Consider the following 144179-nt stretch of genomic DNA (forward strand, 5'->3'; position numbering starts at 1 on the left):
TGTCCTCAACACAAAGAAATGATAATGTTTGAGGTGATGGATATCCCAAATACTCTGATTTGATCATTACATATTGTATGCATGTATCAAAATAAGCACAACTATTATGTATCAATTCTAAAAAGTAAAGAAACACACACTCAAACAACCCAAAAATTGTGTCTCTTAGACAAGTTGAGAGATCATTTATTTGCTAAATTGAGGACTGAAAAGGGAAAGGTATAAAAGATACAATTAGGTATGTAGCATTACATGTAAAATATATTTTTTATTTGAACCAAAGTACAAGAAAATGACTACCCTGAGCAATGAGAAAAGTAGAATAAAGTCACAAATTGTCAGAGTATATCCTGAGGCACAAGTGCTCAGAGGCCATAAACAGTTTTCCTAAAATTGTCATAATCATCAATTATCGAATGAATGAATGGGCTTATCAAAAGCTCAGGGAAATACTGGAATAGTTGTTTGAACAAATTTTGGATTTACTTCATCACAGATACTTTATGTTCCCACTCCCTATTATCATCAAACAAGTTATTATCTTATTAAACACATACAGAGAAATATTGTCCCAAACATACAAGCCCTGGGATAGTTAATGGGTGACTATAAAATTATTATAAATTAAGTTATTTTACAAACTTTTATTATATTTTCGATTAAATGATGGTTTCAGATGGCTGCTAATAAAGTTTATACCGTTTTGGAGATATCTTAATTGATAGAAATTTGAATTAATGTTGAAATAATATAAATTTTATACAAGATGCAATATATCTGTTCATTGTATCTTATTTTTACCTTGATATCCCTGAAATTGTCCACAAACTTATGAGACTTTTACTACAGTTTCTATTTCCATGGCCACAGTTACCCTCTCATTCTTGGAATAATTGAAAATCTCTTTGATCCTTGAAAGCTTTTTGTAGGTAATTTTCCCTCAAATTTCTAAATGAGCTCAGTAGGGTGAATGATACCAAGAGCTAATCAGGAGCTTTGACACCAGATGGATTAGTCTTGTAAGAAAAAACTCAAGCAAACCCTTTTTCGTTTTCAGCAGGAGTATAATTTTCTCCCAACTATAACTAGTTTGTGTTGTTGTTACCTCTTCAACCTGGGTAGAATTAATAGTATCAGCTGTGTGAAATCCTCTCCTCTCCATCAGTCATTTTCACCATTCAGTAAAAATGAGCCAAATCAGTTTCTCTTACTTGTTTTAGAATTGACATGACTAAAAAAAGAGATGGGGGTGGAAATTATGAGAAACCACCATCATTGACTGAATACTTAGGATTTCAGCAGAAATAAAGTCGTCTCGGACAAATATTTGAAAACAGAAAAACATTATCAAAAAGTATCTAACACAAATATACATCTTCAAACAAGATAGAAAAAGCTTATGAAATATAAATAAGACATAAGAGAGCCTTATATCCTCAATTTTTTATTTTATATCCATTAGCTCTTCTGTAAGTAGAAAAGATTGTTTCTTAGTTCTTGTTGCTCTTATGAAGCACCCCATGGAGTCAATTGGTAGGAAGTTCTTATTTTTCAGAAAATAATTTTTAGGGGTGTGAAAACTGGAGAGCATAAAAAGAAACAAGGTTGAAAGAACAACTATGTAGAAACGTGTTTAATTGAAAGAGCAAGTCCCATAATTTCTCAAAATTCTGTAAATACCTGAAAAATTTGATAACATGCAATATAATTATTTCAAAAATGACCAAAACCCAAAATTAAGTTAAATATGAAAATTAGTAAATTTACTTAACATGACTTATTCAGATAAAAATGTTTACTGTACTGAACTTTTTAATATATCTGTGATAGGGATTGTATTGGATCTACAGATTGTTTTGTGCAATATGGTCATTTTTAATGACATAAATTTTTCTGGTCCATAAGCAGGGATACTCTTCTATTTGTTACATTTGTTTGTGTCATCTACAATTTTTTTCATCAATGTTTTGCAGTGTTTTCTTGAAGAGACTTTTACCACTTTAGCTAAGCATATTCCCAAGTATTTTATTTTACTTTTTTTTGTAATTACTATAAATGAGATTGCCTTCTTTATTTGATTCTCAACTTTATTGTTGTTGATGTATAAAAATGTTACTGATTTTTGTACATTAGTTTTGTATTCTGAAACTTTGCTGAATTCATTTATTAAAGTTAAGGAATTTTTGGAGAAGTCTTTAGGGTTTTCTAGATATAAGATCGTATCATCAGTGAACAGAAATAATTTGACTTCCTCTTTTCTGATTTGGATTTTTTATTTCTTTTTATTGCCTGAATGCTATTGTTAGGATTTCCAGTACTATGTTGAATAGGAGTGGTGAAAGGGGGCATCCTTGTCTTGTTCCATTTTTTAGGGAGATTTTCTTCAAATTTTTCTCGTTAAGTATGACATTTGCTGTGGGTTTGTCATATGGCCTTTATGACTTTGAGGTATGTTTCTTATACGTTTAGTTTTTTAAGGTTTTTATTACAGAGGGATGGTGATATCATTTTTCAAAGAATTATAAAAAATCTTAAAATTCATACAGAACCCTAAAAAGGCTCAAATAGCCAAGCTATCATAAGCAAAAAGAAAAAAACAAAAGACATCACATTATCCAAATTCAAAAAATACTACAAGTCTTTGGTAACTAAAATGGCATGGTACTCATAAAAATAAACACAGAGATAAACAGAATAGAGAACCTCAACATAAAGCCACATACCTATAGCCAACTTATCTTTGACAAAGCAGACAAGAAACTTACACTGGGGAAAGGACATCCTTTTCAATAAATGGTGCTGGGAAAATCAGATTGTCATAAGCAGAAAAATAAAACTGGACCCCTATTTTTCACCATATTAAAATCCAGTCAAGATCGATTAAAGACTTAAATGTAAAGCCTGATATTATTACAATATTAGATGAAAACCTAGGCAGTATTCTTCAGGATATTGGATTAGGCAAAAAAAAAAAAAAAAAAAAAAAAAATTGTGACTAAGACCTCAAGAGTACAAGCAACAACAACAACAACATAGACAAATGGGACTTGATAAAACTAAAACTCTGCACAGCAAAAGAAATAATCAATAGAGTTAACCAACAACCTGCACAATTGAAGAAACTATTTGCAAACTACGAATCTGACAGGGGGCTCATATCCAGAATTTACAAGGAAGTCAAACACAACAACAACAACAAGCAAATATTCTCATTAAAAAGTGCACATAGGTTATCAACAGACATTTTTTCAAAAAAGATATACAAGTGACCAACAAGCACATAAAAAAATGCTCAACATCATTAATCGTCAGAGAAATGCAAATTAAACCACAATGAAATATCATCTTACACCGGTCAGAAAGGCTGTTATTAAAAGGTCAAAAAATAACTAACACTGGTGAAGGTGCAGAGAAAAGGGAATGCTTATACACTGTTGGTGGAAATGTAAATTACTAGAACTTCTATCAAAAATAGTATGGAGATTTCTCAAAGAACTAAAAGTAGAACTATTATTCCATTCAGCAGTCTCACTGCTTGGCATCTACTCAAAAGAAAAAGAATAATTATAACAAAAAGATACCTGAACTTGTATGCTTATCACAGCACTATTCACAATAACCAAGATAAGTAATAAACCTAAGTCTTCATCAACAGATGAATGGATAAAGCAAATGTGGTGTATATACACCATGGAATAATTTTTTAGTCCTGCAAGGGAATGAAATCATGTCTTTTGCAGCAACACGTATGGAGTTGGAGGCTATTACCTTAAGTGAAACAATTCTGAAACAATGTTAAATATCAAACTCTCACTTATAAGTGGGAGCTAAGTAACATATACACACGGACTTTGAGTGTGGAATAATAAACGTTGATGACTAAAAGGTGGGAGAATGTGAAGTGGGTGAGGGATGAGAAAATACTTCCTGGATACAATGTGATAATTCTACACAAAGCCCAGACTTCACCACCACACAGTGTATCCATGAAGCAAAACTGTATTTGTACCCTTTAAATTTATACAAACTTGGGGAAAAAAAAATCTAAAAGCATAAATAAGTATTTATGAAATCATTCAATATTTATACATTTGTGGTTTGTTACTGAAATTTAAATATACAGGTAATTTATATTATAGATAAAATTAAAAATTTTGATTATATTAAATTTTATTTTAAAATATGAAAGGACAATAAAGTTTCACAAGCTATTGGTAAAAAATCTACAAATTTTTATATAATTTTTCTCACTTGGCATGTTTAAGGTATTTTTATATAAAAGGTGTTTTTTATATAAAACTATGTTGAATAATTTTATAGCCTAATCCTTTGCAACTTCTATATAAGTAATCCCTTATGTGTATTTTGCTTTATAATTTTAACAGTTCTGAACTTTTTAAATGTTTCACTTTATATTTGCTTGAGATTCTTTTGTTATTTGGGAGCCTAAAAATTATTTGGCAATATGTTATATTACAATCACATTAAATCTATCCATTTTAGGTTAAGTTTTATTTTCTCACTTTTTTCTTAGAGAATGTAGACTCAATGCTATTTATGTTTTTTAACTACTTTTAATTTACCATGTTATTTATTTAATTATATTATTGCCCAATGATATATTTATGTTTTATGTGAGCATGCACATGCACAAACTGTTATTTAAATATTTTATGCATCTAATTTTTAAGTACATTTTTCATAATTTCTGTTAAAATTCTAACATATCCTAAATTCTGCAACTATTGATTTATTTCACTCTTCAGTTTGTCCACTGAATTTATTTTATGAGTCTGTTCACAAATGCTTATAATATATATACATTGATGTTCCATTGTTAATTTACCAGTAAACAACGCATAATGCCATGGCTTGGCCACTAAAATCTTACGTCTTTTCTTGAATATCCTTCCCATTTCCCAATCTTTCTGTGTGTGTGTGTGTGTGTGTGTGTGTGTGTGTGTGTATGTGTGCAAGAGGGGTATTGGAATGTGTGTTTGTCAACTTGGATAGTATATTGGTGACTGTTGTTGCTTTATATAATCTGCAAAAAAGATCTTTGGATTTTACTTTTGTTATTTTAACTCATTTACACTACATTTAGCATATCATTGCATAGGTTTTTCCTACCATGTTTTTTCACACTTTTTATTTACAGAATTTGTTCATCTTCCTGGCCCACTTTTGTGTTTTGCAATACATAGGCCAAATTTTCTGTTGTATGAATAGTCATGCATGTGCATTCTATTTTTATGTCCATGATGTTCCACTACCAGACAATAACGTATGTTAATTTCTTATGTAGGAAAATATATATGTATATATTTATATAATTTCACAAGAGTATTTCAGAATGCTCTTATTTTCTCATTTAGCATATAAATGAGACACAGTCTGTAATAACATTAGGTATTCTTTAGTTCTCAAAAATAATAAACTGGTGTAAGAAACTATTAAATGGCAAGCTATTTGAACATTTTCATTTTCTATGTCTTAGAGCATTTTCTTAATTTACTTCTATAAATATTAATACATCACCTTCAAAATATTTCAACCTGGAATTTGTATGGTAAAACAGAAATAACTTGTATATTTTAATGCTGTCCTTATTGATTCCCCAAATTTAAAAAAAAGTTTGAGTAAATGTGAAATTTAGATGCTAATGTATTTAATAGTTCCCTGCAAAAAACCTAAATACTCTATTTGTTTTCTAGCATACAATATTGTAGTTGAAAAATCTAATTGTGAGTGTGATTCTTAGAGTGAGTTTCTATTCCTCCACAAAATTTTAGAATTTTCACTTAGGCCTTCTATATTCCTAAACTTTATATAGGAGTGCCATTTCTTTTTCTCTCCTGTTTGTGATTTTATGTAATCTTTCAATGTGGAGCCTAGGAGCCAGAGAGAAAAGAGGTTAAGCACATTACTCTGGAATCAGATCCCTTAAATTCAAAGTACACTGCTGGTAAGATTTACAACTTACTAGTAAAAGGATTTGTGGCATGTGGAAAATGTACTTTTATGCCTCAGTTTACCCATATGTAAAAAAGGAAAAATGTTAGTATGAATTTCACTGGGTAACTCATCGAGAATTAAATGCTAGTCATAAATTATTCATAGGTTTTATCAATGTTCCTATACTAACAAAAAATTATAAGATACACTTGCGCAAATTACAATTTTTGTTGGAATATACATCTCCAGTATTTCTCCAAATTTCTAAGTTGTAAGTTGAGAATAGCAGTAAAAGCAACAGTTGCTATAAGGTTAAAGTAATTTACATAGGTGTTTATAATAAACACATATATTAAATACATATGGATATATTAAATATATGTCCATATTATACTTCTATAAATATATATTAATATTTATAGAAGTAAATATTAATATATATTTATAGAAGTAAATTAAGAAAATGCTCTAAGACATAGAAGATAAAATGTGTGTGTATGCACGTATATATACACACACAGACATGCTGCATGCACATACACTCCACAGATATGCACATATACATATGTATTTGGGTCTGTATGTATGTGTTTATATGTAAATCTTAGATTAATGACCAATACATACAATGACTATACAAATTTTACATATTTCTATTATTAATGTGCCTTGAGTAATGGCCAAATGCCTAGATACCAGTTATAGCTATCCTGATGAGTTTATGAATCTAGGAAAAGATGAAAAGTAATCATCTGCATGCATCACAAAGACTTTTTTTGGTTATTGCTTATTATTTTAAATCTATGTTTTTATTTTAGAATAGTTTCAAGTTTATTAAAAGTTGTGAATATAGTACTAAGTTCTCATATACTCAGCACCCATTTTTTCTATTATTAATATCTTACATTTAGGATAATGTACTTGTTAAAATTTATAAACCCATATTGATACACGTTCTTTTTTTCTTTCAAGTTCTGATCCAGGATACCAAATGACATTTGGTATTAATGTCTCCTAAGCTTCTTTTGGATGTCACAGTTCTCAATACACTCCTTGATTTTGATGATTTTGACAGTGTTTTGTACAGGTTAGATATTTTGTAGAATCTCAATTGGGATAAGTTTGCAATTTTTTTCATGGTTAGATCAGAGTTACATTTTTTGGAGCAGAAGGCTACATAAATAAAGCTTTGGCAATTTTTTTTTTTTTTTTTTTTGAGATGGAGTCTTACTCTGTGGCCAGGCTGGAGGGCAGTGGCAAAATCTTGGCTCACTGCAACCTCCACATCCCGGGTTCAAGCAATTCCCCTGCCTCAGCCTGCCGAGTAGCTGAGACTACAGGCATGCACCACCATGCCTGGCTAATTTTTTTTTTGTGTATTTTAGTAGAGAAGGAGTTTCACCATGTTGGCCAGGATGGTCTCGATCTCCTGACCTCGTGATCCTCCCACCTCGACCCCTAAAGTGCTGGGATTACAGGCATGAGCCACCACACCCGGCAATAAAGTGCAATTCTTAATATGTCATATCAAGGGTAGACCCTATGCACATGAGTTGTCGCTATTGATGCTAACCTTCATCATCTGGTTGAGATAGTTTTTATCAGGTTTCTTCACTGTAAATGTACTCTTTTTCCCCTTTCCATATTGCATGCATTGGAAGAAAATCACTACGTACAGACCACAGTTAAGAGGCAAGGAGCTATGTTTAACCTCCTTGATAACAGAGTAGCTAGCTATCTAAACTATTTCAAATTTTTCTGCAGAGGACATTTGTATCTTCTTTGCAATTGATGGACTTAAATTACATATATATATATATATATATATATATGTCAATATAGGCACATGAATATTTATTTTATATCTTGAGTTAAAATCTAACACTACTTTATGTGTATCCTTGTGCAAATACTTTGAGCCTTGACTATTGGTAGCTCTTTTAGTTGGCTTTGTGTCCTTTTGACATATTATCGCTGTTGGGTTTTGTTTCTTCATTTTATTTTCTTTTTTGAGTATGTTATTACATTTTGCACTACAAAATACCCCAGGTTCATTTTATATATATTTTCCCCAGCCCAACAACCATCCCTTTTCCCACAGAGCCCAAGTTTCTTTTACTAGAGATTGCGATTAGAAACAATGATCAGCCTGCTTGGTTTTCTTGTTGCTAATGAACTGCCATTGCTACTAGACCCTCTCATGTGACAGAATAAAGAAACATGTATGCGTACTAACCAAAGTATGTATATATATATATATATATACATATATATATATATTCCTATATGTAAGCAAGTCTATTCATATTAAGCAAAACATGAGTTTATACTTATGTTTCCAAATATAGTCTACTACCATATAATCTAACTTTAACCCTTTGCTTATCTGTAACATTCTATTTTAATAGTAAGAAGGCCTGGCTTCTACCATTTGCCATTATTTGTTTAATTAATCAATCTTAGGATGCAGTTATAAAGATTTTAGAGTTGTTAATCTATATCCTGGTGGAAAACGCCTTATGAACTAGGATATAATGCTTAAGAACAATTCTTTTTGCCAGTCTTACAGATTCCACTCATTTCTGAAGTTTCCTGGTCAGTGTCTTTTTCCTCCCTTTTTTTAGTGGGGGTATATCATGTATTTGTAATACAATTAGATTATGTTGTCAAAATCTGCATCACATCCTGGGATTCCTTGATGTCCTAAATAACTAAATTTGCCTAAAAGGTTTACACTTTATGCTGTGAGTTCTGATAAATGCATAGAATAATGGATCCTTCACTGTATTGGAGAATATCATATAGGATAGTATTACTGTTCCAAGAAAATCCTTTGTTTAATCTACTGAAGCCTCTACCCACACTAAACTCCTGGTAACTAATCATTTGTTTAGCATCTTTATAGTTTTGGTTTTTTTCTAGAAGATGATACATTCTAAATTCATGAATGGGATTATACAGTATATATCTTTTTGAGACTGGCATATTTAACTTAGCAATATGTATTTAAGATTTTAGCATGGCTTGATAATTTCTATTGTTTCTTATCTCTGAATAGTGTTCCAATGTATCATAAAATATTAGCATTTGTTAAATACAATATAATCAAATACAAATGATCAAGCCATGGTAAATTCTTAAATACATATTGCTAAGCTAAATAAGCCAGTCTCTGAAGGATATATATGGTATAATTCATCTATTGAAGGGCATCCTTTTTTTCCTTCCAGTTTTCGGTGGTTATAAATAAAGCTGTGATGAACATTTAAATGAAAGTTTTGGTGTGGACATAAGTTTTCAAATAAGTAGGGTAAAAACCAGGACAGCTCTTTCTTTATTATATGGTAAGATAATGTTTAACTCTGTAAAAAAAAGTACCAAACATTTTACAAATTGTTTGCACCATTTTCATTCCTGTCAACCATGATTGAGAGTTTCTGTTGTTTTGCATCTTCACCAGCAATGGATGCTGTCAGGTTTATAGATTGTAACCATTGTAATAATTCTACAGTGGAAGCTTATTATTGATGGATCCAAGGAAAGTCATTTATTTTCCATTTTCTTAACATGTTCTCATTTTAAGAATGGGAGTACAACTTCCACGTGCTTTACATGCAAGAGCTAAAACCAGAAGTCCACACAGAGGCACTTTTGGTAACTCTTGCCCGAGACCACTTGGCCAGGTATTTACTGTAGTTGGAATTTTACAGGTTATCCTCTTACAGGGAAGTACAGAGAGCAACTCAAACATTTCAATCCAGTAAGTCTTCAACAAAAAGATGTGCTTGACACCAAACTGGTGACGCTGAATGAGTTGTTGCTGATTTAACCAATAAGTGACTTGGCTCTTATTATTTTAAAGCTATGGAAATGTGTTCCAGCATTATCAAAACATAAAAATATTTTGTCTGCTATTCCCTTAGAACTGCCTCTGACTTCTCTCTTTAGCAGGTTTTAACCCACCATTTCCTCTTTAGCCCTACCTACCTTCAACAAATGTGCAGCAGTTCAACATTGTTTATAGCTTCTCCAGAGTTTCTCATATTTTTATGGTTAATACTTTAAATAAAGTACTCTAGAATTCTTCCCAAAGACAGTATAGTATGATATATGCCAATGTATGTGTGCATGTCTGTGTGCTCTTCAAATTCAATTATAACTCAGATTGGTTAGTCTTTACTAGCCAATACAATACACATTCAATACAATACAATACATATACAATACAATAAAATACGGTATACATTTCAGGGATGGTCAACTATCATTTTATCTGAAAGTCTAAACTCCAGAAGTGGCTCCTACAAATATTTCAGCTACCTTAATCTCTGATCTAGACCAGAAATATTGCAATTTATTAAAGTGAAGGTCATAGTTTTTTTAATTGGTAAAGTGAATATTTTAATTAGCATTATAAACACTAGATGTAAATTCTTATTAGTAAAATTTAAAGTATTCAAGTTTTTAGGATTGATTAAAATACTGTCAACACCCTACATATCTAACAATGCCTGTAACCTATATCTTTAATGAAGTCATCTGAGGCTTAAATTCTGAATGATCTCAAGTCGAACTATTGGTATGGCTAAGTTTTTATTGCCTCAAGTTGACCATAACAGTAAATAAAACCTGCCTTAAAAAATAAGCCTCAGTGAGCTTTTCTTGCAAATAAGTGTTAGAAATTTTTTAAGGCATGGCAAACTAGAAGCTTATTAGACTTTGTAAATAAGTCCATCTATTTCAAATTTCACCAATGGCTAAAATTATTTATCAAAAGGAACTAAGAACTCTGCACAAAGTAGCTAAGCTTAATGTGCAAAAGTTAGTTCCTGTAATTTACATTCACCTTTACGTCTTTGATTCCACAAGACTGATTTTAAAGAAAGGAGCCCAGAGGTCAGTGATAATTTTTTCATATTTTCAGGAGATGAAAGTGTTGCTATTTCTCTGTAATATAAAATTATACATTTTTAGTTCAATATAGTGTTAAATGTTTTTTGTCAGACTAAATGACATATTTAAATGACTTTGATTTTATGTTCTGCTAAATAAAGTATTTGATTTTAGATTATTACTTAGTGAACACTAGAATATGTAAACAGTAGTATTCACTGTTAAATTCATGCTAACCAGTCTCACTGGAATTTTTCTTGGCTACACTCAAAATTTTTATTTTATATAATTTCTCTCCTAAAATACTCCTTATTAAAATTGCATGTACCATATGCTACAAAGAAATACTTTCTTTTATTTCCAAATATGAATATTGTAAATACTATATATTTTCCATACTTAAGAATACACAAATCGTTATACAACCTCTCAACAATATTTTTCAGTTCATGTGTATATTGCACAGGCTTTATACTAAAAACAATAGCTTTTCTACCCACTATATCCAAGCTGATTGAGGAGAAACAGGAAAGTGAGAATAATTACTTTAATGATGAATTTTAGCATCATATAACATACTACTGGAATAAAAAGTAAGTAGTGGAATAAATTTGAAATCTAATCAGGAAATATAAATACTGTATTGTCTATTTAATAATATAGTGGATCTCAATGCTTTTATGCCAAGATTATTTTGGGGTGATAATAGAAGTTTCATCTTTGCTTTCACAAACTATGTACAAAGAAATTCTTCCTGAAAATACTACTATTTCTATAATTGCATTAATATTCCTATGTCTAGTAGTTTAGAAATTCTCCAGAAATTTTTCCAAACTTACCGTGATTTATTTAAAATTTTACTGTTGAAATTTATGTCACTTAACATTGATTCCATGGAAAATCAAGAGTAAATCAGTGAATTTCAATATCTGATTTTTAAAAATATTTTTAAGTAAACTTAGGTCTGCATAAACTGGGCCTGAAAATGTTAAAGTGCAATAAATAGAACATTATCGACACACCAGAGACTCCCTTGTGGTTCCTCTCAATCACCATTTCCTGCAACAGCATCACGATCTAACTTCTAAAACACAAACATGTTTTACCTGTGTCTTACATTTATATTAATGGAAACATGTGGCCTATATTTTTCGTATACAGCTTACACAAAAAATCATACAATTATATTTGTGAGTCTCATCAATATTATACTTCATTCTCAGTGATGTATAATCTATGAATATACTAGAATTTATTTATACAGTTAATGTATAGTGAACTCGAACCTTATTAGACTTTGTAAATAAGTCCATCTATTTCAAATTTCACCAATGGCTAAAATTATCTACCAAAAGGAACTAAAAACTCTGCATATAAATAAGTGGTTAATGATTAAATGGTTAATTTACACTGACTATATAAATAAAACATATTGACCATATAAATGGTTAATGAAGATTTCAACTATTTCAAGGTTTTGGCTCTACAGGTTATGATGCAATGACATTTTTGGTTGTAACTTTCTATTCATAAGGGCATATGTTTTGAGGATGTGAGTAGAAAAACAGTTTTTCTCTGTTCTCACAGCACAACAATCAACATGGAAGACTGTGACTACCATATGCGGGAGTTTCTTCCCACCAGCAAGCAAGCAATCAGTTATTCAGTGGATAAAAGATAAGTGTCCTCCAATGAAATTCCTACACTGTCTTCTATGGAAATAGCATCAAACTCTATAGGTTGGGGGCTCAGTCCCAAAAGACTGCTGGTCCTCACCAGAACCCAGCTGTGCTAGCACCCTGAACTCAGGCTTTCAGTCTCCAGAACTGTGACAAATAAATGTTTTTTTCCATAAGCAAGCCAGTCTATGTTGTGTTATACAGCAGTCCAAACAGACTAAGACAATATATTATTGAGAAAGATGTTTCCCTTCTAGAAATTAATCACCTGTATTCAGAAAAGTATGTTTTCTAAATCAAAACAACTTACTCAAAAGTTTTAGAATTGTGAACCTCTATATGTTTTCTTTACTTTAATATATTATGTTTTATATACAAGTAAAAATATATGTACTGTATTCATTTTCAGAATCTTTTATCTTTTTGTTTTTTGAACTTTATAGCTCCATGTCTGAACTCATTTCTCTTTTGAAATGAGGAAAAATATATTTTTTTCTAAAGGTCAATTCTGCCATTGTCATTTTGTTGCCTAAGGTATGAAAACTATATAAATGCTCATAAATTCAGTAAAGAAATAAAAGCCATCCTGTAAATCAGTACTGAGGTTAGCTCTTTTATCCTTGATGATAGAAAAGGCACTTGGCCTTGAGATCTTTGCAAGCTGAGGAACTAGTAATTTTTTTAGTTGTTGCCTGATAATGCATTTTCACTTAAAAATGTGTTTCTCTCATTCTGAAAAGTATAAAAAAATTTTAATTTTTTGAAGATTATTTCTCTTTTGTATATCTTTAATTATATATTGTTATGACTGTATTTTTTGAGAAAAATCTTTAAAAACTGATTCATGTAGAATGTAATATTAAAAGTTTTCCAATATTTTAACGGATTTCATAATGAAATTATAGCACAGTACATTAAAGAAATATAAGACAAATTTAGTATTATCTTTACCCATTATGGAATCCATAGCATGCAAGGAGATTTTATTACAGTTTTAAGGTAATACTTTTTAAAAAATATATAGCCAAAAAAAATTAAGTATTAATATTGGGAGATATCCCATTAGCCACAACATTATGTCTATAGAAAGTGTTACTTCATTAACAAAACGCTCTACAAAAAGTCAGTGATATGGTTAAAAGCCCCCGAGATTGTAAAATCTTACACTGATTTTTGCCCTGCTACTTACTGGTTGTTGATCTTTACAAAAGCTTTTTAACCTTTCTGCTTCTATTATTATTTCATTACCTAAAGCAGAATCTTCACTCATGAACTCTTATTTTCCAAAGTGGTTCATAACTTTTTTCATCATAGAAGTCACCTTAGGGTTCTAAGTAGCAGCCATCAAGATGGTCTTTCAGCTCAAATGGGCTAACAAACATTTCCTAAGTTATCAGATTTTGATAAAGAATTACCTCTAAATTAAATTATTAATTTCTTAAATTCAAAGTATAGTTTGATTCTAATAAAATATTAGCTTATTTGCTTAAAAAATAAAAATAGTAAAAGTTGGAGAATATAGTGTTTCCTTCCACAACTGTATATCAAATTATGTTTGATATTCTTTTACCTACACTTTTTTCTTACAAATAAGGCTTATATGTATACAGTCTACTTTTCTTGTGGTTCTTCCAATCATTTTCCTCTCTGGATTTGCCAGATACTTGGAAACTTATTGATTTTTCAAACACTAAACTAGATTCTTCTAGTCTCTTCCCCATACTTCATTATATTAGTGAATATAATTTAATCTCATCTCCCAACACTAGCACTAATATCTGTACCATGAATAAAAAATGCTGTAGCTTATAAGAGAATCATATGTGAACAACAAGAACAAAAAACTCATTCTTTCAGATGGATGGCAGAATTCCCAGGCCTAGCCCCCAGGAAAAAAATCTTTAATAAAAAAATTTTCTTGACACTATAATTTATCCTATTTATTAATAAAATTTTCATTACTGGATCAAAGAAGAACCAAATCTTGTTTTCTGCTATTGTCCTATTAAAAGTTAATAATGCCAATGCTTGTCTGGGAGGTTAGAATCTAATATTTTGAAGATGTATTTATCTTTTAGATCCTCAGAGCTTTATAGTCTTTCAGTTGGGAAATATGAAACACTGAAAATAGAAAACAAAATCTGGAAATCTTCTGTAAGTCAAATGTATTTGCTTCATCTTTTTCATTCATTATTATTGTTGTGATATATTTGGTAAAATGATGCAGTGTAAAATATTTATTCTAAGATTGTTTCTTAACCAACAGTAAGAAGTTAGTATGACCTGTTCTTACTATAGGGGAAAAAAATCTTTATGTGGTGTCAGATAATCTAAATGTCTTTGGAGACCAATATCACAGTTGTAGCTAGCACCCAAAGAGAAAGGACTGAAACACAGATAAGCAGGAAAAACTTAACAGTGAACTTAAGGAATAAAAAAGACTGGGGTCTTGAAAAAAAAAATGAATAGCTTGTTAAAGCTTCTAAGCTATATTAATATAAGAGCAGAAATGTGCACAGGAAAAGGGCTCTGACCCAAACCATCTGACTGTAGATAACCAACTCTGCCAAGTTCATTCACTCAGTCAACAAATGCTGAGATGACAGTTTCCTCATCTGTAAAATAAAGAGCATTCAAGTACCCTTATAGCTTGACAGATTTCTTCTTGCCCAGAAAAGCCAATATGCTGAGAACAGCAGGAGGGTTACAGCAGAGATTTTAATTATTGCAAGGCAGCCAAACAGGAATATGGAAGATATGACACAGGTATCATGGATGTATCATAGATGTTGAGAATCCCCAGAATAAGCCATCTACAAACTGAAGAACTGGGGAAGCTCGTGGCATCAGTTAGTCCAAGTTCAAAGACCCCAGAACCAGGGAAGCCAAAGGTGCAACTCTAAGTCCAAGATTAAAGTCCTGAGAAACTGGGGGAATACTTGTACAAGTCCTAGACTCTGAAAGCCAGAGACCCTGGAGTTTTGATATCAAGGGCTGGAGAAAAAACATGCCACAACTTCAAAAGAGAAAGAGAATCCACCTTTCCTCTTCCTTTTGTTTTATCTAGGCCCTCAGCCAATTAGCTGGTACCCATCCACATTAGTTCAGGGAAGATCCTCCTTACTCAGTCCACTGAGACAAATGCCAATCTCTTCTGGAAACACTCACAGTCATACCAGAAATAATGCTTTACCAGCTACCTAGGTATGCCTTCATCCAAGTAAGCAGACACCTAAAAGTAACCATCGTAATCCTGCTCATATACTTACTTATAATATACATTTACTGTTTTGATTTTTCTAAGAACATATGCTATAATATAATCTTTTGAGCAGCGAAAAACTGGGTAAACATGATCATACAGCTTAATTGAACCATACTACTTATTTATAAAATAACATAATACTTAAACTATTAATTAGTTATAAACTTAAACTATAAATTATATACCCTTAAACTCTTACAACTAGAGTACATTAGTACTTATTAGTACTTAGTATATTAATCATATATAAATTGGTATGTTTCTTATTTTGTTTATCTTACATGAACATAACTTTCTCATATTTTGATTTAACAAAGTTGCATTAAAATATATTTGGAATGCTTGATGTGTTCTTACCTTATTACAATAACTGGCATTAATAACAACTGAGAAAACATTTTTATAGTAGAATTTCATTAATGGGTAAAATTAGATGAATTATACACAATTTTAGGTAAATAAAAAATCACATTGAAATAACGTCTAATTACTCTCTTAAGTCATACTTCTCCTAGTATTAATTTCTGAATCAGATGTTAAATGTAAATAATAAACAAAAATACCTAATTCTATGTGATTTTAAAAGTTTTAATTTTCTAATTCAGTCAAATGTAAATGTTATTTCTAAAACATTGGTTGAAAAATAGAAAATAAATTTAATTTACAACAATATATAAAAATCTATTTTATAATATCAATAAAATAAATAAAAATACAAATTAGTTTCATCCAGCCACTTGGAATCACTTCTATTTAATGTAGCTTTCTGCAGTGCCACAAACTGGTGACTCACAAACCAAGCCACAGTACATGTGACTTTTTTAAAAGGTATTCCTATGTTTTCAACATGTCTGACACCAGACTAATTATTAAAGTAAATCATTTTCTAAACAAAGTGTTAAACTTGTTCCTGCATTTCATTAGGTAACTAAAGTCCATAAATACACACTTGTTCTCATACAAAGATCATCAACATTTTAATGTTGAAAGTCATTATTTAAGGATTATTATAGTCTGAGAAATGACTGGGAAGACATTAATATCAAAATTGATGAAAGTACTAAAAGTCTTGCTACATTTTAAATATAGGTTATTAAACTTTTCAAACCTTTTCCTCTGCAAATCATTTTTATTTTTGTATTCTGCCAGGAGGACAGATCATTCATCTAAAATATTTAAGATATCTTAATTTTAGACAACTCTGATTTAAAAGGAAGCTGAAATGACAGAAGATATAGTTGATAAAATACTGTATTTCTAATTAGTTTCTGATTAGATATTATATCTTACTGCTTGCAAAATGATATTACACCATATTTTATAATGTTAAGTGTGAATGGCTAAAATTATGCTCCTTCTATAAAAGCTTAAGTTTGTCTTAATTTTATAAAGCCTTGCATGGGAATTTAACACAGATTAATGCCTGATAAACACTGTCAACGGAAATAAAATGTTGATTTTTTTGTAGTTCTGTCCTGTATCTAAGCTATCTTCCATTAATATCCTAAAACAATAAATAAGAGATATCTAAAAAATAAATTATAGTCTCACTAAAGTTCTAAACGTAAGAGTATGACGTTTCACACCTGGTATAGTCAAATCAAATAATTTCTCTCGGGCAGGCCCAATAAATTTCAGTAATACCAAGACAATGTGAAGAACTTAGAGAACTCAGATACCTAAGATTTATTTATTTATTTTTAGTAAATTAATATCATTACACAACCTAAGAAATAAGATCTGGGCTTTAATATTGGGCCTTTGCCCACAGGCTTAAAAATATTTTCGGTTCTTACTATTAAACCTCATATAATGCTATGGATTCAAAGAGTACCAATTCCTGCAAAAGTCACTTGCTCAATTAAATGAAAAATTTTTAATATTGCTATATTCACATTTCTTAACTACAAGGTCATAATCGGGTTATAATGTGTGCTGTCAGTTTACAGAGAGTTATGATGAGGATAGATGTTCTGCTGCAGGAGTGCCGCTACTGCACATTAGACACAGACATTCAGAAACTTTGCAAGCTATACTTTCTGAGTGCAATCAATGATTTTTGATTTGGTCTCCAGTAATTCCCCTACTCATAAAACCAATGACCAACTTTCAGTTTTCACGTCACTTGATCTATCACTATCATGTGACATACTCATTTCTTTAAATAGTTCTTTGTTGACTATTAGGACAATACTTTCTTATTGGTTCCTCATCTGTTTCTCATATCAGTTGTTTTCCTTCTTGCTCCTGACCTCTTTTACTGTTAACCTTAAAGCATGTTAAATAAAAATAGCCAATTAGCACATATTCTCTATTTTAGATTTCTGTGCTTAACTTGCAGACTGGATGTTAAATAGACTTTTTCAACTCAACATATCCAACATTCAATTTGATTTCTCCCATAAACTATGTTTCTGCTGGTAGCTGACCACAATTGGTAGGTATCTTTGTACTACTAATTACTTAGGTCAATACTTCAGAATCATCCTTGATTTCTCTCAAGCTCCACATTCAGTCAATCAGAAATTATCATTAGTGCTATCATAAAATGATAATTAAACCTAAGCAGTTTCTGTCACCTTTAATGCCACCACCCTGGCCAAGCTAACAACATCCCTTTTACGGTACTAGCCTTTTCACAGGTCCCACTCTTTTATCCCAACCAATCTTTTCCCTTTCAGCCAGAAAGATCATTTCAAGATGTAAATTAGATAATGTCATCACTCTGCTCAAAACACTTTAATGTAATTCCAATGACTTACAAGTAAATCCATTGTTCTTTTAATGACTTAATTGTGTGTATGAACAGGCCCCATTTCTTCTCTGACTTTATTTCCTACTATTTCTCAGGGTTCACTCTGATGCAGGCACACTAATGAAGTGGCCTCCTTGTCTATGGTGACACCCAAGGTTCATGTCTTATGGCCATGGAGATTAAGTACAAGGACACACACAGAGTGAGGTTATGAGAAAAAACTTAAGAGGAGAAAGAAAGAGACTAGCTCTGTGCTATAGAGAGAGGTCCTAGAAAAATGGGTTGTCGATCCGTAGTGAAATGCAGTGGGTTTTATAGATGAGCTAGTGAGAAGGTGGTGTCTGATCTACATAGGGCTTTAAAACCTGTTAGGACCAGGTATGCCATCTGCATAGGGTATGAATTTCTGGCAGTCCCCATACCAATTTTTTGTTATGCAGGTGGATTCTCTACCTGAGCTGCTCCATGTTGCCAATTTCTTTGTGTACACATGCTAACAAAAAGAGAAGATGGAGTTCCCATGTTGGACATGCCTGACCCCCGGGAACCCTTTTCTATTGGTGCAGCTGCCAGCATTATCCGTGTGCAAGCTTCCAACTTCCTTATGTATATTTGCAGCTCAATCTCTAACACTGCTCTTTGTTAGAAAAGAAGCGATTTCTTGGGCTACTGCTTATTAGAATGGAAGGTCTGCTGAGGACTCTTTGCTCTCATTATCTGAGTAAATAATTTCATTCTATCTCCTGTATCACTAGTCTACCTGAATTCCTATATTATGCCAAAAATTTTCCTCTCGTGGGGATCTGTATGGGCTATTTTCCCATGTCAAAAACTCTTCTCCCACACCTTGACACATAAATGATTGATCTTTTCCCTGAAAACATTGTACAAAGTAGGCACATATGCCTCCGTGACAGCTTTTCCACTTAGCCATCTTTATTCTCCATAACTATCTGACATTAAACACTGTCATAATACATGTAGGTATGAACTTATCGTCTACTACGTACTCATGTCTTAAACAAGTAAATATTCAAGCTATCATAAAAATCTTATTAGGAGGGCATAGGTAAGAAGCCAGTAAAAATTAATAAGTTTTATATTTGAAACATTCAATTAAGTTTAATAAAATAAGAAAGAGGATACCAAGTGTAAAAAGGAGGGAGCAACCTCATATGGGAACATCAGGAAACAATTTACTAAGAAATGGCATTTGAAGAAAGACCCAAGCAAAGAGAGTAAGAAGGCCAAGTATATGTCTATGAGAAAAACATTCTCAGCATAAGGAATATTAAGTGAATAGCTGCTGGAGTAGAATTGTAATTGGTGTGTTTGGAAACAGTTTGAATACTGGCATGACTAGATTAGAATGAGAATGAGGAAGAATTGAAGTTACTGTGCAATTTTAAGTAGGCATGTTAGGGCAGGTCTTCCTGCAAAGATACATTTAAGAGGATCCCTGAAAGACATCAGAAATCGTATGCACGGAAGGGCATTTCAGAAAGAAAAGAGAGAAAATACGAAGTCTCTGAGAAGGGTGCATGCCTGGCATTCTTGAAATGGAAGCATAAAGCTGAAATAAAAGAAAATGAGAGTGTTACAATATGAAGTAATAGGTATTTGAGGCAAGGTTACTTAGAACCTCACAGGACATTGCAAAGATGCAGCATTTGCTCTGAGAGAAATTGGAAGCTATTAGATGATTTTAAGCAGAGGAGTGACATATAAAGTCATGGGCATTTTAATAGTAACTTTCAGGCTACTATGTACTATGTATAAATACACATAGATGACTTGCATACAAATTGGAAGAATAATTTGAAGGCTACTACAATAATCCAAACAAGATATAATAATGGCTCAAACCAATGTTAAGATTTGAGAGAATAGGAGGAAAAGAAGTAAAGACAACTCTCAACTCTTTTAAGAATATTTTCCTCCAATTTGCTGAACAAAAGTGGTGTGGTACGTGAAGACAGAAAATGCAGTGTAGCTGGAAAACGGAAACTCCAAATGGGAAAAGGAACAGCATGTTTGTATAATGATGGGAAGTCTTCTGTGACTGGACATAATCTGAGACTAAGGCAACATTTGTCTATTTATTTATCTCTTCCATACTTGAATAAATACCATAAAGAAAGACATGTTATGTATCTCTTCCACACTTGAATAAATACCATAAAGAAAGACATGTTGTCTGTTTTGTTCAATTCCATATATAAAAGGCCTAAAAAGGCCTAGCACCTGAAATGTATTTCATAAATATTTATTAAGCAAATGCATGAATTATGGAATTGCTGCTTAACTTAATGTAGAAAAAAAAGATGAAGAGTGCTAGTTTTTGTTTGTCAATGACAGAGTACTGAATTATGAAGCAGGATAACCAAGACAATCACACTGTGTATAGGAAACAAACCTTACTTCGTCTAGCAATATCTGCCATATACAGGGGCATCTAGCCACTGGGAAATGGTTGTAAAATTTAATGGTTATATGTTATCTCTCATACTCTGAACAAATTTAGTCAAGTCCAATACTATTTTCTTCATGTTCATTCTATACCACATAGAAGCAATTTTGGTAATTTTCCAAAAACATTATAGATAATGTTTATTATCTATAGATATTATAGATAATGTTTATTAGAATAAATATAATAAAGCACTAAAGCACCAGGTATTTGATTTTTCTTGTCTAAATTACCAAATTCATGAATACAAAGGTGTCTGGGTTCTGAAGGGCAATCCAAAGTTGCATACATTGTATCTGGGTTCTGAATATAATGAGAATACTCAAGTGCATTCTCATCATTCTGATCAGTAACTAGATCTTTATTAAGCAAGAAATTTTCCAAGCTGGAAATTACTCTTCAGGATATAATCCAGGAAAACTTCCCCAACCTAGCAAGGCAGACCAATATTCAAATACAGGGAATACAGAGAACACCACAAAGATATTCCTCAAGAAGAGCAGCCCCAAGGCACATAATTGTCAGATTCACCAGGGTTGAAATGAAAGAGAAAATGCTAAGGGCAGCCAGAGAGAAAGGTCGGGTTACCCACAAAGGGAAGCCCATTAGACTCACAGCAGATCTCTCAGCAGAAACCCTACAAGCCAGAAGAGATTGGGGGCCAATATTCAACATCCTTAAAGAAAAGAACTTTCAACCCAGAATCTCCTATCCAGCCAAACTAAGCTTCATAAGTGAAAGAAAAATAAAATCCTTTGTAAACAAGCAAGCACTCAGAGATTTCATCACCACCAAACCTGCTCTACAAGAACTCCTGAAAGAGGCTCTACACATATAAAGGAACAACCAGTACCAGCCACTCCAAAAACACACCAAATGGTAAAAGAGCATCAACACAATCAAGAAGCTGCATCAACTAACCAACAAAACAGCCAGGTAGCATCAAAATGACAGTATCAAATTCACACATAATACTATCCCTAAATGTCAATGGACTAAATGCCCAAATCAAAAGGCACAGACTGGCAAATTGGATAAAAAGCCAAAACCCATCAGTGTGCTGTATCCAGGAAACCCACCTTACATGCAAGGATACACAAAGGCTCAAAATAAAGGGATGGAAGAAGATCTACCAAGCAAATGGAGAGCAAAAAAAAAAAGCAGGAGTTGCAATTCTCATCTCTGATAAAATAGACTTTAAAGCAACAAAGATCAAAAGAAACAAAGAAGGACATTACATAATGGTAAAAGAATCACTGCAACAAGAAGAGCTAACGATCCTAAATATATATGCACCCAATACAGGAGCACCCAGATACATAAGGCAAGTTCTTAATGACTTACAAAGTTAGACTCAGACTCCCACACAATAATAGTGGGAGACTTTAACACCCCATTGTCAATATTAGACAGATCAACCAGACAGAAAATCAAAAAGGATATCTAGGACCTGAACTCAGACCTGGAGCAAGCAAACCTAATAGACATTTACAGAACTCTCAACCCCAAATCCACAGAATATACATTCTTCTCAGCACCACATCACACCTACTCTAAAATTGACCACATAATTGGCAATAAATCACTCCTCAGCAAATGCAAAAGAACAGAAATCATAACAAACAGCCTCTCAGACCACAGTGCAATCGAGTTAGAACTCAGAATGCAGAAACTAACTCAGGACCGCACAGCTTCATGGAAACTGAACAACTTGCTCTTGAATATTGACTGGATAAACAATGAAATGAAGGCAGAAATAAAGATGTTCTTCGAAACCAATGAGAACGAAGACACAACATACCAGAATCTCTGGGACACATTTAAAGCAGTCTCTAGAGGAAAATATATAGCAATGAGTGCCCACATGAGAAGAAAGGAGAGATCTAAAATTGACACCCTATCATCAAAATTGAAAGAGCTAGAGGAGCAAGATCAAAAAAACTCAAAACCTAGCAGAAGACAGGAAATAACTAAGATCAGAGCAGAACTGAAGGAAATAGAGACACAAAAAACTCTTCAAAAAATCAATAAATCCAGGAGCTGGTTTTTTGAAAAGATCAACAAAATAGACCACTAGCCAGATTAATAAAAAAAAAAAAAGAGAATAACCAAATTGATGCAATAAAAAACGATAAAGGGGATATCACCACAGATTCCACAGAAATCCAAACCATCATCAGAGATTATTACAAACAACTCTATGCACATAAACTAGTAAACTTGGAAGAAATGGATAAATTCCTAGACACGTGCATCCTCCCAAGCCTAAACCTGGAAGAAGCCGAAACCCTGAATAGACCAACAACATGGTCTGAAGTCGAGGCAGCAATAAAGAGCCTAGCACCCAAAAAAAGCCCAGGTCCAGATGGGTTCACAGCTGAATTCTACCAGACCTACAAAGAGGAGCTGATACCATTCCTTCTGAAACTATTCCAGACAATCCAAAAAGAGGGAATCCTTCCCAAATCATTTTACGAGACAAACATCATCCTGATACCAAAACCCGGCAGAGACTCAACAAGAAAAGAAAATTTCAGGCCAATATCTATGATGAACATAGATGCAAAAATCTTCAATAAAATACAGGCAAACCGATTGCAACAGCATATCAAAAAGCTCATCCACCATGATCAAGTAGGATTCATCCCGGGGATGCAAGGCTGGTTCAACATACGCAAGTCCATAAACGTAATTCACCACATAAACAGAACCAAAGACAAAAAACACACGATTATCTCAATTGATGCAGAGAAGGCTTTTGACAAAATTCAACAACACTTTATGCTAAAAACCCTCAATAAACTAGGTATTGACGGAACGTATCTCAAAACAATAAAAGCTATTTACGACAAACCAACAGCCAATATCATACTGAATGGGCAAAAACTGGAAGCATTCCCTCTGAAATCTGGCACTAGACAAGGATGCCCTCTCTCACCACTCCTATTCAATATAGTACTGGAAGTTCTAGCCAGAGCAATCAGGCAAGAAAAAGAAATAAAGGGTATCCAAACTGGAAAGGAGGAAATCAAATTGTCTCTATTTGCAGATGACATGATTGTATATCTGGAAGACCCCATCATCTCAGCCCAAAATCTTCTGAAACTGATAAACAACTTCAGCAAAGTCTCAGGATACAAAATCAACGTGCAAAAATCACGAACATTCCTATACACCAGTAATAGACTTCAAGAGAGCCAAATCAAGAACGAACTGCCATTCACAATTGCTACAAAGAGAATAAAATACCTAGGAATACAACTAACAAGGAACGTAAAGGACCTCTTCAAGGAGAACTACAAGCCGTTACTCAACGAAATAAAAGAGGATACAAACAGATGGAGAAACATTCCATGTTCATGGTAAGGAAGAATCATCATCGTGAAAATGGCCATACTGCCGAAAGTAACTTACAGATTCAACGCTATTCCCATCAAGCTACCAATGATCTTCTTTACAGAACTGGAAAAAAACACCTTAAACTTCATATGGAACCAAAAGAGAGCCCGCATAGCCAAGTCAATTCTAAGCAAAAAGAACAAAGCAGGAGGCATCACACTACCGGACTTCAAACTATACTACAAGGCTACAGTAATCAAAACAGCATGGTACTGGTACCAAAACAGAGATATAGACCAATGGAACAGAACAGAGGCCTCAGAGGAAATACAACATACCCACAACCATCTGATCTTTGACAAACCTGACAAAAACAAGCAATAGGGAAAGGACTCCCTGTTTAACAAATGGTGTTGGGAAAACTGGCTAGCCATGTGCAGAAAGCAGAAACAGGACCCCTTCCTGACACCTTACACCAAAATAAACTCCAGATGGATTAAAGACTTAAACATCAGACCTAATACCATAAAAACCCTAGAAGAAAATCTAGGCAAAACCATTCAGGACATAGGTGTAGGCAAGGACTTCATGACCAAAACACCAAAAGCAAGGGCAACAAAAGCCAAAATAGACAAATGGGACTTAATCAAACTCCACAGCTTCTGCACGGCAAAAGAAACAGTCAGTAGAGTGAATCGGCAACCAACAGAATGGGAAAAAATTTTTGCAGTCTACCCATCTGACAAGGGGCTGATATCCAGAATTTACAAAGAACTAAAGCAGATCTACAAGAAAAAAACAAACAAGCCCATTCAAAAATGGGCAAAGGATATGAACAGATACTTTACAAAAGAAGACATACAGTAGGCCAACAAACATATGAAAAAATGCTCATCATCACTGGTCATCAGAGAAATGCAAATCAAAACCACATTGAGATACCATCTCACACCAGTTAGAATGGCAATCATTAAAAAATCTGGAAACAACAGATGCTGGAGAGGATGTGGAGAAATAGGAACACTTTTACACTGTTGGTGGGAATGTAAATTAATTCAACCATTGTGGAAGACAGTGTGGCGATTCCTCAAGGACCTAAAAATAGAAATCCCATTTGATCCAGCAATCCCATTACTGGGTATATATCCAAAGGATTATAAATCATTCTACTATAAGGACACGTGCACACGAATGTTCATTGCAGCACTGTTTCCAATAGCAAAGACCTGGAACCAACCCAAATGCCCAACGATGATAGACTGGATAGGGAAAATGTGGTACATATACACCATGGAATATTACGCAGCCATCAAAAACGATGAGTTCACGTCCTTTGTAGGGACATGGATGAACCTGGAAACCCTCATTCTCAGCAAACTGACACAAGAGCAGAAAATCAAACACCATATATTCTCACTCATAGGCGGGTGTTGAACAATGAGAACACATGGACACAGGGAGGGGAGCACTACACACTGGGGTCTGTTGGGGGGAAATCGGGGAGGGACGGGGGGTGGGGAGGTGGAAAGAGATAGCATGGGGAGAAATGACAGATACAGGTGAGGGGACGGAAGACAGCAAACCACACTGCCATGTGTGTACCTATACAACAATCTTGCATGTTCTTCACATGTACCCCAAAACCTAAAATGCAATTAAAAAAAGCAAGAAATTTGAAGTTGCAAAGCTTTCATCTAACTTGTCAAGTGGTATATTTGATGAGAAGTTTGTTGCAAAATATTCATTATTGTAATTGGTAAATAAGAATTCATTCATTAAATAATGTATACTGTTCTTGGTTAATATATTGTGTAGGTAATACTATGCAAAATTCTACCACTCTCTGTATTTCCAGTTCTTATAGAAAAAAAGTACTATTTCAAGGATTTTTCTGATTTGTACTCAGCTATTTTTCATATCACATTTATTTTTATATTTATTCTTATCTATTATATTATTATTCATAATCCCACAGATTATACAATAAAATTAGTGTACTAACTAAAAGTACACTTTACTGTATTTCTGGAAATTCTACTTCTAACTATGCATTCAATTAAATGCAAAATAATACATATTAAAAGTATTTTACCAGAATGTTTGTAGGAGCATTGTTCATAATAGCTCAAATCTGGAAACAAATTACTGCTACATATACAGGATGAATACATTTTCCAAACATAACATTGACCAATAGATGCCAAGCACAAAGATAACTTACATTGTGTTATTTATATTGAAATCAAATACAGTAAATTAAAATTGATCATGATCAAAGTCACTATAAACTTCTTACAAAAAGTAGACAGTCTGTCAGATTATCTAGTAGTTTGTTGTCTGTGAAATTTATTAAACTGTAATCTTATTATTTCCTTATAATCATGTCCACCTGAATATTTACTTAAATATAATAATTTCTGTCAAAAATTTCATAAAATATTTTCAAATATGTTGTTTAAAATAGAGGGGGGAAGACAGAATAATGACTACAACCTCCCCATCTTTCCATCCCACCAAAAATACATACCTCCTAATCTTACAACCTATGAATATTTTACCTAGTGTGGAAAAAGGCATTTCACATATGCGATCAACGTTTAGGATCTCGAGATCAAAATATTATCTGGAATTATTCACTTGGGCTCAATAGAATCATATGAATTTCTAAAAATAGAGAACTTAGTCTACTTGTCAGAGAGAGAGAAATAGAGAGAGACCTTTCTAAGTAATTGGAAAGGGCAAGAAAATGGATTTTCCCCTTGAACACCTAGAAAAGAATGCAGCCTTATACTGAATTAATTTTAGTTCAGTTAGACTTATGTTGTACTTCTACATACATCACTGAAAGATAGTAAGTTTGTGTAATTACAGGTAGTTAAGTTTATTGTAATTTGTTACTTCAATGATACAAAATTAATTCATAGACTAAACTATATTTTCTAATATTTTGATTTCAGAAGGCCAAAACAACAATTCTTAATATTTTGGGGGTAGCTTTATAGATGTCTAAAGAACAAATGAATTTTAAGAATTATGTATTTCTGTGTATTGGGAAATATTATGTAAATTTTTAATCAACATAGTTTTACTGATAATGGGAAAAATCAAGCAGCCCAAAATAACTGAAGGTCTTGTGAATAGAAATAAAAAATTTGAACAAAATGAAACGCACATTAAATACATGAAGAAGAGATGGGTACAGTGGAACATGCCTGTAATCCCAGCTACTCAGGTGGGTGAAGGGGCAGGACTGCATGAGCACAGGAGTTCAAGGTGGCAGAGAGCTATGATCATGCCACTGCACTGCAGCCTGCGTGACAGAGTAATACCCTGTTTCTAAATAAGTAGATAAATAAAGTAATAAACATATTAAGAGGGATGAGAAACAAAAAGATAAATATGGGAAACATCAGAAAATGTATATGTAACTATAAATTTTTTTAAAAGAAAGTACAGTTAATGTATGATATAATTTTATTCCTGAAAAACAGCAAAACATCATGAACTTCAGTAAGATGGCAAGATATTCAATTAACATGCAGAAATTTAATTCATATATTTAAATAAATGTTAGGAGATGCTGAAGTATTTTATAATATGAATAAAAATATTTCTTGGGGAAACAGTTGTAGGGTATAAAATAATCTACATTAAGAAAATCATAAAATAGTCTTAGAAAGTTTTAAGGTAAACTTGCGCAAATGGGAAAGCATAATAAGTGCCTTGATACTACTTTACACGGATGTCTGTTTCCCTAAGCTAAACTATAATTTTTATGGGATCTAAATAAATACACAAGTATAATATTTTGAAACAAAACACTATATAGTTCACATAGAAATATAAAACTGTTAAAAGAGAAGTTATTTTTTAAAAATCTAATATTCAGCCTAATTTATAGAAAATATATTGAAATATACTGCAAAGCATCACTGTATAAACAGTATGTACTGGCACATGAATAGAGGTAAAGATAATGTACAATACTTCAAAGCCTAAAAGAAAATAAACATATTAGTATATAAAAATCTTAGTATTTCAGATATTTGGAAAATTTAAAAATTTTTAAAGAAACAGACATCTAGAAGCTCAAAAAAAAAAAACTTTTAACACATAAAAATATAAATGCCAATTAATCCACCTTTTTTTTTTTTTTTTTTTTTGAGACGCAGTCTTGCTCTGTTGCCAGGCTGGAGTTCTGGGGCACAATCTCGGCTCACTGCAACTTCCACCTCCTGGGTTCAAGTGATTCTTGCACCTCAGCCTCCCGAGTAGCTGGGACCACAGGCGTGTGCCACCATGCCTGGCTAATTTTTGTATATTTTTAGTAAAGACGAGGTTTCACCATGTTGGCCAGGATGGTCTCAATCTGTTGACCTCATGATCCACCCATCTCAGCCTCCAAAAGTGCTGAGATCACAGGCATGAGCCACTGCGCCTAGCCTAAACCACATATTTAATTAAAGAATTCTACACCATAACCCTGCTAAAAGTAACCATGGGCTAATTATTTTACAACTCAGTATGGAAAACACCTTCCCAAATAAAATGCAAAACTTCTAAAAGCATAAAATTAATTATTGATAAATAAAATGTTTATTAAAAGTTTTATACATAGAAAAAAATGGTCATAAGCAAAGTCAAAAGAATAGTAATATGTTAAATAAATATCTACAAAAAACTGCTAATTCTTAAGATAATTCCTACAGGCCACTGAGAAAAAAAATCAATGCTAAACAGAAAATATAAATAATCCATTTCAGAAAATGAAATGCTAATGATCCTTAATTATGGGAAATAATAATTTCTGAGAAGGGATAAAAATTTAAAATATACACACAATTTTTTCTTATACTAGCAAAGATCTAGAGGTTGCATAAAATAATTGAGTGAAAAGGGTATCAAGAACTACAAAGCTCACTCGCCTCTCTCATCTGAGAACTGATGGGCTTAGCTTCCAAAATCAGACAAGATCAAGAATGTTCAGCATGGTATGGTTGTAGATGAAATTTAGTTATTTCTAATTGGAATATAAATTTCTGTAACATCTATAATGGGCAATTTTGTAGTGTTTGTCAAAATAAAAATGAGCATTCTACAAATATGGCTTTAAAATATTTTTCTACTCATTTATTCTAGTAAGTATGAAACGATATAAGCGCAAGATTGTTGCAGTCTTGCAACATTATTTTTAATAGTAAAATATTAGAAATAACGTAAGTATTCAATATAGAAGACCGGTTAAATAATTGTGGGTATATTCCCTAATGGAATAATTTGGCTCCTTATAAAATAAACAACTATTTAGTTTACTTTTGAAAAAAATATTTCCAAAATATAAAAGCACACCTGAAATCCCAGAACTTTGGGAGGCCGAGGCAGGTGGATCACTTGAGCCCATGAGTCGAGACCAGCCTGGGCAACATAGCAAAACCAGTCTCTAGTAAAAATACAGTTAGCTGGGTGGTGGCACACATTCCCAGCTACTCAGGAGGCTAAGGCAGTTGAATCGCTTGAGCCCAGGAGGCAGAGGTTGCAGTGAGCCGAGACTGCACCACCACACTCCAGTCTTGGTGACAGTGAGAAGACTTGGTCTCAGGAAAAAAAAAAAAAAAAAAAAAAAAAAAAAAGCACATGGGGATTATAGGGTAGAGTGCATTTGTGTAAAAACATAAATAAATAAAATATAAATATGCATTTATACACATATAATATATCTAGGATGCCTGATAAAATAATATTTGCATTTACTCTTGGGAAATTAAACTGTAATAATAAAACTGGTAAAAAATGCAAAATTAAAAATAATTGAAGGAAGATTTTATGAAGTAAAAATGACCAGAAAATGAAATTTAATTAAGCTATCATTAAGAAAAGGAAAGAGAACTTATACAAGGCAATAATAAAAGCAGAGATGGTAGAATACTAAAATCTTTCGATGTTGTACTCCACTGAAATGAGACTGATCAATAAAACCATTCTAAAGGTTTTTAAGGTGAAGAGTAATGATCCTTTCTGGGAATAGGTTTGCTCTACTTTTCTGTCATTTTTGATATACGATGCAGGAAACCTCTGTCACCAACAGGAATGATGTGGAAAGACTGACTGCCTTCTTTCTGTCCTTCTCCCTCTCTATCAAAAGATGTATGGGAGGTCTGATATTTTTAGGTGGACTTTGCCAATTGCCGATTTTCAGGTTACATAGTCAAATTGGCATGTTTAAAGTCATATTTACTATTTTTTGTTCTTTCACAGTTTTTCTCATAAAATTCTAAAACAAGTTATTTATGACATTGAAATGTTGATTATACACATTAAATTTAGAGAATACAAAATTTTAACATAGTGTATATTTTAGCATTTACAAAACCTCCATTTTATGCATCTAGTTTCTTCATTCTTCCATTACACAGTCCTCTGCATACTAGGACAACTACATATTGATAGCTCCTACTTTTTATATTTTATATGTTCTAACACAATTCTGTGTTTAACTCTTCTAAATTCCTTCTGAGAACATTCTTGGAAAGCATTACAAGAAATCTGTTGCCTAACCCTGAACCAATCAACCATTATTAGATTAGTAGTCAGGTAAGAACTTGATACTGATGGCAGCAGCGGCCTATCTGAAGCAGGCACTGCTATCACACCAGCTGCAGTAGAAAGGTGTGGCTAAGGCTGCACCCTCCGTGGAGGCAGCAGGAGTAGGGGACTAGTAGGAGCCTCACCCCTTCCAAGTTGGTGGAGCGGGAGCTCCCCAGGTGCACCTGCAGCTGCCCAAACCACAGTTGACACTTGGGCCTCCCCCAACTCTATGAAGAAGGCAGGCACCCCACACTCCAAGGCGCAACTTCAGCAGCCCAAATTGTTGGCTGCAGACCTAGGCCTACTGCTCCACAGAGCAGGCAGGAGCCCCACCCCCACCCAGGTGCAGCTGTACTCTTGGGGGCCCGGGAAGCCCCAACTCTGCTTCCCTGGCTGGAAAATTCCTGCTCCCACTGCTTGGATTTTCCCTGCTGTCAGTGACCACTCCAATCTTGGAGCAAAGGCAGGGCTGAGCACAGGCACTGTCACAGCCAAGTTGGTGTAGGCACACTTGGAGCAGTGCTGCCACACCAGCCCACTGCCACCTTGGCCCCCTCCAGACTTTGGGTGCAGATGAGCATAGGAGGGAAGCTGATGAGGGCATGAGGGCAATTCAGCACTAGCCAGCAGGTACCCCTTGGCATCTACAGCCTGGGCACTATGAATGGCAGCAGGCGGCAGACCAGTTCCTGGATGGAAGGGGGTGAGTCCTCAGTGAGGCCTCACCTTCAGCCCAGGGAGAACCTGAAGTCTGGGGCTCAGGCAGTCAGTCCCACCAACCAGAGTGGGAACTTGTGCCTTTTCCGGGCTTACCCAGGGCCACGTGTGACCCAGTCGGCATGCACTTTCTCCTTTCTGAGGCCCATAAAAGCCGGGCTCAGCCCAGAGCTGAGCAGATGTCAGGACAACAGGCGGTAGAGAGCAGCTACTCACTCTAGGGCACCCTCTCTGCTGAGATGTGAACACTGGTGGTGACATTCAGTTGCACAGAGGAGCTATCCACTCCAAGGCCTCTTCTCAGCTATTCTGTTACTCAGTAAAGCCCCTCTTCATCTTAATCGCCCTACGTTTGTCTGCATACCTCATTCTTCCTGAACACAGGACAAGAACCTGGACCTGAAGAATGGCTGAAAGAGCTGTAACACAAACAGGGCTGAAACACTCCTCTTGCTCACCCCATTGTGGGTGAAAAAGAGAGAACTGCAGCCCGTCAGGGAACCCAGACCTGGGAACTCCCCAAGCAGGGCTATGATTCATTCTTTGGCTCTCTGCAGTTCCTTTAATCTCCAAGTTTCCAGGTGCCATTGTGCTCCCCACTGGCAGTCATGAAAGCTGTTTGTGTTTTACCTGGTCCAGCCACAGCCTCACAGAGAGCTAGCACCAGTGCCAGCACCTGGAGCTGCCTGCCCTGCTACAGCAGCTGGCGTGCCTGACTGTGCACAGTGGCCAGACCCCACACTAGTTTGCTCACATACCCCTTGCTACTCCATGCCTGGCTTGTCCTTGGCTGACATGAGATTCGGGCTGGTAGCATAAGCAGAGCACAGCCTGACAGGCCGAGTGGGCGGAACACACCCAGTGGGCCCAAGCCAAACTCAGGCAAAGGTACCACCAGCCACAGAGGCTTTTGACCAGAAAAGCAACACCCCAAGGATCCCACAACAACACTTTCTTTGAAATCCACTCTCTAGATAAAAGAATATGCAGTTCTTCAAAGAACTAGGGTTGTTTCCCCCCAAAAAGACAAATGCTTAATAACACCACCAAAAAACAAACAAACAAACAAACAAAAAACAGAACAAACAACTATAGCTAAGCAGAAAGACATATGATAGATACATACATGCATGTAGATAGGTACATAGATACATACTAGATTCTTCAAAAAATATAATATTTTCTATACAATACACATACACACAAATTTATAATTGATCATCTCTGGATAGTAGCTTGTGGGTGGTTTTTTATCCATCAGATTTCTACCAAAAAATTGTTTAAAATCAGAAGAGTAAATATTATTTAAATTAAATACAAAGAAATACAAAACAATTTTGATCAGCAATATATTCTGACATTTTAGTATAAAAGAGAAGTTTTTGGTTTGGAATCACTTAGACAAACTCGCGTTTTAATTATTTGAACTTTTTCAACCTCAGTTTTTAATAGGCTTACTTGAAGAATAAATTCTAAATAGGTTCAAAGTGTAAATGAGAAAATCTATATTAAGTGTCTAGGACAATATCATTTCCTGTCTAATATCACATTTTACTGGTATGGTTACTACATATCTTTAAAAAATGCATTATGACAATTTTGAACTAATCTTTTAAAAAGCCATGTACAATCACCATTTAAAATTAAAATAATGAAAATGGGTGCCTGAGCCACAATGCATCTTCTAAATTATATTATTGCAATGCTATATCTAAAGGTACAAGGAGTTTAGAACACATAAACTTTCCTCACTCTAGTCATGTGTAATAACTAAAAAAGTAATATATATATATATATATGTAAAACTCATAATCCAAAATGTAAGTTTAAAAACTTAATTTATAGTAACATAAATAAAGTCACCACAGTTTTTATTTTGTCTCTCTGATACAGAATATTTGTTAGAGAACTTTCTTTAATCAACTAAAAGCTCTCTGGTCCATAGTGCCACATGTCCAAGTTGCTCGGTTTAAATCCAATCATTTTCATGAACACTGAGACAATTTATCAACATGTTTGTTGCCTTGAGTGACACAAATTATTTTCCAGGGATCTCTGCTTGGGGATCAGTCAATTCCCCAAGTTTTGTAAGTAGGGCATTTACCATCTGGCATATTTGTTTCACGTTAATGGAGAGTTACTAACATATCATATATATGTGCTTTACTGATAGTTTTATTTTTAACTTTCCCTTTGAATAAATAACAGTGCTCCTGTAGAGACAGCATTTCTCAGATATAAAAGATTGTTTGTCATATTCTCAAAATTTCTAACATAATTAAGTTTGCAAACATGTCAGAGAATGTTGTTATCAGTAATACTCAAACTTTTTGTGAATAGAAGTATTACCTGGGGAGTTTGTAAAAATGCAGATTACATGGAACTACCAAGAAGTCTTGGGAAGTTTCAGGATCTGCGTTTTTATAAATCATCCTGTATGATGCTGACAAAGTTTATTCATGTATAATTAAGCCACTCAAATATGATGTCTATGTAATAATCATAATTTCTAAATTTAAAGCCTTATTTTAAAATTCCATAAGATTGAAAGCACAACAAAATGAAATTTTGATCCAAATTATCCTTACCCTTGATAGTGGATAATTTGTCATGTCTTTGTAACCATAAACTTACATAAACTTAAGGAAGTTTGCATCTCATTTCTTTTTTTAACTTTCACCCTTATTCTATGATATTTATTATTATTACTCTGCTTTTATTATAAATCTCACTCTGAGGGAAAATAACCCATTTATTGTAAAATGAAGAATTTATTTTTTTCTGGGAAAGTAGGATCCAAAATGACATGATAGTGAATAAAATATTTTTGGTACAGCGAACTTTTATTATAGATCATTACTTCATAAAGGTTTCAAATGTTTAAGAATATGTGTCATAAAATCCTTGTACTTCATTAGAAATTAGCAAATGAAATATATAAACAACATACAATAAAATTTTACTCATCACTAAATAAAAGTGTCTATTGTTATAGTTTTCTTTGTGTATGTTTTGTTACTTTAAATTTTGTTTTGTATATATAGGGGATACAAAAACATTTTGTTATATAGATATATTGCATAGTTATGTAGTCTCAACTTTTAGCATAATCATTACCAAATAGTGAACGTTGTACCCCAGAGGTAGTTTCTTATCCAACACCCCTTCCATCTGCCCACCTTTCCAAGTCTCCAGTGTTTATTATTCCATTCTGGATGTCCATGTGTACACAGAAATGTTTATTAAAATATTGAGGTATTATAATCTCTTAAATAGAAAATAATTAAAATAATACCTAAAGTCAACTATATAATATATGAATAATTATATTCATAGCTGCATAGAGAATGTAAATTTTCACAACATTTAAAAGCAGGTATCAAGAGTTTTAAAAATGTACATACCATCTGGGTTGATAAATCACTACTAAAAATTGTCAAGAAAAACTGACAAAATAATATAAACATATATTCCTAAGGAATTTTTATCTTCTAATAATATTATTATTATTCTGCTTTGGTCACACATCCCAAAGATCATTCCCTAGGTCTTACTGGCTTTATCTAATGAATAATTTGCCTTCCACAATTCATATTTCAGACCATCCCCATTATCCTTTCCACATCTTTACCTTTCCCACTCACTCCTAATAATCTCATTCCAGTAATTCTTCAAACTTGCCAAATTGCATACTGCATTGATCTACTGCCTTTTTTATTTGTTTGGTTTTCAACGTTTAAGTTCAGGGGTAAATGTGCAGGTTTCTTACATAGATAAACCTGTATCATGGGGGACTGTTGTATAGATTATTTTGTTGTCCAAGCATTAATCCTAAAACCCATTAGTTATTTTTTCTGAGCCTCTCCTCCCTCACACTCATCATCCTTTGGTAAGTTCCAGTGTGTGTTGTTCCTTTCTATGTGTCCATGTGTTCTCATAATTTAGCTTCCACTTATAAGTAAGAAAATGGGGTATTTGGTTTTCTGTTCCTGCATTAGTATAGTAAGGATAATTGCCTCCAGCTACATCCGTGTTCCCACAAAAGACATAAACTTGTTATTTATTTTATGTCTACAGAGCATTGATTGGATGGTGTATCTGTACCACATTTTCTTTATCCAATTTACCCTTGAGGGGCATTTAGATTGATCCTGTGTGTTTGCTATTGTGAATAGTGCTGCAATAAACATATATGAGCATGTGTCTTTATAATAGAGTGATTTATATTCTTTTGGGTACATACCCACTAATACCATTCCTAGGTTGAATAGTATTTCTGGTTTTGGCTCTTTAAGGAATTGCCACACTGTCTTCCACAATGGTTGAACTAATTTACACTCCCACCAACAGTGTGTAAACATTCCTTTTTCTCCAAAACCTTGTCAGCATGTTTTTTTTTTTTTTTTCACTTTTTAATAATTGCCATTCTGACTGGTGGGAGATGGTAACTCATTTTGGTTTTCATTTGCATTTCTCTAAAAATTAGTGATGCTAAAATTTTTTACATATTCTTATTGGCCACATGTCTTCTTTTGAATAAGGTCTGTTCATGTCCTTTACCCACTTTTTAATAGGGTTCTTTTTTCATGTAAATTTGTTTGTTTCTTATAGATGCCGGATATTAGACCTCTGTTGGATATACAGTTTACAAAAGTGTTCTCCCATTATGTAGGTTGTTTGTTCACTCTGTTGATAGTTTATTTTGCTGTGCAGAAGCTCTTTACTTGAATTAGGTCCCATTTGTCAAGTTTGACTTTTGTTGCAATTGCTTTTGGTGTCTTCATCATGAAATCTTTGCCTGTTACTATGTCCAGAATGGTATTGCCTAGGTTGTCTTTCAGGGTTTTTATAGTTTTGGGCTTTACATCTTTAATGATTTAAAGACAATTTGGGGTTTTAATGTCTTTAATGATTAAAGACAATTTTGTATATAGTTTAAGAAAGAAGTCCAGTTTCAATCTTCTGCATAAATACTAGTCAGTTATCCCAGCACCATTTATTGAATTGGGAATCTTTTACCCATTACTTGTTTTTGTCAGGGTTGTCAATGATCAGATAGTTGTACATATGTCACCTTATTTCTGGTCTCCCTTTGCTGTTCCATTCATTGGTCTATATGTCTGTTTTAGTACTAATACCATGCTGTTTTGGTTACTGTATCCCTGTAGTATAGTTTGAAGTTGGGTAGCAAGGTACTTCCAGTTTTGTTCAACTAATGGACTAGCATACCATAACAAAAAAAAGCTAGGAAATAAACACTGAGTAGATACCGTCTATTATGGGCTGAATTGTGTTCCACTAAAATTTGATTCCTAACTCTTCAAATTATGACTGTATGTGAAGATATGGTCTTTAAAGAAGTAACCAGATTAAAATGCAGTTATTAGGTAGGACCCTAATCCAATATAAATTGTGTTCTTTTATGAAGAGGAAATTAAGATATAGACATGAATAGCACAAAGATCATGGGATGGAAACACAGGATAAAAAAGATAGCCACCTACAAGCCAAAGAGGGAGAGGCCACAAAAGAAATGAACTTTTTGAGACCTTTCTTTTTACTTCTAGCCTCCAAAACTGTGAGAAAAAGTATCGTTGTTACTGAAGCCACCCAGTCTTAGGTACTTTATTACAGCAGTCCTAGCAAACTAGTACACTTCATACTTTACAGATAACATAATTATCTCCATTTACAAGAGAAGAGACCTTACATGCTATATGAACTAAAGAGGTGCAAGAAAATAGCACAAGCAACAAATTTAAAAATCCCTCTATATGAATAAAAATAATTAGAAAATGAATTGGAATTTTAAAAACTCCATTTTGAAGGGTTAATAAATGTGTTATCTATGAATAGATCTAAGAGTACTTCGAAGTTATTAATGTGTGGGGGTTGGGAGGGTGGGGAGGGATAATGAGGGGAGAAATACCAGATATAGGTGGTGATGGGGGGATGGAGGCAGCAAACAACCTTGCCATGTACGTACCTATGCAACAATCCTGCATGATCTGCACATGTACCCCAGAAACTAAAGCACAATTGAAAAAAAAAAAAAAAAGAAAGAAAATATACACACTTTATTAAAGATGTAAAAAGGACCTATTTAATGGCTAAATATGGCATGTTCACAGATTAGCATACTTATTTCATAACACTACACAATTTTCAAAAGAAGTAAAAAAATTTACACAATTCCAATAAAACTTCTTAGCATATTTATTCGAGAAGGGCTAAGCAATTTTGAAAGGTGAACAAGATGTGCATGTATCAAAACTACATTTAAATTGTGGTAATTAACCCCCTGTGGTCTTGCAACAGAATAGATAAGAGACCACATTTACTGAATATATAAGGTATAAACCTGATATGGGACAGTAGCTGTTTCATAAACATAAAATAAATGAATTATTTAAAAACTGGTAATGGGGAAATTAGTTAACAAAGTTATAAATTATAACCCTTCTTACATCATATTTAGAAGTAAAACCTTTATCTGAGTTGTTTACCCTTACCTGGTTATTTTATCTAATAAAAAACTTAAATCTGAAAATCAAAACTTTTAAACACAAAAATAAGAAAGGATTTATTAAGCAAAATTCCTACATAACAATAAAAAATAAAAGGTAAAGTTAAAAGTCAATGATGCAAAACCTAAGATGACTCAGAGACTGAAACTTGCAAACAAGAATGTTAAAGCAGATTTATGAAAGGATGATTCAATATACAAAAATCAATAAATGTGGCTAACCACATCAACAAAATTTTAAACAAAAGCCGTATCATAATCTCAATAGACACAGAATGGCATTTCATAAAATCCAAGATTCATTTATGATAAATAATGCTCAAAAAATCTAGTCATTGAAGGAACATACCTCAAAATAATAAAAACCATGCATGACAAACCCCTAGCCAACATCATACTGAATTGGAAAAAGTTGAAAACATTCCTCTTAAGAACTGGAACAAGACAAGAACGCCCACTTTCACCACTCCTATTCAACATAGTACTAGAAGTCCCAGCCAAAGCACTCAAGCAAGATCAAGAAATAAAAGGCATTCAATTTGGAAAAGAGAAAGTAAAATTATTTCTGTTCACTGACAATGCGACCTTGTTACTAGAAAACCGTAAAGAGTCCTCCAAAATACTGATATATGACTTTAGGAAACTTTCAGGATACCAAATCAACATACAAAAATCAATAGCATTTCTATACACCAATAACAAGCTGATAATCAAGTCAAGAACTCAATCCCATTTACAACAGCCAACAGACACACGTATTATCTAGGAATACATTTAGCCAAGAAAGTAAAAGATCTCTAAAAGAAGAACTACAAAACACTGATGGAAGAAATCACAGAAGACACAAACAAACAAAAAAACATTTCATGCTCATGGACTGGAAGAATTAGTATCATTTAAATGACCATATTGCCAAAATCAATCTACATATTCAGTGCAATTCCTATCAATTACCAACATCATTTTTCACAGAATTAGTAAAAGCAATCTTAAAATTTATATGGAACCAACAAAGAGCCTGGGTAACCAAAGAAATTCCAAGAAAAAGTGAATCTAAGATGAACTATAGATGACAAATTATGCTGTCAAGTCTTCTTTCTTGAGGGCTAATTATTATTTATCTTGAGAACATCTAATGGGTTGTGTCTAATTGGCTATATAAAAGGGTAGATTTCTTTCTGTCTTTGCAGTTTCCTAGAAGATTGTCTGTGGTGTTCATCACATCCTGGTTGAATTATTCACTGGTGAAACTGTTTCCTTTCTTTTCTAACTTTGTAGGGAGATTTTCTGAGTTCACAGGATATTTTGTTTTCAGTTATATTTCTACATGCCAGTTGACAAGGACAGGAGGTCTAGCAGTTCCCAAATTAAATGGAGCAGCTGAAAATTTATGTTTATACAATAATTAAGTAAAAGACCCTCCAAGTGCTCTGCTCTTTGGGAATATGGATCTGAAAAACTTCTCTAAATCCAAGTATTACTACTGAATAAGCATGGAACATGTGGGCTCTAAAATCCCACAGGGATCACTACGTGGTTGGAAAATATGGTATGCCATGAATGCTGCCTTGAAGTCTTTCTCTTAAAGAGCTCATATTTTATGTCATATCTGAAATGTGTATATGAGAATCCACTCTTGTAGTGGTTAAGAATACTTCTTTTGATTTGGATGAATGAATGTGTTTGCAGAAGCTTTTCCCAAGCCAATGAAATACTGACACTTATGAGATGAATATCATTATAAAAAATAATTTGAATAACCAGAAAAAAAAACTGAGATAACTGAAAAAGACAATGCCAGCATTAAAGACACTTTCCCTTTCACAGAATTCTTATCTTCCTTTCTCATCTGTCTTCAATAGATTCCTCTGCTTCCATTATCAGTTTCCTTCTCTCTCTCAGACTGAGTCCTGAAAAGAGGGAGGTGACGATGTTTGTATAGGTTGTTGCCTTTGTTTGTGAACTTCCCTGAAAAAAATCGATGAGAAGTCACAACTTCTTTAGTGATTAACAAATTAGGTACTCTGAGAACATAATGTTATGTGCCTTTAGAGCTATCCCAGATTCCACTTCCAAGAGTTCCCTAACACCTGCACAAGCTATAGCTCGGTGATATGGTTTGGCTGTGTCCCCACAGGAAGCTCATCTTGAATTGTAGCTCCCATAATTCCCACTTGTTCTGGGAAGGACCTGGGCGATATAATTGAATCATGGCGGCAGTTTCCCCTATATTGTTCTCATCCTAGTGAGTAAGTCTCACAAGATCTGATGGTTTTATAACAGAAAACCCCTTTCACTTGGTTCTCATTCTCTCTAGCCTGCAGCCATGAAAAACATGCCTTTCACCTTCAGCCATGATTGCAAGGCTTCCCCAGCCACGTGGAACTGTGAGTCCATTAATCTTCTTTTTCTTTATAAATTAACCAGTCTTGTGTATGTCTTTATCAGCAGTGTGAAAACAAACTAATACACTTTAAATGCAGATTTGTTAAAGAGAATTAATCCGGAAATAATTGAGAACTAGGATAAAATATTCTACCTCCATATGAAGACAGCAGTATGGAGAGTAGATATTCTAATGTTTAGAAAATGTCAAACCAACAAGGCTTTAAGCTGAGGAATGTCAACAAAGGAAAGCAAGCACAAGTGCCATGTAATTTACAATTTGCTTGTCTCATTGCCAGAAAAACTACCTCTTCCTATGTGGATAATTAACAAAGCTGATGACATTGGGAAGCAACCCAAGATTGCAAGGTAATTCATATTCCTTTCTCACCAGCTGATACTGCATATTTAACGACTTTTTCCCTGTGTCGATGCACATCTATATCACAGAATGTTTTCAGTTTACAACTCTTCTGGATGTGCACTGGTTAATGCATGAAATTCAGCAATAGCAGACTTTGTTCTTTTGATAGGTCCAGAAGATCACCACGTCAAGGAATATTGTGGCAAGATGGCAAGATAATCTGCCACCCCCAACAACTTTGGAAGTTCTAAGGATGTCAGAGACCCATGGAGAGGAATTCTAATGGCCATACTTGAAGCTTAGTGAGCTAAGAGAAGTAGCAGCAATACACAAAGAAGACTGGTGAGCCCTCCATTAAATGACATTTTTAAAGTGATTTTCAAAAAAAAGTTAACCCAGAATTACATATTTAGCAAAATTATACTTCAAGAATGAAGGTGACACAATAACGTCAATGAAAAGAAAATCAAAATAATTTGTCAGCTCCCCCTCAAATTATTGAACAAGAATGATAAAGTTCTTTAGGCTAAAGGAAAATGATAACAAAAAGAAACTCTGATCTCCAGGCAAGAAGAATTGGGGTGTAAGTGTAAATACTGAGGTAATCTGGGGGTAAATATAAATAAATATTGTGCTGAGTAAAATTATTTTGTAATTAATTTTTGAAATTTAGTTTGTATTTTACCCTTATAACAAACAAGTTTAATACATATAAATGTTTAAAATTAAAATTAAATAAAGCTAAAAATTCAATACCTCAGTCACAATAGCCACATTTTAAGTTCTCAGTGACCACATATGATTAGTGGCTCCTACAGAACTATTTGCCTAGCTAAGAAGCCAATAAATGCCTTAAACATTTATTCTAAGCAATATTCACACAATCAAAGAAATAAGAACAAGAAAAACAGTAAGGAATAATCATAAAAATCAGGCAGAATACAAATAACGGTCAACTCTAACTTGTCCTTCTTAATAATTATAGCATATGTTCAAAACATATATTGTTTGTGTATGTTTAAAAACTTCCAATATGAGATACAATTTAAAGACAAAGATTACATATAAAAACAAAACAAATTAATTTTAAAAATCATTCAAATAGCAAGCAATAAGAAGGCTAGGGTGGTTAAATTGATATCAGATAAAATATACATCCGGGCAGACTATGACAAAAACAAAGAGAACCATTTCACAACTTAACAGTCAATTCATCAGAAAATCATAATAGTCATAAATATGTATATGCCTATCAAAGTCACTGTAGGACAATTTAACATTCTTCTCATAAATTGCTAGAAAAATTTGACCATTTATCTTCACAGATTTTGGTCTCAGAAACCATTTACATACTTAAATCTTTTCTTCATTAGGTTATATGTACTAATGTTAACATTTTATGAAATAAGAGTAAAAGTTTAATATTAATTAATTAATATATCATTTAATTAAAACACAAATTCTTGCATGCTAAATAAATACCATATTATTACAAAAACATAACTATTTGTTCAGAAAAGAAAATCAGATATTTGGTATTGTTTTGTGTTTTTTTCAAATATATTATATAATTTAATAAAGGATGAATGAATTCTCATATCAGCTTCTGCATTCAGTCTGTTACAATATGTTGTTTTGTTCTTTGTATATAAAGAAAAACTTGGCTTAGATACATATGATGCTTATAAATGGAGTAGTATTATAGTAACTATTTCAGGGTAGTAACTTGATTAAGTTTGATAAATTAAAGCTTAATTTTAACCATGAAAAATGAATCCTTATTAGTACACTTTCATACGCTTCTATATTAAAACTCACTGTTCTATCTTGCAAGCTTAGTGAATGGATCTTTGGAGGGTTTTTGGTGACCCCAAGACTACCTGAATTATTATCAAAATCAACAAACTACACACAAAAAAGAGCAAATATGTATATTGCCTGAGCAACATTATAACAATAATTATATTACTAATATTTATGGAGTACCACACCCAACAACTGTAGAATTCACGCTTTTAAATATATCTGTCATATTTATTATGGATTAAGCATGTTACCTTCTAAATAGTAATTAAAATGACTGGAATCAAACATACATTCTAACCACTATAGAATTAAACAATACTGAGATGAGAGCTAGTAAATATGAAACACTTGAGAATTTAAATAATAAATCTCTAAACAATCCCTGGATCTAAGGAGAAAGTAGAAGGGAAATTAGGAATAGCTTGACCTGAATGATAATGAAAATAAATATCAAAGTTTATGATACGCAGCTAATTTAGTGCTTCAAAGGACATTTTTGGTTTTATTTTTATAATTACCTTTAAAAAGATAAATTCACTAATCTTTTGTTTATCTTATAAAAGATAAGTTTGTCTTTATAATTAAAAAGATAAATTCACTAATCTGCATTTAAAGGTTAAAGGAGAACAAAGTAAATCTAAAATAAGTACAGAAAAGGAGAAAATAAAATAAGATCTTTAACATGTCAAAAATTTAGATAATGAAACAAAATTAAAGTCAAAACCTGGTTTTATGCAAAAAGACCAACAAAACTGATGACCTGGCCGGGCGCGGTGGCTCAAGCCTGTAATCCCAGCACTTTGGGAGGCCGAGGCGGGTGGATCACGAGGTCGAAAGATCGAGACCATCCTGGTCAACATGGTGAAACCCCATCTCTACTAAAAATACAAAAAAACTAGCTGGGCGTGGTGGTGCATGCCTGTAATCCCAGCTGCTTAGGAGGTTGAGGCAGGAGAATTGCCTGAGCCCAGGAGGCGGAGGTTGCGGTGAGCCGAGATGGCACCATTGCACTCCAGCCTGGGTAACAAGAGCGAAACTCCGTCTCAAAAAAAAAAAAACAAAAAACTGATGACCTTAAAACAGGATAGATGAAGAAAATAAGAGAGACAACAGAAGCCACCAATATGAAGAACAAAAGAGGTGTTATCAGACAGATACTGCAGACATTAAAAAAGGCGTTCCCAAACTTTTCACACAGGGGGCCAGTTCACTGTCCCTCAGACCCTTGGAGGGCTGCCACATACTGTGCTCCTCTCACTGACCACCAATGAAAGAGATGCCCCTTCCTGAAGTGCAGCAGCGGGGCGGAGTGGGGGTGAGCGCCTTGGGCGGGTGGGCTAAATGGCCTCAGGGGGCCGTAGTTTGGGGACGCCTGCATTAAAAAGATACTGAAACAATATTATGAACACCTTTGTGCCAATAGCACTTAGCCACAATGGACAAATTTCTGGCAAAATACAACCTATTAAAACTGATACAAGCATATTCTTAGATTTATATAAGATTTAAAGCATCATAGAATATCCTCTGCAACCTTAAAAATCACTAAAAAGCTAGAAGGCTATCTAACATCAGACCAACTATAAATTACAATAGCTACTGCAATGTGGACTTAGCTTTAAAAATGACAGAAATAAAAATGAACAGAAGAGAACCCAGAAATTATATACCAATTGTCGCATACAAAATTTTTTTCTAAGAAGTTGCCAAAATAGTCCAGTGGGAGAGGAAAGCTTTTTTTTTTTTTAAACAAATGCTTCTATAGTCACTGGATATCTATGTGGGCAAAAATGGGAATTTTAACCCCCTGTTTTGTATTATACAAAAAATATAATTTGGTATTGATCATTGATCTAATTACAATAGCTAAAACCAAACAACTTTTTAAAAAAGAAACATGAGAATGCTGGGAAGATGGCCGCCTAAGAACAGCTCAGGACTTCAGCTCCCACTGAAAGTGCAGAGGGTGAGTGGACACCGCATTTCCAGATGAACTCTTATTGCCCACAGACCAGGAGATACCCAGGCAGAGGGGTCGCCAGCGTCCGCAGTCCCAGCCGGTGCGGCTGTTTTGGCCCCCGTGGGGCTGATTCCGCCTGCCCGGCTGCTGTGACCACGCCCTGTTGCTGCGGTTCTCCCTACAAAAGCCACTGGTCTGGGAGCCCTCTTAGCTGGCGATCAGAGCCCTGAGACGGCAGAGTTGCCCATTCATCTGAAATAGCGAGCCAGGCCAGGAGATTCCTAGGCAAAAAATCCGCCAGGAGCCGGCGCCGCAGTTCGAGCCGACTCCGTGAGTCGCAGCACGGGAGATCCCGGAGCCTTTTCAACAAGCGACTGGAACGCGCGGTCATTCAACTTAAAAGAAAAGACTCTGAGTCAGGGAGCCAGGTGATCAGGCTCGGCTGGTCCCACCCCTCCACTCCCAACAACAATGAAAACAAAAACAGTAATTGGAAACCCTCTGGGTTGAGCCCTACAAACCAAGCACAGCTGAATGGGGATGGTCGGGCTCCACGGGGGAGGGGCTTCCGCCATTACTGAGACTCTCCACAGCTACGGAGGCAGGCCCCTGTTGCCCAGGCAACCCACCATTGCTGAGGCAACCTGCCACAACAGAGAGAGTCAGCCTTAACAGAGGTGGGGCCACCATTGCTGAGACAGTTCTAACTAACCAATGAGAACGAAGACACAACATACCAGAATCTTGGGGACACATTTAAAGCAGTCTCTAGAGGAAAATATATAGCAATGAGTGCCCACATGAGAAGAAAGGAGAGATCTAAAATTGACACCCTATCATCAAAATTGAAAGAGCTAGAGGAGGAAGATAAAAAAAAAAAACTCAAAACCTAGCAGAAGACAGGAAATAACTAAGATCAGAGCAGAACTGAAGGAAATAGAGACACAAAAAACTCTTCAAAAAATCAATAAATCCAGGAGCTGTTTTTTTGAAAAGATCAACAAAATAGACAGACCACTAGCCAGATTAATAAAAAAGAAAAGAGAGAATAACCAAATTGATGCAATAAAAAATGATAAAGGGGATATCACCACAGATTCCACAGAAATCCAAACCATCATCAGAGATTATTACAAACAACTCTATGCACATAAACTAGTAAACTTGGAAGAAATGGATAAATTCCTGGACACCTGCAACCTCCCAAGCCTAAACCTGGAAGAAGCCAAAACCCTGAATAGACCAATAACATGGTCTGAAGTCGAGGCAGCAATAAAGAGCCTAGCACCCAAAAAAAGCCCAGGTCCAGATGGGTTCACAGCCGAATTCTACCAGACATACAAAGAGGAGCTGATACCATTCCTTCTGAAACTATTCCAGACAATCCAAAAAGAGGGAATCCTTCCCAAATCATTTTACGAGACAAACATCATCCTGATAACAAAACCCGGCAGAGACTCAACAAGAAAAGAAAATTTCAGGCCAATATCCATGATGAACATAGATGCAAAAATCTTCAATAAAATACTGGCAAACCGATTGCAACAGCGTATCAAAAAGCTCATCCACCATGATCAAGTAGGATTCATCCCGGGGATGCATGGCTGGTTCAACATACGCAAGTCCATAAACGTAATTCACCACATAAACAGAACCAAAGACAAAAAACACACGATTATCTCAATTGATGCAGAGAAGGCTTTTGACAAAATTCAACAACACTTTATGCTAAAAACCCTCAATAAACTAGGTATTGACGGAACGTATCTCAAAACAATAAAAGCTATTTACGACAAACCAACAGCCAATATCATACTGAATGGGCAAAAACTGGAAGCATTCCCTCTGAAATCTGGCACTAGACAAGGATGCCCTCTCTCACCACTCCTATTCAATATAGTACTGGAAGTTCTAGCCAGAGCAATCAGGCAAGAAAAAGAAATAAAGGGTATCCAAATTGGAAAGGAGGAAATCAAATTGTCTCTATTTGCAGATGACATGATTGTATATCTGGAAGACCCCATCATCTCAGCCCAAAGTCTCCTGAAACTGATAAACAACTTCAGCAAAGTCTCAGGATACAAAATCAACGTGCAAAAATCACAAACATTCCTATACACCAGTAATAGACTTCAAGAGAGCCAAATCAAGAACGAACTGCCATTCACAATTGCTACAAAGAGAATAAAATACCTAGGAATACAACTAACAAGGAACGTAAAGGACCTCTTCAAGGAGAACTACAAGCCGTTACTCAACGAAATAAAAGAGGATACAAACAGATGGAGAAACATTCCACGTTCATGGTTAGGAAGAATCAACATCGTGAAAATGGCCATACTGCCGAAAGTAATTTACAGATTCAACGCTATTCCCATCAAGTTACCAATGATCTTCTTTACAGAACTGGAAAAAAACACCTTAAACTTCATATGGAACCAAAAGAGAGCCCGCATAGCCAAGTCAATTCTAAGCAAAAAGAACAAAGCAGGAGGCATCACACTACCGGACTTCAAACTATACTACAAGGCTACAGTAATCAAAACAGCATGGTACTGGTACCAAAACAGAGATATAGACCAATGGAACAGAACAGAGGCCTCAGAGGAAATACAACATACCCACCACTATCTGATCTTCAACAAACCTGACAAAAACAAGCAATGGGGAAAGGACTCCCTGTTTAACAAATGGTGTTGGGAAAACTGGCTAGCCATGTGCAGAAAGCAGAAACAGGACCCCTTCCTGACACCTTACACCAAAATTAACTCCAGATGGATTAAAGACTTAAACATCAGACCTAACACCATAAAAACCCTAGAAGAAAATCTAGGCAAAACCATTCAGGACATAGGTGTAGGCAAGGACTTCATGACCAAAACACCAAAAGCAAGGGCAACAAAAGCCAAAATAGACAAATGGGACCTAATCAAACTCCACAGCTTCTGCACGGCAAAAGAAACAGTCAGTAGAGTGAATCGGCAACCAACAGAATGGGAAAAAAATTTTGCAGTCTACCCATCTGACAAGGGGCTGATATCCAGAATTTACAAAGAACTAAAGCAGATCTACAAGAAAAAAAACAAACAAGCCCATTCAAAAATGGGCGAAGGATATGAACAGATACTTTACAAAAGAAGACATACAGGAGGCCAACAAACATATGAAAAAATGCTCATCATCACTGGTCATCAGAGAAATGCAAATCAAAACCACATTGAGATACCATCTCACACCAGTTAGAATGGCGATCATTAAAAAATCTGGAAACAACAGATGCTGGAGAGGATGTGGAGAAATAGGAACACTTTTACACTGTTGGTGGGAATGTAAATTAATTCAACCATTGTGGAAGACAATGTGGCGATTCCTCAAGGACCTAAAAATAGAAATCCCATTTGACCCAGCAATCCCATTACTGGGTATATATCGAAAGGATTATAAATCATTCTACTACAAGGACACGTGCACACGAATGTTCATTGCAGCACTGTTTCCAATAGCAAAGACCTGGAACCAACCCAAATGCCCAACGATGATAGACTGGATAGGGAAAATGTGGTACATATACACCATGGAATATTACGCAGCCATCAAAAACGATGAGTTCACGTCCTTTGTAGGGACATGGATGAACCTGGAAACCATCATTCTCAGCAAACTGACACAAGAGCAGAAAATCAAACACCGTATATTCTCACTCATTGGCGGGTGTTGAACAATGAGAACACATGGACACAGGGAGGGGAACACTACACACTGGGGTCTGTTGAGGGGAAATGGGGGAGGGACTGGGGGGTGGGGAGGTGGGAAGAGATAGCATGGGGAGAAATGACAGATATAGGTGAGGGGACGGAAGGCAGCAAACCACACTGCCATGTGTGTACCTATACAACAATCTTGCATGTTCTTCACATGTACCCCAAAACCTAAAATGCAATTAAAAAAAAAAAAAAAGAAAACTAATAAAATTCTACACTTTGTCTTCCTGCTTAAAAAAAAACAAAAACAAAAACAAAAAACAAAACAAAACAAAAAAGAAACATGAAAGGATACTATTGTAGCCTGGGGCTAGGGAAAAGATTCCGGTGATAATGGAATAGATAATGGAAGAAAACCATTACGAAAAGATAATGGAAGAAAACAATGATTAAAATTACTCCAAAGAACTTCTCCTCATCACACATCACAACAAAAATAATAAATAAGCCATAGAATGGAAGAATTTATTTCAAAACAATTATCTCACAAATAACTGGTATCTGATAAATACAAAGTACTCCTACAATGCAATAAAAAGTGGGGGAAAACGAAACAAAGTAGTCATAGATTTTAATAGGCATGATAAGGAAAAATAAATGAGCAATAAGTGCATGAAAAGATCTTCAACACCACTGGTTGTGAAAGGAATGTATACTTAGGATTTGTGCATAGATTAGTAAAGATTCACCAGAGAAACAGAACCAATTTCTCTCCATAATATTGGTTCTATTTCTCTGGAGAACCCTAAATAATATATTCATAAATACATTGGAGAGAGAAACAGAAATTTTAAGAAATACTCTCAAATAGTTGTAGGGTAGGCTGGTAGGTGGGAGACCCAGGGAAGAGTCGATACTGTAGCTACATAAAAGAAGACAGTTTACTGTCAAAATGTCCTCTTCTTCAGGTGATGTTAGTCTTTTTTCTCTTAAGGCCTCCAACTGATTGGATTAGGCCAAACCACAGTAAGGAGATTAACCTGCTTTACAGAAAGTCTACTGGTTTACATGTCAATCTCATAAAAAATATACCTTTCTTGAATCATTCAGTGTTGTATTTGACCAAATATCTGGGCAATGAGGCCTAGGCAGGTCAACACATAAAACTGATTAAATCCACTAAAAAGCATTTTTGGTTTTACATTTTATATCAAAAGAAAAAGCAAAGAATTTTTAAACCCTAGCTAAAGACATGCAGGCTAAAATATTGGTTGTGGTAGGATAGTCATAATGGCTACAATTTACATTAAAGTGTACCAAAGAACTCCGATGGATTGGTGAAGAAACATTGGAATAGACAGCTGCATAATAAAACAAGTATCATGGAATGCTAGATTTTAGATTGCGGGTGTCCACCTATTCACTGTAATGCTGTTTCATGTTGAAATACAAGAAATTATGTGCCAATCAAATATTTAAGGGTCGAATTAATGGAAAAGGGAATTGAGAAGAGGAAGACTCACCACAGAGTTGCTTGATCATTATATATTTGCAGCATGACTTTGATAAATAAGGAGAATATCATAACCAGAAGGAAAGGATGGTGAATGAAGTCTTAAGTACAACTGAGGCTTCAGAAAAAAGACTGGAACACTCTACTATACAATTTATGTTGGAGAGTGCTAACTCTAATATTCTCCATTACCTATGTAATAAAAACCATCCCTGTTAGGTTTCCACTTAGGAACATAAGGGATCTGGGGCCCTTCTCTGTTCTAACATTATCTTTTCTTATTTACATACGTGGGTCACCTAGTCTAATTCAATGCAGCTTCAACTGAACTTGCGAAAAGGTTTCTCATTTTTAAGATTGTCCTCAACTGACTGTGACCTCCTGGAATGCTTTCTTCTCCCCAGCACAGACTTTGCATGTACAACCTGTCAGTGCTTGGTTAAAATGGTATCTCACTTGATTTCCCATAGTATCAAAGTTCTCTCTTTTACCAGTGCTTTATCAAACTACTTTATTTGTATGGCTTTTAAAGCATTCATCACATTGTTTAAATTAATCCATTTAATTTTTTTTAACCCATGTATTCAATCCCAGTATATATAAATATTGCCTTATTTGCCCAACTAGAATATAATATCATCCTGGTCAGAAACTGTGCCTTATTTACCTTTCTTCCTTCGTAATTCTTAGTGTACAACTTCTCTACAACATGGATTAAAAAAACAGTTGGTAAACATGTTAGATTTACTACTGATAAATTAGCACAAATTTGGCAGATTAAAATAACACACATTTATTATTTCATAGTTAGGGGTCTAGAAACTGCTTACGTGCTCCTATGCTCAGGGTCTAAATATGTTGCAAACAAGGAGTTGTAACTGGATTAGATGCAACTGGATTTTCTGGAACTTAGGTTCATGGCCTCTCCCATATGACGAATGGGGAAAGGGGCCTCGGTGCTATGGTGACAGTTACAGCTCACATAGAACTCATGGACCTAAAGAGTGTGCAGTAGTGCGGTTTACTAGGCAGAACAAAAAGACCGCTTCCACACTGTGGCAGGGGACCTGGAGGGACTGCGCTGTAGGCTTGGGTGGCTAGAGCTTATACCCCTGAGTTATTCCCTTCCCCTTCTTTTTCTCATCCAATGAGAGGTGTGTTTTCAAACTTTCTCTGGATCAGTTGATCTTTGAATCCTTTACCAGATTTGTTATGACGGTATGGCAATTCCTCAAGGACCTAGGAACAGAAATTCCATTTGACCCAGCAATCCCATTACTAGGTATATATACAAAAGATTATAAATTGTTCTATTATAAGGACGCATGCACACAAATGTTCATTGCTGCACTGTTCACATTAGCAAAGACTTGGAACCAACCCAAATGCCCATTGATGATAGACTGGACAGGAAAATGCGGGACATATACACCATGGAATACTATGCAGCCATCAAAAACAATGAGTTCGTGTCCTTTGTAGGGATATGGATGAACCTGGAAACCATCATTCTAAGCAAACTGACAAAAGAACAGAAAATCAAACACCACATGTTATCACTCATAGGTGGGTGTTGAACAATGAGTACACATGGACACAGGGAGGGGAGCATCATACACTGAGGTCTGTATCGGGGAGACTAGGAGAGGGCCAGCAGGGGCTAGGGAGTTGGGGAGGGATAACATGGGGAGAAATGCCAGATATAGGTGGTGGAGATGAAGGTAGCAAACCACATTGCCATGTATGTACCTATGCAACAATCCTGCATGTTCTTCACATGTACCCCAGAAACCTAAAATGCAATAATATATATATATATATATATATATATATATATATATATATATATATATATATTTAAAAAAAAAAACCTGAGTCACTGAGCCTCCACCTTTTGGAACCAGAGGCGAGAAAATCCCTGCCCTGGGAACAAAGCCTCTAATGGGTCAGAGGCGGGAAAATCCCCACACTGGGAGCAAAACCCCTAGCTATTCTAGAAGTTCCTCTAACACAGTCCCTCGGTGTCTGTTAAAACTGTGATCCTAAATAAAGTGCTATTCCACATTTATATGGATGTGGGCAAAATTCATTTTCTTACAGCTTTAAAACATGCGGCTTGGCTCTTTAAGAACAGCAGGAAAGAAGAAACCTCTAATTTCTTCCATCTCTCTGGTATGTAGACCCTGTTACCTACTGCTGACTTAATTAGATAAGATTTAGCCAGGAAACTTGCCTTTTTAAATAACTTCAAGGCAACTGATTAGAGGTCCTAACTGAATCAGTTAAATCTTTTCACTTTGCCAGGTAATGGAACTTTATTACAGGAATGATAGTCCATCAGCTTTGCTATGTCCTATTGCTTAGGAAAACTTTACAAGTCCTTGCCACACTAAAGGGAAGTGAGTTGCACAAAGATATGGGTCAGTAGGGCTCATCTTAGAATTCTGTTTACCATAGGGAATAATAAATAATAATGATATATGTTTGCATAATTCATTAAAAATGCCAAAAAATAATTGATGCAGTTGCACACATTATATCACTGAACAAGATGGCAGGGAGTAGTCAACATATATAATCCCCAAGCACTCAGTACACGTCTGTGTCATAACACTGAAAATTGGATAATCATGGTTGTTTTCCAATTTTTCTTAGTTTCTTAGGTTCTTGACATTTGTCTTTAATGAATTGCTATCTTGCCACTGCCTAACAATATGTTTGGTTCATAATAAAATTTCAGTTGTGGATTAATAGATATACCAATACTCAAAGGAAATATAAAATGTTAAAAATGGTAATTGAAGGGAAAACACCAGCATATTCAGAATGGATGATAAATGTATTGAAACTGAAAGATATGGAGTTCTAAATTTATGCATAGGAGCATAAAATGTTAGTTGACATGTTAGGAACATTTCTGCACTCAGATTTATTTGCTATTTCTTAACATCTTTTGATCAAACCTTTCTAAGGTGTTGAAATTACCGTAGCTCCATTTTATATTTTCACTGAAAACAGAATGTATATATAGTACAAATCAAATTTCCTAAGGGCATAATGTATTTGTGGCTCAAATAATTTTATATTTAAGGAATTTTTTACTCTGATTTACAAGAATAGTCAATGCTTAATGAGCTAATAAATTCCTTAAAAGCTTTTTTTCTCAACTCCAGCATACAATGAGACAATAAAAATGAAACTCAAAGGGGAAAAACAGTATTGGCCTTTCTTCTTTGTTGTGCCTGGCAGACAGTAATTGTCTTAGTCCCAATTCATAGAATGTTAATGCAGCATTTAAATGGCACATTAGTGCATCCCTTCTATGGATGAGAATTTATTGCCAGTTCTCTCCTCTTATGAATCTCTTCTCTTTATAAAATAAAATACTTGTAAATGTAAGCATGGCAGAGAAATGAAGTACATTTGTTTTATAATGTATTATATTTTCTCACAAATTTGTTGTTTTACTAAAAGCAGAATAATTTTGCAGAATAGGCTAAAGATCCTTTCTGTAAGCAGATTTTATTATATGATTTGTTTTAAAATTTAGAATTAATTTTTAATTATTCTAGCAAGTTCTATTTCAAATAGCATATCTATTTCTTGAAAGGATAATATGATGTACAGTTAAAATATGTCTGCTGTTGCTACAGCAAGTAAATCAAAATTTAGAGCATTTTATTTTTTAACACATATTTTATGAAACTATTAAAAATAAAGCTAGTTGTGTGAAATAAAATATTCATTCAGGCAGACAAATTGCTCTGAAAACAAGCTTGTTTCATTTTGTTTTTTCCTCTCAATTGTGCAGCAAAAAGTTTTTAAAAATCTGTACTTTAATTTTTCTGAAATGAACTATAGAAATACAAAAATAATTATAATAAATTAAGATAATGGAATGTTGTCATTTAAAGCTGAGAATTTTATTTCAGCCTACATACACCAAACTTGTGTATAATAATTAGTAATCTTAAGCACATTACTTAAACATTCTTTGCATTGGTTTCTTCACATAAAGACGACAAAACATATACCTCATTTATTCGTGGTGAGGTCACTATGTTGTACAACAAATCTCTCAATCTTATCCCTCTTGTCTAACTCAAATTTTGTACCCCTTACCCATCATTTCCCCAGTCCTGCCAGCCCACAACCCCAGGGAACCATTATTGTTCTGTTTCTATGAGTCAGTGGTTTTTAGATTACAAAAGTAACATCATTGGTATTACTTTTTCCTGTGCCTGGCTTATTTCACTTAGCATGTGCTCTCCAAATTAATCCATGATGTCTCAAATGACAAAATTTTCTTCTTATTTAAAGGCTGACTTATATTCCATTGTATACATGAGACACATTTTCTTTATAGATTCCTCCGTTGATGAACACTTAGGTTGATTCCACATTTTGGCATTGTAAATAATGCAGTGAACATGGGAATGCAGCTATTTCTTCAACTTACTGATTTCACATCCTTTGCATATATACCCAGTAGGAATTGTTGAGTCTTATGATAGTTATAATTTTTGAGAAATAGCCATATTATTTTCCATAATGGCTCTATTAATTTACACTCTCACATCAACAATATGCTGAGGTTTCCTTTTATCCACATCCTGTTCAACACTTTTTAATTTTGTTCATTTAATAAAAGCCATTCTAATAGATGTAAGGTGACCATCTCCTTGTGGTTTAATCTGTAATTTCTTGATCATTAGGGATGTTGGACATTTTCATATACCTGTTGGCCAAGTGTGTATGTCTTTTTTTTAATTTTGACACATGTCTATTCAGGTTCTTGGCCCATTTTTAAACCAAGCTGTGTTCATTAGTTTGATTTAGCCATTCCACAATGTATACATATGTCAAAACATCATGTACACCATATATGTATAATTTTTATTTGCCAATTAAAACAAAAATACATACCTTAGAAAACTGTTGAGAATTTTAGGTGGAAAATTATATATAAGGCATATAGAATGACGTATTTCATGGTGTAAACTGTTTAAGTATTGCAAGTATTACTATTATTGTCTCTTGTTTAGATTGTTCATAAGTATAGACATTTTGGTTGTAATTTTAAAAACAAGAGCAAAATTCCATCTCAAAAAAAGCTTGCTTCCAAATTACAAAATAATTTGCAAAAGTTAGATTAATTGTGATTTTCAAATCCAAATTCCCTAGTTTTCATTTTAATTGCAATATTAAAATAGTAACTACCATTTAAAAATTATTTTTATTATTTCTCTCCTGCTTAAATTATTTCCTTATTTGAAATCTGGACTTTTGAATATTTTAAATCAAATGTATAAAAAAGGGTAATTTATCAGTTAAGCAGAAATAAGAAATGAGGGAAGAGGTTACATTTTAAACTCAGACTTTTGAAATAAACCTATTGAATTCTCCTACACATGTAGCAGAATAGAAGAGACCTGAAAATAAATGTCAATCAAAAATTGTTTGACTTTAAATTTTTACAGTTTATAAGCTCTGCATTGGGAGTAAGGAGTAAATAGAAAGAAAAGGACTTTCAGAAGAAGGTAGGGCTTAAAGTTGATAAAATCTGGTGTATATTGCTAAAGATAAAAAAATTATTATATGAGCAGCAGGAACACACTTTTGATATATCTGTAACTTCTCTCTCACAATGACTAGTGAAAGTTTCTTTTCTATTTCTAGAGCATTATTATAGGCTTTTCATTATGAAAATACAAAAGAACACACACACGCATACACACACACATATGTGTGTGTGTGTGTATATATATGTATTTATTTATTTGAGACTGAGTTTTGCTCTTGTTACCCAGGCTGGAATGCAATGGCACAATCTCGGCTCACTGCAACCTCCGCCTCCTGGGTTCAGGCAGAATCCTGCCTCAGCCTCCTGAGTAGCTGCGATTGCAGGCACGTGCCACCATGCACAGCTAATTTTTTGTATTTTTAGTAGAGACGGGGTTTCACCATGTTGACCAGGATGGTCTTGATCTCTTGACCTTGTGATCCACCTGCCTCAGGCTCCCAAAGTGCTGGGATTAAGGCATGAGCAGAACACATTTCTATTTATGATATGAGAGCACCTAGTAGTCATTCTTACGGTCTTCTCGAAGGAATCAGATCTAAATATGTTCTGCTAATATTACTGCTTTACAAACAATCATATTGAATTAATTTCTGTCTTGAAATATTATGACATTTACTTTAGTCACTATGGAGCTAGACTTTCCAAATGCATTTTGAAATGGAATGGGGACTAGATCGAGGGGAGCTTGGGTGTGAGTCGGTTCTTTCGACATTTACATGAAAAGAATAGTTTCCACTGGTTCCACTACTTTCTGATACCTGAAAATTTTGACTCTGTTCAAGAAGAACTAACAAATTTAGGAAGAACATAGTTAAAAATGCATTGTTGATTTGTTATAACTGCATTTCTACGTATGTAGGAAAAATTGCTGTGCCTTTTTAGCTCAAATTTTTTATTGAGTATGGTAGATACAATTGTAGGTGAAAAAATTGTATCATTTAACAGCTGAAGATATTAACTTTGTCTTTAAAAGCATCTTAATATAATTTGAAACAAAAATTAAAAATCGAATCATGTAGGATATCAAATGTTACAAGATAGGGCAAAGGAAAAATATGGCTTCCCTTAATGAGAGTAAAGTGTTTCTACACCTGAGAAATGAAAAGAACACAAGATAAAGAGCCAAAGTACAGAGGAAATAAAGATTTGCAACATGGTAGAATCCTAGAAACCTACCAGTTCCTATCCGAGCGACTCCTTGATCATTCTTAATGGGAGTTTTTTTAGACTTCATTTTATTTGATTTCTAAGCACTATAATTGACCCTTGGAAAACAAGGGGGTGAGGGGTATGGATGTCCTGTAGGGTCAATGACTTGTATATAACTTTTGATTCCCTCAAAAATGCACTACTAATAGCCAACTGTTAACCAGAAGCCTTATCAATAGCATGAGGAGTCAATTTAAATATATTTTGTATGTTATATATATTCATACTGTATAAAATAATGTAAGCCAGAGAAAAGGAAATGTCACTAAGAAAATCACAAACCATAGAAAATATGTTTTCTATGAAATGGAAGTGGATCATTTTGAAAGTCTGTCTTCACTGTCTTCACATTGAGTAGGATGAGAAAAGAAAGGAAAATGGGGACCTAGTCTTGCTATGTCTGGAGTGGTAGGAGTGAAGAGGTGGAGGAGGTGATAGGAGAAATAGGAGGGTACACTTGGAGAAACTTTACGGAAATACATGATGATTTGTTTCTGACTCTTCTGCTTTTTTTAAATTTTTCGAAAAATGTTTATATATGGCACAAATCCTTCTTCCCCTGTTTGTTTTAGTTTTAGTGTCCATATTATAGAACAGTCCATGTTACAAAATAGGTCAAAAGGAATCTTAAATAATCTTAACTCTTCTGCCAGATTGTCCAACATTCATTTGTTTTCTGATACTGCTTCTTCTGCTTCTTCTACAACCTTCTTTTTCATTGTCTGGTACTGGTTTGAAAGCACTCATCTCCATCAAGTCATTTTCTGTTAATTCCTCTGTTGTGGCCTCTAACAGCATTCTTAAAACCCTTCACTCCCCACCTGTTTTTTTTGTTAGTTGTTTTTTTGTTTGTTTTTTGGTTTTTGTCATAGCCATAATCTCTTTCATGATTTCCTCAATTATCTCACTTGTAAATCCTGAGAAGTCATGCACAACATCTGGACATAGCTTTTTCCAGCAGGAAGTTATTGTTTCAGGCTTGATGGCTTTTTCTACAACTAGGATGGCATCTTCAATGGGGTAATCCTAACAGGCTCTTATGCTGTTCTCTCTATCAGGGTTCTTCTTTTTGGTATTGATTATTATTTTCATGAGTACCATGTGTAATAAACCTTAAAGGTCCTTATGAGCCCTTGATCTAGAGGCTGAATTTGAGATACTATATTTTGGGGCAAGTAGACTACTTCAGTACCTTCAGTGTTAAACTTATGGTGTTCTGAGTGTCCAGGAGCATTATCCAATATCAGAAAACATTAAACGGCAGTCCCTAACTGGCAAGGCACTTCCTGACTTCAGGGATAAAGTGTTGATGAAACTAATCAAATAAAAAGATTCTCATTGTCCAGGCCTTTTTGTTGTACAACCAACAGACTTGCTGCTGATGTTTATCTTTTTCCTTCAAGGCTCAGAGGTCAGCAGCTATAAAGTGAGGTCAATCCTGATCATAAAGCCTATTGTATTTGCACTGAACAGTAGAGTTAGCCTATCCTTTTCTGTCTTAAATCCTGCCTTGCTTCTCTTCTTTATTAATAAATGTCCTTTGTGCCATTTTATTCCTGAATAGGGTACATTCATCTGCACTAAAGATCTGTTCAGGCAGATATCCTTTCTTCTCAGTAATTTTCTTAATGGTGTCTGGGTGCTTTGCTGATTCCTGGTCAACAAAAGTTTCTTCTCTTGTTATCTGACATTTTTTAAACTAAAGGTCTTTCTACAATTATCAAACAATTCTTTGTTGGCATTAAATTCTCCAACTTTAGATCCTTCACCTTCCTTTTACATTAAGTTGTCACAAAATGACTTCACTTTCTTTCAAATTGTATTAGAGTCTATAGGAATGCCTTTCTTATAGCAATGCTGTACCCACATAAAAGCTGCATTTTCAACATGAAATGAAAAGATATTTTCAAAAAGTGCAAGGTTTTCATGTTTTGGGATGTTGCTTCAGTGACAGCTTCACAAATTTTCTTTTCTTTTTATACAATTGTCCCTATGCTGGTTTATTTATCTTAAAATGGCTGGCCACCACAGCTGCAGACCTCAATGTATGATATCAAGCAATTCAAGTTATTTTCTTGCAATGTCATGACTTGTCTGCTCCTTGGGAGCACTTCCAGTATCACTAGTAGCTTTTCATATGATTCCCATGGTGTTATTCAAAGTTTATGGCATTGCACTATAACACAATGAAAAATATATGAGAGCTGTGAGAGATCCCTTTTTTACCGCAATATATGATTACTGGAAAGACGAACTTCTCACAGGAAGACAACTAGCATGTTGTGACGGAATTTCAGTAGATACTAGCAACACATGAGCACACTACAATAGCAACAGGAGGTGGCTATGAAATTATCACAGTAGTACATTATGTAATACCATATGTGGTATGCAATGTACCACAGTAGTATATTATGTAATACCAAACTGCTCACATGTAGACAACTAGCATCGCATGGCATTTTCAGTAAATACTAGGAACACATGAGCACCCTGCAGTAGCAACAGGAGGTATCTATGAAATTGTCACAGTGGTACATTATGTAATACCATTAATTTTATGCCATTACAATTTCATACTTCTATTATGTTTCTTTACATTTTTCTCAACTACAAATGGAGCCACAAATGCTGTGTATGTGAGTGGGTAAGTTTTGATAAATTTTAACATTTTACAATAGATTTCTGTATATTTTATGCCAGTAAGTTACAAAATAAACTAGTATCTACATGTATTTTATGCATTTATAACATGCCTCATTCTATTTTTTTTTAATTATACTTTAGGTTCTGGGGTACATGTGTAGATCATGCAGGATTGTTGCATAAGTACATATATGGCAATATGGTTTGCTGCCTCCATCCCCCCGTCACCGATATCTGGCATTTTTCCTCATGTTATTCCTCCTCCCCAACCTCCCCACCCTCTACTGTCCCTCCCTTAGCCCCCACAACAGACTCCAGTGTGTGATGTTCCCCTCCCTGTGTCCATGTGTTCTCATTGATCAATACTTGCCTATGAGTGAGAACATGCAATGTTTGATTTTCTGTTCTGTGTCAGTTTGCATAGAATGATGGTTTTTAGATTCATCCATGACCCTACAAAGGATGCGAACTCATTGCTTTTTATGACTGCATAATATGTCACGGTGTATGTGTACCACAATTTTCCTTGTCCAGTCTATCATTGATAAGCATTTGGGTTGATTCGAGGTCTTTGCTATTGTAAACAGTGCCACAATGAACATATGTATGCATGTGTCTTTATAACAGAATGATTTATAATTCTTTGGGTATACAAGTAATGGGATTGCTGAGTCAAATGGAATTTCTATTTCTAGGTCCTTGAGGAATTGCTGCACTGTCTTCCACAATGGTTGAACTAATTTCCACTCCCACTAACAGTGTAAAAGTGTTCCTATTTCTCCACATCCTCTCCAGCATCTGTTGTCTACAGATTTTTGAATGATCACCATTCTAACTGGCATAGATGATATCTCGATGTGGTTTTGATTTGCATATCTCTTAACGATCAGTGATGATGAGCATTTTTCATGTTTGTTGGCCTCATGTATGTCTCTTTTGAAACATGCCTTATTCTTATTTTGAAAATATTTTTAAGCAAACTCTCATCTGTGAGGTTTTCAAAATGTCAAAAATCTCCAAAAATTTTTCCCATATATTTATTGAAAAACTTCACGTATAAGTGGACCTGCACAATTTGAAGCCATGTTTCTCAAGGTTCAATTGTATTTAGTGCTGTTGACAACTTTCTTGTTTAAACACACCTTTCTAGGAGTTGTGATGTATTTCTAACTTGGATTATCTCCCAACTGGCCACTAAATTTTAGTAATCTTTTGTAGGATTAGCCATTCCTTATTCAGAGTTCCACATGGTTTAGTTTTAGGTCTTTACCTCTTCGTATTCCATGCACTGAATGAAACAACCCGATTAATTTAGTTACTGAGAAAGAGTCATGTGGGCTCCAATTAAATGCAAAGTGTTGTGATTATAGTCTTGCAAGGTGTTAAATAAAAATAAAATATGGATGTATTTATTAATTGGCCACAATAAATTATATATAGCAAACATATAAATTATGTTAATAGGATGTTTAGAGTATAGCTCCAAGAATTACAATTGGCTCAAATATGTCCAAAGTTTCTGGAGTCAATAATCTAACAGAAAATGAAATGATTTTAGCAGACTGGAAATTAACTAGGAACCAGTTCTCAGGATTTTGTTGTTGTTATTTACTATATGCTAACAAGAAGAACTTTCTCTTTACATGATAAGATATATAGAAAACTGCAGGAAGCAATTAAGTGGATTTCTACTGACTAGATAAAAAGGAAAACCTAAGTTTGATTTAGTAATTGAACAAGTTTGAACAAGTAATTGTGATCTTTATAGAAAATTTTTACTGCAAGCTACTGGCCCTGGATTCTTTCAATGTGTGAGATTGATTAGAATACAGTCATCAGCAAACAGTGAAAAACAGAAGAGAATCTATGTGAAATCACTTTCAGCTACAGCATTATCATGTTTTAGGTAGTGGAAGATAAATTGGAAATTAGAGAAACAAGCAACTTTTGGGATGTGTCTGGTTTCATGATGAGGGGTTGAATACAAAAAATAAACTGCAGGCACTAAAAAGAAAAGATTGCAGTTAAAGTTATTGAAGAAAATAAAATTATTTGAGCCTTAGACTCCATCTTTGGTCTTGTGACTCTTGTGAATTTTCATTTTATAAGGAGGTTCATGAGGAACAAGGAATATACATCTACAAAGTATACATTTTAATGATATAAATAATGTGTATGTAAAACATTTTTGTGAATTCCACATATCTATTTAATTTTCCTGGAAAATGTGAGTTGATTTTTGTAAACTTTTATATCTGCAGCAACTATGTTGTTGCAAGTAATAAGCAGATATAGTTCTGACATTAATGCTTCTGGTATTTTTATTTACATCCATGAATAAGGTAAAAATAAAACAGCAAAGACATTTGTCAAAACTTAGCTTTTTCTTCAGTTATATGTTTGTATGTTCAACGATCTAGCATAAACCTTCACAAGCCTAAATATGTACTTTTTGTTTCATTTTGTTTACAAAGTATTATCATACTTGTTTTAAATTTTCTTTTAATATTTTAATTCTACATTAGTAAATAACCCCATTATGTTTCATTTTTTACTAATATGCATATTCATTATCATCTTGTTATTCCACTATTTATGGATATTGGGTTATTTCTGACCTTATCTCTATTTTTAATCAGAATATTTCTATCACTATAAAACTTATACATTAAAAATGAAATATAGAGACAAATGAAATAAACAAGTTTATTCATTATTAAATATTAATAAGTTGTCTCACTCCTATGTAATAATATTAATTTTTCACACACTAGATAAGTTTTGAAATGAAGTTTTACTGCTTCTACATACAATTTGGCCAATATATATATTCTTTTGTCTCAGATAAATAAACCTTGACTTGGTTCACAGAGAGTAGAAGACACAGGAAGACAGAAAAGGTAAAAGAGAGACAGACAGAAAGAGAGAGAGAGAGAGAGAGAGAGAGAGAGAGAGAAACTGTACCCTATATTTTTATAAGCTGATCAGAATAGATAGTTTTTTAAAAAATCACAGCTTTCATTTTCTTTTTTAAAAATTATTGTGTACTGGGGCTAACATTTAGAAGACCAAGTTTTACCTGGTATGGTTATTATTACCTTAATATAATAAAGAAATTATTTCACATATTTTACATTGTAAGTTTTTTTATAACTATGCTTTATGCATCATTTGAAGTTAAATGATGCATTCTAGAAATTCTAACACAGGAAACTCTCTCTTCTGTTAAAATATGGCTTGACTGATGTCACCCTGCCTCAAGTGTATTACATAAAAAGCAGAGTGCAAAGAGAACAGCTGTCAGGGTGAGAAGTCTGAACACATTTTTGAAAGTAGCCTGGTGCTGACAAAATGCATTTAGTCATGCTCAATCTTCATGAAATTGAGTTTATTAGATTAGAATTTTAAATCATTTTGGCAAAGAAAAAATTAATTGTATTTAAACCATTAAATAAAACAAAGATATAAATGTATAAGATGGTGTTAAGATTTTAATAAATTATTTTTTTCTTTCAAACTTTTGTGTTTTTTTCCCTAAGAAGCTGAAAATAGGGGAACTCTGATAACTCATTTATTGTACTGCAGTCTGCAATAGTGAGAAAGAACAGAGATTAGTGCTTGAGCATTGACTTGTTTATTCTTCTTTCCTACTAAACTTAAAAACCTCATTTGTTTTTGTAGGAATTCTGTGTGACACCATAGAGATAATTGTACCATAGTCTGATATAGGACACTGCAATCTATAACCTTGAGAAACAACTAGAATGCAACTGGGGGAACAAAAATGATTTTTTTTCTGTATTAGCATTTGATTGTTTCCTCAGTATTATCCAAGAAATTTCTATCTTTTTACAAAATAATCAACTCCTAGAAAATACCTGGAAACCAATAATCAAATATGTCAGCAGGAAATATAATTAACAATCACATACTTTAATACCAAGCCCAGAAAAAGATGCTACAAGAAAAATGGCAGCAACAAAAGAATCTTATGGGCCAATACCCCTGGTGAACATAAGCACAAAAGTCCTCAACAAAATACTAGCAAACCAAATTCAATGGTACAGTAAAAGGATCATGACTCAATGGAATTTATCCTTAAGATTCAGTGATGGTTCAAATTAGGTGAATCAATTATTGTGATAACACCAAATTAACAGAATGGAAGATAGAATCACTTTATCATCTCAGTAAATGCAGAAAATGTTTTTAACAAAACTCAATGTCCTTTCATAATAAAATCACTCAACAAACTAGGTGTAGAAGGAATTTACCACAACACAATAAAATCCATTTAAGAAAAGCCCACAGCTAACATTATACTTAAGGATGAAAATCTGAAAGCTTTTCCTCTAACATCGAGAACTCTTACGATTTCTATTCAACATAGTACTGGAGGTCCTAACCAGGGCATTTAGGCAAGAAAAAAATAAAATACATCAAAATAGTCAAGGAAAAGTAAAATTACCTCTGTGAACAAATGATACGATCTTCCACAGATAAAATTCTAAAAACTTCACCAAAAAACTGTTCAAAATAATAAATACATTAAGATAGCAGAATACACATACACAAAAATCAGTTATATTTCTAAACACTAACAACAAACTATCCAAAAGGAAATTAAGAAAAATCCCCTTTATTGTAGCCTCAAGGAGAATGAAATACTTAATGATAAACTTAACCAAAGAGGTGAAAGAATTGTACCCTAAAAAACTACAAAGCATATATATATATATATATATATATATATTTTTTTTTTTTATTATTTTATTTTATTTTTTTTTTTTAGAGGGAGTTTCGCTCTTGTTACCCAGGCTGGAGTGTAATGGCGCAATCTCGGCTCACCGCAACCTCCGCCTCCTGGGTTCAGGCAATTCTCCTGCCTCAGCCTCCTGAGTAGCTGGGATTACAGGCATGTGCCACCATGCCCAGCTACTTTTTTGTATTTTTTTAGTAGAGACGGGGTTTCACCATGTTGACCAGGATGGTCTCGATCTCTTGACCTCGTGATCCACCTGCCTCGGCCTCCCAAAGTGCTGGGATTACAGGCATGAGCCACCGCGCCCGGCCTCAAAGCATATATTAAAGAAATTAAAGAAGATACAAATAAATGGAAAGACATCTGTATTTATGGATTGTAAGACTTACAAATTTTGATAGATCCATACTACCCCAAAGTGATCCACAGATTGAGGCAATCCATGTCAAAATCTCAATGCCAATTTTTACAGAAAAGAAAAAAAAAAACTTTTAACATTTACCTAAAACCATAAAAGACCCTAAAGAACCAAAACAATCTTAAGAAATAAGAACAAAGCTGGAGGCATCATACTTCCTGATTTAGAAATGTATTACAAGCTACAGTAATTAAAACAGTGTTGTACTGGCAAAAGAATACAGACATATAGAGCCCAGAAATAAATCCACATATATACGGTAAACTGAGTTTTGACAAAGATGCCAAGGATACACAATGAGGAAACTAGTCTCTTCAATAAATAGAGCTGGATATACACATGTAAAAGAAGGAAATTGAATTCACAACTTTTACCATACACAAATTCAACTCAAAATTGATTAAATATTTAAATGGTGGACCTGAATATATAAAGCTCCTAGAAAAAAAAGTGGGGGAAATTATGACCAGTTTTGCTAATTATTTACTGGATATTACACCAAAAGCACAAGCAACCTAATCAAAAATAGACAGGTAGGTCTACAGCACACTAAACAGCTTCAGCATGTATATACATACACACACACAGAATCGATAGTGAAAAGGTAACCTTAGGAATGGGAGAAAATATTTTCAAATTATGTATTTGATAAGTGGTTAATATCTACACTCTATAAGGAACTTCTAATACACAAAAGTAAAACAAAAAACAAAAATTATTTGAAAATAGCTAAAAGACTTAAATAGATACTTCTCCAAAGAATAAATATGAATGGTCAACAGATATAAGGAGAGACGTTCAGCAAAGCATCTCTAATCATACGGGAAATACAAATCAAAACCATCATGTCACCTATCATAGGTTAAAATGACTATTACAAAACCCACAACAACAACAAAGCAAAATATAACAAATGTTAGTAAGGATGTAGAGAAATGAGAACTTTTGTATACTGTGAGGAGGAAAGTGAATATGGTATAGCCACTGAAAAAATTAAAAACTACTTAAAAAGTAACTGTTAGTAGTCATCAGACTATCATATGATTCAGCAGGCCTATAACTGGGTATATATTCAAAAGAATTGAAATCAGAATCTCTAATGCTAATTGTACCATTACTCACAATAGCCAAGATATGGAAACATCTGCCTATAGACAGATGAATGGCTAAAGAAACTGTGATATTTACTTATATTGAAATACTGTTCAGCCTTAATAAAGAAGAAAATCCTGCCATATGCAACAAAGTTGATTAACCTGGAGAAAATTATGCTAAGAAAAATGTTCCAGTCACAGAAGGGTAAATACAGTATAATTCCACTTATTTAAGGCATCTAAAATAGTAAGACTCATAAAAACAGAAAGCAGAATGGTGGTTACTAGGAATTGGAGAGGAGAATGGGAAGTTACTGTTCAATGGGTATGAAAGTTTCAGTTATGTGAGATAAATATGTTCTAGAGATCTGCTGTACAACATTGTGCCCATAGTTAGCAATATTGTATTGTGCATTTAAAATTTTGTTAAGCGAGTCAACCCATGTTAAATTGTCCTTACCATAATTTTAAAATCACAACACATACTTACTATGCATTAATACATAGCTACTAAGCATATAGAATCTATAACATAAATCTTAAGATAAATATATTCTACCAGGTAGACACAGAGATTTATTTGGTAACTATATTTAAACTGTGGGGAATCAAGTTGATTGTATTTTTGCAAATTATGAATTTGACATTACCAGATGGTATTTTATGCATTTTGATTTCTTTAGAGATTAAAGTTTATCAAATACGGAATGCTGTATTTTGAATTTTTCTGAAATATATATTCATTCCATGTGTCCTATTAGAAGAGTTGTTTATTCATTATAAGTCTTGCTTCCCATTACACATTTTTCTTGTTGAAGGCATTCAAATAATGTTCTTAAAACACCTTTAAGGAAAAGATCCTCATTAATTAAAATTAATGATCCAAGTCATAAAAGGCATTTCCCTTTCCCCATCAGGTCCCTGAGGTCTCACTAAGTGTTATTAGGAAACATTTCATTTTAGTAGATGTAACTTCCAACTGGGTTACTTCCCACCTAGCAATTTTGTGGCTGACATATTTTGTGACATAGTTTGACATGTCACTGAGAATAATTCCCCCATTAGTGTTTATATATTCTTAAGCAAACAAAAATAAAATGAACAAAAAGCTAGCTTCCCACTTCTAACTACTTTACATTCCTTCCACTTTCATACACAATGATCAGTGCAATATTATCAGGAGACCACTAAATTCTCCTTATTGTCTCCTTCACATCTGTGAGGTATTTTGCCATCTTACTTAGGGTAGTACTCTTGTAGGGCTTGGCAGCTTTCTTCTTTCCTGGGTTGAGTCTTTATTCCTGTGCCCTGAAGCATATGTAGAGCTCTCTTTTTTGTTTTCCCCAAGAACTGCAAGGAACTTGTATATTAAAAAGTTTCCTCTCTTACATTTTGGAGTTTCTGAGGTACGTATGCTACTTTGTAACTTTTTCTAACACTCTACAAATTTAAAGTAACTTCTTAGGAATTTATAATACAAAAATGAAAAAGAAGTATTAATAGAAGAGGGAAGAAGGGGAAAGAAAAAAAAGAAACATAGAGGAGAAAAAGAAGGTAGAGGTGGAAGGGGAAAGTGTGGGATAAGCAGAGATGAAAAGAGACAGGAACCAGATGAATGAAAGGTGAGAGAAGAGTTAGGGAAGAAAGGACACCTACTCACACTATACAGTGTAATACTGTTTATAGATTTTAAAACCAGATTAGCTGTTAGTATCCAATTTTCACCGTTTCATGACTAAAAGACAGTGAGATATTTATTTAACTTTCTCTTGCTTCATTACTCATTTAAAAAATGAAGAACACTATTATTTTATGATGAACATGATTAAATATAGACACACAAATGTGCATAGTCCATGGGCTCCTGAGGAAGAAAGTGCTTCAACCAGCTTTGAGCCACACATACATAAGAAGGTTTTTGTTGATTGATTGTTGATAATTTGCAGACACTGATTCACTTCAATTTACTCTGTTTCAGACAACTGAATGAATATTCTAGGCACCTGCACAACACAGGATTACAGGCGAAGTAGAAAAGATGAATCATTTGTCAGGGCTTATTCAAAGCTTCTAATGCAATCTTCTTTCATTCTACAACAGCCTACCTTAACTTATCTGATACTTCTTCATCTAAGAGTCATTGATTAGATCGGGGTAGATGTTCCATGATCATGTTATGGTTGTGTTTTGTTTCTTTGTTATACAGTATCTTTTTACAGAATGTTATTTAATGTGGTTGCCCATATGTCTGACTATCTTGTCTTAACATTTAATATATTGAGAGCACATCTTAAACAGTGGGACAGACTAAATTTCCGTTTCAGAAATGTTCAATTTTAGAAGTCATAGTACATTCCCCCAACACACACACACACACACACATCACATCACATCACATATATTTATAGATAGTCTGTATGTTAGCCAGTAGCTTCTGTCATCCTAGAGACTTGGATTATGGTGCCCTGAATCTCTTCCTCGGCAACGCAAATTAGCTTCTAATGCCCTCTTACAGATATTAAGAGGGATATATCCAAGATCATATATCCCTACATTTTCTCATCATTTGTAGACTATGCTTCATCTTTCAGTGTCCTTGTCCTTTAACTTAACAGCTCTGTCATGATACTCAGAGAAAGACAAAGACGATAATTTCGATGTGTGTGTATTCAAAAATTTAAAAGTTTTACCCAAGGAATTTTAATTATTCATACTTTTATCAGGTTATTTCTGTTCTGTCATGGAAAGATCAATTAAATTAGAAAATATGTGTCTTGAATCAGTTGGCAGTGTTTTTAGTTCATTATTTCACACTTTTAAAACCCAAACAAAATAGCTTCTTAGGCAAATAAATCCAAATATTTTCAATGACTGGACTTTAATATTCTATGAATTTATCTCACAGAAAAATTATACATGCACACATACACACACACACACACAGTCTTTCTCATTCTCATTAAAACTCTTAATGTTTACCTTCAAGCATTAAGTAGGCATTATCATATGTTCCACAGCTGAAATTCTTTAAAACTTGCATAATAGCTTCACAGTCAAAGCAATTATCTCTATCACTGCCTAACTGGGCAACTTGTTCTCCAGAGCTAAATTAATAGATATCATTTAATGGTCAGAGCTATTTCTAACCTTTCCATGACTCTAGGGCACTGAAACTGTTTGTTCAATCTACTGCACTTACATAAAAAGCTGCTGCTAACAGCTTGGATTTAGCATCAATTTTTGATAACAGAAGGTCTTTCACAGCAGGGTCAGCACACTCGGTGTGGTGCAGTACAATGACAACAAGATCTGTCAATATTATGAAAATGCAACTCAGCACACTGATGTTAAAAAATGAGCAGCTAAGCTTTCTTATGGATTTATACACTGTACCTTCATTCATGCTATCACATATTTTTGAGCAGAAAAGAATGTATTATAAAATAAATAGAAAAAAAATGAATCATGAAAACTGATTCAAATACCTGAAGAGGCAATCCAAGTCAAACAAACTAGAACACATAAAACAAAATAATTTAAAATTTAAGTTTTATGTATGTAAAAACTTGAGTGTATTTATTCCTGAAAGTAAACATTTCCATAAATAAAAATAATTCATGGTACATATACCTTCTTGAAATTTTTTACTTTATGGTGAATGTATATACTAAAATATTTTAACTCAAAAAAGTAATAAGGATATTTCAACTCAGAACACAGTATGATAAACTAGATACAGTATTGGTGAAAAGCCTAGCTGTACATTTTATTAGTGTTGTGAGAGGATTTCGATAATATTGGCAGTCATTTTTGCTACTGTTCTGCATATGAAGGAAGCTGACTCCTCTGAGAAAGATGATTATAGTGAGTATTGTAGTAAATCATTTTTATATTGTGATTTGTTCTAAAATGTTATCTTACTTGGAACAGGTTCTGTATTGCAGCAATATGTGTTGATCTCACATCTACTAGTAATAAACAGGTTTTTAAAATATTTAAAAATGTCCTCTGGTCTGTATTCTGGTATTGAAGAAATTATAATTATTAGTGTTACCAGCTGTATAAAAATTGTAAAAATAACAGGCAATGTGTCATCTATAAAAGTATATTTAAATTTACTTTGGAAACAAAATCTTGGGATACAAATTTATTTTCTAAGTTCTTAATTTCTCAAAAAAAGTGCTCTAAAAAAACATGAATTAAAATATACCACTGCATATCACAACATAACTAGCTACTTCCAATACTATCTGAATTCTAACAGAAGGCAGAAGTTCAACAGAAGCTTTTTAAAAAAGTTATTTAAAAGATATTTAGGTCTAGAAGGAACTTGGTGAACCATAAACAAAAATGTGGCTTTTCTTGGTCTTTATAAATTGAATCCCGGTGTTGAACTCTATTTTCTCATATCTCTCTCTCCTTATTTTATTCAGCTTCCCCAGACTCTTCTGTTTGGTGACAACTAAGGCTTTAATATTGCTGATCTGCAGATGAAACTGCCAGAAGCAATTCTGTTAATGGATCTTCTAAAAGTGGTTTAGTAAAAAAACAATGTTTGTAAACGTTCTTTTTGGTTAACTAAATAATCAACTAAATAATAACTAAATATTAGAACAGAAATTTTAAAGCAAATGACAAAATATAACTCTCTTTTACAGAGTCACTGCATTAACATGTGTATTTCTTTCCATTAAAAAAGTTAAAAAAAAAAAAAAAGGTATATCCAGTAACTACAAGAAGTATACACTGAACTTTTCCTTGATTCTTCTTGGTGTGAACTTCAAATGTCCTTTCCATTATCTGAACAGTGTACTGTCAGTAATATTAGTTCTGAGAAGACTTTTAAAATCTTCAAAGACAACATCTTCTTATTTTCATGACAATCAAACAAGCTTATAAATTTTTCAACACATAATAGAGTGTCAGGTAGCTTAATTGATTTAGTGGTTTCTTAAAATAAATAATTGCTCAGAAATTGTCATATTTGCATCTTCATCATAGCCTTATAAATGTCATTAGACAATGGAAACAGAAAATCCATTAGTATATATTTAGCTAGCAGTTCTGAATGCTGTGCAATATATTTTAAAATATCTATTTGATTGAATTAGGATTGTTTTGTCCCAGTATGTTGGAATTACATTTAAAGCTATGATGGATGGTGAGCTCTCACATAAAGTCACTTTTCATTGTAAAACCATAATGATTATAATCAAAATCAATTTCAAGGGTTCCAAGCCCTTCAGGATGACCACACTGGCCAAAATAATAGAAAATTAAAATGATTTAAAATCCATTTTAGCCCTGTGTATCTTAAATATTATACTTTATCACATTATGTAAATTACATATATTTGCAGCAGAGTCTAGTTTAACAGCCTCTTATGTCCTCATGCAAGTGATGAGTGACATACTATCCACTTTGTAATGAGTGCATAAAATGATGATTTTGTAGGCAAACATTCCCATCCTGCTGGCAGATGGTATAAAGGCTGTTGAAGAACCTTTTCAAAGCAAGTTGAAATAGTCTGATAATGAATAAATAGCAGATGCTGTCATTATGGTTTTTAGAATACACACAAAATACATTCTAAGATAGATTCTATTGAAAGCAAACTTTAGCCAAATTTGTACTAGCATATTTATTTTTAATTTAATCTTCTCACTACTTCAGATGGATCAGAACTATCAAATACTGCTATAATTATCTCAGATGGTATCCTCAAATGACTTCCTACCTACATTTATCTATTTTGATTATGATCATACAAAAGCATATAGTATTTTTCAATACATATCTTTAATAAAAATATGTTGTACACTAAAATATAGCTGCAATTCTGACTTTCAATTTAATTCCCCCTTTTTCTCTGAAAATAAAAATTTAAAGCCTTAAGGGTTTATTAGTTTATTCTCAATTTTTAAATTATTAGATAGAGAACATTCTTGCAAGAATCCTAGAAAGAATTTATCTTTATACTTTTATTCAGATATGGACTAATTATTCCCATTGTGATAATGTGAATTTTGTCCTTTGGTTCAGTTTTGTTGTTGTCATTTTTTGACCACTTGCTCTATGACTTTCTATTTTATTTTATTTTATTTATTTATTTTGAGACAGGGTCTGAGTCTGTCACCCAGGCTGGGGTGAAGTGGTGAAATCTCAGCTCACTACAACCTCTTCCTCCTGGGCTCAAGTGATCCTCCCACCTCAGTCCCCCAAGTAGCTAGTGCCACATGTGCATGCCACCATGCCAGGCTAATTATTTGTATTCTTTGCAGAGACATGGTTTTACCATGTTACAGCCCAGGCTGGTCTTGAACTTCAGAGTTCAAGCAATCCACCCACCTTGGCCTCCCAAAGTGCTTGGATTACAGGTGTGAGTCATCAAACCTGTCCTTTGACTTTCATTTATTTTAATTCTGTAAAATAAAATTTATCCTTTGGCTTTCTTCATTTTTAATTTACCTTGAACCTCTAAAGTTGTTAACACAGTTCAAAATTTGGTGATAAATATTGAGAACCCCTGGGTAGGGAAAATAATGTTCAGTTTATAACATGCCAGTGAAGAAACATTATAAATACTTTGCCATGAGTGTGGCTGAAATGATTTTAGGAGAGTTTTATAATCATATACTATCTGTTGAACAAGCAAAGAAATAATGTGTTTTTTTAAAACATTTGAAAGGCAGTTTTTCTCAGCTAGTGTATAATTTCGATCAAGCTGTAATGATATACTTGGAGGAATTCACTGTTTTAGTTGAGACTTGTATGCTGTATTTAAAACTATATTCCAAGCATTGCCATAAGTTTCAAATTTCAGTTCACTGTGTCTGGAGTGGGAATATGGTAGAAATTTTAAAAGTCTCATGAGTTTTTGTCAGTTACGTTATAAAGAAGGCTCTACCTAAGAGAATCTTTTCTTTTGTATTATCCCTGAAAATAAGAAGCTACTTTGTAGTATTTACTATCCAAAGCTTCCTTTTTCTACAAGAAAACTTTCCTTCTTTTCTTTCATGCTAATAGTTGTCTTCCTCACTTTCATTATGATGTTTAAAAAAAGAGAAGTGAATAGTATTTATTTGTTTACTATCTCTAGCATATTTTAAACGGTTTAGATGAAAAGCACATTGTATGTAAATATTCTATTTGTCACTGTGTCTGATGTAATTTACATTAAAAGTACTGCAGTATACATAGTGGGAAATATGTATAAGTAAATTATTTTAATCCATATTCCAGGCTCAGTTATTTCATGTTAATTATTTTGAGCATAAATATATGGTCCACTTGTTGTTAGCTTTTGAAACAAATCACGGTAATCAGACCAAAGGTGATTATTTAAGCATTGTAAAAATAATTATCCAAAACTTTCCTGTAGCATTACATAACATTGTTGAGCCTAGAAATAATTATTCTTTAACAAATGGGTTTGGTCTAGTGGAGATGTTCCAATTTCTACCAAAGCAATGCTGTTATGTCTGCAGTAGACAGTTTGTGTGGAGGTCCAGGGGCCCAGCCAGGTACTCTATTTCTAAATTCCTTTTCTCTTTGCTGTGGTCTTCTGACTTATTTTTAGTAGGGGAAGGTTAAAAGAACAAACATGTATTTTTTTGTCTGTGTGTACCAGAGGTACATTTTAAGAAGTGCTTTCACATTCTACAACTTTTCTTTTTCCTCTTCTAATTGATGGGTTTACAAAGTAGGTCTATATTCTTCTTTCTCTTTTCTCTTCTGATGTGCAGGAGTAGATGATAAGATGATCTGTACAGCTTAAAAAAGCCACAGATTTAACAAGCATGGAGGCACTTCCTAACTCTCTTGTGTAGGCCCATCATCCTTTCTTGAATGAGTTATATTAATTAAGTAAATCCAGCTGCCAAATACTTTCAGGATATCATGTGAGCATGAATATTCCATGACATCTCTGTTTTCCACCATCACAAATGCCTTCTGAATAACTCTGTCCATAAACATCTATAATCAGAATCAAGACATCAGACTTGTTTCTGTTGTGGAGGAATGTGACTTTCCAGGGACTTCTAGTCCTAATTGCAGAGAAAGTGATTTCATCAAGAGAAGTTTATTGCTGTTGTTTTTTATTGCATACTCATAAGTGTTTAAACATACAAAACATAGTCCAAAGACTGGATTTTATTTAAATATTTTTCCTGGTGAAAAATTACTAGAAAAAAATTGGTGTATAGCTTTTGTGTACATGTTAATAGAATAGGTTAATTATAGATATCAAAATAATAAAACAATTGAAGAATTAATTTAGGTAAATTCAAAGTAAAATTTTATAAATGTGGGCATGAACAAAAATACTAACTCAGTATAACTTGAGGCTGAGAAAGAAGCAGCCATGCTAGAGCACTGCGTAGTTTTTAGTTTTTTATTTCCATTAAAAGTATATTAATAATTTCCCAATTTTTAAATAAGTTGCTTAGATTGCAGTTTCTACAATTGCAGAAATGCATTTGGAAGTGCTATAAATAAAAGTTTGGCTTTTATTTATAAAAAAAATGTAAAGGTTTTTACATTCCTTTTGAAAATGTTTAATTTTGACCGTTAATTTTATTTATTTATTTGTTTATTTATTTATTTTTTGCTTCCTGTTCTGGCAGGTTTGCCCTTTTAAGTGATAGTTTTTAAACTCCTTTTAGTAAATTTTGTTTGGTAAATTGCCTTGAAAAACATACAAACAGAAAAAGATATGGAAAAGTTTTAATAATACAGTGACATTCTATTTTCATTATGATATTTTTATTCTGAGACAAAAAGGGAGGACAAATTAGAATGGTTTAATGATCTCAACTCCAATTCTCAAAATACCCTTCATTAATCTTTGATACATTTATCCCAATAGGCTTACAAACAATTATTCACTCTGAATTACAGAGCAATCAGTTACTTATTCTTTAGATCTCTTTATATTCCTGCCTTCCTTCAAAAATTCCCTGGTTGCAAAAAAACAAACAAACAAACAAACAAAAAAAAACTATATACATTTTAGATTAATAAAAGATACAAAGCAGAAGTAGCTTATTTGCAAGTAATCCATGTGTGCTGTTTACATTTAGATTGCTTTTTAACTTTTCTCATTAGATAACTCTACAGCTTTAATCCATGGAGTAAGATTAAGTTAAAATAGTTCAGAGTTTGCTCCAGCCTAGTATTAGAGCTTTAATGTTTTTATGTCTTTTAGAAAGGGTTAAATGTAAACATTAGGAATGTATTTTGGCTCAATAATCCCGAGATGATAAAAGAGAGAGATAAGGGGAAAGAGAAAATAAAGGTGAACAGGATAAATGACTTTCTCCTAAATTTAATAGTTGTTTGCTTTTTTTTCTTAAAATTATTCTTTGAAAGTGAATGTCAATTAAACAGTGGGAAGTTTTCTGCTCAATAATCTTTATTTTAAAGAGTGAAGAGAGCTGATAGTTGTAAATGGTAAATTGTAATATAAAAAGTAGAAAATAATATAATTTTTTAAAAAATATATATATTTGAGGTAAGTAAGGAAGATGATTGCTCCAAGTGCAGACAAAACCAGATAAATGATAACCTTTAATCACTAGATATTACCAACCAGGAGAGAAAAGAAATGAGCAATTTATTTTAGCCTTTGGTTTATCCTCATTTACCATTATCTCATTGAGGGGGAAAAATAAATCTATAAAACTTTTTTTTCCAGTTCTTTTCTGAGTTAAAATCCTCTAATGCCATGTCTATTTTAAAACTTTAATCTACATGGTAAAAGGTATAAACTATATCTTCAGAAAATTGTATTATCTTATCATGATCGTAAGTGTTCTTCTTTCTCCATTCCATATAGTTTAAAATTATTTTGTTGGTTTGTGTGAAATAATGGCATCAAATATATAACATGGCAGGATGCCATTGTATTACTTTCTTTTTTGAAAATCATAATTAAAAATCATAATTTCTTAAATGCAACAAAACATGTACATTATCAGCGACAACCAATATTGCACATTTTCTATAAAGAATCATATGGATCAAATCTACAGAAACAATGTTATCATGACCTTGAAGTGCAATGCAGGCCTATCATCTTCTAAGATACTGTCTGATGTTCCAGTCCATATCTCTGAGTTAGCTAAATATGTTCCGATGCAGTTCAGAATTCATTGTTTCATAGATAGGGTGAATACTGTACCTTTCACTCCATTAGCAACTGCCAGATTCATTTTGGATTTGACATTCCCTATCTAATTTGACACCAAATAGCTAATCTCTTTACCCTTTAAATTTCTGATGTGTCATATTGCATTACATTTCTTCTGTCACCTTCCATCACTGTATATTTTGTCGCATAGAAAAGCCAATGTGATATGACATAACACAAGATGATGGAATCCAAGAGACGTAAAGCAATGCTAGTCAGTGGAGCAGAAATGTGACACATTGCTTCAAATGTGCAAATACTCACTTTCTGAAAAGTAGATATCTGCTAAAAGCAGGTATGTAGGGTGATCCATAATAGTTACGGAAAAGATATGAATTTTACCTTTTAGTGACAAATTTAAACATTGTGCTGCCTTATATAAATAACAGAAAAATTGATTCAAAGTGACAATGGCCAGAGAAAAATTAGTTTGGTTTTCTTCTATTCTGTGTGGTAAGTAAGCATTCTCCTAAACTTACTAAATAATCCACCAAAATGTCTCTCACAGTTTTCTCACTTTATTTTGGATGAAATCGTAAATAACTTGCATAAATTTATTTATGACCAAACAAAAATTGTCTTTTACATTGTAATATCTAGAATAATAATAATAGTAATAAAATACACTGAAAAGAAATAAATTTTCACAGTGCTCAAGTACCTTTTTTTTTCTCATTGTGAATTTATGTGTTTTTATAATACCAGGTTATAAATTGGTGCAAGGTCAGTAATATCCATGAGATACATATAATCTAGCAGCTCATATACAACCCAGAAGCACCTTGGAGGCCATGATTCTACCTCTTTGCACACAGATTATTTGCACTGATTATTTTTCAGTTTTTTGAATTGGGCTTTCACAGTGAATCTATGGATACATGCCATGAACAAAGGCTAGCATAGAATAGAGAGAAATACTTTACAATTCAGAAGCAAGGGTAAGGTTAATATCTATGGTTAACATACATTTTTAATATCAAATGCACTGTATCTGAGTGCACGTTCTATAACTGAAGAATCCCATATACAATTAGTTTGGTGGGTCATAAAGCCACTATTTCACTAAAGTGAGTATTACATTTAAAAACGTATTCACTATTTACTTGGAAGCTCAAATACTACCAGTAAGTGTGAATACAAGAGTATGAATTAGAGTAGATCAATCTGATTACTCAATCAAAATTGAGCCAAACAAGAAGCTAACAAAAGAATGAATACATGGATTATCTTGGAGGATAGTGATGACATCAAAATCTAATTTTTATTAGTAGCTATGGCAGAAGCATTGGAAATTGTGCTGGCAGCCTGACCAGTTTCACATATGGCACAGTTTCACATATGGCTCTAGAGCAAATTCTGAGCACATTGTTCAAAGGCTGTGGCAGTGTGGTCTTTGCCTGACAGATCATGGTAAAATAGCTACTGAGAGGTCTAGCTCCCCATGTCTTTCCCTTCTTTCTTATCCTGTTTCTTCAGACTTGTGTTAAATATTCTGAGCTACTCAATATACTTTCTATGTATTTCCTTTCAGTTTAATTTCAGCAATTTTTTTTCATTGTTTAATTCTAACAATCCTGACAAATACAAAGCTGTAATATATTTTTAAAATTTGCAACTTGGAATCAAAAATGGACAAAAAAATTAAATAGCTACTTCTAAAGAGTACAAATTCTAATGGATATAAACAAATAAAACCAACTTTCCTATTGTTTTGCAAAGTGTGAATTACATTAATGTAGAGATATCGTTTCACTTGGACTTTTGACTTTTTTGATAATATTGAACATATGTATTTCTTAAAAAGACAACACACTTTTAACTTGCCAGTTTTCTTAGGATTCTCACTCATAGAAATAAATGCATCACCATATAAAGGTAAATACATGAGAAAGGATGTTTGGTGAAATGCTATTTGTATTATGAAAAATCTTAAAGAGTAAGCACCAATCAAGGGGAAATTCTGAACAAATTGTTTACATCAATTATGTGAAATAATCTGTAAACTCTAAATGAATGTGTTAAATTCATTCCAGGTAAATGGATACATTTAATTTTGAGATTTTCAAAAGAAGCAAAATGACTAACAGTATGGCAACGTGGTCTAAATATAAAAAATATATATATTTATGTTTAATTGTAAATATGTACATCTATATTTATACTTACATTTGATTAGTTTGTATTTTTTATACATGTACAACTAGATTAATATAAAAACACATTATTATATAAATATTATTATTCAAAATCAAAAGGAAATATCACAACATTTACATGGAATGCTATGCAGCCATAAAAGAGAACAAAATATGTCCTTTGTAGTGTCACGGATGGAGCTAGAAGCCATTATCCTCAGCACACTAATGCAGGAACAGAGAACCAACATCACGTTCTCATTTATAAGCGGGAGCTTATCAATGATGAGAACACATGGACACAGGGAGGGGAACAACACAAACTGGGGCCTGTGGGGGTGTCCGGCGTGAGGAGAGGGAACATCAGGAAAAATAGCTAATGCATGTGTGGCTGAATACCTAGGCAATGGGTTGATAGGCGCAGCAAACCACCATGGCACACCTTTACCTATGTAACAAACTTGCACATCCTACATATGTACCCTGAAACTTAAAATAAAACATTAAAAAAAAAAGGTTTACTGAGAAAGTGAGTAACTAAATAGTATTTAGGAAAAAAACATATGGCCAGTGAGAATGAAAAATCCCAATAAAAATTGGATGTAAAGGTTCAGTATTACATTTAGAAAACAGCATGCAGAATTGTATCAGAATCCACCCGAACCTCACAGCTGAATAGTTCTCACTACTGCCTTTGGGAAAGAACTACAACTGAATGAGGATCCACTATCTGTATGTAAATACATAGAGTAAGGTATCACCACGATGGAGCTTATCTTAATACCAGAAGTGTTACTTGCTTACTATGACTGTGTCCTTTTCTCTGTTTTTAATACTTGAAAACTTGCTTCAAAGGTATGCTCAATCCCCTTCTCACTTGAAGGACATTGGGTTTTGTTGTGCAGCCAGTTTCAGGTTTAGACTGTTTATGTGTGCTACTAATCACTAATGAATTCATGGTAGAAAAGCCTGCCTGTCTGATTAAATCTAATATCATCAATTCCCAGCTCACTGTTACAGGTGTCCTTTTTACTTCAGTTTGGATCTTGCATATTCTTACTTCTCATCAACACTAGCAGTTATCTGTTTTTACATCATAAATACAATGTGAAATAGCTGGATTTAAACGCTTCCCCATTATCTATACTCCAGTTCTATTTCTCATAAAGGAAATACTTCACACAATTTGATCAGTCTCAGTCCTTTATTCTGATCATTTGGTCTGCCCCAATGCATTTAATAATCAGGGTCATAATTGACTATGATTGCCATGTGAAATGGAAAAATCATTTCTATATATAATTAAATATAGTTTAATGGCTAATTATGAGAGTACACTTAATAAAGGGCAATGCTAAAGGTATTCTTATTGAAAGTACCAAATATGCTATTAGTTTGGGATCTCAAATGCAAAGATATATTTTAGGAAGTAGGAGGCTTGTGTATTATTAGTCCAGATAGATGTTATTTTTTGTCATTGTACGTATGATAGATAGTATTTGATTAGTAGGGCTAAATGTTATCCCTCCAGAAGAGCCAGTTTTCTACTAGAAATTTATTGAACTCCATCAATAACACAACTTCAAGAAAAGTTTCAAAAATATTGAAAAGTGTTCTGGAAAAACAGCTCATGTTATCACCAAAAGAATTTGAATGAACATGTATCAATCCTCAAGCTCTTTTATTTTGTAAAATAATGTAAAATTTCAAGAATAATATGCTTTAAGCATATAAAAAAAAGAATTTTTACTCCATAAAGAAATAAATCTACATGTATATCCTTGGAATTATTTTAATCAAAGTTTTTTCTGAAAATGAGAATTTAACAAACAGTGGATATATGGGGAACAACTAAGAATTTTTTGAACCACTCACAGAATGTAATTATTTTTTATTATAGTTAAAAAGAAATTAAACTTTTTAATTAGAAAGTCACATTGTCATTTGAATCTAAGCAACTGTTCATAAAATAGCCACCAGCACTGTCATTAAAGTAAAAATAGATTGAATTTAAATTATAAATGTCTTTTTAAAAAACACAGCTGGGTTCCTAACACCATTTTCTCTATAAAGTTCTCCTAAAATGAAAGCTCTAAATTCTTGGGATCATATTTTCCATTTTGAGTTAACAAATTTTGTTCAAAAAATATATACTTATTTCTATTTCATAGCTTTAGTACTGCATTCACTGTTTTTAGTTGTAAGATTCATTACATGAAAGAGTGATTTCAACATCAAGTGCATGAGAATGCCTAATCTTTCCATTACATAAAAAAAAAAAGTTGAGTAAATGGAAGAGTCTGTGATGCATTGATGCATATTTTAATTCAATTATAGTATCAGTGATGGAATGACTATTACAGGTTAATAGTTCTAATTTTTTCATTAATGCTTTATCTTTTTTATTGAGCATTGTAAAAAAAAAGTACAAATAAATGTTTCACAATGAGTATTTTTTAAAGGCATATAAAATGGTACTATAGAGTTTAAGCCTTGAAATGCTACACCACTGATGATGAAAAAAAAAAAGCATATAAATATTCCATGAAGAAAATAGTGAGCTGCTGGCTAAATTTGAAACCTTAAAAAAATTATGATTCAATTAAAGCATCTTGTTAGTTTCTGTGTACCTTAATAGAAAAGGCAGTGCTTCTGTCTTCAAAATCTGAAAACAAGAGTCAACTAGTGAGCAATCAAGCATTTATATTTTAGCACAAATTGTGTGCTACCACGATTTATCTTGCAGTAATTTGTACGTAATTTCAACTATTTATTTATTTATTTTTTCCTAGACAGAGTCTCACCCTGTCGCCCAGGCTGGAGTGCAGTGGCCAATATGTTCTCATCATTGATCTGCTCCCACCTACAAATGAGAAAATGTGATGTTGGTTCTCTGTTCCTGCATTAGTGTGCTGAGGATAATGGCTTCTAGCTCCATCTATCTCACTGCAAAGGACATAATCTTCTGTTTTGTTTTGTTTTGTTTTGTTTTGTGTGTGTGTGTGTGTGTGTGTGTGTGTGTGTGTGTGTATGTGTGTGTTTGTGGCTGTGTAGTATCCCATGTAAATGTTGTTATTATTGGTGCACTGCAACTTCTGCCTACTGGATTCAAGTGATTCTCCTGCCTCAGCCTCCTGAATAGCTGGGATTACAGGTGCCCGCCAACACACCCAGCTAATTTTTATATTTTTAGAAGATCCAGGGTTTTGCCATATTGGCCAAGCTGGTCTCAAACTATTGATCTCAGGTGATGTGCCTTCCCCAGCCTCCCAGAGAGTCAGGATTACAGGTGTGAGCCACCATGCTCAGCCTCAACTACATTTTTAAAAAAAGAATTTAAAATAAAAGTACAGAGAGGAATGTGGTTTAGACCTTCCAAAAGTAAAGGAGAGGTCTTGTGGCTGCTTCATTTCATTCAATTTCTAGTTCTTCTGGACTATCCCATAACAAGGTGAGATCTGAAGGCCAAAAGGTACTATAAATAATCTCACTTCCAAAATAGACCAAATGTTGTCAATTCAGAGGTGAGTAGACAGGAGACTAGAATCCACTCTTAAGAATTTCTCACAAAGAAAGGAAAGGGGCATGGAGTAATAAAAAATGTTGAACAGAAGAGAAAGAATTAAATTTATTGAAAAACAAGAAGAGGTTAGAAGAGACAGCATATAGGAGAGAGTGAGAAGATATCCTGATATTATAGTTTCACAAGATATCTCCATTCTAAGTGTTAAAAACAAAAAAGAGTGAATGTATTTGTAAAACCATCAACAGAGAGATGGACTTTTTTTTTTTTTTTTTTTTTTTTTTGAGACGGAGTTTCGCTCTTGTTACCCAGGCTGGAGTGCAATGGCGGGATCTCAGCTCACCGCAACCTCCGCCTCCTGGGTTCAGGCAATTCTCCTGCCTCAGCCTCCTGAGTAGCTGGGATTATAGGCACAGCTAATTTTTTGTATTTTTAGTAGAGACGGGGTTTCACCATGTTGACCAGGATGGTCTCGATCTCTTGACCTCGTGATCCACCCGCCTCAGCCTCCCAAAGTGCTGGGATTATATTTTTTAAATCATTTTAAATAGGAAGCCCCACCCTCACTTCTCAAGTCATCTGCTTTCCCCCCACTGCCCCCTCCCCACCACATCCACCTGTCCCTTTCCTCTCACCAAGTAGAATTGTGTGATTACCTTTTTCAGCAAGATTAGTGGTTGGTGGAATGCATATCAAATTTAAGAGTTGAGATAGGCCAGGTGACATGGCTCACGCCTGTAATCCCAACACTTTGAGAAGCCAAGGCAGGCAGATCACTTGAGTTCAAGAGTTCAAGACCAGCCTGGCCAACATGGTGAAACCCTGTCTCTACTAACAATACAAAAATTAGCCAGGCATGGTGGCACATGCCTGTAATCCAAGCTACTTGGAAGGCTGAGGTGGGAAAATTGCTTGAACCCAGGGGGCAGAGCTAGCAGTGAGCCAAGATCATATGACTGCACTCCAGCCTGAGCAATAGAGTGAGGCTCCACCTCAAAAAATAAATAAATAAATAAAAAGAGCTGACATGGAGACAATTTTAAAAATATTTTATTGTAAGAAAGAAATATTGTTGACTCTTGAACAACATGGGTTTGAACTGCCTGAGTCTACATGTATGTTGATTTTTTTCAACCAAATGTAGAGAGAAAATTCAGTATTCAAAGAATACAAAACCAATGTATATAGAGGACCAGTTTTTCACATTAGTGGGTTCCACAGGCTGGCTGCAGGAGTTGAGTATGCTGATTTGGGTATATGCAGCGGTTCCTGGAACAAATCCCCCACCTATACTGAGAAACAACTGTGTGTGTGTGTGTGTGTGTGTGTGTGTGTGTGTGTGTGTGTGGTTAAAAAAAATATAAAATTTGAAATTATTCTGAAAAGTATAAAAAATCTTATATTAACAATATATAAGATAATGAAAATAAAGGGGAGTGAAGTAGAAATTTCCATTTAAATTTAAGATTTTTGTTTGTGAAGCTATGCATGGGTTCTAGATGTTCAATATTTGCATGCAAGAGAAAGTCAGATTACTCTTTTGTAAAGGAGGCAATTATACCCTTTGTTGAAATATAAATTTCTAACAGATGTGGAGTTTCTACTGAAGTAGACAGAAAGCAGTAGAAGGGAGATCAACAAGACCTTTGTAATATTTCTTTCAAGGAATTATAAGGCCCCAAATAAGAGCAGATGAAATAGACCAGACTTAAGAAAATTCCTGAGATATAATAAGCACAATTTATAAATCAATTTGATGTGCTGATGAAACAAAGGGAAGATGTAGGAAGTAGTGAAAATCACTACAGATCAAAGGACTTTCTGTAAATGATAAAAATTTAGTGGAATATTTCACTAAAATTGAGAGAAAATGTGGGGACCAGAACTATATTTTTTCCATTTCACAAAGACAAAGCCTTTAATATTGTCTTGTGTACCACACATTTGGGAGTTAAGAAATACTTACTGAACAATTCTATAATAAATAGAGAGGAAACAATTGATGAAACTGATAATTTCATCTTCTTTTAGTTAAGTGATAGCAATATAATTCTTAAAGAAAATTCTTACTTTTTTTTTTTACTGGCAATAAATTTACATTTATTGAGTCACAAATGAAGCATGCTAAATTTTGAAGAGGCTTTCTAGAAACAAATTTCTCTTTCACAGAATAAAGTTTAAGCATTCATAGGCAAAACTAATTTCCTAAACAGTATGAAATATCAAATGTATGTGTCATGCTCCTCTTGAGAGCCTTTAAAGTCACTGGAGTAACATATTGAAGGATGTTATGTGAATCAGGAAAAGTAGCTTCTACAGTCAGAAGTATCATAAAAGATAGCCTGAGCATTACAATGCTGAGAGAATTTAGACAATTGAGCTCACTTTTGCTTAAGAAATTTCAGGTGATTGAAACAAAAACACATGTAAATTTTCACTTGAAACATAAATTTACTCTTTTTTTTTCTTTCTAATTTGCCTTGCTGGTATTGAATAGTAGTTTAGATGTGAAGTCAAAGAATTTCTTTGATTAGGTAAGAGTGGTAAGGAAAATGAACAATCAGGCAGTTTACAGTCAGATTTCTATTTTACTGACAGGTGCCTGTAAGGGCTGCTAAAGTCCAAGTGTAGCTTTCTATTTAGCAGATGAGAACCTATGTATGCATTGGGGAGAGGAAGGTTTGGGTATAGAAGTGTTGATGTGGCCCTTCATCGATATATGTGGTACTTCATTTCTATTAAACACTTAAGCCAGAATGTGAAACCTTTTCTTTTCAGAAAAAACTGCCAAAGATCCTTGGGCAGTGATTTATTGGAGCAGTAAGATGAGAGGAGAACAACCATGCTTGTAGTACACTAGATAAATGAGGGTTCCCTGTGTGCTAAAATTGCTTGGCATGTCTGCACAGACCAAGTTATGTTTGGTAAATTATAAAGAAAAGCCTGTGTTGCAAAGCCCTTAAAAGGCAGTTATCAAGTGGTGAAAAAGAATCAACTATGTAACTCTGAACAAGTTATTTAATCACTCTGAGTCGTATTTTTTCATGTTTATAATAAGTATGAAAACACAAAACACACATAATCTAACAGATAGTTGTCAGGGTCAGAAGACATAATGCAAGTAGAGCATTTAGCAAAGTACAAGCCAGTACAAAGTATAACACATTTAGATTGTTTTCCTTTTTTTTAAATTAAACATAGCTTTTTTACCTTAATTTTAGAAAATAATATCCTAATCATCACCTGCCAATGTGATAACCTACTTTTATTTAGAATCAGGAAACAGCAAAACAAAACTGTAAGAAAAGATAATAGGAAACGGAACCGGCTTATTCATTTTCTAATTTTAAGTATCAGCAGGACTATGTTGTTTATGAGCTTTTTAGTTGTAAATTTGGCAAAATAAGATAAAATTATTACTTAAAATAAAGGAAGGCACTTACCATATTTAAGACATTCTCTCTTTTTCGGTACCTGAATAAAGTCTGGGAGTCCCAGCAGAGCAGCCATATTTTCTTCATCACACACAATACTACAAATGAAAATACATAAGGCAAGATAAAACAATAAAATTCCAAGAATTTCAAATTATAATGCAGTGAACAAAAAGTTGAATGTGGTTAGAGCTCTTAGTTGCTTAACTAGCTTTTTGAACAAACTGGATCTGACTGCAGACAGACTCTCAAACTTCTCACCTTCTCACCTGATACTGTTACACAGTCATTCCTCTGTTTCCATTGAGAACTGGTATCAATCTTTGTGGATGCCAAAGTCACTGATATAAAATAATGTAGCATTTGCAAATTACATATGAAAATCTACCTGTATACTTTAAGTCACCTCTAGATGATTTATGATATCAAGTACAATGCCTATACACTTCACCTGTACATTTTATTTCATTGATGCAAAGTGATACTCGGTGCACAGAAAACTCAAGTTTTATTTTTTGGAACTTTGTAAGTTTTTTTCTGAATACTTTTGATCTGTACTTGGTTGTCCACCCATCCAGAGTTCATTGATACAGAGGGCTGACTGCGCTTAAATTTGCCCTGGGATATAATTCTGTGAAAATTTATAGCTTTTCTAATCACTCTCAATTAGATTAGAAAAGAAGTGAGTGACTTTTAAGTGCAAGTGTTTTTCAATCTAACATAATGTCAAAGTCTAAATAGTATCTAACTTAAACATCTTTCCCTCATCCGGATTGATTCCACCATAGGCCAAAAACCAGCAGTGAGTTTCTTCGAATTCTTTCTCCACCTCCACCTTCTCCAACTGACAGATTTTAGATATATGTAGTATATAATTATATCTTATTTATAACATTTATTATAGGGATAATTATATATTAAATTATATAGATATATGTGTGTGTGTGTATATATATATATATATATATATATATATATATATATGATTATATAAAATACATTTATATAATTGAGATAGCCAGGTGAGAGGGGGGTCCCTGGAGAGACTCCAGCCAGCCTGCCCATTGAGATGGAGCGCCTTGGGATGTTTGTTCCCTTTACAGTCAGAAGGAGCCTGGCACCTCTTCCTGTGTGGAACCTGAGATTCAAAGGGCAGGTGGGAAGCACTCTAGCAGGGACTCTGACTTTATGAAGGATCTATATTTCCTTTTTTTACCCTTTTCACCCACTAAAACTCTGCCTTACTCATTCTTTAAACTGTCTGTGAGCCTAAATTTTCATGGTGTGTGATTCACAAGAACCTTGTCTTTAGTTGAACTAGAAAAAGTCCTGCAACATTTTTGGCTTGCAACATGGGGGATCGGGAAGCAGTGAGTGAAATGGGGACTCAAAACCTCTGACTCTGGTTTCTAAGCCTTTTCATCCTCAGACTTCTGAGCTTGAGAAACTGCAACCCAACCCCCTGTCACTCGGAGGGATTGGGGGCCTTTTCATGCCCTTTTCCTTCCTTTTTTGAGACTGGACCAGCAAGCAGCAGCTCCCAGCAGTCTTCCACTTTGTGCTGGGGCTGGGACGTATGACCCAAGGCTCCCACAAAGCCAGTTGGCTTGTTCCCACGAGGCACAGTAGCTTTTCCCTTCCCCAGCTAAGGGTTTCAGCTCTATCAGACAGGCATTTTTAACAGTTTGTTTTTTAATTCCCCTTCTCTATCCGTCAGCAGTTAATCTTTATTTTTTTTTTTCCTTTTACAAGACATGTTTACTGGGCCAGGCTCCCCAACTATCACTGTTTTTACTGTCTATAAAGTTACGATTGTGAAAAAGGATTTCTGGGGCTAGTCTTGGGCTGTGGCCAGTCTGGTGTATTTTGCATGTCCCTTTGTTCTGAGTAAACTTCTAAGCCTCCATATTGTTTTACATCCTGGAGGCATGACAAAAAAACACTTGGCTATGCTTTGTTTAACAATCCTGCCTTAGAGGATGAGCCCCCTCTGCTTGGATATATGCATGTTTTCCTAGATCTGTCTCTCAAAGGACCCCACCCAGCAACTAGGTTTCTTCTGCTTGTCTGTGTATGTGCTATGTGGGGTATCTGTAAAAAGAGCTCTAAAATTTGGCCTAAAGAAAGACAAGTGCCTGGATCGAGTATTTTTTAAGGGAAATTAAAACCTGTAGAATCTTTCAGTGCATATGACTTTAATCTTTGAGAAATAAAAACAGCTCTAAAGGCTATTGGTAAAATGCAGGTCAGATGCAAATTTTGCTAAGTATTTTCAGGTTATAAGAGCTTTTGGGTTTTGAGAACTATTTGACTTGCTGGCTTCACAATTGGTAAGGCCTGGGGACATACAGAACTAACCACACCCTAACTAAGAAGACAAAGCTTGGCTACACTTAGCACACATTTAAAGCAATTTACTAAGTTTCACCTTAAAGTAAAAATTGTTAGGAGTAAACCATTATAACATGTAATTGAAAGTACTGAAAAGAGATTTACTTGCAAGGGGAGTAAGAACATTAAAATGTGTGTTTTAGTAAAGGGTTATGAGAAGGCATGGAAAAATAAACTTTGGCCTAGGGTAAAATGATTGTTTTGAGTTAAATTAGGAAAAAGCTGAAGGTTCAAAGAAGTGATGGAAGAATTACAAAAATTAATCTTGCAAAAGAGGTTCTCTGTGTGAACATAAATTCAAAAAAGCTATTATATGGCTTTTCTGTAAATCGAGCATTGAAATAAAAGCATAACAAGGTCTTCCTTAAGGCGTTAATTTGCTCTTTGGCAAAATTTGTAAGAAGTTGTAAAACGTTTTTGTGTCCTTAAAATTTCTGAGTAATCATTCTGGCAAAATGCATAACTTATAGTAATCTGAAATTCTATTTCCTAATGTAAGCGGAGTTATCTGCAGCAGGATTCCCTGGTTCCCACACTGGGAGTGGAACCCAGGCTGTCTGGATAAAACTCAAGAGTCCTAACTGCTAGGCCACCACAGAAGCAGAGTAGCTACAGCCAGAACTTAGGCACTTGGCCTTCCTAACCCGGAACAATGAGAAAAGGGGCCTTAGTGTCGTGGTGAGTGTTACAGCTCAGATAAAGCTCATGGACCCAAACAGTATGCGACAGTGCAGTTTATTAGGCAGAGTGAAAAGACAGCTTCCACACTTTGGAAGGGGACCCGGAGAGGGTGCCATCCCAGGCGGGGGTGGTGAGAGCTTTTATCCCTGAGTTATTCCCTCCCCATTCCTGTTCCCATCCAGTGAGAGGGGTTCTTTCAAAGTTCCTCTGGATTAATTGATCTTTGAATCCTTTACCGGATTGGCCACTGTTTTTCAACCCTGAGTCATAGAACCCCCACCTCCAAAAGCTAGTGTTGGGAAAATCAGAGACAAAGCCCCTACCTAGCCTGCTGGGGGTGGGAAAGAGGAAACAAAGGCACCTAGCTGGCCAGAGACAGGAAAGCTAGATGAGTCCTGTGCTGGAGAAAAAGCCCCAGGAAGTCCCTCTAACACAGTCAGTCCCTCAATAATATCAAGTGTTTTGAACTTCAAACACTTAACAGCCTTCCCAAAATCAAACTTCAGTTTCAAAATTGTCTTTCCTGACACCCAGCTTTTCAGATAGTTGAGAGGACCACTGAATTGTCCAGAAAAGAGAGGTAAACAGAATTATCTGACATGTTTAAAAGTACATGAGATTGCCAAAATGATGTTCAATCTTCAGGTAATATTTTTATGAATAATGCTAACATATGTTCCAAAATTGTACGGAATTTCTAAAATTCTAATGTCTGAGTATATGCTTTTAATCATAATTAAGGTTACGTTATTATAAACCACAGAGGTAACCAAAGTTTTTGGTCAATTGTGTTTCTAACTGTAATAACCCTGGACATTTTGCTATTCACGGACAATTATTGTCCTGTTTTAGTCCTTTTCAAAGATGATTTATAATGAGCTATAGGACTTCAACAGGTGCTCTCAAATACAGCCTTCTGATAACTTCCGAGACTGTAATATTGAAATAAAGGAAAATGTACAGGACTCAAGAAGAGCTGAAATGCTCATGAATATCAAAAACTAGAGTTAATTAAATGGACTGAACTCAGAAAGCTGAAGCAACATTTTGACTTTTGCTTAGAATATTGCTGATCCTTGTTTAGTTTTTTAGATTCAGAGAAATTTATTTTGAACTATTTATGGCCTTTAATAATTTATTAAGTTATACCTTTATGATCAAAATTTGAAGAATGTTTGTTTCTCCCTGCCTGTTCTTCTAGAATTTGTAAACTATCTGTGACTATTCTTAACTTATAACAATATAGTTGCTTGCATCAGTGCAAAAAGAGTCCATTTTTCTTTTGCAACAGAACACAGTTTGAGGAAATGGTTATTTTTCAAGTCAAGGCTTTGACTGGAAGGGTATGGTTCCCTTTAAGGAGTCAATCTCAATTTGCAGAGCCAATAAAAGCCCAATGGGGAAACTGACCTCATACTTTTGTCTATGCAGTCTTTGTACAGGGTTCCTGACCTGTGGTCAGTAAATGATGTTACTTTCTAATAGGTCAAGGGGCTCAAAGTTCATCTTGGAACCTAAAGAAGAGAGGTATTTGAAGATATATAATCACGGTTGGGTTCAGCTTTAAAGGTGTTATCTGAGATTCTTTCTGGAACAAAATCTAGCAAAGCCAATCCAAAAGGCTTTTGTAGAAATAATTATTCTTGCTGCACTTTATGCATATAACCAAGCCAAGTATAAAACTAAAGTCTGTTTTGCAAACCATGATGTAAAATAGACTTGGTTTTATAGTCCTAGGATGATTTTGAGGGACAGTTATGGAAGCTTTTCTTCCTGGGTCCATGAGGGGTGTGGTTTCAAAGACAAGAGTTTCCTGGCTCCATGCCTCCATCGGGGAACCAGAGGGGTTTCAAATGTAAAGTTCTTTGTCTGGATTCCTGTGCACGGGCTAGGAAGGGAAAACCAAGTGAGGCTCCTCTGTCCTAAAAAACCTGCCACAAGCTCTGGAGGAGGGGGCGCTGTAACTCAAGAGTTGTGGACCAAGTAGTCAATCCAGTATCAGAGTCAAAGATCAATCACTCCAGGGGAAGTTTAAAAAAACTCCTCTCATTGAATGAGAACATGAATGGGGACGGAATAACTCAAGGGTTAAAACTCCAGCTGCTCCTTACCTATGTGGATTCCTTCTCTGGGTCCCCTCCCATGGCAGCATGGCAGCTGTCTTTCTTTCTCTCTGTCTAATAAATTGCTTTTCCACAAAACTCTTTGGGACCATGATATTTATCCAAATGGTAAACTCACTGTGGCTCCGGGGCCCCTTTTCCCATTCTTCAGGGTTAGCAAGGCCAAGAACCTCTTTGGAAGTGAGAGCTGAATACCCTCCCCTGGTTACAATTTGTTTTTTAACAAACATGAGGACTGAAGAGAAATAAATCATGCTTCAAATTTTATCATATATTTGTCATTAAATTCTAAACTCACTAGTTTTCACCTACATTTTAGACTAACCCTGCTTGTTCCTGTGAACCAAAAGCAACCTCTGGCTGCAGCTCAGAAAAGAACACAAGAGAAGGGTAATGTAGAAATTCCAATCAACATTCTAGTTCTGAGCAATTATCCTGCAAATCCTCCCAGGTGATGTGAATGAATAGGATGTCCATCACTCAGAGGTTTCCTTTTAGGAAAGTAAGACCAAGAGAGTGAACCAAAGCCAAGTATCATGCACCCAAATGTTAGCAAGTATAACTATAGCTACTAGTTATCTGGGTGTGCCACAAGACATCTTTTCCTCACCCTTGTTGGAGTAGGACTCAGTTCCACAGTTTCACCTAATCATTCAGCTTATGATAAGGAGTCCATGCAACCCCCTGAGACACATTTTTGGCCCAAACTCAATTTCAAGCTTCAGATCAAAGACCTAGGAAAGAAAGCTGGATGAGGGATCCAGAGGTAAATGACAACAGAGGTTAAAAGGCACAGCACAGGTGAGCGTGACTGATTTCTGCTATTTAAGTCAACCCCAAGCTTCCTGTTTAACAGATAAAGGCCACGATAATATCCATGGCATAAATGAGGTCTCGGGAACTCCATGGCTACTGACAGTAGGTGGAAAGAGATATAGGTGAAAGCAGATGATTCCTATTCTCTAGGCCTCCCTGCTTCTTGGGTGCAAGCTGCTTTTGCACTCATGGAGGTGCCTGCCAAAGTTACCAGACTTGGGGATGCAAGGACAGAAGAGGGAAAGAGGATGCTCTTCCCTCTCTCCTTCACATAGTCTGGATATCTGCTAGGAAGACAAAGTAACCAGGAACACCTGCTTCCCTCTTTCTAGATGGACAGCCATTCATTTTAAGTCTGTAACCTCTTTTGAATGCATCCTGAACCCTTGGGACTCCTTTGAAAAAATGCATTCTTTTTGTTTTTTTCTTTTCTTCTCCCTAGTTCCCTCTTTACTGATAGGTAATTGTGTCTCTGTACTATGAGGCATTCCCCTCAGATGCATCCTGCAAACTGGAAATAGTTAATTTCCCAAACCTAAAATGGTATGCTCCGGATTGGGCTTAGAGGAAGGGAACCTATGGGCCCAATGTGCTGGCAAAAAAGGTTTGTTTGCTTGTTTGTTTTAACGAGTCGGGCTTTTGGCCTCTCTCTCCCTGTGCAAACTGGTAAAAAGCTTCAGAATTTTTGAGCTGTCTTTATCCCTCCCCTGGCTTCATTTTAATATATGGTTTCTAATAACCAGCTTTGTCCAATGGTAATGCAACTGGAGCTTCTGATGATGGCCCCTTCTGCTGGGAACTCTTAGATAGGCCTCTGAGGGAGCTCTGACTACCGTTTCCCCAAAACAGCACCCCAAGTCAGCAGGAAGCAGTTAAGATCGGTCTTTATCCTTATCTTTAATCAACAGCAGTTAGATGTACTTCTTTAGAGGGGGGAATGAGACAGCCAGGTGGGACGGGCTCCCTGGAGAAGCCTGCCCACTGAGGTGGAGCCTTGGGATGTTTGTGACCTTTGCAGCAGGGAGGAAACCTGAGATTCAAACGGCAGGCAGAAAGCACTCTAGCAGGAACTCTAGCCTTACTGAGTATCCCCTTTTTCCTTTTTTTCCCTTTTCACCCAGTAAAACTCTGCTTTAGTCCACCTTTAAACCATTTGCAAGCCTAAATTTTTGAGGCTGGGGGACAGCCAAGAACCCTGTCGTAAGCCGAAATAGGAAAAGCCCTGCAACATAATTACATAATATTTATATATAATATATAATTTACATATTATATATTATGTAATCTCATTTTTATATATACATAAGATATATAATTATATACGATATATGTAATATGCAATTTTATAAGATATTGCATCTATATCACTATATCCCTAATAAGATTATATGTACACAAGGAAATAAGGAGGTCTTTTCAGCTAGAAAAGGGGGAAGGAGATGAGGATCAGGAAAGGTCGGAATGACTAATGTGGTGGTTACCTAGAATCCATATCCCCTAACTGTCTCTCTCTTGTGGGACACTTATGGGATTTAGATGATCCTCATTATTTGGCGAGTATATTAGTCAGGGTTCTCCAAAGGAATAGAACTAATAGGATAAATGTATATGAACAGGAGTTTATTAGCAGAATTGACTCACATGATCACAAGGTGAAGTTCCACAATAGGCCATAGGCAATCTAAGGAGCAAGGAAGCCAGTCCAAGTCCCAAAAGCTCAAAAGTAGGGAGGCCGACAGGGCAGTCTTCAGTCTGTGGCTGAAGGCCCTAGAGCCCCTGGCAAATGACTGGTATAAATCCAAGAGTCCAAAATCTGAAGAACTTGGAGTCTAATGTTCAAGGGTGGGAAGCATCCAGCATGGGAGAAAGACGAAGTACTTAAGACTCAGCAAGTCTCCTCATTCCAGGAACACTGTCACAGATAAACCCTGGAAGAATACTTTGCATCCTTCTAATATGCAAGTTGACGGCATTAACCATCACAGTGCGCCTTCACTATTAGGCTCTTTTACAGAGAGTTTCCCAAAATCTTTAATTCAAAAGTTTTTCTTCTCCCATCTCTTCTACCCTAATGAATCCTCTTTCCTAGTGAATAGTTTCTACTGATGAATTCTAAATAGCCTAGAGGCAGGTGACGGATCATGTAGGCAAAAAGGGTTCCTAATTTTAACACATTTGCAATGAAGAATTTCTTTCTGCCATTTAAATGTTCAGATGAATGGAATCTACTTTACTGTTCTCAGCCTTTGGGCCTTGGACAAGATACAATTATAGAAAAGTCAAAGGTTATCATCTTATACTGTCACCTATATAACTTTAGGAGTTGTGTAGTGGTCTACTTTGGAGAAAGAGTAAAAGATAAATGACTAATGGGAGAACTCAGAGAAAGACAAAGAGAAAAATCAGAACAAGAAAAGTAAAAAAAAAAGGATTACTGGTAGTCTCCATTTCTTGAAGCCTAAGTATATTCTTGTTCTTGGAATCTAAGAAACATCCTTTTAAGTCATGTTTGTTTTGTTTTTTATTTATTACTTGAGTTATTAAATTAGGTCATTGTTTTAATCTTGATTATTTTAATTGCTATTGCTTTGTTTTTCTTTTTGTATAACTAATAAGATTATAGAAACAGCAAGGTTATCTGTGAAAAAGAACTTATATATTCTCTTTCTACCTTTCAGGATGGAGCTGATGATTGCATAGACTGGCCTAAAATTAATTTTAAGAAAGCATACTCAAGAAAATAGACTATTATTACATGGATAAAAAAGTATTTAAAATAATTTTGATAAATATTTTTAAAATAATTATTTCATAAACAATTGCCAGGTTTATAAACTGTGTCTGTGTTTGACTCTTTGAAACAAATTTAACATTGATCTGCATTTAGTCTTCATATAATCTTCAAAATCAACCATTTGTGCCTAAGTATCCATATTTATTTCCAAATTTTCACAGAAGTCCTAATTATTTAGGACTTGTAAGTTGTTTTACAGGGTCCATTGAAGTAATTAGAATAAAATTTAGGATAAAGGATCTTTTCAGCCCCAACACTAAGGTCAATATTAATGATGAAATACATTGGCAACATCATTACAATTTTGTAATTTAGAATGCACTGTGATTTTTTACACTTAAAATTTTTGAACTGACAGTTGAATTAATATAGAACTTTTGTAATTACCTAAGTATAAATTAATTTAAATTTTATTTAAAATATTTGGCATCATTTGACATTTATCTCAAGAAAAATTTATTAGATAGGTTTAAGATAACTGATTAACATAATACTGCATTTATGTCTGATGCAAATTTAATATTATTTATTGTGTAGAACATAACACTGTTTCATTATTACATCGTATAATTTAAAATATCTCAATTTTTAATATATTTTACTTTGCCCTAACTTTTGGAAGACGGTGAATATTTCTTATTTTCCAAATCTTATATAGTGATTAAATATATTTTTAAATTTATCAAATATGAGTTAGAAATTTCTCAGATGTAAATACCTTTACAAATAATGCTCTAGGTAGTAAAGGTGCAAATCATGTGGCCTGTAATAAGCACATATATCCTCTAAGTCTCAGAACTCTTCTTATGCTGGAGGAATTCTTTATTTTAGACATACAGAAACTGAGGTAAAATGTCACAGAACTCCCAAGTGGGAGATAGGACTAGAAGCTTACGTTTTCAAATCCCAACCCTGTGCTTGTTCTTTTACTTAACATGGTCTCTTACCTGAAAAATCTATAAAGAACATGTTCTACAAGGTATAATGTTCTATGTTATATGTTCTACAAGGCACAAGGAAGTTAACAATGAATGTGTTTTTTATATAAAATCGGAATTTTAAAATAGTTTCAGCTCGAATGGCCGGGAAGAGAAGAACAGATAGAAATCAGTTGAAGAAAATATAAACATTAAAATGTTTGAAGTGACATTAATCTTCAAAAGCAATCTCATTTTCTAATTTTTCATGAAAATAATTTTAATGACATAGGAAGAGTTTCTTTCCAAGAAACTTGGATTGATGACTAGCTTAATTCCAAAATTTGTGAGGAGCTTTTGTCTGACTGGGAACCAGTGTGTCACCTGGGCTATGTGAACACTGGTACAAGAAGTCTCTATCACTTCAGTATCTCCTTGCTACATTTCAAAGTCCCATGGCTCCTACCATCAGAAAAGTAGGCAGTATGGCCTCACAGTTATTTGCACACGTGGACACTGTAACTGAGGGAGCATCCCCAGCTCGCAGCTCCAAAGAGGTTCTTGGCCTCTCTTACCAGGACGAATGAGGAAAGGGACCCTGGAGGCAAGGTGAGCTTACTGTTCAAATAAATATCAGGAACCCAAAGAGTTTTGCAGAAAAATGATTAATGAGAGAGAGAGAGAGAGAGAGACAGAGAGAGAGAGAGAGAGAGAGAAAGAAAGAGAGAAAAAGAAAGAAAGAAAGACAGACAGACAGACAGACAGCTCCCAAGATGTTGTGGGAGGGGACTCAGAAAAGGAACCCAGTATAGATAGGAGCAGCTGGACTTTTAACACTTGAGTTATCCCCTCCCCATTCATGTTCTAGTCTAATGAGAGGAGTTCTTTCAAACTTCCTCTGGAGTGATTGATCTTTGACTCTGATAACAGATTGGCTGCTTGGTCCACAACTCTGAGTTACCGAGTCCCCTCCTCCCAGGGCATTAGGCTGGTTTTTTGGGACAAAGGAGCCTCACCTGGCTTTCTCTACCTAGCGCTGGCGGGAAACCCAGACAAAGAACTTTACATTTGAAACCCCTCTGGTTCCCAGATGGAGACATGGAACCAGTAAATTCCAGCCTTTGAAACCATGCCCCTCACAGAACCAGAAAGAGAAGTCCCTCAGACACCATTTGGCAGGGAGCTAGATAAATATTTATTTTAGTTTAGCACTGTCAGATTGAATGCAAATTTGCTAGATACTGGAGATTGTTTTAGCAGTTATGCATAAAATATTCATCCTCAATAGGTGATAAGGAGAAGATTAGAAAATAATTCAAATAGAAAAGTGTAGGATCAATAACAGGTAGCATTCTCTGTGAGGATAAATTTTTGCTTTTTTATGTTTTTAAAGATAAACTCTTCTTGTTTGTTAATAAACAGGAAAAAGAACTTGACTCCCAAAATATAACACAAAGCAATAAAGGGAAAAAATGTTGAAGATAGAATAATAAGAATATATTATGAAGATAGAATACTTCTTTTAAAAGTATTCCAGTTAATGTGGCTCCTCAAAGCATTATCAGTTATATTTATTAAAATTCAAGACAGTACATCGAGTTAGTGAAAGATGGGTTTAAAGGTTAAATTACCATTTAGAACAAAGTGGTATATTAAGTGATAACAAAAGTACAATTTACAAATAAAATATTAATCATAAAAATGTATTCACCAAACAATGTAACAGCCAATATACAAAATGGTAGATACTCAAAGAGATTTTTATGTAAATACTATCATACAGGAGAATTTAAAGTGATACGTATTGAAATGGTTTGCAGATGTAGAAAACAAGTAAGAAATAATAAATTTGAGAAATAAAACTAACAAACCCACATTGTTACAATATATAGAAAACATTTTTCAATGAATATAATATATATTTTCCCTTATGTGTGTGAACTACCAATTAAATTATTTTCCATATTAAAAAATAGCTCATCAGAATGAAAACATGTAAATTTTACAACTTAAAAAAATTTGAAATAAAAAACTTTCAAATTTTGATAAATTTGGAATTAACTACCCATTATCTTGATAATCCTTGGATCAAAGAAGAAAGAAAAACTGGAAATTTGTTGTTTATAAAGCAATAAAAAAGAGAACTTATACCAAAATTTCTAATATATGTCTAAAGGTATGAATATATTAACTGGTTAAAAATAAAACTAAATAAATAAATCATTAGAATTTAATATCCATCTTAGGAAGTTATAAAAAGAAATTAATGAACCAACATGTCAGAATAGAGAATAATGACGAAAACTAAAGTTAATAAAGGAAAAAAATAGTGACAAGCAAATACATAAAGAAGCTTTTCTTAAAAGAAACAATGACATTAATAAATCCTAATTAAATCAGTGTGGCAGTAAGGAACAGTACAGAAATCATAAATGTACAGTATTAGAGACAATAAAAGACACATAGAGCCAAATTCTTGAAAGCTTAAATACATAGAAATATGCTATGATTTGAATACACACCTCCAAAAATGTGTTTTGGAAACTTAATCCCCAATGTTTCAGTGTTAGGAGATGGGGTCTAGTAAGAGGTGATTAGGCCCTAAGAACAGAGCAAATTGATTAATGTCATTAACACAGGAGTGTGTTCCTTATTGAGGGAATGGGTAACTTATAAAAAAAGATAATGCCTACAGCCTCTCCCTCTTTGACCTTCTATCATGGAATGACTCAGCAAAAAGACCCTCACCAGATGCTGGCCGCTTGATCTTGGACTTTCTAGCCTTCATAACCATGAGCCAATACATTTCTGTTCATTTTAAACAACCAAGTCTCAACTGTTCAGTTATAGCTGCACAAAACAGACTAAAGCATAATACTACATGCAACTTGATAAGAAGTTTTAGAAAATATGGAACAGAATTTATTTAAAACATTTAAAATTAGTAAGAGGAATCTAGTTAAAATATTACATTAAGGTAAAGAAACAATTTTTTGACTCTGACTTTACATTAAAATAAAAACTTTCCCCATTTTCTCTATAAATTAATTCAAATACAATGGGAACCCAAAAAAAGACAATAAGGCATTTTTTTCATGAAACAAGAATACTTCACTCTAAACTCCAGTAACTGATGATAGGCAAGAAACACATTAGAAAGATGTCGTAAGAAAAAGATGCAGAAAAAAATATTTTAAAAATTTGGCAGCAGTACTGGAAAAAATGGGTATGGCTAAAGACAAAACTGAGGCAAAAATTGAGTGTTCCATTTATACCCTCTAGCTATACAACCATTGGGAAAATCATTCCTTCCCCACCTCATAGGAGAAAAAGTTCTTTTAAAAAAACTACAGTAAAACTAGTTTGTAATTTGGAAAGTTGACTTGGAGGATGACATTGAACAAATTGTGAGAGCCTGAGAACTGAATGTTGAGACCCACAGCCCCCAGCAAAACTTCCAAACACATACAGCCATGCTTACATAATCTTGAAAAAGTCTAGACAATTGATGAAGGAAAATACGCTTCACTTTAAAACTAAAAGCAAAAATCATCTACATACTGAATTCTGGAGTTTCAGTGAAAAGTTGACAGGTACCAGAGAATTTGCTCTGCTGACCACCGCTAATGAACTACTGACGGGTCCTCAAGCTGCTTTTCAAAGTTTCACCTTTAATAAGGATGGAACCTCAAGGATCACCAGGGAATTCAGGAAAGCCCCCAATATAAAAGGGAAGTCAAAGCTTGTAATAGAAAAACAGATGAAATAGAAATAGCATGACTAGTAGAAGAATACAGAAAAAAAAAATAGATAAAATCTCATAGTGATAAAATATTGCCCCAGAACAATAATCAAATATTATAATAAAAATCGTAGAACAGGCCAGGTGCAGTGGCTCACGCCTGTAATCCCAGCACTTTGGGAGGCAGAAGTGGGCAAATCACGAGATCAAGATATCGAGACCAACCTCGCCAACATAGTGAAACTCCATCTCTACTAAAATACAAAACTTAGCTGGGCATGGTGGTGTGCGCCTGCAGTCCCAGCTACTAGAGAGGCTGAGGCAAAGAATTGCTTGAACTCAGGAGGTGGAGGTTGCAGTTAGCCAAGATCACACCACTGCACTCCAGCCTGGACCCTGGCAACAGAGTGAGACTCTGTCTCAAAAAAAAAAAAAAAAAATCATTGAACAAGAAATGAGTTTTGAAAATTAAAAATGCGATAACTGAAATGATTTTTTTTAATTGCTAAAAGTTTGGGATTAAAATTCTTGGAAATATCTTGGTAATTAACCAAAAATAAAAGGAATGACAATAGATTTAAAAATTAGAAGAGCAACCAAGACGTCTAATGTTTCCTAATATCAATTTGAAAAGAAGCATATCACAAGATTTCTATCAATGAATATAATAAACAGTACTCAGAAATAAAGGACAATGTTTTTCTAGACTGAAAAAGTCTATAAAACAAATTTAAGTATATGAAATCAAATATGAGATTTTATTTGCCTGTAAGACAAAATATTAATCATATAACTGAAATAAAATCTCGGGGACAAATTGTGACTATATGACAGAGGCTCTCACAAGTCCATTGAACACAGATCAGTAACTCAACAGAAACATGGGCAATGGCTGAGAATTAAGAATTCACAGGGGAGGAATTATTTTTATTAGGTATAACGATTTTCAACTTTTCTCAAATTAAAAATTAATATAAAAGATAAAACATTTTTTTCCATTCAGATTTCCCCAAAAAACTGATATGATAAGAAATATTTCCAATATGAGAGGGGTATGGAAAAACAGTCAATATCATATGCTTGGCAGAGTTATATTTTCTTAGACCTGAATATTTGGCAATATTGATGTGAGTTTAAAATACCTACTGAAACTAACATTTCATTTTCTTTAATTTACCTTACAGCTACAATTACACTTAGAAAGACAAACAAAAATCTTTGTGGAATTCTTTGAATTAGCAAAAAATCAGAATTAATCTATACATCTATTAATGAGTGAATGTTTAGGTGAACTATGACATGTCCATTGTTCACTGTACTAGTAAGTGCTAATTTGGTATAAATTTTTAAAAATACCTGTATGTTTTTATTTAAATGGGTGAATAATCAATGTGCTGAGAAATGTGTGTCACTATTTTTGTAAAGATTTAAAAAAATACATACAATTTAAAAAAATACAATTTTACAAGTTTAGCTTTAGCATTGTGATTAAGATTTTCATTCCCAGAGCCCTACCACCTGACTTTGAATCCTGACTATCTTTAACTAGTTGTATGACTTTGGCAAATTTATGTAAAATACCACTTCCTCAGTTTTAGTATTTTTTACCACCTAAGTTTGCTGTGATAGAATTCTGAAAATTAATTGCATGAGGAATTATATAGTATTGTATGGTTAATTATATGCTTACATACATTTTGTGTGTAATAATATGTTCTCTACTGTTTTAAGTTAAACTTATATAAGCAACTTTAATTTTTTTTTTTTTTTTTTTTTGAGATGGAGTCTTGCTCTGTTAGCAGGCTGAAGTGCAATGGCATGATCTTGCCTCACTGCAACCTCCGCCTCCTGTGTTCAAGTAATTCTCCTACCTCAGCCTCCCGAGTAGCTGGGATTACAGGCACCTGCGACCACACCCAGCTAATCTTTTGAATTTTTAATAGAGACTGGGTTTCACCATTTTGGCCAGGATGGTCTTCATCTCTTGACCTTGTGATCTGCCCGTCTCAGACTCACAAAGTTCTGGATTACAGGCATGAGCCACTGTACCTGGCCAGTAACTTTAAATTTTTAGTTGCATTTGTTTCATGAAAGAAGAAATACTTTCAGATTTTTTTTTTACTTGGGAATTAAATATTCAAACAAATCTCTCAAGTTTACAAGAGTTATTTGTTTATTTCTAGTGTGCAAAGTTAGAAATTCAACCCTGTTGACTAGATCAAAGAATATTTTTAGTTTACATTTTATGGATTCTGGTCAAAAACATATTTTCTAATGTACTGGTTTCTTACCACACAAAATATAATGACTGTGTATGAATTCTGAAAACAACTGTATCAGCAATACATCATTATCTCACTGTTTCTCATTGACAGTTACTTAAACCTGAGGCTGATGATTTCTACTACACTTAGTCAATGGCTGCAGCTAGTGATCATAATGATTTATTTTCATATGTGTACACATACAAATACATGTGTATTTATATAAAAAACTTTAAAAATAATTTAATATCCAATAAAGGATGCATAAAACACTGGTAGGTTTAATGAAAATAACTTTTTATGAAATTAAAAGATAAGCAACACAAGAAATCAAAGACAAAACAATATAAAACTGAATTTATAAACAACTCGCTATTTTTTTTTTTTTTTTTTTTTTTTGAGATGGAGTTTCGCTCGTTACCCAGGCTGGAGTGCAATGGCGCGATCTTGGCTCACCACAACCTCCGCCTCCTGGGTTCAGGCAATTCTCCTGCCTCAGCCTCCTGAGTAGCTGGGATCACAGGCACGCGCCACCATGCCCAGCTAATTTTTTGAATTTTTAGTAGAGACGGAGTTTCACCTCGTTGACCAGGATGGTCTCGATCTCTTGACCTCGTGATCCACCCGCCTCGGCCTCCCAAAGTGCTGGGATTACAGGCTTGAGCCACCGTGCCCGGCCAACAACTTGCTATTAAAGTAAAAGCTGACCAATTCATACCGTGATTTGATGTTTTTATGTTTTCTTCATATTACATTGATATGGTATATAAAATGTGGTATTCTAATATTTCTTAATATAAAATAAATAGGAAATGTGTTGTCTCTTTTTTCTCCTAAGGATTTCAAAGTTCAAAAAAGAGGCAGCAAACACATTGCCATGTGTGTACCTATGCAACAATCCTGCCTGATCTACATATGTACCCCAGAACTTAAAGTACAAAAAAAAAAAAACAAAAACAAAAATAAACCAAATCTTTTACTTTTTGTTTGCTTGCTTTTTCTCCTAGACTGGCCAATATTCCCTTTTTTCCTGCTCTATTACTATGTGACTTTATTTTTATATGGTCTAGACAGACACCACTCTTCCATTTTTAGGACTAATATAGCTCTGTGACTAACTTTGGCAATTACATTTTTCAATAATTCAAATGAAAGATTTGTGCCAGTATAATATTTCCTCTCGGTCCACAGAGATTTCAAAACATACATTCTAGTTTTTATTCATTTTCAAATTTAAATTTTTTTCCTAAACTTTACATTATTGTTACAACCACTTGCTTTTTCTAGAACAAAATGTTTCTAGCATTTTTCCATTAGTTCATTTTCCTTAAGTAAATACATGAATTTCTATTTGTTTACACATACGCTTTATTCCTAATATCCTATGAAAAGAAACCCCTTCTGATGTTAATTTGAACCGGCTTCATGAATACAAACTAAGGAACACAAGATAGATACACAAGAATACAAGGCAGAAATAGTTTAAGATACAAGACAACATTTGGAACTCTGTAGACACAAGGCAGGAATTTCACCACAGGAAAGTGTAAAACTTAAGAACTCTTTCAGAGGCCATAAATGTGATCCCGGCTCCCAGTGCATCAGTGTGAAATGCTGTTGGCCAACAAGAAGCAAAATGTGGCTCCTGGACTCCATACAACACATGGGCAACAATTGCCAAAGTTAACTTTATGAATAAGAGAAGGCTAACACTTTCCAAAAACCCATCTCGGTTGGTCAGCTCATCTCACCCTGTTCTAAGATAACTTCTCTACATTTCTGAAGTTCATCATTTTCTCTCTTGAGTCCTGCTTCATGTCAGCAGCTGTGGCTCACTCTGCACTGATTTGCTCTAGGAAGACACATCTCTTAACACAGAGAGTAGAGGCCAGGAGGTAACAGTATAAAGTAACTTTGTATGTAGCAACCATTATGAGATAAATATATATGAATTAAATTAAAATTAATTTAAAAAGTGAATATCATATACAAAAGCTGACCATTTCCTGAATCCAAAATCTAGGACTCACATGAGTTTCGCAAGTTCCTAACATGATTCATTAATGTCTAGTCTAATTTCTAATCGTTCAAAATACGAACATAGACAGCTTTCTTCTCTTTCTTGTATTTGCCCTGAAATCAGCTGTCTTTTATTGATTCTTCCATTTCTATTTTTAGATAAGACTCTTTAGGAATAAATTCAGAATTTAAACAATAATTTAATTAAATTAAAAAGACTTATTTTGCTCAATTTGTGTACCAATCAATATTGTAGGAACTGTAAATACAGTAGAAAATCACACAGAAATTGTTCTAATGGGAGCAGATCACAGTAAAGTTAAATAAGAACATTATAAGGTAGGTATACTACAAGGTTTTAAATACTAAGGAGAAAATTAAAGCAGGAGAAGGGATTAAACAACATGGAGAGAGAGAGATGCAATTTTAAAGAGTGGTCAGGAGAGGCTTCACTGAGAAGGTAACAGTTAAAAACTTTAGGATGGAAAAATCAAAGAGTAAAAACTCAAATACTAATAATATATGTAATTAGAAGTTCTGCAGGATAAACATCATAGTACAGAACATAGTGGAGTTTATTCATAGAATAAATGACAGCTAAAATATATTATTAATGTGTCAAGCCCTGTTGTAATCACGTTACATGATACAATTTGTTAAGCTGCATAAAAATTCCACAAATAGGCAAAAATATTATCAATATTCTACAGATAAACTGAGACAAAGAAAGTTTAAATTTATTCAAGGTCACATAGCTGATCAATGTTTTTCACCACAGATGGTTTTCTTCTAGATTCCAGTATTTTAACACTTTAATACTCACCCTCTGAGAGGCAGAGTGATTTATTTTTTATGCATTTACTCCCATGAAGAAAAACTAAAATCAGACTAATTCCCACCCACTGATCTTGGTCTTGTCCTATTTGACCTCCATTCAAAACCTCCACAACTGTACAATTCGCTGGATAATCTTTATCATAGATCAGATAATAAAGTCCTCAGTAATACTGCATATGGAAATCAGCCAAGCAGTATAATTGGAACTTTGGAGCTTTCAGTCTGGTTCCTTTTACAGTCTGATGCAAGCATCAGAGGAAGATATGCCTCTAGGTCGTTTCTGAAATCACCATCCTCTGATCTCCTGAACTGCCTTTATGAAGGCAGCTCTAGGAACGAATACTCACACTCTCACATCTACACATGCTACTCCATCCTAAAACTAAAAAATGTTCATAAAAATTTGTCTATACAAAGAAAAAAGAATTTCCCAAAGGAACTTATGGGAAAAAAAAAGTCCTGTAATGTTTTCTGCTTCCATGTTTTTAGACGGAGAAACATTTAAGTATGCACATAAACACAGAGGAAATCTCTATGGTTCTCACAAGCTGATACCACAGACCTGAAGGCTGGCTAGGGAAAGCCAAGGTTCCAGCTTTGGCCAGATAAAGATCAAAGATCCCAAGGTGGCCCAAAAGGGTTTCAGACAACTAGTAAGCTGAATTCGGCAGGGGAGAAGGAAGGAAAAGAAGCATAACCAACAAAACAAGCATGATGAAACAGTAAATGAAAATACAACAATAAATAATAATACTAAATCTAAAATGAAGAGAAGAAATAAAACCAAATAGATTATTTATCATCATCAATGCAAATGATTTAAATTTCCCTTGTAAAATACAAAACTGAAGCATCTTAAAGTGGTTACAAAACAAAGGCAGTTTGTTAATGACACATCAATTACAAAATGACAAGAGACATAAAACTTAGAAGAATGGGAATCGGGCCAGGTGCGGGGTTGACGCTTGTAATCCCAGCACTTTGGGAGGCTGAGGCAGGTGGATGACATGAGGTCAGAAGTTTGAGACCAGCCTGAACAACATGTTGAAACTTCCGTCTCTACTAAAAATATAAAATTAGGCGTGGTTGCACATGCCTGTAATCCCAGCTACTTGGAAGGCTGAGGCAGGAGAATCGGCTGAGATCACACTATTGTACTACAGCCTGGGTAACAGAGTGAGACTGTCTCAAAAAAAAAAAAAAAAAAAAAAAAAAAAAAGGAATGAAATACTGCAAATACTGCAAAAAATAAAACAAATGGTAAATAGGAGTAGAAATCATCAAACAAGTAAAGTGATTTTCAGAGCCAAAAGTATGACGGGTAGAGAGAGACAGACAGAGAGACTGTTTTATTTCACTAGGCTAAAATGGCTCCTTCCAATATATTTCTGGTAGTATTTCATTGTCTAAAATGAAAATAAATCTTATAAGTCAATCCTGACTTCTATGAGTCCATAAAAAATCACAGGAGTATCAGATATTTTAATGCTTCTTTAAACCAGAAAAAAAAAGTTTAATCAAAATAGTTTATAACTTAGCAAAAAATATTTAAGAAGTACCAAAAGAATATAGTTAAAAATGTTACTCGCTTATTTCCCCATGCTCCCAATGCCTTCACCCCATCCCTGCTTCTCAAATACACTCACTTTTAAACACTGTTCAGCCGTTACTTTCATGTTTTTAATATGTGCACTGTGTTGTTTAATACTCCATGTGAGACTTTATTATTGCCCCTTGCTATAAGGGACGAAATGTGGTTTTTCCCTTTCCCCTCCTTCACCCATCAGGCCTGGCATGAATTTTCTCAGTATTTTTCTAGCCATATTTTAGTTAAAATTAACTTTATGTGATTATGCATGCCTTTAGAAATATTAGGGTATTATAATTGCATTTGGGCTTTTCTATTTTTTAAAATTAATTGCATTTTTAATACTTTTGTGGCCTTCTGCTGTCTTTGCATTATTTATTATATCTCATTCGAATTTTTAGAAATGTTTAAGTTATACCTCCAGTATTTTATTAGGTCTGACCCTTGACACCATCTTCCTAAAACACACCTTTTCACTTTCCTGCTTCATCTAAACTGTTTGTCCTCTGTTCCTGCTGTGAACCAGCTTTCTTGAGGCTGCCTTTGACTCTAGTCCCAATTATAGGTCTTCCTCAAAACACATGCTAATAATTTCAGAGGAGCAGATATGTGGGAAGTCCTGGCATTTCTGAAAAATGTTTTACAGTGTTTTAATCAATTGGTAGCTTAGGAAGTTAAACATTTCAGAGTTGAAGAGACAGGATCCCTGGGAAACATGAAAGCCTTGCTCCCTTGCCCTCCGGTAGCTGATGCAGCTCTTGAAAAAGTCTAAGGCCATTTTGTTTGTAGATAAACTGTTTGGTTTTGTTTATCTGTCTAGCAGCTTGTAGGAGTTACTATTTCCCCAATTTTACTACAAACTCATGAAAATGTACCTTGAGGTATGTGTTCATGTGTTTATTTAATGTATAAAATCTGGGCCAGGCGCGGTGGCTCAAGCCTGTAATCCCAGCACTTTGGGAGGCCGAGGTGGGTGGATCACGAGGTCAAGAGATCCAGACCATCCTGGTCAACATGGTGAAACTCCGTCTCTACTAAAAATACTAAAAATTAGCTGGGCATGGTGGCATGTGCCTGTAATCCCAGCTACTCAGGAGGCTGAGGCAGGAGAATTGCCTGAACCCAAGAGGCGGAGGTTGCGGTGGGTCGAGATAGTGCCATTGCACTCCAGCCTGGGCAACAAGAGCGAAACTCCGTCTCAGAAAAAAAAAAAAAAAAAAAAAAAAGATCTGGAGAGTACTATACTTTTTCTCTTGAAGATTTAAAATAACGTTTTGCAGATTTTCTTCTTCCTTCAATTTTCTCTATTTTTATAAGTTACAGAGAATTGTATAAATCAGATGTTGGATTTCCTGAAATTTTTCTTTACATTTTCTCGCATGTTTTTTCCTTCTCTCTTTTTCCCCCCTACTTTCTGGGAGATGCTTCAACTTAATTTTCTACAGTTCGCAGTTATTTCACATAAATATCTATAGTTATATTTTTCCAGAATGAATTTTCTCAGATTTTCTTCAAATATTCTCTTTATTATAGATGCAATCATTCCTGGAAATTTATTGAACATCCTAATTAGAGTGGTATTTATTTAAATTTTCTTTTATTTCATGGATTATATCTGTTTCTTCTAGGGTAATTACTTTTTGATATCCATCCTTCATTATTTTGTGTTGCAAACTTTCCTAACCTGTGTGGTTATCATGAGTTAACTTCTGGTATATAAGAATAAAATAGCATGAAAAAGCAATTAGGAACTTAGTAACTTAACGTTCCTTATCAATCATCAACTTTTGCTTTAGGTTAATTAACTCTAAAATACCAAAGCTTGAAATCTTGTCCTTTTGGGTCATTTAAATTCCCCAATAACACTTGTTTTCTACTACCTAGGGGTATAGAAGTCCAATTGCTTGGACACTGGATATAGAGCTGGGACACATTTTCAATATTAAAAAATTCCAATTACTTTTTCAGCTACTATTTTACTCTCATCCTTTGGAAACAACATTCAGCACCTGGATCTCTCAAGGGCTCTGAGAAACTAGTTTATTGTTCACACCCCTTTTGACACACAATCTTTTTTTCTTTTTTAGACACAAGGTCTTACTATGTTGCTCAGGCTGGTCTTGAACTTCTGGATTCCAGTGATCTTACAGCATTAGCCTCTTTAGTAACTGAGACTGTAGGCAAGTACCACCATTCCTGGCTAATGATGTACCACCTTTTAGCAGCTCTCTTTTCTCTTCTATGTAGCATTATCTCTCTATCATTTTTTCTTTTATTTTGTTAAAATTATATGTGTTTAATAGCTCTTTATTTTGTGTTTCATTAATGTATACAGGCAATCCTTTATTCAAAAAATGTTCAAACTTTCAAATACCCCAGATTCAGCTTTTAGGCAAAACCTGAAGTCAAATTACATAAACTAGGATGGAAGGGTTCTATGATGTTTCTCTCCATGAAAGAAACAGAATAAATAAAACTCTCTTCTAGAGAAAATCCCAATGACTTGGTATTTTCCAAAATACATAGAAATTCACAAAGTATGAAATACTTGAACAAAGACCTGATGAGATTAAGTTATAGGTCATGCTCATGAGTCTATCTGAAGGAAGAGCTTTCAGAAAAAGCCAAGAGTGAACAGGAAAGGAAAAGACCTTGAGGTAGGGCTCTGTCATATTAAAGGAATAGTAGTAAAGTACTATGCCTAAAGTAGAGAGAGAGTGTTGAAAAGATCCTAAAGGGCTTCATAGACCATTGAGAATTTGATTGGTAATCTGATAATGATGGAAGTGCACTGGAGAATCTTGAGTAGGTGAATAATGAGATCTGTTGGCATTTAGAAGGATCAATCTGGTTGATATGTTATTTGCTGAAAACAGAGTTCACAGATGCAAGGACAAAATAATCAATTATACAATGCAGTACATTAAAAAATATAACTTTACTGTATAATTCATTATTATGTGGTCTTATTGGTTGAAACTTTAAATAATTTAAAGGAATCTACAATCAAGATTGAATGATTTCAATTAATTTAATTACCATTTCAGAGATATGGAACCACAGAGCTTTGAGAATTTAATAAGACTCAAACAGCTTCCTTAAACTACCAATATGAATAGGATAATGGAGTTTGAATAAATTCTGTCTCTTTAGAGCCAGTGTTATTTCACATCATTTATTTATGGGTATAAACAAAAAGCCAGTGTAAATTTCCCATATGACTATTAAAGAAACCACAATGTATACTTAGTGCCTATTAATAGTATGGATATTTTTCTTATTATATATGTTGGATTAATTTTGAATGAAAGTAATTATCACCTTTAATGAGAAGAATGGAAATTTATTATAGATGTGTTGAATAGTATAATAACTATTAGAAATAATTGAAAAGTAGAGAGTAATTTGGCTAATTTAGAACAGTCAAATGCAGGTGGTCATTAGAGCACATTTGGAATGGCTGAATTGCAAGCTTACAAATGTATTTGGGAAGAACAGTCAGGGAAATAAGTTGTAAGTAAGGCCACGATACAAAATATGAAGAACGTGAGGAGAGATGCCAGGGACCTGTAATAAAAAAAATACATGAACTGATAAAAGTAAACATATAGGGCTCAGAAATCAAAGGCAGTTAAAAGGACAGTAAATGGTTAAATCAATTCAGTGGTTCATAGAAATTAGATTAGAGCTCAACTAATACAGATTATCTTGAACAGACAGGGTCTCTATAAATAGAACTTCTATTTGGGGCAGTAACTATGGAGAAAGCACCTGATCCTATTCTTTCCAGAAGGTCCTCGTGATATGATTCTAGGGGGCTTTCTTTATATAAAATATTTACCTCCTTACCAGAATAACCTTCAGAATTTGTATGTTGATGATAATTATATATAAACATTAGCAATTATAATTTTATCTGAAGAGATTAAAGAATAACAATGATCTTTTTAAAAGAAAGAAAAGTAGCTATAACAATTCTTTAAAATGGTAGCAATAATATATCATCCATAAAATCATTTATTAGAATGTAAGTCAAAGATATATAACACAGAATAAATGAGAAAATAAAAGAAAGATGGCAAGGAGCAAATATTTCTGCGTTCCTAAATAAGTTAGGTCTCAGATGCAAGTAACAAAAACAAAAACTGAACAATTTTAGGATAAAATACGTTTGTTAGTAAAACTATACATAACTTACAGGGTAACTGGTAGATAATTAGATTTGGAGCTGTATCATCTGAATGACAAGAAATTTGCATGACAGAAGACCCTACTGCCACTTCTGGGCACCAGATTCAATAGCTTGCTTGCTGATATTGGCACTGGGTTTGGAATACTGCAGCTTGCACCTCCTATACTATTGATAGTCCTTGATTGCTGTTTTCAAAACTTTTATTGCCTTTGGAAACTTGAGCTAGAGAATTTAAAAAATTAAATAAAATAAAAGGGCAAACAAATATTAAATACTTTGTTAATGAAAAATGAAGAAAACAACTTTATAAGTTTATGCAGTTACTACGTTGAAAGAATACACAATCTCCTTGAATCTGGGGGGAAAAAAAAGCTATAAGAAGAAAGAAAATTTGTAAAATGACAATAAAAGAAAAGGAGATAGATCAGACAAAGAAAAACATAAAATCTTCATTGTCATAAAATCCATAATGGCTAAAAACTTAGAGTTAAAAGCATACTGAATATGTACATTAAAATTCTGATTCTGATTTTTGGAAAAAAAATAACAGCCAACAAGTATTTCTTTAGAAAAAATCCTGCCACCTTTTGAATTTCAAGAATAACAAAAATTTGCACACAAAAAAACTTATTTTCTTTAAACTGGTCATTGCTTTTCTATATCACAAAACTTCCCAGAAGAAAATGAAGCAATCACTATAGAATTTTTTAAAATAATGATTTTATTATTATTTTTTTTTTTGAGTTCCAGTGAACATGTGCAGGATGTGCAGGTTTGTTACATAGGTAAACATGTGCCATAGTGGTTTGCTGCACAGATCAATCATCACGTAGGTATTAAGCCCAGCATGCATTAGCTCTTTTCCTAATGCTCTCCTCTGCCAACCTCCCTCAATTGGCTTCAGTTAGTGTTGTTCCCCTCCCTGTGTCCATGTGTTCTCATTGTTCAGCTTCCACTTATAAGTGAGAACATGTGGTGTTTGATTTTCTGTTTTGGCATTAGTTTGCTGAGAATAATGACTTCTAGTTTTATCCATGCCCCTGTAAAAGACATGACCTCATTCCTTTTTATGGCTGCACAGTATTCCATTGTGTATATGTATCACATTTTCTTAATCTAGTCTATCATTGATGCATTTGGGTTAATTCTACGTCTTTGACATTGTGAATAGTACTGCAGTGAAATTTGTGTGTGTGTACCTTATAATAGAATGATTTATATTCCTTAGAGTATATACCTAGTAATGGGATCGCTAGGTCAAATAGTATTTCCAGTTCTAAATATCTGAGGAACCGCCACACTGTCTTCCACAATTTTGGTTGAACTAATTTACATTCCTGTCCACAGAGTAAAAGTGTTCCTATTTCTCTGCAACCTCGCTAGCATCTGTTATTTCTTGACTTTTTAATAATCACCAGACTGCCATGCGATGGCAATCAGGCAAAATGAAAAAATAAATCATATTTAAATAGGAAGAGGGAAAGTCAAATTGTCTTTGTTTGCAAATGACATGATTCTATATCTAGACAACCCCATTAACTCAGCCCAAAAGCTTCTTAAGCTGATAAGCTACTTCAGCAAAATCTTAGGATACAAAATCAATGTGCAGAAATCACAAGCATTGCTATACACCTACAACAGGCAAGCAGAAAGCCAAATAATGAATGAACTCCCATTTGCAGTTGCCATAAAAAGAATAAAATATCTTGGAATACAGCTAACAAGGGAAGTGAAGAACGTCTTTAAGGAGAACTACAAACCAACCACTGCTTAAGTATATCAGGGAGGACACAAGCAGATGGAAACACATTCCATACTCATGGTTAGGAAGAACCAATATTGTGAAGATGGCCATACTGCCCAAAGCAATTTGTAGTCAATACTATTCCCATTATATTATTATTGACATTCTTCCCATAATTAGAAGGAATTATTTTAAAATTCATATGGAACCAAAAAAGAGCTTGCACAGCCAAGAGAATCCTAAGCAAAAAGATCAAAGCTGGAGGCATCACACTGCCAGACCTCAAACTATACTACAAGCTACAGTAACCAAAACAGCATGGTTCTGGTACAAAAATAGGCACATAGACAAATGAAAAGAGAATAAAGAACTCAGAGATAAAACCACACAACTACAACCATCTAATCTTCAACAATCCCAACAAAAACAAGCAATGGGGAAACGATTCCCTAATTAATAAATGGTGTTGGGAGAACTGGCTAGCCATATGCAGAAAACTGAAACTGGATCCCTTCCTTACAACCTTATACAAAATTAACTCAAGATGGATAAAGTCTTAAATGTAAAACCCAAGAAACTTGAGGCAGTACCAATCAGGACACAGACATGGGCAAAGACTTTATGATGAAATAGCCAAAAGTAAGTTCAAGAAAAGCAAAAATTGACAAATGGGACCTAATTAAACTAAAGAGCTTCTGCACACCAAATAAAACTTTCATCAGAGTAAACAGACAACCTACAGAATGGGAGAAAAATTTAGCAATCTATCAATCACTACAGAATTTAGGGCAAAATTTTTTAACCTGAGACTTCTGTATTCAGGTAAGCATCTCATTTATATGTGATAGACATAAATGGTGTGCCTATCTATTCAGAGAATCATACATATACCAACCACAAATATATAATTCTCAAGAAATTACCTGCAATAGAACCTTAACAGGTAAAGGAATTAATAAACATATTTTTGGAAAGAATATTTGTGAAATTAATTTGTGAGCTTGTCTTTATTCAATTTCAGATTAGAATAAAGAATGTAAACATATGTTACAAAAGTGAATTCTTGAAATGGAAGACAAACTTGGCCTTGTTTAGCTTCACCATTAGCTCTGCCTTCCACCTCCATTAATAGTATATGTCTCAATCCTTATCTATACTCCAAATTTGAATAGTATAATTTAATTTGTTAAAACTTATAAAATACTTTTCTATTATATCTGTAATAATTTAAATTATTTATACAGTTATTTATACATTGGCTAAAAATACTACACACAATTCTTTGTTAATTCAGAAACTGAGTTTTATTTTATTCTACAAGTCTTCTTTATTATAAAAGAGTTCTAGTAATTATAATTTTTATCTTTCAATTTTATATTGGATAATATGCTTTTCTTATTTAAAAATACTTTTAAAATATTTGTCTTGTATTTTTAACATTTTGTTCATTTAAAAAGTAACCTAGAAGGAAGATTTTGAAATAACTAATTCAAAATATAGAATCTGATTTCAAAAATAGCAAAATTTTTGAAAGTTTTGAAAATGGCAAAACAAACACAAAAAATAAAAACATAAATTGTTGATAATAATTCTACCTAGGTGATATTTAGATTCAAATTTTACATTTAATTCTTTTTCAGTGATTCTACCTTGCCTGAAAACTAGACAAAATAATATTAATAATAAAATCATATGCTATTTTATATGAACTGTATTACCACATAATGTGGAACTATTATTTGCAGTTGACAATCAGTAGAGAGTAAGCACAATGAAAATTGTACATTTCAATTACACGTCAGTGTTTTACCTGAATATCTGGAAGAAATGAAAGTGACTACTTATTTGCTGAATTGAATTAAGATAATTCTGTTACAATGTATTTTGGTTTGTTAAGACTTTGGAATTTTCCTAGTGTTTCAGGAATGCTTATATTGAATGATTACTAAGGATCAATGTCACATGCATTTGAGAGGCTCAAATGAGAGGATTCTGTAGATATTTTCCTTTGAGTTATAGCACTAACATATAATACTCAAACATTAAAGGAGGTCAAACAGTTCTAGTTATATCCATTTTTTTTATCTTGTTAACATAAGCCATTTAACAAATTATGCAAGAACATTATAATGTGGTCAGACATTCTAATGAATTTTTATTCCAGGCTTGGAAAACTGTCCAAAACACTTCAAGAGTCATTTTCGATTACTAATATATCAAATTGGAGTTTATCCCTATTTATTATTTCTAATACTCACTTTTACATCTCTTGACACTAAAGATATTATCGAAGTATAATCCCAGTGACAAAAATTTTAAGAATTTGATTAAGAAACTTGGAAATATATTTCAGATTCCCTCACACTTAAATATTTATAGAAGATAATATGACAGTTTATTAACAATTGTTTTTTTCAATAGTTCATCTGTTAAATGAAAAATGATACAGTATATTCTTTTTGCTATAATCAGAGGAGCAGAGATATGTTTGTGTTATAGTAAATACATTTTTACTTTTATAATCTTAGGCACTAAAATTAGCTTCTTTTCTATCACAATGATGTTAGAAATATAAAATTAAATATATTTGATATAGAATATCAAATATAAACAATAAAACATTTTGATATGCTTGAACATTATTTCTTAACAGCCAATAGGTAATAAACGTGCATTATTGAGTTGGCAAAAATAAAAAATCCAATTTGTATTTCTATAATTTATGGGGAAATTCTAACATTCTTGAGAAATGAGTGGAAGTTGAGTTTGCTGCTATAATTAGTTCAGGTCTGAGTAGATTTTTCACTCATATGTAAAAAATGTTTGGGAGGGCAAAAAAGAGAAATAAGAAATAAATATATTTTATTATGTTCCCATAATATCCTTTCAAAGAGCACAGACACTTTGTAAGACTCCATCATCAGTAATCTACACTTTGAGAGGTAAGTAGGTATGATTCTTCTAGTTGAAATTCCATGTTGGAAATAGTTTGTCTGTCTGTCTGTCTGTCTCTCTCTCTCTCAATGAAATGCTTATTCTTTAAGTAAGTTGAATTAAAATCCCAGTTAGAAACGTAAAAGGTCACTTGCTTGTTTGTTTATGAATCTTCCTCTCAAAATAAACTATTCAACAATGAATTTTGCTATCTCTGGAAAATAGACAACATAGCCTTCCATAAATGTTAGGACAACCTATAAAATACTTCTGTAGGCTTAGGGAGAAGTCTGTGTCCTATATTTTAAACCACTCAAACCCTTTCATGAACATATCCCTCCATAGTCAGATTCTAAGCAAACTTTCTAAACCATTAGGGTTTTAGACTCCATGCAAAGAAGCATGTGATAGCCTCAGTTTTTCTCTCTTGTTAGATTTGTAACAACGGAACTTATATTACTTAACATTATAGACTTCAAATTTCCAAAGAGTAGGGGTAATTTACATTCCTCACAACAGTAAAGAAAGCTCTGGTCCTACATTTTTAAAACAAAGTGAAAAGAAGAAAGGCAGGCTGGCAGGCAGGCAAGCTTACTTACATTTATAAATATGGTCAACCCTTAGTATTCATGGGTTCTGCATCTCTAAGTTTAATCAATCATGGATTAAAAATATTTGGCAAAAAAGAGGGTGGTTGTCTCTGTACTGAATATGCACAGACATTTTTCCCTTGTCATGATTCCCTAAACAATACAGTATAACAATTATGTAGCATTTACATTGTATTAGTATTATAAGTATTATAGAGATAATTTAAAGTGTATGAGAAGATGTGCATAGGCTATATGCAAATACTGCACTGTTTTATATCTGGATCTTGAGGAGATCCTCGAACAGATATCTCACGAAAATTGAGGATAGCTGTACATAATTTATGTCACATAATTAGCTATGTTACATGCAATGTAACTTACACAATCACAGAGAAATACATTTAAAATTTTTGACTAACATTATTGAAATTACGTAAAATTTTTTTAAGCATTCAAAAAATAAACGAGCTCTGACTTTTAAACTACACACCATCTACATATAGAAGGATGCCAGACTCTGTATTAGTTAATAACTGTAGAATTAGACTTATTTATGTAAGAATAAAAGTTTTACGTCTGTTTTGTATCAGAGGTGCTTGTATAAGATATCACAGAGAAATTATACTTTTCAGGGTTCTTTGTTAAAAGCAACCAAAACTAAGTAAACAAACATGACTTCATGGAGGAATGTCAGAAAATTCACATTATTGACATAAAGCAAGTTAGAATAGGTTTCAGAAAAGGAAAGAAAAGAAGGCAGAAGAAGCCACTCCCAAAATGACACCTAATGAATAATCTATGTAGAGCATGCTGCTACTCCTTCCACTAAAGTGCATTGCCATGAAAGACAAACCTGCCGCCAGACGCTGTTCCTCTGTTCTGCTGACACGTCGTGTCGTGTTAAGAAGGGGTTCTAATCCGGGAGCACGGAGGCCTGGCTCCTGCAGGGCCCCACAAAGCCAGGCGAGCCCCGGAGGCGTCCAGGCCCAGGCCTTTTTACTTAGGCGACGCTTAAGAGAGCGCGGCCGTACCCGGTGCATTGTGGGAGCGGCCCGTGGCCCGTTTTCCGGAGGAGGCGGAGGGCGCAAAGCGAGCTTGTGGATCCTTAAAGAGCCCAGCCAAACGGCAGAGGGCGGGCAGGGGCTGAGCAGTGAGGAGAGTGGGTCTCAGAACCATGTCTACGCGGGAGTCCTTTAACCTAGAAAGTTACGATCTGAACAAGAGCTTCTGGCTAACGAGATTCACTGAACAGAGGGCGCAGGTGGCAAAGTGCCCCAAGACGTCCTGCAGAAATTGCTGGAATCTTTATAGGAGCACCACTTCCAAGAAGATGAGCAGTTTCTAGGAGCCGTTATGCCAAGGCTTGGCATTGGAATGGATAAGTCTGTCATTCCTTTGAGGCAGGGTGGGCTTTCCTTGGTTCAAACCACAGATTATAATTACCTAATTGTAGACGACCCTTACGTGATGGGCAGGATAGCATGTGCCAATGTCCTCAGTGACCTCTACGTAATGGGGGTCACGGAATGTGACAACATGCTGAAGCTCCTTGGAGTCAGTAATAAAATGACTGACAGGGAAAGGGATGAAGTGATGCCTCTGATTATCCAAGGTTTTCAACAACAGACTTAAAGAGAGCCAAATCAAGAACAAACTGCCATTCACAATTGCTACAAAGAGAATAAAAAACCTAGGAATACAACTAACAAAGAATGTAAAGGACCTCTTCAAGGAGAACTACAAACCACTGCTCAACAAAATAAGAGAGGACACAAACAGATGGAGAAACATTCCATGCTCACGGTTAGGAAGAATCAGTATCATGAAAAAGGCCATACTGCCCAAAGTAATTTACAGATTCAATGCTATCCCCATCAAGCTACCAGTGACCTTCTTCACAGAACTGGAAAAAAACACCTTAAACTTCATATGGAACCAAAAGAGAGCCCACATAGCTAAGTCAATTCTAAGCAAAAAGAACAAAGCTGGAGGCATCACACTACCTCACTATACTACAAGGGTATAGTATACCATACTATACTACAAGGGTATAGTATACCATACTATACTACAAGGGTATAGTATACCATACTATACTACAAGGGTATAGTATACCATACTATACTACAAGGGTATAGTATACCATACTATACTACAAGGGTATAGTATACCATACTATACTACAAGGGTATAGTATACCATACTATACTACAAGGGTATAGTATACTATACTATACTACAAGGGTATAGTATACTATACTATACTACAAGGGTATAGTATACTATACTATACTACAAGGGTACAGTAATCAAAACAGCATGGTACTGGTACCAAAACAGAGATGTAGACCAATGGAACAGAACAGAGGCCTTGGAGGCAACACCACACATCTACAGCCATCTGATCTTTGATGAACCTGACAAAAACAAGCAATGGGGAAGGGATTCCCTGTTTAATAAATGATGTTGGGAAAACTGGCTAGCCATGTGCAGAAAGCAGAAACTGAATGCATTCCTGACACCTTACACTAAAATTAACTCCAGATGGATTAAAAACTTAAACATAAGACCTAACAGCATAAAAACCATAGAAGGAAATCTAGGTAAAACCATTCAGGACATAGGCATAGGCAAAGACTTCATGACTAAAACACCAAAAGCAATGGCAACAAAAGCCAAAATAGACAAATGGGACCTAATCAAACCCCACAGCTTCTGTACAGCAAAGAAACAGTCATTAGAGTGAACCGGCAACCAAGAGAATGGGAAAACATTTTTGCAATCTACCCATCTGACAAAGGGCTAATATCTAGAATCTACAAAGAACTAAAACAGATTTACAAGAAAAAACAAACAAGCCCATTCATAAGTGGGCGAAGGATATGAACAGATACTTTACAAAAGAAGACATACATGAGACCAACAAACATATGAAAAAATGCTCATAATCACTGGTCATTGGAGAAATGCAAATCAAAACTACATTGAGATATCATCTCACGCCAGTTAGAATGGCGATCATTAAAAAATCTGGAGACAACACATGCTGGAGAGGATGTGGAGAAACTGGAACACTTTACACTGTTGGTGGGAGTGGAAATTAGTTCAACCATTGTGGAAGACAGTGTGGCGATTCCTCAGGGACCTAGAATTAGAAATTCCATTTGACCCAGCAATCCCATTACTGGGTATATATCCAAAGGATTATAAATCGTTCTATTATAAGGACACATGCACAAGAATATTCATTGCGGCACTGTTTACAATAGCAAGACTTGGAACCAACCCAAATACCTATTGATGATAGACTGGACAGGGCGAATGTGGCACATATACATCATAGAATATTATGCAGCCATAAAAAACAATGAGTTTGTGTCCTTTGTAGGGACATGGATGAACCTGGAAACCATCATTCTCAGCAAACTGACACAAGAACAGAAAATCAAACACCGCCTGTTCTCACTCATAGGTGGGTGTTGAACAATGAGAACACCTGGACACAGGGAGGGGAGCATCACATACTGGGGTCTGTGGGAGGAAAATAGGGGAGGGACAGTGAGGGGTAGGGAGTTGGGGAGGGATAACATGGGGAGAAATGCCAGACATAGGTGATGGGGAGGAAGGCAGCAAACCACACTGCCATGTGTGTACCTATGCAACAGTCTTACATGTTCTTCACATGTACCCCAAATCCTAAAATGCTATTAAAAAAAAAAGAATGGGTTCTAATCTCAGCTCTGGATTCACAAGGATTAATCCCATCTGAAAGCACTGAGTGGGCATCTAAAAGGTGGAGCCTTGAAAATAATCTGCACTTTAGGTACCAGAGAATGGGGATAGGAATTACTGAACCATCTCAAACTTCCATAATTAGTAGTGCCATGCATTTTTCCCCAAATATTAACACTATGGGAGATTTCATGAAAACATAGGATTGCAATACTATGCAATGGATACTCTTTAATAAATGCTGCAATATTTATTGTTTATTTGCTATGATTTTCTGATTAATTTTAAAGAATAAGATATTTGATCTTATAGAAATCTACCTAATGGTTGATTAATACGTGAACAAAGATGTCTTGATTACTTTATTAGAATGAAAATCTCTGCTCTCTTCCTTTAAAAGAAACAAGTTGCTGCCACATTAAGGTATAGGCAGAACTAACTGTATCTTAGAACAAAGTATATTTAAACTATCAAAGACAGATGCCATGAAATATTCTTTAAAAAAGGGACTTAGATAAGGGTCATCAAACAAGACCTAATTAAGCAAATATAATTGTGTAATTTTCCAAACCATTCAGATATTATTCTATATTGAACTCTGAAGCATGAAAATTATACTACCACAAACAAATTTCACCCTAAAGCACAGACTGAAACAATTTAGTACTACCAATCATCAGATGTTATCTGTATGTGGTACATTCATTTATAGACTTATCAAAATATGAATGGTAATTCGGTAAAGAAAGTTAAGTTGGCTAGTATATTTGAATCTTTATAGTCAATTTATTTCTGATAATGATAAAATAATGTGAAAATGGTAAATGATAACTATCTCACAGATGGAAAGGGATAATTAAATCTGTAAATGCTTACCTAACAGTGAAAAGTCATTTGTATTTATAGCACAGTTACTGAGAATATAAATTTTGGGAAATTAAGAACAAAACAATTTTTTGGAATTATTTCAGGTGTCTGTTCGTTTATATGGTAGAAAAAAATTGAAAAAAAAAAAAAAAAGGAACACAACAAAGAAAAATATGCTCCCCAAGTTATAAAAATTACTAATTTAAAATATATGGCATTTAGGGGACCTCTTTTTTTTCACTTTGATTTTCTTTCTACTAAAGTTATCTTTAAAAAATGTATTACTTAAAAACATTGTCCATACATATGCTTAGTTATTATAGGTATAAAAGTGTATTTTAATTTAAAAATTGATATTTAAATTTAAAACAAAAATGGTATTCAGAATATCAAAATGTAAAATTTTCAAGCAATTATATTTCAACTCAAAAATGAAAGAAATCAATGAAAATGCTGAAAATTGATTTTTGGTGTACTCCTGGTTTTCCTGAAATCATTTCATAATAATTTAAGGCTTTCTGTGAAAAGATAACATAGAAACTTTGAGTCATTTAAAGCAAAAATAAATATGAAACTTTTACCATTTTGAACAAATATACATCTGAGGTATAATTTTTTTACTATTAATACACATTATAATAGGAACAATTTGATTGATTACAAAAAGAAACTATATAACACAAATGCATCACCTTAGCTATGCCCAGGAGCTAGATTATTTACTTTATAGGTATTTTTCTCCTACACACAGTAATTTGACATTATTAAACACACAAATTTCTTGAACTTACACACAAATTTCTTGAATTTGGATACTTCCCTTTTTTAATACAGACACTAATATACTTTATATTTTAAAAAATTATTTTAAAAATAGACACCATATGTTTCTTCAATAGTCATTTATTTAAGCCTTACATGTTAACATTTATTAATGAAAATATTAGAAAAATGAACAAAAATATAATAGAAAAATGAACAAAGGGTTAGCATTTGAAAGAATATATTCCTGGAGTTAAAGGAAGACACCAGAGAGAGATCCAAGATGGCTGATCACTAGCAGCTCGGGATTGTAACTCCCAGTGAAAGCGCAAAGAATGAGAGGACGCCACACCTTCACATGAATTCTTGTTGCTCACGCACCAGGAGATTCCCAGCGGAGGAGCCCCACGGGTCGCCAGCGCGACTCTTGTGACCGGCGAGGCGGTTTTGCCGGCGCCTTGGAGCGACGGTTCTGGGTGCAGAGTCGGAAAAGCACCATCAATCTTAACGTGCTGATTTAGTTGGTGCAGTGGGTTGCTCAGATTTCGGCGCTGAGAATCAGTAAGTTGGACGTCCACTCAGAAACCCAATTACAAAGACGGTAAATACAAAGACCACAGATGGATAAATTTATAACGAAGGGAAGAAAACAGCCAAAAAAGGCTGAGAATACCCAAGATCAGAACGCCTCTCCCTCAGCAGGGGATCACAGTTCCTCATCAGCAACGGAACAAGGCTTGATGGAGAACGAGTGTGTTCCAATTACAGAAGCAGGCTTCAAAATGTGGATAATGAGAAACTTCTGTGAATTAAAAGAACTTGTTTTAACCCAATCTAAAGTAACTAAGAACTTTGAAAAAGATTTGACGAAATGTTAACAAGAATACACAATTTAGAGAGGAATATAAGTGAATTGATGGAGCTGAAAAACACAATAGGAGAACTTCGTGAAGTATGCACAAGTTTTAACAGCCAAATTGATCAAGCAGAAGAAAGGATATCAGAGGTCGAAGACCAACTCAATGAAATAAAACAAGAAGACAAGATTAGAGAAAAAAGGACAAAAAGGAATGAGCAAAGTCTCCAAGAAATATGGGACTATGTGAAAAGACCTAATCTACGCTTGATAGGTGTACCTGAATGTGACGAAGAGAATGAATCCAAGCTGGAAAATACGCTTCAGGATATTATTCAGGAAAATTTTCCCAGCCTAGTAAGGCAGGATAATATTCAACTCCAGGTAATACAGAGAACACCACAGAGATATTCCTCAAGAAGAGCAACTCCAAGACACATAATCGTCAGATTCACCAGGGTTGAAATGAAGGAGAAAATACTAAGGGCAGCCAGAGAGAAAGGTCAGGTTACCCACAAAAGGAAGCCTATCAGACTTACAGCAGATCTCTCAGCAGAAACCCTACAAGCCAGAAGAGAGTGGGGGCCAATATTCAACATCCTTAAAGAAAAGAACTTTCAACCCAGAATTTCACATCCAGCCAAACTAAGCTTCACAAGTGAAGGAAAAATAAAGCTTTTTGTGAATAAGCAAGCACTCAGAGATTTCATTACCACCAGGCCTGCTTTACAAGAGCTTCTGAAAGAACCACTACACATAGAAAGGAACAAACAGTATCAGCCTTTCTAAAAAAATTATCAAAAAGAGCATCAATATAATGAAGCATTTACATCAACTAATGGGCAAAATAGCCAGCTAATATTAAATGGCAGTATTAAACTCACATATATTATTAGTAATTCTAAATTTAAATTGACTAAATCCCCCAATCCAAAGACAGACAGGCAATTTGAATAAAAAACTAAAACCCATCAGTACGCTGCATCCAGACCCATCTCACATTCAAGGATACACAAAGACTCAAAACAAGGGATGGAGAAAGATTTACCAACCAAACAGAGAGCTAAAATAAATAAATAAAAAACAGAAGTTACAATTAAGCAACAAAGATCAAAAGACGCAAAGAAGGACATTATATAATGATAAAAGGATCGATGCAACAACAAGAAGAGCTAAAGATCCTAAATATATACGCACCCAATACAGGAATACGCAGACATACAAGACTTATAAAGAGACTTAGACTAGCACATAATAATAGTGGGAGACTTCAACATTAATATTAGACAAATCAGTGAGACAGAAAATTAACAATGATATCTAGGACTTGAACTCAGATCTGGAACAAGTAAATGCAATTAACATTTATAGAACTCTCCACTTTAAATATACGAAATATACACTCTTATCAGTACCACATCATATCAACTTAGAAGTTTAAATGAAATCTTGGTTGGCTCCTTGTTTGTTATTCTCTTCCCTCATTTTCTTTTATATCTCCATTATTAAGGACAATTATAGGCATACCCATATTTAGATTGCATTCTAGCCTGGGCAATAAAGCAATACCCCCATCCTTTCTCCCTCTTCCTCTTTCTCTTTCTTCCTCTTCTTTATTCTTTTTCTTATAAAATAAATAAATAAATAAATAAATAAATAAAGGAAGACACCAGAGCAGCTGCAGGGATTGGAAAGAGTTACACTGAGGAAGAAGTATTATGCCAAAGCAGGGGATTCTAGACCTTAATAATAAGAAGGACTACAGTTTACTGATTCTGGCAGGCACTCTACAAGAAGGATCGCATGCCATCCTGAGGCTCTGCTATAGACTGGGTCTTATCTCCATTGTACAGACTATGAAACTGAGGCTCAGAAAAAAAAAAAAAAAAAAAAAAGAAACAATGTATTCCTTCAATTTACTGGAATAGGTCAAGTGCTTATTATATACAACAATAGCATTAATATATATTACCATAAAATGAGACTGAACTTTCTTGTTTTTACTAACAGCAAGGAAGAGTACTAATATAGGAGCTACATGAGAGCAAAGATTATATAACACTGACTGTTCCTTCACACGTGGTACACAATAGAGGCCCTATGCATATTTCTGAAATTTATGAATATTTTCTAATCATTTACGAGGAGTGAAATAACTACTGTGTGTTCTCTCTCACAGAACTGTTCTTACCGACCACAAGAACAATGTGGATTACTTGGATGGAATTTACATTCCTACATACAGTACTACATAAATCATTATACCATAGTCAATTTATTTCACCTTTATTATTCCCTAAAATAACCAATGTTGGCATAATAATGTTTTGTTTCTCATAATTTCTTTACCATGTGACCACATATAAATCAAATGAACTCAAATCTGTGATTTAGTTGTTACCAGTCAAAACAGTTTTATACATAGTTTAAGAAGTTTTAAAACAAAAGTTTTTTTCTGAACAATATTCTGTAAACAAAAACTTCTGTTTGTGTGATCAAAGAATGACCTACCCTGACTGACCTGAGACCTGTGCAGTTTCTCCGTGTCAAGCAGCTCAGCAATCAATAACAGGTCATAGAAACTAAAGTCCAAGAATTGTACATCTTGATGTTTCACATTTATTTTCAGTTTTAACTTGGCCCAATTGTAGTTGGATCTTAGTTTTTAACTTTCACAGAGAAAGTAGAAAAGAATTTTCAAGGTATCACATTCAAATACACACACAGGCACATACACTTATCTATCTCATCATAGTGTCTGAATGTGGTCAGAATGAAGATGATGCATTTCAAAACAAAAAAACAAAATAGGAATAGCATAAGATTGATACTAAATTTTATAAAACCTATAGGTAAATATATTCCACTCATACCTGGACTTTAATTTATCTAATTTTTATCCTAAAGTTAACCTGAAGGTATCATTTGATTTATCATGAATTACCATGATTATTCAAAATAAATTCAAAGACAAAGAAGAATTCCAAAAAAAACGAGATAACTTTGATAAAAGTGTGAAATAAATTTTGAGTAAAGATGATAATCTGAATTGAGTGCATTTTTAAAAATCAGAGTACATGTTAAAAATCAACTTCATGCCGGGCGCGATGGCTCAAGCCTGTAATCCCAGCACTTTGGGAGGCCGAGGCGGGTGGATCACGAGGTCAAGAGATCGAGACCATCCCGGTCAACATAGTGAAACCCCGTCTCTACTAAAAATACAAAAAATTAGCTGGGCATGGTGGCACGTGCCTGTAATCCCAGCTACTCAGGAGGCTGAGGCAGGAGAATTGCCTGAACCCAGGAGGCGGAGGTTGCGATGAGCCGAGATCGCGCCATTGCACTCCAGCCTGGGTAACAAGAGCAAAACTCTGTCTCAAAAAAAAAAAAAAAAAAAAAATCAACTTCATGTTACAGCCACTTAATTTTTAAATTTTTTCAGTGCCATGAAAACAATTCTTTTAATTCTTCTACAGTAAATTAAAATTGACAACACTTTTCATTTTAGGAACCCTAAGTGATCTTTCCCAAATATACTTGAGTTAAGCAATCATGTGACACACTACGTATCTAATGTTTGCACTGGCTCAGTTGTACAGTTTGTTATGCAGACAGACAGAATTAAGCTCCCTGGGACAGCACTGTTGGCACAAAAAGTAAAAGTTTTCTTTATGCTGAAAACACAAAACAGACCAAATGACAGCTGAAGAGGAAGTCATGACCGCTGGCAGTACACTGTCACTCACCTTTCCCTAGTGAATTAATTTGCCATGAATATTGAAAATAGCATTCTTAATGTCAGAAGCAAAACCATTAAACCATCATCCAGAGAACGGACAGGAATTATACAGACATCCAGGGATCCTAATGCCACAGTAATTATAATCTTTAGTAACTCAGTTGCTTAAGAATTTTGCTCATCTGTTGTTTTAACTGATGGACATCTGTCTGTTACATCTGTGGGCCCTGTGTGACTATTTAAAATGTCAACAGTCACAGGAGAATCAAAATAAGCAAAATCTAGTTGCAGAAAGTTTGGCTTATCAGAAATAAAGAAAAAATATGTAAATATATATGTATCTGTCCATATGTATGGACAGATAGATATAACAGACACTTAATTTTATTCTGTAATTCTTTGATCATCTATCCTTTCATTTACATGGCCTTTAATACCACAATAGGACTTTATTAACTGGTGCTTATGAGTATGTCTGTCCTATACCCTTCATATCAAAACCACAAAAATACTCCAATAATAGCTCTAAGAAAAATGAAGGTCTTCAGACCTCATGATTTGGTACAGGTCAACCTCTCTACCCATGTTCCACATTTTGTACTAACCACGATGGCCTTCATGTTCCCCTCTGATTGACTAGACTTTAGACAGGCTTCTGTCTGACTCTAGGCCCCTGTCTTCCCTTTTCTTAGAGAATTTATTTTAGAAAACTTGACACTTTAATTATTTCTCTCTCCATTGAGATGTAAATATTCTTCCAGCCTAATGCTTGTTTTATAACCCCTGTTTTAAAACCTTGTTTTATAACCCTTTCTCAAAGACATAGGAGCCATCCCTCTGAAATGCAATTATCAAAGACAGTCTCTGTCTCTGGTCTCTATGGGAGGGTAAGAGCCTAACTTCACTAAGCACCAAGTAGCAAGCACAGAGGGCCTAATCACATGGACCAATATCCCTTCTGATGTTCTCTTATGCCATAGAACAACCCAGCTCTTAAAAAAATATTTAAAATTCTCCTGCCTTATTTTTAGAGGAGTGAAATTGCATTTTTCTCCTATATTGCAATACCATTGATCTCTGTCATAATAATCTTTAATAAAGTCTTTAATAATAATCTTTAATAAAGTCTTCCTTGCCTGTAACTCCAAGTGCATTATTTTCTTTGATAGCACTGTATTTTCCATTTCTCATTTCTCTTCAAATGTCCTCCCTCATTCTCTTTTTTGAGATTTGAATTATTCTTTAATACCCATATCAAATGCATTTCCTGTGAGTATAACCATTTAAATTGAGATTTCCTTGGGAGTTGGAAGGGGAGACTCACTATGTTGTGCTTTCAAATGCTTAGTGTCTAAAAACTTGAAATAAGTAATCTTACCCTATGTGAATTAGCCATTCTCTTTTATAATACTTAATATTTTAGTGATTGATTGAGAGAGTGGAGAAAGCTGTCCTTTTTTGCCTATCAGTTAGCAGGGAATTTCTTCAGTTTCCAGTCTTCACATGTTCACTTAGAAACGAGAAGAAAAACTGAGTTAGAACACTGTGAAATTTGTCTTGCTGAAATCTTTTTTAGTTACTTAAAAGATGAAGAAGACTACCATCTTCCCTCTCACCAGGCAACTTTCCTTCAAATGACTTTGTAATGTCACGGAATACAGAACTCTGCTGAGCAGGTAATAGAAACAATGATTTCTGTGAAAAAGTGCTAAACAACTCCTTGACATTTTGTGGCTGGAACTGTAAGGAAGTTTACTTATGAGAAAAGTTTATTGTGATGCTCATCAGGCATTGAATGTTCTATTTTTTCCGTACAAAAATGGATAATTACATGCAGCAGCATACACGTACATCTGAGTAGAAAGAAATAACACAGTGGGAAACAAGGGTAAGAGCTAGAGAGGGGTTATTTGTTGTTTTCTTTTTCATTTTGAGGTATGAAAAAAGAGAAGAATTAAATGGAAACAAAATAACATTATCGCTAAAAATTTGAAAATTAAAGGTTGAAAGAGAATAGTAAGATCTTATCAAAAAGAGTTTCCTTGAGTCCTCTAATACTCAACTCGCAATCTGTGCTCATATTCTCTGAATCTACCTAAAATATATCCCAAATTGCCCACCATGCACCATACTGCGCCCTGCACCCTGCCACTACCCTCCCTCAATTGGACTCCTGCAAAATTTTCAGAGGTACCATACTGCCTCTTTTGTTCTTCTAAAAACTATTTGATGCAGTAAAAGTCATGTTGGTGAAACAATGATGTACTTTTAGTAAAAGAGAAAGTATGTCACTCTCCTGCTCGGAAACTTCAAATCTGTTCCCTAAAATCTCAAACACAAGCCATACTCTAAAAGGTACTACATGATCTGCCACACATCTGCTTCTCCAAAATTATTGCCTTTCATTCTCTCTACCAGGCCAACTCAAACCAAACTGTACTTACTGCTATCCCTCCAAAGCCTGGAGTTTCCATTAGAGATCGCCACGATTCACTCCCTTACCTTGCTTAGGACTCTGGTCAAGTATCTCCATTTTAGATTCTTCTAGAACTTCTCTTTCTAAAATGGTTCTTTCTTCTTAACAAGCCACCTTTTAATACATGATACTCCATTGTTGTTTTGTAGCAGACTTTCAACCCAAGATAATAATACAAAAACAATAAGATCACTTCACTTTGTAGTCACACACTCTGTAATGGCTGCTCCTGATTATGCTAAGAATAAAAACTGCAATATCTTGGGTGGAAAAAGAGGTCACACATGATAAGAACCAACCCCATATCTATGAACTACTCATGACACACTATTCTATATTCTTGCTCACTCCTTTGCAGCCATTCTGACATTCTTGCATGCTTTGAACATTAAAAAGCTGTATTGCTACAGTCATTCTACTTTGCATGATTTATTTCTTCATTATATTCAGGTATAGCACCACTGCTGTATTAAATTCTTCTTTGATACCGGTATTAAAATACCACTTCACAATACTTCATATTTCCTAACCTTTCTTTCTTATGTTTCATGCATTTGTAACTACTTTATATGTTAAACATGAAGTTTATTTATTGATTCAAATAAAATGAGAGCATAAACTTTGGTTCTCTGGGTGATCATTGTATTTTTGGCTCTTAGAAACAGTACCTGCCACCTAACAGAACCTCAGTAAATACACTGAATGAGTAAATTATACGTATGTTTAAAGGCCTTTTTCTTTTAAATACTACACATGAAAGACTAACGGAAACACACCAATTTTCTTGAAATTGTGTCACTGTTGAAGAATCACTTTTTTTTAATACTGAAAAGAAATATGACTTGGCTCTTCCTACCATTATCTATGGTATTTTATTTCTGAAATAACATTGTAGGGTACTAACACAAAGAAGGCAGAAGAAATAGCTGAGATAAGATTGTTGACACAGGTTCTTTGGTTCTCTGTTGATAAATAATATTTGATTATTCACTGATATCAGTATCTCCAACCCACATCTCTTATCAAAGCTTTAACTTCCTAAATTTCATATCCACTTGATTCTCTTTTAATTACCTCAACATAAACATATCAAAAGAAAACAAGTTATCTTTCCTATTTTCATCCTAACTACTCTCCTTGTTTTAATAATTTTTTTCTTCTGTGTTTTGCTTTATTTTCCTATCTTAATGAATGTCACTTAACATCAGGTAGGGTGAAATTCCAGGAGGATGGGCAAAGAAAATTCACTCAAGAGGCCAGACATAGTGGCTCAGGCCTGTATTTCCAACACTTTGGGAGGCAGAGGCAGACAGATGGCTTGAGGCCAGGTGTTTGAGACCAGCCTGGACAACATGGCCAAACCTGTCTCTACTAAAAATACAAAAATTAGCCAGGTGTGGCGGTACATGCTTGTAATTCCAGATATTTGGGAGGGTGAGGACCAAGAGTCGCTTGAACCTGGGTGGCATATGTTGCAGTGAGCTGAGATCACGCCATTGTACTATAGCCTAGGTGACAGAGTAAGATGGACTTAAAAAAAAAAGAAAGAAAGAAAGAAAGAAAATTCACTTAAGAAAAGAACACTACTGGAAAACTATAAACTGAAATACTGTTGCAACTCACATAAGACTGATTAATATTTGAATACCAAAAAGCCAGAGTGGATAGAACTCACAGAACATCCAACAGTATACATTGAGATCCCCGAATGACAATACTTTAGGGTGTAAGGTAACGGGCTAAACCAGTTATAGATTATAGATTATATGTTATACTATATACTTTCCTAACAATAAAAACAAGCTTCAAAGATCAATAATGTCTGTAAGTAATTTAATGGCTTGTTTAAACAAACTCTAACAAAGTTGGAGTTTCAAAACTTGATAATCACAATGTTCACCACCCAATCAAAAGTGGACAGACATAAAGAGCAGGAAAACGTAATCTGTAACAGTAGATTAATCATGATCAGAAAGATAGTTAGAAGTGAGTAATATGATGGACATAGCAGAGAAGACTTTAAAATGGTTATTATGGATACATTCAAATACTTAAGTGCTGAAGCGGGTGGATCACCTGAGGTCTGGAGTTGGAGACCAGCCTGATCAACATGGTGAAGCCCCATCTCTACTAAAAATACAAAAAATTGCATGGCATGGTGGCACATGCCTATAATCTCAGTGACTAAGGCAGGAGAATCGCTTGAATGGGGGTGGGAGGTGGGCAGAGGTTGCTGTGAGCCGAAATCATGCCACTGCACTCCAGCCTAGGCAACAAGAGTGAAACTCTGTCTCAAAAAAAAAAAAAAAAAAACATAAGCATAGTCACAAAAATGGACACAATGAAGAAGAAACTGAAAATATAAGATAACTAAATGGAACTTGTAGAATAAACCATATGCTCAATGAAATTTAAAGATATCTACTGAGTTTAACTCATGGCAGTTTAGACATGGAAGAAAAGAAGATTAATGAATGTGAGGACTCTGCCTAAAATGAAGCAGAGAAATATTGAACTTCCCCAAAGAGTATGAAGAACATAAAATACTTGAAGCATGATAATAATGACATCTAAGCTTTTTGTATATGATTAAATATCCATCCACAAATTTAAGAATATTTTCTTTTTTTTTTTTTTTTTTTTTAGATGGTTGCACTCTTGTTGCCCAGGCTGGAGTGCAATGGTGTAATCTCAGCTTGCTGCATCCTCCACCTACTGGGCTCAGGTGATTTTCCCACCTCAGCCTCCCAAGTAGCCAGGACTATGGGCCTGTACAACCATGCCCAGGTAATGTTTTAGATTTTTAGTGGAGACAGAGTTTTGCTATGTTGCCATGGATACTCTTGAACTCCTGGATTCAAGCAATCCTCCTGCCTCAGCCTCCCAGAATACTAGAATTACAGGTGGTAGCCACCAGGTTCAGCCAAATCTAAGAATCTTGATCAATTTCAAACAGAATGAACACAATTTTTTCATGGGGCATCATAGTCAAATAGTTAAAAATATCAATAAAGAAATGATTGTATATTTAGAAGATCCCATCATCTCAGCCCTAAATCTCTATAAACTGATAAGGAACTTCAGCAAAGTCTCAGGATACAAAATTCAATGTACAGAAATCACAAGCATTCCTATATACCAATAACACTAACAGGGAGTCAAATCATGAGCAAACTCCCATTCACAATTGCTAAAAAGAGAATAAAATACCTAAGAATACAACTAAAAAAGGACATGAAGGACCTCTTCAAGGAGAACTGCAAACCACTGCTCAAGGAAATAAGAGAGGACACAAACAGGTGGAAAAACATTACATGCACATGGTTAGGAAGAATCAATATAATGAAAATGGCCACAATGCCAAAAGTAATCTATAGATTCAATGCTATCCCCATCAAGCTACCAATGACCTTCTTCACAGAACTGGAAAAAAACACCTTAAACTTTATATGGAATCAAAAGAGAGCCCACATAGCCAAGAAAATCCTAAATAAAAAGAACAAAGCTGGAGGCATCACGCCACCTGACTTCAAACTATATCATAAGGCTGCAATAATCAAAACAGCATGGTACCTGCACCAAAATAGAGATATAGACCAGTGGAACAGAACAAAAGCCTCAGAGGCAAAGCCACATATCTACAACTATGTAATCTTTGACAAATCTGAGAAAAACAAGCAATGCAGAAAGGATTCCCATTTAATAAATGGTGTTGGGAAAACTGGCTAGCCGTGTGCAGAAAGCAGAAATTGGACCCCTTTCTGACACCTTACACTAAAATTAACTCCAGATGGATTAAAGACTTAAACATAAGACCTAACAGCATAAAAACCCTAGAAGAAAATCTAGGCAAAACCATTCATAGGCATAGACAAGGAATTCATGACTAAAACACCAAAACCATTGGCAACAAAAGCCAAAATAGACAAATGGGACCTAATCAAACCCCACAGCTTCTGTACAGCAAAATAAACAATCATTAGAGTGAACCAGAAACCAACAGAATGGGAAAAAATTTTTGCAATCTATCCATCTGACAAAGGGCTAATATCCAGAATCTCGAAAGAACTAAAACAGATTTACAAGAAAAACAAACAAGCCCATTCATAAGTGGGCAAAGGATATGAACAGACACTTTACCAAAGAAGACATATATGAGGCCAACAAACATGAAAAAATGCTCATCATCACTGGTCATTAGAGAAATACAATTCAAAACCACATTGAGATACAATGTCACACCAGTCAGAATGGGAATCATCAAAAAATCTGGAGACAACACATGCTGGAGAGGATGTGGAGAAATAGAAACACTTTTACACTGTTGGTGGGAGTGGAAATTAGTTCAATCATTTTGGAAGACAGTGTGGCGATTCCTTAAGTATGTAGAAACAGAAATTCCATTTGACCCAGCAATCCCATTACTGGGTATATACTCAAAGGATTATAAATCACTCTGTTATAAAGACACATGAAGACGTATGTTCATTGCAGCACTGTTTACAATAGCAAAGACCTGAAATGAACCCAAATGCCCATCGATGATAGACTGGACAGGGAAAATGTGGCACATATACACAATGTAATACTATGCAGACATAAAAAACAGTGAGTTTGTGTCCTTTGTTCGGACATGGTAGAATCTGGAAACCATCATTCTCAGCAAACTGACACAAGAACAGAAAATCAAAACACCACGTTCTCACTCATAGGTGGGTGTTGAACAATGAGAACACCTGGACACAGGGAGGGAAGCAACACGCACTGGAGTCTGTTGTGGGGGACTAATGGAGGGACACCAGGGGTTTGGGAGGTTGGGGACGGATAACATGGGGAGAAATGCCAGATACAGGTGACAGGGGGATGGAGGCAGCAAACCACCTTGTGATGTAAGTACCTATGCAACAACCCTGCATGATCTGCACATGTACCCCAGAACCTAAAGTACAAAAACAAAAACAAAAACAAACAAAAACAAAAACAAAAACAAAAAACCTGAGAAAAAGACATCTGACACATATATAACGCTCAGAAAATGATAACTTCTCCTTTTACCCCACTGAAAAAAATCTCAAGCAAGTGTTTTTTATAGCAAATTCTAACCTGAAAACAATAGAGGAAGAGGATACCGGGAATTTTACCTCTTAATGCTCCCTTTGCTGTGCTTAAGAGCCATAGAAAGGAAAGAAAATGATGCACATTGAAAACAGTCTTTTGTTCTCTACTGCTTACATACATACAGCGGGTGTTAGTATTTTCCAAATAATATTAATGTTAATATTTTCATATATTTATTTTTTAATACTATGTTTGTGTTTGAAGAGGAGACATTTATCTGGGAAATAAGATCCATTGCTTTTATTATATTAACAAAAAATTTCAAGATGTCCTAAAAGAAAAAGGCATTCTGTAGGTTCTTAAATGCAGAAAGCTTTTAATTTTATACCTGAAGACCAACTTATTAGCTGACACACCTTGTATATGGAGGTGTTCGTATATTCAGTGAAATAAAGAAACAATATTTCTATTTAAATACAACACCTTTGCATTAAAATTATAGATCTGATTTTGACACCTTCTAAAATCATTACAGTGGTACCTGAATGCCCTCAGGATAAGGTTCAATTTCAATTTTTATTCCTACAAGAACTTTACTCGATTTTTCTCCCTGATACTTTGTTCATGACCTCCCCATTTAGGTAAAGCCATTCTTTCTTTGACTTTTTACTTTCCCCTCAGAATGCCTCCACATTAACTTAGAAGCTTCTTGTTAAATGCACCCAGAGTATCCTGTATTTCTCTCAAAATATTTCTCACTTTATTGTAACTGCTTATTGAAATAATTTGCTTTCTTTCAGAGGTGGCTTTACTATGAAGCAAATAAATCTTAAGTCTGCACATCCTATATTTAATGAGGCCACTTTCTAGGGCCTAGTTATCAAGTACTGAAAGATTGTTTAAAATTACACATGAAATCTAAAACCACTTGAATTTTTGTACCTGACATGTTAAACAATCATGAGTAGAGATTTACTAAATTCTAAAATGTATCTGACATTGCCAATGAGTTCAGAAGCCAAAACAACAGTAAACTATAATAAAGTAGACACTCTTTCTATAGGAAAGACTGAATTATATGTATCCTTGCCAAGAAACGTTTACACTCAAAATACTTCCCTCCTCCAGGAATTGAGGAATAAATGTGGGAGGAACAGTAATCATTCTACTTCATTATAAATTAGAAGATATAAGGCAAGATTGTGAGTTATGGGTTACCAGTTTCTCTGTGACCAAATCTCCAGTGACTTCTCTGAAATGACTATTATTTCTTCCTTTGGAGAACCATTCGTGGTGTTTGCTGTTACACAAGACTCAATCTTGTGTAAAAACGAAGAGCAGATTCACCTGTTATATCTGTTGTAATATAAATCCAACCATTTTTCTGTAACTGGAGAGTGCAAGAGTATATGATCAAAAAAATTCAACAGGAACTGCTGGGACTATAATTAATCCTATTTTGATCACAAATTTAAATAAGACTGATTCCAGAAACAATAAGCAAAAGTAAAACCATCCTTCTTGACTTGTTGCACATTGAATATCAGAGATTACTAATTTCAGTTTGGATTAGTAGAAAGTAATTTATTTTATTCTCAACAATTCTAAACATTATTGTAATTTTAAAGAAGCTTCTAATAACTGAGATCAGGATATGATTTTTACATGGGGCTATGGAGAGAGTAGCAACAGTTAGGAAGTTAATAAGGAAAAATGAAGTAATAATGCATTACAGACTTTCCTGTTTTTTTTTTTTTTTTTTTTTAAGAAGACAGACCTATATTTCCTTCCTGAGTCATCAGGTTTTTCAAGCTTAATCTCATATGTAGCTGCTTGTCAATAAGTGTTTTATGAAATTAGTAGACTAATACCAAAAAGAACTTGGGTATATGTTAATACTTATTTGGATCTCAAGTTTTACATCTAAAAAATGGGCAGTCTGAAACAGTTCATGCCCAATATTAGTTCTATTACTAAAATTTTGATAGAATACTATATAATGTACTATGTATACAATTTACAACAAATCAAAGTAATTGAGTTGCAAAATATGTAGATTATAAATGCACATATGTGATTTTTAAGTTTTACACATATGTATGTGGTTCTAGATCTACCTGGAAATTGCAAATTTTGTCTGGCAAATTTTTAAGTTTTTATAATGAAAATATAAATCTGAAAAAAAATTAAAAATCAATTTATTTTATACCAAAACTCTGGATAATTGAATGCATGGGGTTTTAATACGAGTTGTAAAGATTTTGTCAATAATTTGAAATTGTATATAAAGCAACTAAAATACTTTGACCTTTAAGCAAAATAAACAGAATAAAACGTCAAGTAATCAGAAATCCATAGTACTTTAAGTGGAATAATGTACATTCAATAATTAAGTAATATGTGTTTTTTCAAAGATTTCTTATACTCAATATGAGTTAGAGCATATTTTAAAAATGTGTAGAATAAGTTGACAATATGTTTCCTTCAAAATAACCAGTTTGGAGCAAGTCAATACATCCATTTCTTTAAAAAGTTTTAAAATCAAAATTTTTAATAACTGACAACTTGTGTCCAGAGTCACCTCATTCCCCAAGAGGAATGATCTCCTCTTCTCACTAAATCACACCAAATTATGTGACAAAGCATCTGATGTGTTAGTGGCCACATGCTGACTGAGCAGCTGTACAAAATGAATTCATATCAAATTGTGAAATCATCTAGAACTGCAAACTTTTAGAATGTTTAATGAAAATAGAGAGATGATTGTGTCTGTTATACAATTAATCATATATAATGATGATTTTAGTATATTTATAATTAACAATTTGTATGTTGTGTTTGAGTGATGTGTCTTCATTGTAAGCATATTGCATTATATGTTTCTATTCCATGACCAGTAAGGTTTTTTAAAGTGTGTGAATGTATAAGACGGCCATATAAAGAAAAATGTAATAAAGAAACATAGAGTAAGCTGTGATTATTGACTTAATATGAATTAAATAAGATCCAGGATTCAAAGACTGTCTTAAAAGGGAATCAAGTGATATCAAGGGATATTTGTGGTATTAATTATAAATATTTAAATAAATATATATCATTGATTTCTGTGATAGTTATCAATTTATTATGTCTCAGTTCCAAATTCACTCTTCGATACACATTCTGTGATAATAGATATATTTCCTTTAACTATTTCTTCTTTATATAGAAGTGGACTTAAAAGACAAGTCCCTAAAAATCAGATTTCATGTTGGTTTTGCCCTTGAGCTTAAGCACAGTGTGGAGCTCCTTGCTAAAGAGAAATAGAATACCAGCCACCTCTGACATCCAGTGGAGTATCAATCAAGCTGTCAGTGTGACTGATTATGATGGAGTACTAACTGACCCAAGTATCTTGGAAGCTCATGTGGCTGTGGTATATGACTGTTTTGCTAACAATGATTAAGTAAAGACCATGATATAAGATAGACTATTTTGAATGAAAGTAGCTTATCCTCTGTTTTCTAAGAAGATACTCCTTGTATTTTGAAAACACAACGATAGCTTCATTTGTGGACGACACCTTGTAAATTGATTCCCATTTTATGTAAAACCCACTATTAGACCCATAGCTATTTGTCAAATATTAACATGATCTGGGGAAGATGATACACATTATAACCTAGAAAAAAAATAAATATCAAGATAATTACAAGAATTTCCTAATCTAGTCTGGCAGAAAACAGAGTATGTATGGCAATTAAATTAAGGGTGTTGGATTAAAGAGGAAAGGATGTAACAGTAGGTAAGGCTGGATTAATTGACATGGGTGCATTTACTAAAGGTTAGAGATTTAATGTCATGTTCATTATTTTTCAAATTTGCTTCTAAATTATTCTCTCTCATCCTCATCTGAAACTCCAATTACACTAATATTAGAACTTTCGCCGGGCGCGGTGGCTCAAGCTTGTAATCCCAGCACTTTGGGAGGCCGAGGCGGGTGGATCACGAGGTCAAGAGATCGAGACCATCCTGGTCAACATGGTGAAACCCCGTCTCTACTAAAAATACAAAAAAGTAGCTTGGCAACGTGCCTGTAATCCCAGCTACTCAGGAGGCTGAGGCAGGAGAATTGCCTGAACCCAGGAGGCGGAGGTTGCGGTGAGCCGAGATCGCACCATTGCACTCCAGCCTGGGCAACAAGAGCGAAACTCCGTCTAAAAAAAAAAAAAAAAAAAAGAACTTTCACCTGTCCTACTTGTTTCATATATTTTGTAACCATTTTACTGTGCTTTGGTTAGAATATTTGATATCAACTTTCTCCATTTCTCTAATGGGTTCTTTTTTCCAATTTGCTGTGAAATGTATTGATTGAGTTCTTAATTTCACTTTGTTTTTCTGAATAACATATTTCTTATTTGATTTTGACTTTTCCTGTTTGGATTAGTTTTCTAGCATCATTCTACACCATACATCTATTTTTTTTTCTTTTTTGACATATGAGTCATTTTGTATTTAGTCAATTGCTGATAATTTCAGTAACTTAGCCATCTTTTGGTCTATTTTCATCATTTTCTTTCCTTCTTAATCCTTGATGTTTTAACATTGGACATTGACTATGAAACATGTTAAGAGGTTCTACATGATTTTTTTTTCTTTTATCATCCTATTTGCTTGTAGAAAGACACACGTAGGGCATATTTCATGAACTTGCTCAAGGCTATGCTGTAATGTTGCAGATTTTTGTTTTGTTTTGTTTTCTAAGGTTTGCATACATGGGATTTGTCTTCATTTCTAGGATAAAGCCCTCCGAGGATCAGGACTGAAAATGTGGATGACTCCAACTTTTTTCTCCTCCATATGGTGAGAGTGCCTCTTACACTGTCCTTGACTTGGAGGCAAACAGTTAAATGAAAAGTTATCATCACTGAGCCTCTCTTCTCACTGATAATTTAGCTACTAACTCTTTTTCACTTTCTTCTCATTTCAGCCTCAATCTCCCAAGTGCTGTATGATTATAAGAATAAAATCAGCCATCCTTTTTCATTCTTGGCAAATTTTTGGTTTACTGGCCTTTGTTCCATGTCATTAATTGGCAAATGTTCCAAGGGAAAAAAAATGCCCCAATGATTGTTGGTTCAAATCTGTAGTTTATTTTTTTCTGGGACCTTAGCTTCAAGTTATTATTTCTTTGGAAGATTTTCTTTATGCTTTTAATATTGTTATGTATTTTAGCAGATTTGTTTTTTTATTGCTGCTGTTCTGGTTTAGAGCTTTCATCTTCCATAAGCTAACCCTAAATCCAGAAGTCTCCTGTCATGTTCGTTACATACGTTGACTGTCTAGACTGTAAATTACTTTAGAGTTAAGACAATGTCTACATTTTTACTTTTTTAGCTGAACCATCTTGGTATTCTATAATAGGATTTAATTACATGTATCGGGGGGTAAAGCTAGACTCAAGGAAATAAAATAGAACAGTTGTCTAGTCAGAATGATGAGATAAAATATTGGTGTTGTATGAGGTAGTGTCATGGGGGTGGGCAAAAGTGGTAATGGGGAACTTTTTAATTGTCCAGGTGTGTTGCTGGGGACTTTGCCAACAAGGAATCATAAAAATTGTTTTCCATGGGTCTTAGTACCAGGAACATCTGTGCTTCTCCTGAATAACTGTAAGACAAATTTCACAATATGGATGCTGAACTTCTCATAATTTAATTGTATTTGCTTCTGATTTGGCTATTTAAGAATTCAGAAATAAATAATAGCTTAGCTTTAATTATTTAGTTGTTCATCTTAAGATGTAATTTACAATTACCTTCATTTTTGCTTTCTTGTTTTTTTTCCTGTGTAAATCATATAGCATATATGTCGCCTCTGCTGTATTAAATATATGTCTTGGTAGGTTGTTTTAAGTCTTATTTTGGTAGACATGAAAGATAAATAAAAAATATATACGTAAATTTAAAACCCAAGACAAAGAGAATGAGAATCTCATTCTCCTGAATTACCTATTTTATCAACCACGGGCATAATTTGCATAAGATAGTTTCAGTATATAAGCAGTAAAAAATCCAAATATAATGGCCTGAAGGAATAAGAGTTTTATTGTCTCACATTACAAGTAGCTAAGGGTCAGTGAAATGATAGTTTTTAAAAATTTGTTAGTGTTTATTTGTATTGTTATTTTGCTGTTTTGACATCATCAGGATTTCAGTGCAGCATTTCAGGAATTCCTTTGACTTTCTCCTTCTTAATTCATGATAGCTACACATCAATGATTGTATACTCACACAATGACATTAAAAAAAAGACAGGAAGGATATTTCTCTTTTTAATAGTAGGAACATAAACTTTCTAATGAGCCCATAAAAAAGATTTCCCTTTAAGAGTTATTATTGAGAGGAATCAGATTCTCATGCCTAAGCAGTCTACTGGCAAAGTGACTGTCATTAACTGATCAGCAGGATTGCTGGGGAAGATACCTATGAAGCATATCATTCTGTAACACAGTCATTAAATTAGGGTTCTAATATTAAGAAAAAATGACAAATGAATAAGAAAAGTTATCTTCCAAACTCTTTTATTGACTTATGATTCAATACATAATACAATATATTTTTGGGTTCAAAATATCAAGTGTCAGTCACTCAATCATTAAACGAACAAACAAAAATCTCTGGGTATATAATTTGTTCCAGCTATAGATCTTGAAAACAGACATAGAGTAGTTGAAAAAAAAGAGTTAAATTCCTGGGATCATGGAGGTTACCAATCAGTAAAGATAAACTAAATATGAAAAAGAAAGATTGGAAAGGTATAATATAATTAGACGGCAAGGTGCAGTGGCTCACACCTGTAATGCCAGAACTTTGAGAGGCCAAACAAAGCAGGAGGATTGCTTGAGCCCAGGGGATCAACACCAGCCTGGCCAACTTAACAAGACCTCATCTCTAGCAAAAAAATAAAATAGAAAAGTTACCCAGATGTGGTGGCATGTTCCTGCAGTTCCAGCTACTCCAGAGGCTGATGTGGGAGAAACTTTTGAGCCCAGAAGGTGGGATTTCTGTGAGCTAAGATGGTACCACTGCACCCAGCTTGGGAAACAGAGCAAGACTGTGTCTCAAAAAAATGTAAATGTACATAATTTCATATAATATATATAGTTAGATGATGAGGTGATAATGAAGACTAGCTAAAATCATAAATGTATATATAAGATAAATATTTATATATAGGATAGCCAGAAAAGGCACACATAAAAGGAGACATTTGTTGAACTCTTGGAAAAACTGAGTGGGCAAGTGGAGCAGATGTTTTCCAAAAACAGTAAAATAGGCAGAGAGAACAAGTACAAAAATTTTCAAGTAGGACCATTTCTATACTCTGAGAAATACGGAGGTTAGTGTGATTGGAATGGAATAGCCAAACAGAAAGAAGGAAAGGTCAGAAGGCTTTGTAGGCTATTATAAGAACTGGCTTTTAACTTGCATGTGATGAAAAGTCACTGGAGAGCTGAGTAGGGAAATGATACAATCTATCTGAAATCTTAGAAGAGAATCATTTTAGTTGCTATATTCAGAACAGATGAATGAAGGCAAGAATGAAAATAGAATGATGAGTTACAGGGCTATTTCAATAATGTAGGTGAGACATGATGTATCTTGGACACAGGTAGTTGCAGAGAAAGAGGTGGGATATGATCAAATTTTGAATACACATTTCAAGCAGAACAGAAGATATTGCTGATGGATGAAATGTGGAGACATGGGGGGGATAGCATGATTGAAAAATTTTACAAATATGTGTACCTAACAGATTCAAAAAACGGTTATTTTTTCTTATCCTAAATATTACTCCCTTATTTTCGAATTATAGCTAAACTTTCTAAACCTTAACTTTTTCTGATATGGATATGAACTATTATTTTTCTAGGTTTTTAAAAAATGTCATTTTTCCACCATCTCATTATAATATCCTGAATTATATTATATTTATCTGTTATTTAGTCTAACCCTATTTATAATCGTCTACCTCGATTTTTAAAATCAGAGCTCCTAAAGAGAAGAAACAGTATCTACTCATCTTTCACTCATGCAAATAGCTTTTTCCTTAGGCAATATGCTAGGCACTGGAGGTAATGCTATAAATAATTCAACATAAACCTGCCTTCATGAAGCTTGTGCACTGTTTATAAACATCCCTTCTTGGCATTCACTATGTATTTGTTGAATCTGAATGCAGTATACATTTTAAAAATGTACTTTTGTTGTTATTTACCTATTTCAAAGAAAAAAATGCTGACGAAAACATCTTCCTCCAGCATGATTAAAATAAAATTCCATACCTGGAAGTATGTTTCATGGGGAAGAACATACAACATTTCTCTTTGATTTCCTGAAACTGATAGAAATCATTTCAAACTGCTACAATCTGTTGCATCAACACTGGTAAATGAACCCAGGAGGTAGAGGTTGCAGTGAGCCGAGATCGTGCCACTGCACTCCAGCTGGCGAAGGAACAAGACTTTGTCTAAAAAAAAAAAAAAAAAAACAAAATAAATAAACTTTGCAGATATAATCAGTAAAGGTGTGGTCATTAACGCAGGTTACAACTCATCATGACTGCTGTCTTTATAAAAACAGAAAACATCATGTGAAGACTGAAATGTACAGAGAATATCATGGCACAGTGGAGGCAAGATGGGAATCATGCAGCTGCTAGTCAAGGATTGCCAGAGATTAATGGTGATACTGTAACTAGGAGAAAGGTATGGTATAGATTCATCCCTAGAATCTTCCAGAGAAGACACCTCAGCTCATACCTTGATTTTAAATGTTCAGCTTCCCAAACAGTGAGAAAATAAATTTCTGTTCTTATAAGCAATATAGTTTGTGGTGATTTGTTACAGCAGCCCTGGAAAACTAAAATAGGGTGGTTATAATTATTAAATTACCCAGTAACTAAGTAATCAGAACAGCATTTAGCACATTTTAAGTATTTACGAGTTTGGTGGTTTAATATTACTGAAAAATTCATTCAGATTAAATAGAATGTTCTCCTCTGATCTCCATTGCCTGTATTCCAACTGTGTTAGTCTCGTAAGGCTACTATGACAAAATATCATAGACTGATGGCTTAAACAAGTGATATTTATTTCTCACAGTTCCAGAGTCTAGAAAGTCCAAGATCAAGAAACCTCACAATTTAGTTCCTGGTAAAAGCAAATAAGCATAAACAACTTGAAATATTCTGCCACTTCACTGGTTTATATTAGTAACTTATTCGTTTGAGATATTCTATAATAGATGATAAATATCACATTTTTAAAGTTTACTGCAAAATTTCAAACTAAAAATAAAGGCTCGTTTTAGCTTGAAAATGACAATACAGAAGATAGCTCATGTTTTAGTTTAGATCATCCATCTTTGTAAGCAAACACCAATATATTATTTATAGTCTAACAGGCATAGTAGTGAAAATTGCTGTTTCATTTCATGTAACAATAAATAATATGTAAAGTGGTCATTTATAAAAAGTTTTAATTTTATGTAACATGTATAGTTATTTTTTCCTAACCATTTCTTTCTGTTTCTTTTTTGGTGATATCCCTAGGAGTAAACAGTTGTTATTTTAACAGCTATAATAAATCAAACATTTTCACAAAAAGAATAAAAATGAAGAGGGGAGAAGTCAGGAGGAGAAGAAAAAGAAGAAAAAGAAATAAACAACAAAAAAATGAATTAAAAGTGGCTTTTACCAGAAGATTTATCAGGTAATAAGGGCAGATCCTAGAATACACTCACCATTCTTTCATTAAGGTTGAGAAATGGAGAAGAAAAAATTCTTAATAGTAGCAGGCTGGCTACCATGGAAATCCTCCAGGACAGAAGGAATATCAAGTGCTTAATGTTAATATATCAGTAGTGAATGAGCTTCAGTAATGTGTTCAGAACCAGAGGTTACTTCCTAAGAGCCATACATAAGTAATAATAACAGCTGGAATTCAAAAATTACTGTACTGTACAAGGAAAAAAAACTTCATTTATCCTTATATTTGCCTCGGCACCTAACACACAATAGTCATTCAAAAATATGTTTAGAATAATAACCTTACAGAAATTGTATACAGATCTTCTGGCCCCTCTAATCCAAAGATGATATCCTAAGATGTGAAGGAATTGAGTGGTTAGCTATTGCATTGTCCAATAAATCAGTCTCAGTCATCAGTTTTCAAAGACAGGTACGTCTAAATTACAAAACAAACAAAAAATAAGCCAGTGACTCCTATTTACCTTAGAACTGAAGTGTTTTTAATAAGTTTGCATGAAGGAGAAACTTGAACATAGTTAAAATTAAAATAAGCAAAATAAATCTTAAATTGGGTTAATAAGTATTGTTTAATAATTTTGGAGCATAGACTTTGCCTTGGGCTCAATCAAGATAATGTATTTAAAAGTCTTTATTAAATTTGTGCCCAACAATTTTAATGTGAATTTATCTAATGTCAGGTCAACAAAATAAATTATGTTAATTCTATGCACTTAAGGTAAAGAGTTTTCTATGCACATAAACAATAATTATCTTATAGAACACTAGATTAAGAGTCAACAAACTATGGCCCATTTACAAAATCCAACTCACTTTCTATTATTTACATTTTAATTGGAATACAGTCACACTCATCCATTTGTGTATGTCTATGACTGCTTTTATGCTATAATGTCAGAGTTGCCATGCTGCATTAGAGACTGGCAACAAAGCATAAAAGTATTTACTATCTGGCTCTTTAAAGAAAATGTTTACCAGAATTTTCACTGTTATAATTTCAATAATGCTTGTTTTTTTATTTAATACTAATTTAATACTAATTTATAACTAAGCAAGTAAAAAAGCTTCTTAGATTTTATAGTTAATCTTGTCTAAAATTAGTTCAATAATGCCTCTCTACACTAAAAGCCTCTCTAATAATACTTCTTCATTCTTTATTAATGTAACCATCAGAATGAAAAAAATGTGTCATAAAGTCTCTTTTATAAAATAAAGAAGCTGGAAAAAACATTATCAGTAGTAGCAGTTAAAATGATATGATTCTATAATTAAATATAATATATTAAGATGTGTTCATCACAAATTTATTTTTAGTGATGATGCTAACTAAACTTTTTAAAAATTGGGTAACATAATAGCTGTTGAGGACCATGATTATATTTAATTTAATTTATAATGAACACCGTTCCTAATATATTTCTGTTTATAATTTTAAAAAACTATGTCCATTTTATGTAACTTTGCACTGTAACTGGAATTCACAATGAGAGTATGTTTTCTAAACTATGCTTATTTGTGAAAGCATACACACAAATTAGTTGCTTCTGTGTGTTTCTAAAAATACTTCAGATAATATAAATAATATTGAATAAATATTACAAAATATGGTTGGGCTTTAAAAACAAAATGAGGATGGGAGGAACACACTCTAAAGCATTTTATTTTTTCCAAAGAAGAAAAACATTTAGAGATGTTAAATGGTAGCTTGGTTGAAAATGCTAGGTGTCTAAATACAACTGGAAAAAAAAATAAAAGCCTAGATTAGCCAGTAGGAGAAGAGAACTGGATTTTCTTAAAATAGTAAAAAGTTCCACAAAGTGTTAGAACTTTATCATGAACTAAAATAACTCCTTTCTTTGCAAGATGAAAGGATTTTTAAGTTTCCCAAGGTTATGAACCAGAGAATAGAGAACACATTTTGAGAACCTGTCCTGAGTCTCTTCCAAAGGATACTGGTAGCAGTGGCTGCTGCCATCCTGCCGGCTGCAGCAGGGTCTGCACACTTCATGGAGCTGGTGGAAACCCTACCCCTTCCAAGTTGGGATACGAGCTCCCTGAATGACAGGTGCAGTTCCACTGCAGCTGCCCAAACCATGGCTGTAGACCCCGGTCTCCTGCTCTATGGAGCAGCCAGGAGGGTGGGGCTACAGCCACCAAAACTGTGCGGTGGATCCAAGCCTCCCTATGCTCTTGGTGGGGCCTTGGGAGCAGCCAGTATCTGCCCTCCCAGGTGTAGCTACCTGACCCATGGCTACAGACCTGAGCCTCCTACTCCACGGAGCAGGCAAGAGTTGGGGACTAATGGAATCCCTACCCCTTCTGTGTTGGCAGGC

At 34.2% G+C, this 144179-nt stretch overlaps 1 long non-coding RNA gene across 1 annotated transcript; it reads left to right on the forward strand.

Moving 5' to 3' along the window:
- The first annotated feature begins 12616 nt into the window (after positions 1-12616).
- Positions 12617-112215, forward strand: LOC104651246 (uncharacterized). The gene is made up of 8 exons (XR_744740.3): positions 12617-12676; positions 14606-14681; positions 40502-40571; positions 40869-40938; positions 41031-41132; positions 73069-73150; positions 93601-93689; positions 112041-112215. It is a non-coding gene; the product is annotated as an uncharacterized LOC104651246 (long non-coding RNA).
- Positions 112216-144179: the final 31964 nt, after the last annotated feature.

The sequence above is a fragment of the Saimiri boliviensis genome, chromosome 16, assembly GCF_048565385.1.
Source record: "Saimiri boliviensis isolate mSaiBol1 chromosome 16, mSaiBol1.pri, whole genome shotgun sequence".
NCBI classification, from domain to species: domain Eukaryota; kingdom Metazoa; phylum Chordata; class Mammalia; order Primates; family Cebidae; genus Saimiri; species Saimiri boliviensis.